This window comes from Scomber scombrus, chromosome 18 (genome assembly GCF_963691925.1).
Source record: "Scomber scombrus chromosome 18, fScoSco1.1, whole genome shotgun sequence".
Classification (NCBI taxonomy): Eukaryota; Metazoa; Chordata; class Actinopteri; order Scombriformes; family Scombridae; genus Scomber; species Scomber scombrus.
In genome coordinates, this window is record NC_084987.1 from 10,863,047 (window position 1) to 10,982,343 (window position 119,297).

The 119,297-nt window shown below is 39.7% G+C and overlaps 8 protein-coding genes across 10 annotated transcripts in view; 2 read left to right on the top strand and 6 right to left on the bottom strand.

The window, feature by feature from the left end:
- Positions 1 to 12,878: 12,878 nt before the first annotated feature.
- raver1 (ribonucleoprotein, PTB-binding 1) lies at positions 12,879 to 22,630 on the bottom strand. The gene is made up of 14 exons (XM_062438776.1): positions 22,298 to 22,630; positions 20,032 to 20,098; positions 17,785 to 18,254; positions 16,446 to 16,637; positions 16,233 to 16,353; positions 16,035 to 16,135; positions 15,373 to 15,454; positions 14,800 to 15,002; positions 14,385 to 14,466; positions 14,108 to 14,250; positions 13,885 to 13,956; positions 13,639 to 13,773; positions 13,343 to 13,408; positions 12,879 to 13,245 (listed from the first exon to the last, which is right to left on the bottom strand). Exons 1-14 carry the CDS (start codon positions 22,628 to 22,630, stop codon positions 13,099 to 13,101), a joined length of 2,214 nt encoding a protein of 737 aa, XP_062294760.1. The 3' UTR covers positions 12,879 to 13,098.
- Positions 22,631 to 25,537: 2,907 nt separating this feature from the next.
- Positions 25,538 to 35,180, bottom strand: tyk2 (tyrosine kinase 2). Of its 2 annotated transcripts, XM_062438772.1 has the most exons (25): positions 35,050 to 35,180; positions 33,780 to 33,982; positions 33,530 to 33,656; positions 33,289 to 33,421; positions 33,040 to 33,203; positions 32,372 to 32,750; positions 32,089 to 32,274; positions 31,619 to 31,776; positions 31,401 to 31,518; positions 31,121 to 31,304; positions 30,869 to 30,987; positions 30,595 to 30,768; positions 30,412 to 30,499; positions 30,037 to 30,164; positions 29,439 to 29,574; positions 29,073 to 29,102; positions 28,817 to 28,968; positions 28,571 to 28,721; positions 28,385 to 28,476; positions 28,107 to 28,296; positions 27,669 to 27,787; positions 26,963 to 27,135; positions 26,552 to 26,669; positions 26,350 to 26,460; positions 25,538 to 26,235 (listed from the first exon to the last, which is right to left on the bottom strand). In XM_062438772.1, exons 2-25 carry the CDS (start codon positions 33,961 to 33,963, stop codon positions 26,092 to 26,094), a joined length of 3,558 nt encoding a protein of 1,185 aa, XP_062294756.1. In that variant the 5' UTR covers positions 33,964 to 33,982; positions 35,050 to 35,180; the 3' UTR covers positions 25,538 to 26,091. The 2 variants fall into 2 exon arrangements, with proteins under 2 accessions (XP_062294756.1, XP_062294757.1); XM_062438773.1 differs by lacking the exon at positions 29,073 to 29,102.
- A 3,686-nt stretch (positions 35,181 to 38,866) lies between these two features.
- On the bottom strand, positions 38,867 to 46,220 carry LOC133999557 (hsp90 co-chaperone Cdc37). Its single transcript, XM_062438781.1, has 8 exons — positions 45,867 to 46,220; positions 43,967 to 44,248; positions 42,355 to 42,460; positions 42,135 to 42,250; positions 41,810 to 41,932; positions 41,517 to 41,699; positions 41,339 to 41,410; positions 38,867 to 41,133 (listed from the first exon to the last, which is right to left on the bottom strand). Exons 1-8 carry the CDS (start codon positions 45,972 to 45,974, stop codon positions 40,993 to 40,995), a joined length of 1,131 nt encoding a protein of 376 aa, XP_062294765.1. The 5' UTR covers positions 45,975 to 46,220; the 3' UTR covers positions 38,867 to 40,992.
- Positions 46,221 to 48,737: 2,517 nt separating this feature from the next.
- cmc4 (C-x(9)-C motif containing 4 homolog (S. cerevisiae)) lies at positions 48,738 to 50,576 on the bottom strand. Of its 2 annotated transcripts, none has more exons than XM_062439072.1 (3): positions 50,510 to 50,576; positions 50,372 to 50,431; positions 48,738 to 50,278 (listed from the first exon to the last, which is right to left on the bottom strand). In XM_062439072.1, the coding sequence occupies exons 2-3, from the start codon at positions 50,427 to 50,429 to the stop codon at positions 50,145 to 50,147; spliced, it is 192 nt and encodes a 63-aa protein (XP_062295056.1). In that variant the 5' UTR covers positions 50,430 to 50,431; positions 50,510 to 50,576; the 3' UTR covers positions 48,738 to 50,144. The 2 variants fall into 2 exon arrangements, with proteins under 2 accessions (XP_062295056.1, XP_062295057.1); XM_062439073.1 differs by lacking the exon at positions 50,510 to 50,576 and adding an exon at positions 50,504 to 50,509.
- Positions 50,577 to 54,247: 3,671 nt separating this feature from the next.
- LOC133999651 (intercellular adhesion molecule 4-like) lies at positions 54,248 to 60,146 on the bottom strand. Its single transcript, XM_062438909.1, has 5 exons — positions 59,945 to 60,146; positions 58,623 to 58,898; positions 58,168 to 58,497; positions 57,792 to 58,037; positions 54,248 to 57,460 (listed from the first exon to the last, which is right to left on the bottom strand). Exons 1-5 carry the CDS (start codon positions 59,982 to 59,984, stop codon positions 57,321 to 57,323), a joined length of 1,032 nt encoding a protein of 343 aa, XP_062294893.1. The 5' UTR covers positions 59,985 to 60,146; the 3' UTR covers positions 54,248 to 57,320.
- An 878-nt stretch (positions 60,147 to 61,024) lies between these two features.
- Positions 61,025 to 72,014, bottom strand: LOC133999650 (hemicentin-2-like). Its single transcript, XM_062438908.1, has 11 exons — positions 71,912 to 72,014; positions 69,487 to 69,759; positions 69,098 to 69,412; positions 68,560 to 68,781; positions 68,185 to 68,412; positions 67,836 to 68,099; positions 65,045 to 65,299; positions 64,790 to 64,948; positions 64,354 to 64,560; positions 64,012 to 64,248; positions 61,025 to 62,272 (listed from the first exon to the last, which is right to left on the bottom strand). The coding sequence occupies exons 1-11, from the start codon at positions 71,970 to 71,972 to the stop codon at positions 62,070 to 62,072; spliced, it is 2,424 nt and encodes an 807-aa protein (XP_062294892.1). The 5' UTR covers positions 71,973 to 72,014; the 3' UTR covers positions 61,025 to 62,069.
- Positions 72,015 to 93,195: 21,181 nt separating this feature from the next.
- On the top strand, positions 93,196 to 111,211 carry s1pr2 (sphingosine-1-phosphate receptor 2). The gene is made up of 2 exons (XM_062439228.1): positions 93,196 to 93,900; positions 108,061 to 111,211. The coding sequence occupies exon 2, from the start codon at positions 108,184 to 108,186 to the stop codon at positions 109,297 to 109,299; it is 1,116 nt and encodes a 371-aa protein (XP_062295212.1). The 5' UTR covers positions 93,196 to 93,900; positions 108,061 to 108,183; the 3' UTR covers positions 109,300 to 111,211.
- A 2,190-nt stretch (positions 111,212 to 113,401) lies between these two features.
- Positions 113,402 to 119,297, top strand: part of dnmt1 (DNA (cytosine-5-)-methyltransferase 1) — a 14,536-nt gene continuing 8,640 nt past the window's right edge. Inside the window, exons 1-14 of the mRNA XM_062438827.1 lie at positions 113,402 to 113,554; positions 114,050 to 114,086; positions 114,762 to 114,869; positions 114,949 to 115,189; positions 115,305 to 115,377; positions 115,483 to 115,567; positions 115,696 to 115,736; positions 115,810 to 115,864; positions 115,964 to 116,047; positions 116,140 to 116,249; positions 116,367 to 116,485; positions 116,603 to 116,695; positions 116,777 to 116,928; positions 118,929 to 119,116. Of these exons, the coding sequence (XP_062294811.1) occupies positions 113,508 to 113,554; positions 114,050 to 114,086; positions 114,762 to 114,869; positions 114,949 to 115,189; positions 115,305 to 115,377; positions 115,483 to 115,567; positions 115,696 to 115,736; positions 115,810 to 115,864; positions 115,964 to 116,047; positions 116,140 to 116,249; positions 116,367 to 116,485; positions 116,603 to 116,695; positions 116,777 to 116,928; positions 118,929 to 119,116 (1,433 nt within the window). The 5' untranslated portion in view covers positions 113,402 to 113,507. The remainder of the gene's footprint in view (positions 113,555 to 114,049; positions 114,087 to 114,761; positions 114,870 to 114,948; positions 115,190 to 115,304; positions 115,378 to 115,482; positions 115,568 to 115,695; positions 115,737 to 115,809; positions 115,865 to 115,963; positions 116,048 to 116,139; positions 116,250 to 116,366; positions 116,486 to 116,602; positions 116,696 to 116,776; positions 116,929 to 118,928; positions 119,117 to 119,297) is intronic.

Below are 119,297 nucleotides of genomic sequence, written 5' to 3' on the forward strand. Positions count from 1 at the left end.
TAGCTGAAAACTGTCATTTTGACTCACCAGGTCCAAGCTCGGGGTTCATATGTCAATCCCCTGGAGTGACAACAGTCCTGCTCAGAGTGTTCCTGTACTCCATGCAGTATTTTTAAATGCAGTATTTTTAGATGAGGAACAAAAGTGAAACATCCTCTTGGTCTGGGAGCTGTTCATGGCACTTGTATTGTTGGTTAAAAGGTTTTATTCCCACACCCCAATCTCCCCAATGCAGCTAATGGTAGGCCTACTGTGTAACACTTAAGATCAAACCATCTAGTGACATTTGTGACAATGTGCTGACTTCTACCAGTCATGTGTTTACTTCAGTACTTAAAACTATAAAGGTGTCCTCTGATGTGAACTAAATTACTATTTCAGTTTTGGTTGAGTAGGAACTGAAAGAATATGGTACTTCAAACACATCGTATTGCCCATCTTTTAGATTTTTTTTTCTCTTTTTAGCTGATTTACTCTGCATATTCAATCACCACCAGCTGTCTCCGTCAGGACAGTGACTTTGAATGTAGAAACCAACATCGAGTACGTTTTGGTAGACGTGATGCTCAGTATGAGTCACATCTCAGGCTGTAATTGAATATCAAGCAAGTTTCAAGATCTGCAAGTTGATTTCTCTTCCATACTGAAATAAATTGAAATGTAGTAAATGCACATCAAACACGGACCAGTATGATCTTTTGATTGCTTATAAAGTCTACAGTTCAATTACATTTTCCAAAAGTGTAGTTCATGAGTTTTTTTCTTTCCTTTTTTATTTGGTGGTGGTGTTTTTTGCAGGGGGATCTGAGTGGGGGGCAGGGGTGGCTTTGACAGTTTTGAGCCACGACTGTAACCACTCTGACTCAGAGCTGTCTTTGTATTCTTGATTATAAGTGTCAAACACCTGTGTCAAACTATAACCAGGGTGCAGCTGCAGTCTAGACAGTGTTTAGTTCAGCGACATTATCTTTCGTGTGTGCATATTTGTCAACCTTTTGTCCTCATTGCACCAGAGCGTCCCTGATTAGATTGTGATGAGTATGAGAGTGTGAAATAGAATCAGTGGCTGCAATAATATGTGCATTGTATCAGAGTGGTGGTAAACAGAGCCAAGCAAAGCAATGCACTTATAAAGTATTTGCCTCATACCTTGGCTAATAAAAGTTCAGGGAGGAACTCTGAGTCAAGACGCCGCTGCTGAATGCTGAGAAGAGATGGTCCATGCCTCTAAGAAAAGATTCCCACCAGAGATTTCTGATTGGCAGCACAGCCCAACAACAGCTACCATACTGGCTGGACTCAGTACAAATCCTCGGCTTCAGCTGACCTGAAGAAGAGCTGGAGGAGACTACTGGAAAACAGGACATCTGGGCTTCTCCTTACCCTGACACAGAAAAAATGCTAAACAAAAATAGACAGATGGACATTTGGATGACCTATAAACTTCTAAAAAAGTTTGCTGCTGATGCTCTTCCTTTCCATGCCAAGTCAGATGTTTGTAATTTGATTTAAGTGCTGGTAGAGTTGGTGGCTGGTGGTGTATTAAGTATCATATAAATCTGTTACGTTTGCCTCCAGTGTCAGTCAATGTCCTCTCCCTCGCATGAATATTTACTGTCATATTTGATCAGAGAGCAGCCATGCCAACACTCCCAATGCTGTCGGGAGGGATGCTCTAAATAATATGAACAGTAGTTCTGACAGCTGTAAACTGATGGTTCCCATGTGTGTTCTGATGCTCGGAAACAATTAATGGATACATTTTAGGCCATGAATGCAAAACAAAGGACACCAGAGCAGCAAGGTGTCAAAATACATATACAGAAAATGTGAAAACAACATGGACTTCACACTGTTGTAACTTTAATTAATCCTTTGTGAGGGGCTGGGTAGACTCTTGGTGGAGGTCCGCTACAATCCCGCCCACTGGCTCCATCCGATGCTGACTGGCTGAATTACAGCGCCAGCAGCTCCAACCTCAAGCCTCACACCTCAGGCAAGTCAAGTTTTATTAGCCAGAACCCACAAGAGACAGAGGGCTGCCATCCTCCATGTGTAGCACGGAGAAAAAACAGTAATGGGAAAGCAGTGGTGCCACTAAGAATCAACTATAAATCCACTTTTTTCCCCTTGATGTCCACTGAAGATATTCCCTCATTTCTCCACAGCAGTGGCGCCTCCTCACCGACAGATTAAAACAGAGTGGAAGCACGTGACCAGAAAGAAATGGAGGGTATATCAGGAGATCTCCTATAAACATTATGTTTTCTATCTCTTCAAATCATTCATTGTACTCTAACAGCATCTTTATCAGACAAACGCTCACATATCTTTTTATAGCGAAACAAGTGCATAACCGAAGCAGACACTTGGCTCAAACCACTAAACCAACTATTTTTGTTTTTTTCTTCTGTGTAATGAGCATTGCAGCCTCACAGCGCAGCGAGCATGGTTATAGACTTCTAATCTCGGCTCTATCTATACTGTAATTACCAGTTTTAGAAATAGACTGACACAAGAGTTGTTTCCCTCTTGTCACCACGCTCTTTTTCTTTCTTTTCTTTTCTTTCCTGCCTCAGCCTGGATTAAATCATTATTTATTTTGAGCTCGTGTCCAGTTGTTAGTATTTCACAGCAAGCAAAAACATACTGCTGATGCATTTTCTGTTGTGATGTGATTTCAAAAATATATTGCTTTGAGGTGTGATTGTAAACTTCAAACCAATATAAGTAATAACACGACAAAACAAAGCACATATAGAACAAGAACATAAACAGACAATACAGTAATAATGAATTTTAAGGTAATGATCAACAGCAGTAAGATGCTACAGATCATATGACTTAAGTGAAGTGTGCAGTTGTCCATGTGATATTATATGAAAAGCAGCATAGTAGATATTATGTGCTCTGATTAATCCAAAGCTTACATAGCCTGCATTGGTACATGAAATTGCTAAGTGACAGTTTGAACTTGAAGTTCTTTATTGTTGAGTATCAGCAATGGACTGGGTATCACTGGATATTTCAGTACTGACACGGAACCATGAAATGCCTGTCTGCTTTATTTTGATGACCAGTAACCGTTGTCCTGAAGAAATATTCACATGATCATAAAATTATTTCCAAAATCCTGATGGGTTTTTTTTACTATTCAATGGGACCTGATTAAACTTAAGCTTTTACTAAATCCAGATAAGATTAATTACATGCTCTCCACCAGATTTCAAATGAAAAATCCACCTAGTATTACTATTAGTACAACATCTGGGGCTCAAATTAAAAGAGCCCCTTTGTTCCTGGGTGTCTAGTTAGATGAAAAATTAACTTTTAAAACTCACTGGTGAGGAACTCAATAAAAAGCTTAAGTTTAAATTAGGTGTCAGTGCTTGATTCTGCAGATGTATTGTACATGCATGCTGCTGACAAAACCCTCAAACCCCTTGAAGCTGCATGTCATGGTTCTCTTAGATTGATTACAGGTCAAAGTTTTAGAGCAAATCATTGTATTCTCAATGAGAAAGTGGGGTGGACATCACCTATCACTCAAAAGGAATGACACTGTCTTGATCTTATTTATACAGCCAACTGCTTAATACATCACCATTTATTTATCATCACTTTTAAGACTTAGAAATATAGGATACCTTACTCATTCACATTTGCATTACCTTGAATATTCCATATATGAATATATATATATATATATATATATATATATATATATATATATATATATATATATATATATATATATACTATATATATATAGTACTGACATATATATATATAGTACTGACATATATATATATATGAAAAATTGATTATGCTCCTCACAGGTGGAATAAGCTTCAGGAATACCTTAAATTAGACACATTTTTATCCCTAGAGCATTTTAAGATTTTGTTAGACTATGTTTATATAATGAATGCTCCTGTTTTTCTTAATGAGTCTGTCTGTACTATATGACTGTCATTTTTGAATTTTATAAATCATATATCTTGTGTAAGTTTGGTATAAAATTGCTGGTGTTGCTCTCCATTGGTTTCCTCTGAGTAAATAAAGGTATCTTTCCGTCTAAAACTGACAGCCATTTAAACTAAATTGGAAATGTTGTGGTACCTTTCAGATAAAATCAGTCGTTTTATAAGTGGATGTGAGCTGCAGAAACTCGGTGAAGGCACGCACAGAAACACTGCAATAGATTGGGCGCCAAAGAAAAGCGTTAATCATTTTGTCTGTGTATTTAAAAGCAAGGGCAGGCATAATTTGTGTAAAAGTGTTTTCTCAGCTGAATTAAAAAACACACACACAACAGAACTTGCTTTTTTACTTGTTGCATTTTTAAAATGGGTTAATTATGGCAAACTGAAAATGTCAAGCTGTTGAGCATCAAATTGCTGCTTTGTGCCCATAGTCAGAAGATCTTGATGTTGATTTGTATGTCCGGTAGTGACAAAATACCTCAATATTGTATATGTATATATATATATATATATATATATATATACATATATATATATATATATATATATATATATATATATATATATATATATATCCAAAATCTAAGATGATATCTGGTCTCATATCATGATATCAATACGATATCCATATATTTTCCAGGCCTAGTGTCTGGTGTGCAGGGCAAAGGACTCAAACAACATCCAAATGATCTGAAACTTAACTGTGGGGCTTTTTTTTTTTTACAATAGAAATTTAATGAATGTGAAATATGAATCACACAGACCCTTTCACTAGCTCTCGTCTCTTCAGGATTCACACATCAGCTGACACATCTGCACACAATTTACAACCCATTGAGACAAATTAAAAGATTTTTTTTCAACCAATGACCTTAAAACGTGTGACGACACTGACTTACTCACAAAATCCAAAAGTGTCAAAATATGCCTTTAGCCAAATTTATAGTTTAATTGCCATCTCTATTTTTCTTACATTACTTCCCCCCCTGCAATGCAGAATGTATCTGCAACTGAGTTTTGTTTTCTTTCAGGGAAGCAAGGTCTGCACTAAAGCACATTCAGTACTGTCTCCTTGAAAGGATTGTTAGTCAGAGCACACGTCCTTAAAAAATGAATAGGAAAAAAAAAGAAACTGGAGTCAGAGAGAATATGTGGAAATAACTGCTTTTTCCTGTTTAAACCACATTAAACAGTGTTGTTGTGTTAAAAAATGCTGCTTTGGGTTCAGAAAAAGTTCAGAAAAACCCTAAATGAGCCGCTCGGGGATAATTCTCAGAATCACAGATTAGAGTATTGTTTCTCTAGGAAACACCTAAACCTTTTGAATAAAAAATAAGCATTTTCATCTGAGTTGAATTTCCCTGTAAGGAATTCCTCTCTGAAGAACAATTTCAGCACATTCATCAGAATGTGAATGAGTGCACAAAGACTCCAGCGGTGTTTAATTCTCGCATGCCAACTAGAGACTTGCTTGCTTTCATTTAATTTCAAAAACCTTGACCGAGTACGAAGGAGAAAAAATGCTCACACTGTGCTGTATACCACCTTCATTAAATACCCACGACCTTCATCAGCACAAAACCTTGGAATCTTATGCAGACCATGGGAATTTGACCTGATCATATTTTTATTCCACTCCTTGTGCAAAGAAACAATCTCAAATATTGCCATCAGCAGCAATATGTAATTGTGCTAAAATTTGAATGTAAAATGACACTGAAAGTTAAATTAAATGTTAATTTAAACATTAATATATCCTCTTTTATTTTAAGATGGTGCTAAATCATTGTATATTTCTTAAATGTTCCCTGTACACAAAAAGCAATGAGTGGGCAGACTGGTGTGCTCCATTTTGGTGTGGGGGGAAAAAAAGTTCCTCTTGCTTGAGTCAGCTGCACCTCTGATTAATTATGATCAACTTCACCAAAATGGCTCTCCACATATACATTCATTTTGTGAGGAATAATTGAAATGCCAAGCAGTCTTACCACATTACTCAGTATAATATAATATATAATATGTGGATGGATGGTTGTGCAGGCAATGAAAAAAAGGCTACTGTATGTAAAGCCATTTTTATCCTTACATTGGTGGATAAGAGTCTGCATATAGCACATGTAGAAATTTAGCTTAAACTGAACTTGTGGACAATTTCTCCATTACAGCTACAGCCTGTCACAGAAGGCGGTGAACCGTGCATGTCCAGCAGAGAAACTGTCTGGCCTCTGGCCCACACTGAGTCTACACATGGGGCATCAGGAAATGCTGGGAAAGGGATCCACTTTCTGCCAGTGGCAGGCCATGAAATATTCATCCACAGCTCTTTCCTGACCGTGAGCAATAGTCTGGCAGCTAATGTGCATGCGTGTGTCTACATGTGTTTGTCCAAGTTGGTGTTTACGCATATGTAAAATAAATGGAACGTGCGATAATGTGGGAGTGTGTGTGTGAGAGAGAGAGAGAGAGAGAGAGAGAGAGAGGAAGATATGGTGAAATACAGGCATGTTGAATGTGGCTGAGTTGCTGTAATATTTAATAGTGTTTCAGCAGGCTATCAGGTCAATTTTTATAAAGTGTTGAAAGGATTCCTGAAATAACTTCATATTGTCTCTTTCTGTGGAGGTGCAGTGGAGGGGGTGCATACTGCGTGCATGAGTGTGAAGACTCACAGGCTCAAAGTTAATATAATATTGCAGACATCTTCCAGGCATTGAACAATCTGTATGTAAAAGCATTAGAATTCAGCTGTGACTCTGGGATATGGGACTCTGGGAGTAGCCGGCATCGAGCCACCACTTTTCACCTCATTCTCATGCATTCTTGTTCTTCTTCATCCAACCAATGAGATCTCTCTGTGTGTCCAGTGTTCATCTGAAGGCAGAGGAGGAGTTAGATGGGAAAGGATGTAATGCTGCATCAGGGAAGACGAGGCAGTGTTTCACTTTAGGGACAAGCTGAAGACCAGTGAGACTACAAATGATGCGATAACTAGATTTCAGAGCTTCTATAAAGTTCTACTAATGACATTGTTGATCTATAATGGGAAAGTGGAGATGGGAGAGTCAAGTGGCAATCATTAAAGGACCAATCAGAATTGTTTATGACCACAAAAACAACACATATATTCAAACATAAGGAATGTGAATTATGAATAAAAATGTGCTGCATGACTGGCAATAAACATCTAAACAAATCTTTAAACTTTTACAATCAGATTGTTGATATTTTAAGAGCTGATAAGCAGAGGAAAACAGAGAGCCACGATTCTTATATCGCCAACATTAAGCAACCAAAAATAGAGAGAGCACTAGAGTTGCTGTGCTCTCACCATATCTTGTAATTCAATAGTGATCATGTAAGAGACAACTGGCAGAAAGGAAACAAGAGGAAGGAGAGCCACACTTTCAGATAAAAGTGTAGGCTATTAATGTTGAGGAGGATGATATGGGACAGGGAATAGATTTCAACAGGGGAGAGGAGGACAAGAGATACTTCTTCAAGAGATTAGGTTTTTTTTCATTTTCTAACCTGTATAGTGGCAGAATTTAAGCACTGTTTATCTATTATCACTCTTTCTTTAAATTTGAAACTCGCCAGCCAGACACAAGTTTGAACTGCTGCATGAATAATTTGAATTCTGTACTGTATGTCTGTGCAGGAGATGTTTAATTTATAATAGAGACTGAATGCATAAAGCCATAAAAGTGAGACTTGCTGAATGCACAATGCTTACAAGACAGAATTTTGTCTTCATGGCAGAAATCAAGTGTTTTTTCAGTGCATTAGGACAACAGATAGATAGATAGATAGATAGATAGATAGATAGATAGATAGATAGATAGATAGATAGATAGATAGATAGATAGATAGATAGATAGATAGATAGATAGATAGATAGATAGATAGATAGATAGATAGATAGATAGATAGATAGATAGATAGATAGATAGATAGATAGATAGATAGATAGATAGATAGATCGATAGATAGATAGATAGATAGATAGGATTAGACACGTTTTCAAAGTTATTGAAGTTTTAAAAATGCAATGATGTAGAGTAGGCGTATAAAGATGTACAAATTCACCATGAGCGTCTAGTTTGGTTGAGACAGAAACTATAAAGCTGAGAGTTCTGAGTCATTGCTTTTATGTGCCATAAATACAGTTACACAGAAGATCGATTGGAAAAGATGAAAATGAAGAGTGTGTAACAATATCCAAGCTTATTTCAGGGGGATAAGGGTACGTGTTCTGGCTTGGAAATGAAATCCCAACCATAATATAATCTTGTTTGGGTGTATAAGCAGTGGCGCCATTCAAACTGAGTGGCTTTCCCCTCTCTTGAATTAAGCAAAAGGGAGACTAGTAGCTTTCCCCTGGACTACCGAAATGTTCTACTGTTTTATAGACTGTCACAGGGGGGAGTGGGCTGTTTTCTATGACTAATCCTGCTATAAACAGCTCTTTTGACATACCCTATTTGGTTGCACTTTTTGCTCGTGCACTGGAATAAAGCTGTAATAATTCATTATGCATCCGAATTCAGTGTGTGTTTTACATGTCAATTACCGTGAATCTGTACATTTAGATACACACATTTTCATTCAGTGTACATGAGCAGTGAAGTGGTAAGGGAGCCGTTACATTTACGGTCCTACAGCACACACAGAGGCACACGAAACCTAACATTTGCTTTATCTGTATGTTTATGTCATTTGTGATAAATAATGCTGCAGTGATCTGCCTTCAGAGCTCTTCCTCCTTCCTCTCTGTATTTGGGAAAATCGCAGGTTTCGGCAGCATTCACCAGCAACTGCGCAGGGTGACTGTGTGGGCGGAAATATGAAAGGCAGAAATCTAAATGTGTCTGACACACCGTCCACCGAGCCTCGTGGATCCTTCTGAGAACTCTGGGTAGACTGGCTGCAGGTATGAGAACATAATTCAGGGGTGCCTGAAGCATTACAGACAAGTATTACAGAAATAAACCCAGAAGCTGGGAAAAACACATTAATATAATGTCAGTCTGAAAAACAACCCCATCATTTATTCACAGTGTTCTCATTTCCATTATCCCTTATAGATTGGTAATTTTAAAAAAACAGTATTTCTTCCTCAAATGTCACAAACAATACCAGTGTTTTAAAAGGGGAGTTTTAATGGCCGATGTATCTCAGTTGTGTTCTTGCCCATCGGGGGAAAGCTCCATCAGCAGCTCGGCTCCTTGAGGCTCTGTGGGACCACAAGAATAGCAGCTAATCAAAACCTTTCATCTTGATGCCTGCTGAGAGGAAGAGGAGCTCTCTTCACTGCCTCTTGCCCCCTAGCACCTCAGTCTGAAGGGTGAAAACAGTAATGCAAAGGGTTTAGTGCCACACAGGCAATCTTCTGGGTAGACGACTTAAAGCTCCATTTCTGGCTGATAAAACCTAAATTGACCTGCTATTACTGTCAGGGTTGGCTGAGCAGAGGCTGAAAACACAGGGCTCATACAGTATGAACGTGGCTGACATTTCAACTTATTCTTAATTTAGTTTGTTAATTAAAGCTGAAATGCTTCTTAGTTTGATGTATGACTTTGGTTTGGGGGGATTTGTTCTGTCCTTTGAGCCACCTGTTATCAGCCATTACTGCTGAGTTTGCTGTTAAATAATTATTCTTCATCCATCTTCTCTGCAATAACCTGCTTAACATTAATAGCCTACAGGCCATGTTCACAGCTGTATTGATTGAGCCTATTAGAGCCACCCATAACCTCCTGACAACATGCGTAACAGTACACAGATTTGCTGTGCCCTAGGTCATCTACTACAACTATTGTCTGGCGTAATTAACATCCAGTTGTTTTTTAACCCCTACATAGTGTTCAGGGTCACATTTGACCCCTTTGAGAGCTGTAAAAACACCATATACACATTTATTATAGCCAGACGTTTCCTAATGTGACCCAAAATATACAAAAATGGAAATAAAATGTATCTTTCTTTTTGTGTGTGTGTGTGCAGTTGATACACATTTTTGGATATGCAAATGTCCAAATTTACCATTCACCATTCTCCATATTCTACAAAATAACCATAAAATAGTGATTGTGAATGTTTTTTTCCCTCATAAATAAGTAAGTTACACTGTGTTTGCTCTCTGACAGCTTCACTAAGGATTAAACAAACATTTATTAATGACTGACGGGGAATTTGTGAATTGGTGCAGAGACTAATCATGAGACACAATTTGAACAGTATATGAGGGTTAAATAATGGGCCAAAAAAGATGTCGCATACTGTCAATGATCATCCTCTTCAGTTTCTTTATGCCACACTCATTCCTCCAGATTGGTCTATAAATGTGCAGACGATTTATTTTTACAGAACCCATCGAATGACGGAAAACATCAGCTGGCTGTGATTTCGGTGACTTGATTGACAGGAGGCACATCTGGTTCATTACTTCTGTAATCTTGCTAAAATGTGATATAATCACTTCTGTGTGCCTTTTCAAGCTTCCGACTGTTAAAAGGACTAATCTATCATCCACTGTATCAAATGTTTATAAATTCAGCAATCAAATTTTGAGAGCGTATACACATTTAAGCTCTAATAAATGTAGGATTGTAGTTATTTTTTTCCACTTCTATGCCAGCAGCAAAGGTTGATGACAACAAATGAAAACCATCACTAATAACGACACATTTAGTCTTATTTTTGAACCACACATGCTGATTTATTTTTGCTTTATACTATTGGCAGTAAATTACATTCTTCAAATATTTATTAATTAGCTCCAATGTGACACAATCACATCATTTGATATACATTTGTAATGTAGATGGCTATACAATCTTTCTGCATCCTGTGATAAAGCTCTCTGGGTTTAAAGGCAGAAATGAAAGTTCATATTTAGCAAATATGTTAAAGTGACCCTTTAATTAATTTGTGTTACAAGCCAAAATTAAAAGGCTTCAGGATCCTGTGTTTGCAGAGCGTATTTTGTGCTCTTGAAGTGTTAACCTGTTTCTTGGGGCAGCTCCTAACATGTGGTGAAGCATTTAGGTCAACATACAGCAACATTTTTCCATATTAACCAAAAATGTCAAATACACATATTTTCACTGTTTGTTTTTGTGTTTTTTTTTGTTTGTTTTTTTAAATGGAGGAACTCACAACAACACCATGCATTTAAATAACATTTACTTGCTCACATCACACACACATACAGAGACAATCATGGCGGTACAGATGAGAGGATCGCAGTTTGAATCAGATCACTCAAATGAATGACGATCGTACAATACAGCTGTATCTCATATCATGGTCCATACACAACATGAGCAGTCCGCTGTGGCGCCCACTCTTGGTCACGTCAGCTTTCAAAAAACATACAGGCAAACGACAGGAAAAACACGAAAACGAGCAGCAAATTCATTCAAAAACACCAGACCAGAGGCAGGTATGATTAAAAGAAAACAAAAGTTTTGGACTTGGGGAGGGGGGGGGGGGAAAAAATTAAAAAAAAAATCAAGCTTTAACTATTTACACAGCAAATAAAACACATAAATGGTAAATGTAGGTGGAAGCCAACACAGGGCAGGATGAGATCACAGAAAACACTGTCAAGGCTCAGGTGTAGCTGCATTTCCTAGCAGAAGTCAGAGGTAATGGGTTTTCACAATCAAACTGTCAACCAGATAATTATTCAAACAAAAAAAAAAAAAGAAAAGAAAGAAAAAAAACAAGGACTGTCATGTCACTGACTAATCACCTGCCAGTAGCTTCCATTAGTATTTCCCTAAGACAGACTTAAGTCCCACCATCAATGGAAAACTTGGGCCATCTCCATCATTCCCACTGCCATCTACTCATCTAGAGAAGCCAATTAAACAAGAGTCAAGCCTCTCGCTGAGGAGAGATGGGAAATATCCCTGTAAGTCACTATCTGCTGGCAGCTTCAGAAATGGCACACAGCGCATGTCCACCACCCCACCCACCCAACTCAACCACCCAAAGTGTGGCGTTTGGACTTTTTAAAGACATTCAAAATTTAACTTAGCAAAAAACAGAACTCACACATCAACACAGAAAATATTCAACATATGAATGAGAAGGAGACTTGGAAAATGGCATCTTGATAAAGCTGAGAACATTTTAAGATCATGACCTGCACCCCTCAAAGTGCGTCACTCAACAACCAGTGAAGACAACAGACTCCGCAGAACAAGTTGGAGGGTCGTGGATCAAAAAGACAAACAAACAACGTGGAAAAGTTCGGCTTGAGAAAATGTGCCAGAATGGTTCTGGTAAAAAAAAAAAAAAAAAGGTTCACCGTCCTAATACACAGCCAGGTACACACAGCTATCATTGGTGGATGGAAAGCTGCATGTTGACCAGTGAGGAGAAGCCTGAATTACAGCAAGAAATAGAGAGAGGCATACAGCAAAACACACAACCCTGTGGGAGGGGAGGGGAACAGAACACCACAACACAAAAACACCATATCATTAAACAAACTAATGAACTTTTTACATGGAATAAGGAAGGCTATCAAAAAAAAGTGTAGCGCCTTTGAAATAAAGCTTGTTTTTAATACTATCCAAGTCCCTTTGCCTGAAATTGTGGACAGCATCACTTTAATCGATGTCAAACATCATAAAAAGCAACCTATGGCTGCCATTGAAAACTGGCCAAACTATCTTTAGCTCTGCTGACACACCACACTCAACACAGGAATAAAAAATGCTTAGGAGAAAAGACTTCATTAGCTAGTTAACTCATATTTTTTTTCCTCACTGTACATTTTTTTAAACAAGAAATTAAAAGGCAAATTAAAAAAAAGTAAAAACTACCACATACCAACACAATAAAAATCATATATACACACACACACACACACACAAACAAGAAAAAAAAAAAAAAAACAACCACCAAGAATTCCCGTGGGGTGACGACTGTCCAGATAGAAACAGGCTGCACTCCTCAGCGCCCTCCAGGGGTCACTCACAGGAGTACACAGTAGACAAATCCAAGTTATAGAGTTCACTGGAGGAGACCGGAGGAGTTTCCATTGTGTCCTGGCTGTTGAATGGCTACTCCTACAGCAAGAAGCCTTTAGCTGTATTTAGAATATACGTTTGCGCTTAAGGTAGGAGTCTGCATAATGGCCACCGAGGCCTTGGGAGTGCTGGCCCACATATCCACCCTCTGGGCTTGGCTCCGGAGAGGGGATCAGACGGGAGAAGACACGCTTGTGGCTACCAATGGGAGTCTACAATTTGTAAAGAAAGATAAATTAATGTAGAGCAAATCATGTGTAAAAAAACTAAACTAAAACTAAAGCATAGACAAGAAAGTGTCTAAATTACCCTCACGGCAATCCCCAGGCCTGGAGGGTAGTTAGTGGTGTGGCACACAGGAGGCATTCCCACAGCCTGAGGACAAACAACCAACTTTCAGTGACTAAATCTTCCTTTACTGAGGCTCATGCACTCACATTAATTATTCAACACAGACTTATTTTTGGAACAAAACCCTCCACTCTTCCCAGTGCTGTTGTTATGCTCTTACACAGACAAGAAATCAAAAGTTTGCAACAAAAACAGAGATTAATTTCACACGCACAAAAAAAAAAGGCCAAATTAATCCAAAGCTTTTGGCTTACCCTGTTGAGTTGGGTGGAAGGGAGGCTACCATTACTGGGTGCCTCAGGCCCTGAGCTGAAATATGAGGACAGAGGTGGGCTGGGAGGGTAACTGTAGTGGGAAAACCGCTCACTGTACTCAGGGTGACGAGAGAGCTGCAGAGATAAACAAAGTCCACAGCTGCATTACTGGAGGGACGAATGCATTCAATTTAACAGCCTATCATTTTATAGCACGTCTCCTGGTAACGGTAGATTGAACAGTACCTGCTGTCCAAATCCTGCCAGGGCCCCAGTATCAAGGTTCTCCTGCTGCTCATACAAGTGGGCCAAGGGATCCTGAGGACAAACACCAGATGGGAATCAGACCAGATCACATCATACAGGACACTGAATGAGCAGCAATAACTGTATGGCTATAAAACATTGTAAATAAATAATAAATAAATAAACTAATTAAAATAATACATCAGAGCAATTCAGTAGTCACCTGGTGTATAGGAGGATAGTCTGGGCTGTATGACTCCTGGTAGCGCAAGTTGTAGTTTGGCTGTATGCTCTGATGTGTGTGCTGGTTGGACACATTGCTTAGTGTAGGCCTCTTTCTATAGGGGTGAGGTCTGCAGTTTCCTCCTGAATATATGGGAAAGCAGACAGGCATGACATGCTGGATATTTGCCTGAATACCAGAGTTGATGCATTCAACAAAAAAACAACAACTGCTGAGCAAGAAAACCAGAAGCACAGACTACAAAAGAGCATCTCACCTGAAGGAAAAACATTGCTGACATTGAGAAAGGCATTCTGGGAAAGGTTCACATCTTTGGGAGGATCTCCTAATATGGATACCTGAGAGAGGAGAAAACATTATTCACTTCTGCCATAAAAGACAGTTTCTCATTTTATAACTGCACTAAACTGATGTGTTGTTCTGAATGTTTGTGGCTGTGATTTGATTGATAGAGTATAAACAAAGGAATCCTATGCCCTTTTCAAACATTGAATGATTATCATTTGTTGTTTATCTAAAGTTTGGTGACATTTCTATTTGTTTTACTGCCTTTATACATTTTTATTTTCTTATTTCAACATGTTCAAAATAAACAATAAATAAACGAAACCAAAAAAAAGCTGGACAAGATTTGGCAGGAAGCCTATTATGGATATTACTTGGGACCTCACCCCTTGTGCTGTGAGGCCATCTGCCCCCATCATGCTGCCCATCAGAGGCATGGAGATGCCCTGCAGAGTGGGAGAGGAAGTCTGGGGGAAGGTACACGCTGCTGTGGGAGATTCCTGCTCCCTTGCCAGGGCTCTGCCAAGAGGCATTGGCTTCAGGGGGGCCAGAGGATCTGCCTGAAGACCAAGACCCTGAACACCACCACCTAAAGGAATTAAGAGAGATGACTAAATTAAAACATGAAAACGAAAATGTAATTTTACATTTTTTAATCCGTTTTGCTACCCAGCATTCATGTTTGTCATAATATTTGCACAAATTAGTTTTTGGTTTAAAAAAAAAAAAAAAAAAATCAATTTCAGTACATTTCTCATGTGGAATTCTACCGACATGATTTAACACATTAAGATTGAGATTAGGATCTAGCATTGTGACCAAAAAATCATGACTAATGTAAAGAGCAGAAAGCACGATTAACTGGCAAACAGGGTTACAGATGTTTAGCATCACAAGCAAAGCAAAAACATGCAGTTTGTGGCTCTAGGAGCTACGGCTGGAGTCGGCGGATGCCAAACCTTGCGGCAGGTCTCCGAGCAGATGGACTCCCTGCTGGACAGGCAGAGACGCCAGGGGATTCTCCCCAATGAGTCCTGCCTGCTGGCCAAAGGAGAGAACAGAGTTCAGGGTCACACAAACCTGGCTGCAACACCTCAGTGTTGGAAAACTGCTGAACTGCACAAGCACACTTAGTCAGCACTGAGGCTTACTCACCACATATGAAATAAAGTCCTTACAGAATGGGTTATTTACACTTTTTGCACACAATAGAACACCAACCACATCACTCAGCACCACTCAAAAGTGCCACCACCCCCCCCCCCCCCCCCCCCCCACACACACACACACACACACACACACACACAAAACCTACTTGCTCGCGAGAGCTTACCCACTCAAGCATTGTGTTTTCTATCAGCAACCACATAAAAAGATCAGGATCCATCTAGCTTCACCATCTCACACAAACACCATTATCACTCACACAAGGCACTAAAGGGGTTTCTTTATTGTGTAGCACCTGAGCCCACAGAAGATGATTTCCCAGAAAGGCATGCTAATGGTAAAGTGGGAAAGAGCAGAGTTTGGGGAGGGGGTGTATGAGTAGGAGAGGATGAGTCAAAACAGGCTGAGCAGCTGAGAGAAACATGTCAGACAAAAGGCAGAAAGGTAGCAGTACCTGCTGGGCCTTGGCCTGGTTCTGCAGGAGCAACTGGAGCAGGGCAGCAGAGAGGGCGGGGTTGGCCAGCAGCGGCATCGTAGGGGCTGCCCCAAGAAGGCCTGCGCACAAAGCGAGCACGTCAGGATCCGTGGCACCAGAACAAAACCTAAAACAACACTATTCAAAGTGTCCACAGAGCCAGCAAGGACTGCTCACCTTGTTTGTGTCCCTGTGACAGTGGGTTCAGCAGCATCTTGAGGGTGGCAGGGTTATTGAGGCCTGTGAGTATCTGCATGGCTGTAGGATCAGGGAGGAGACCTTTACCCCTGTTCACAGCCTTAGAGAGGGGCAACAAGACATTCAGCACAAGAGCAACTGCTAAATGAATGTTATATCTGGATATTCATTAGAAACATGTGATGTGCTCACCGTGGTTTGGGCAGCAATCAGAGCGGCTAACATGCTTCTTCCAGGAGGGCCCGGGGCACAGAAGGACATCCTGATGTGTGTCCCGCCCAGCAGTCTGCCGTCAGTGAGTCGCTGTACCTCCTCGGCCATCTCAGCTGTGGCAAACTCTAACACCGCAAAGCGCCGGAAACTTCCATCTTGTCCCTGAGCCAACTGTGAGGGGGGAGGGTGGGGTGGGGCGGGAAATAATTTAAAATTTCACAGAAACATGATCAGCCTTAGTTTCTGTTGCCAATAAATACTGTTCACACAAGGTAGGGCTGGACTGGCAAGCCTGGGATTTTTCCACTTATACCATGAATGCACACATTTGAGTGCAACAGCTTTTTTTAAAGCACATGTATGTCCTGTAAAACCCCTGGAATGTACTAGAATCACTGCTCAAAATACATTTAAAATGATGAAAATCTAAAAAAAATGTCCTGGGTTTTCTGTATTGAAAATGTTGGTGGCGGAGGGAAAAAAACCCTGACTAAGAAGTGGTTGCAACAAGATGCTCCATCATTAGAAGACTGGTTTAAAATTATTTCCGAAATCTAAATCTACACAATGGAAAGGTTAATAACATTTTCTATAAAAATGCAAACAAAACAAAATTTAGGGGGATTTGATCAAAATGGGTGTGTGTGTGTAAAAAAAGAAAATGTAGGTGTCATTTACATAAACCATATGTTATTAATTATGAAGTGTCCAAAATATTTAATTTTTTGCAATCTTCAGCTTAAATAATGAAGAATTCAACATTTACCATTACCAATAAGTATAGATGGTATTCTGAGAATGAGCTTCTTAAATTTCCCTCTGAAGGCCCTCAACTCACTATCAGTCTCAGTGGCCTCATGATTTAATACCACCACATTTCATGACTTCCAAAACAGAAAAAAGAAAAAACAGGCCAACTGTAGCTTATCCAAAAAGCGGTGGGAAACTCAACATTTTCTTTTAAAATATCACGTGACCCTTAATCATCACCGCCTTTGCCACAATCCCAAAAAAAAAAGAAAAAAAGAAAAAAGCCCTGGAACAAGCAGAAAAGTGCTACTATGTGTGTCGTGCTAAAAGGACACCCCTCTCTCTCATTCCAGAAAAGCCTGCTGAATGACACCACCTGGGAGAGTCAGGTGGTCATCACCATAGAAACCAGTAATGCTCATTGCTATAGAAACTTTGAGTGACCACATGAAATCTGGGGTAAAGGTGAACAGTATTGACAGATCAAATATGTGATCAAACTTCCTAAAAAAAAAAAAAAACAATAACAAATCATCCCTACAAAACAATCATGTGTTAAAAGTTTGACCTGGCAGAAGACTGGTGCATGGGTGTCAGCCAGTGCGTTGCGGAGGTCTTGGGCAGTCAGCAGGCTCGGGGGCAGGCGGTCCACACACAGACATTTGGAGTGCAGCATCGGGTACGTGAGCGAGCCCACCTCGGTCCAGTGGACGTACAGCATGCGCGAGCCCAGCTGCTTCCCCAGGAGCTCCGACTTGGCCCTGGCCGCAGAGTCCTTCTTCATGTACTCCACAAAGCCGTAGCCCTTGGAGTGCCCCGTGGAGGCGCTGTACACCAGGAAGCAGCGCTCCAGGTTGCCAAAGGGTCGTACCAGCTCCTCAAACTGCTGCTGGGTGAAGGCGCGGGGCAAGTTGGCGATGCACAGCAGGGCGTCGGTCGGCTGCAGCTGCACAGAGATCTCCCGGTCCCGCAGCGCGTGCTGGTGGAACTCTTTGATGGCGCACTGTGCCTGCTCCCCGTTGAGCAGTGTCACAAATGCTGAAGGTGACGGGGACAGAGGGAAGAAGAGGGACAATATATACAATTTGGCTTCAAGTCAGAGAGTGACATTTGTCACAACGCTGGTGGCACAGTGTCTCCGCACAGCATCTCTTCTGTCTACTGTCACCAGTTTCCTGTATATTCTACCCATAACAACTTTAAACTCAGGCCTCCTATCTGTCGAACGTCTCAGTTACAGTTTGGTCTAATCTACAGGAGGTTCAGTTTTTTTAAATTTAACACCTGGAAATTTTAAGAAAGCTGTAAAAGGTTTGTTTCTATCGATGAAATATCATCCTTATGGATTATCTTTGTAAACAACCCAATCCTAATTTTAGTTGTCTTTATGCAACTGTGCAGCATATATGTACAATCTGTTATCTGTATCTCTTGTGAAATCTCTCTTTTGACCTTACTTTTTAATAATCTTAGTTTTATCTTTTTTCCTTTGATCAATGTAATCCTCACACTGGAGAATTCCTAGAATAAGCCCCCCTGAGGGTTTTTCTGCACTTCTCCATCACATTTTATGTTGCCTATATGTGTATAATCTATATCATTTGTATATGTGTAAACTAATAAAAAGCTATGTCGCTGCAACATGTCCCTCATTGAGATTACAGTGGTTGTCACAGAGGCCGACAAGAATCATCCATCTCCACTATTTCCACTAGTGACAGCTACAAAAGTCACATTTAAGCCTGTATGAGTTCGTATGTATCGGCACCAATTTCTAGTGCGTCTACTTATGTGATAGAGTACAGTTACAGAGCAGACAGACACACACACTAGAGCCCAATAGTGTGCTGTGCCTCAAGTACAGCCATCATCCTGCGTTTGATAGAGGAGCAAAAAGATCTCTATTGTGTTTTAAAGATAAAATATTACCGGCCAACTGGCAAGACAGATCCCCAAAACATGTCATTAATTAACTGCCACATGTTTACTCTGACTTTTGGTGTTCGATTTTGTGTTTGATTTTTCTGTAACCTCCTTGAATTAAGAATATTTTTGGAATATTTCTGCAATAATTATTAATATTACTTCAATTAACTCCAATTTCGAGTCATTTTGTTTAGCTTGTCCTAGTAAAATTGCATTTTTGAGAGTAGTCCAACCACACAAGTTTTGCAACGAGCCACCTCCCCCCCCCCCCCCAACATTTAACCGACAGATTAGTTTCAAATCATGGCAACCCCACTCGGAGAAAATTAGTCATTGGAAAAACGATCGCTGGCTAGACACGACCTTCCTCGCTAGCAAATCCTCACAACAGCTTTCCATCTCTGCCAATGCCGTTAGCACTGCTGTTGTGTACATCACAGACTACAGTCACACCTCCGCAGAGCTAGAATACATATCAGCATGGAGTAAGAGAGGGATATAATTAGGCTAATTAAATGAACAGCCAAAATTCTAGCCACCACCACCAGTGATGAAATACTGGAGCACATCTAGATTATGTCTTTACTGAAGCTGCAAATGAAATGAGAATGGAAATGATGATGTTTTTGACAAAAAAGCGTCCCCTCCACATGTTTTTTGTTCATTTTATTCAACTTAAGTCAACAACTGTGTCCTTGTTATGAACTTAACCCTTTTAACTTCAACAATGATAAGATTAAAGCTCCACTACTTTCCTCTAAATGGTGAACTGATCAAAATGCAGACATCCTGGATGGTTTCAACAAACTATCATGTCTGTTTACTCTGTATAATAGACAACTCAAGGAACACATGGTTTCTAATGGGACGGACGAGCAGATAAACTAACCTGTGCCCTTGTACTTGTCGACGAAGCAGTACTTCAAGTCATAGTTGCCCAGCAGTTCATGGACCTCCTGTAGATAGTGAAAGAAAATAGTTACATCCAGGCATTTAAATTAAAAGTCCCTGTTAATTATAAATAGAGTATTTTGTAGTTTAGTTATTTGAAGAAAAACGACACAAACTTGAAACAAAGTAGAAAAAGATATTTACTGAAAAAAAGTAAAAATCTAACAGTATTTTATATGTTCCTAAGTAATGAACTAGCTGAACTTGGATAATCACTTCCGCCTCCTTTGTTTCAGAGCTGACACATGGACATTAGTCTTTTTTTGATGGTTTGTTTGGATCAATTTATGAACTGATAAAAATGTCTTTCTCATGCTTTGTGGGTGTGACACTTTTTGCTGTGTCATCACCATTGATACCTAAACAACCAGTAGTTAAATTACTAAAGCACTAAATAGTTTAGAGCACTTTTTCTTTTTTTAAAGATATAACCTAGAGCCCGACCGTTACTGGATTTTTGGGGCCACGCCAATATAAGGAAATAAAAAAAATAATAATAATTTTTTATAAGATGACATCAGTACACTGAAACAGTAAACTTAACTGTGAATTTAATATGTATATTAAATTTGAATTAGAAAAAAGGATTAATTATACATAATGTTTTATTTTTAGATTTTTTTTTTTTAAATATCGGACAGCATAAACACCGATATATCTGTGATAGGCCATAGGGCAGGGCAATAAATCAATATTATAATCGATAGTGATATTTTATAGATATCGCTTTAGATTTTGAATATCGTAATATTGTGATTGTCTTTTTATGCTTTTTAAAGGCTGCATTACAGTAAAAATGTAATTTTCTGAGCATAACAGATTGTTATTATATTCACATTACTGATGATTATTTATCAAAAATCTCATTGTGTTAATATTTTGTGAAAGCACCAATACTCTTCCCTACAATATTGTCCAAATATCGATAGAGGTATTTGGTCAAAAATATTGTGATATTTGATTCTGCCCATATCGCCCAGACCTAATAAGCCCCTATTGGCAGATGATATCTGTCGGGCTCTAATATAACCTCTTAATTTTGAGTGCACCAGAATGATGCATTTGACTAAAAAAATGTACAAAATTTCTTCCAGAGGAGCCGGACCCCCCTAGAAGATCCAATTGAGATCTAACCATCATAGTCTCTTAAAATACTATGGATTTACTGGTGGAATACTGGTGATTCAGTCTGTAAACAGGGTATCATATTGCACATTAAAACTATTACTTTCTTGGCTGTTAATTTTTGAGCATCATTACTCAATTGCAGATTTTTGGTAAATCACATAACACATTCATAGTCAGTGGGGGAAACAAGCAACGCAAGTGCACCTGTGGGGGGGTTGTGGGGGGTGAATAACTGACTCATTGTTGTAGGAGAAATTGTTCTGCACTGCTTTTGCCCATTCACAGACCAAATGGCGATGCTGTCTAGCATTTTCTGAAACGTTTTGTCCCCACACGCCTTCCACCTTTTGTTGTAATGCAACTCACATCTCGAACTACCACTACTGACCCCCCCCCCCCCCCCCTCTCTCTATCTCTATCTCTCACTCTGCCTCTCTCTCCCCCCTCTGAACAATGGTACCGCCCGCAGGCCCACCCCGCTCCCCACGAGTCAGGCACGTTCCCAAAAAAAATGTAGCATCATGAGTAAATCACTGACAACCAAACAAGAGCTTTGGTGAGCAAAATAAAATGTATTCAAAGCACCTGTGGCATTCAAGATAAGCGTATAATTACCGACAGCTTATCTTAATATAGTTGTATGGAGAAATTACGCAGCTATTATTAAAAGTTATCAAAGTGTTTCCTACAAGGCCGAGCTGGCAGGTCATACAGGCCACAGATGACCGACCATAGGTGACAGATATCTGACCACCTGGCACAGTTAAAGCCCGTTTAAGTCAACCAACACAAACTAATTACACATTAAAGTACACTAATGGTTTGGGGCAGGTTGTATTTAACGACGTGCTTTCTTTAAATAAGTTGTAGATGTTTTTTTAAAAGGTTTTCTTTTTTTCTTTTTTTTTTAAATTGCATCAATTGAAGTTTTAAAAAGGCAGCTAACGAGTTAAATGGCTAGCAGGCTAACGGAGGTAGCATAGTGGAGCTAAGGCTGCCGTTAGCCCAAAATCGCGTCAATCAATCAATCAATCAATCATCGATGGATTTTTAAATTTAAACATCCCTACTCATACCTGATTGCTAACATCGGGGGGTAAGTTTTTCATGATGATTTTTCTACGGTTGTAAAACTCCCGGCGAGTTCGCTCCAGGCGGCTGTCGATCTCGTCGGGGCTCAGTGATGTCAGGTCTTCGTCGACCCTCCGCTGACACTCGCGTCCCGGTGTCGTGTCCTCCTCGCCGGGCTCGACGAGCTCGGGGTGCCGGTGCTCTCCGGTTCTCCAGTTTTCATGGTGGTCCACGGCCACGTCGTAGTTTTCGTGGAGCGGGCGAGAAGCGAAACCGAGCCCTGTGTCTGTGGTGCTTTCATCTCTGGCAGCTGTGCTAACAGACACGACGGCCGCCATCACTCAGTTTGGTGTGAAGTTTTTTCGGTCTGTGAACTCGGTCAGATTTGAGCAGTTTAAACAATACACACATGGCCCCAGCGACGCTTCTGATTGGACGAGAGAGGGACGCATTCTCCATGACTACGACGTAACGGAGTGTGGGGGGGTGGGGCTACGGCTGCTCCCTGAATAACACAAAGCTGGATGTGACATGCTGCTTATCACACACAGTGGAGGCTCGGGGGCCAGTGGGGGTCCATACAACTGACTTTAGGAACGTTTTGATTAGACATACTTGAACTGAATAAAACTATACATGAGGAGGGTGATATATAATTGTTTTAAAACCTTAAACTATGGACAATGTCGCATTTACACCCATGTGTGATCTAAATAAGCCCACATCCTGATTTATTTACAAAATAAAAATTTAAAATTTAAAAAACTTTTTTCAAGTAATTATAAAGCAATATATGTATTTAGTAATATGTTAAATATTTTTAAAATGAGGAAAAAGATCCTCCTTCTGAGCAAAATTTTAAAGGTCTGACCCCTTTGTAATCATCAACGTTTTCATAAGTAATTTATTGACACTTTTTTGTCAATAACTGTAACGGATTACAGTTACATTTACTTTGTAATTAAATTACGTAACGCCATTACATGTAACCAGTTACTCTCCAACACTGGTTAGTGGGGGCCTATAAATCTGACTTTAGAGACATATTAATTAGACAGACTTGAACTGAATAAAACTATGCATGAGGAGGGCAGCATATAATTGTCTCATAACCTTAAACTATGGACAATGTTGCATTTCAATGTTATGTTTAGGTCTGACTTTAATAATCTTGGATAGTGAGTAGCGGAGAACAGGGTTGGTTATCATATTCATAATGTGGGTACTGACATTTTTAGAGGTGGGGTCAGAGGTCACCTACATTGAGTCACTTGACATTGAGATGAGAGAAATTTTAGTATTCATCATGTCAAATTTAAATATCCAGCTTGTCAATGTTTCTCTAGGCTTTTAGGCTTTTAAACAATGGTTTTATAATAAAACAATTATTACCATAAAAAAGTATGAGGGGAGAGCTAAATTTAGTTTTTTCTCTACTTCTCTATCTCTGTGCTACAACATGTGGTTGAAACAGTTGTTGAGGGATTCAAATCAAAGTAAAAAGTGTGACCACCAACACCCAATCTCCCCCTAGTATTAAGATTAATACAATAAAACGAAAAACATGTCAAATAACACAATTAAGGCCATGATAATAATAACAAAAAGAAGAGGAAGAAGAGATAACTTAAATAAACTGTGGATTTATTATACTTGAACTTTTAGTTTGTTTTGAATCATATGTAGAACATATGGGTATTTGTTTAAATATGTTTTAATTGGTAATCTTTTCTAATCGTTAATGCCTCCTTGTAAGGGTGTTTTGTATACTTTGATTTCTTTTGTTGTTTTAATACAATACTCTACTAATCCTCCTTGTTTGAGAGGGTCAGACAGGAGACAGCCAGCCATACATGTTCCCACAATGAACAACAGTATACTACTATAGTACTGCAGTATGCACTCAGTGACTCAGCTGATGGTAACACCACTGGACTATTCCTGTGTTGGACATTTTCAGTGATATATTCCCCATTTCAGCCTTTGTTCCTTGAGGTACTTTTCCTGGAAGGTGAGCAACTTGCAGCTGGTTTGTTGTGATGGCAGTGTGGTTGGAAAGCCCGTGCCTTAAAATAAACCCTTGTATGACTGTCCATTTGAATTATATAAGACTGTGACAGTATAGACAGCCTTATCCAGTGGAAAAAAACAAAAACAAAAACGTTTTGCTGCAGGGTCTGGGTGTTTCTTCAGATCTATATACAGTAGATCACTGGTTTAAACACCTGCTAACATAAAAATGCCATGTATTTGGTTGGACTTACAAAGTCAAAAAACTGGCGATATAAATGTGTAAAAGCCATCCAAGGCTTTGCCCTGTATCTTAACTAAAACAAATAACAAACAAATAAACACCATTACAATTTTGATTTTAAGATTGTGCTTCTGGTCTTTAAAGCACTGGCCTAGCCTCTGAATATTTGACATGATGGCATGGTGATTACAGTTTATTTGACATGATGAGGACAACCATTTTCTCCTGATTCCCAGAGTTCATTCAAAATGTGGTGACAAAGCATTCAGTGCTCATTATCCTGAAGTGTGGAACAGCCTACCAGCAGATTTGTGGTTTTCACACCTAATAAACTCAAGGAATAATAAACTCGATCTCACATTTTGTTTAGTGTTGCCTTTAATTAGGTGCGTGTGCATGTTAGCTACCTGTTTTAAAACTTTAAAATTTTTTTACAGCTTTAGAACTCTGTAATATTCAGAGTGCTGAATGACCATGTGCTCTACAAATAAACCTGACTTGCTTAACAGGATGGATGGTTCTATTCTGGTCTGTGATGCATCTGGATGATTGGGCCAGTCAGTTCCATACACACTAATATAAACAAAATGAAATGAATTGATTCATTGTCTGAGCAGACATGTTCTTGTTAATCTTCTTCTTTTTTTAATTTTTAGCAGTAAGGATATAGGTGCATTGTTGCCAGCATGGACAGGTGTGGTACAATCAGTGATATTGCCTGTTTTCATTTTTCAAGTGGGATAAGTTTGCTTTTTTAAACTAAGTGGAGTTTGAACAGACCTAGAAAAATATTAGCATATGTTATTTTCCTTGCAGTACACCCCTTAGATAGTGATCAATGAGTTCTTATGTAACAGAGATGTAGCTGTGCTTTATTGAATGTAGGACACCTGGTGACACCCAAATCAGGCTGGTACATTGCATAATAAACTTTTTATGCATTTTTTGATATGTGCACAAATATATATTTTATTCTTAAATGAAAGGGGAATGTGGAAAATGGTTTATTAGATTGACAATTTCATTCATAAAAAATTAAATGCATATAAATACAGTCAAATATTTGACTGTATTTGACCTACAGTCAAATATGTACAAACAATAAACATAAAAGATAGTATTCTCCCGACCTTACATATATTCTTAATACTTACTGTGACATATGCAAACCTTTAACTTTAGAAATACATGGAATGACACTCTGTTGCTGACATCACCTTTCCCCCTCAAAATACACAGACTGAGTTTACTGTTGCATTAATAGCACATAAGAGAGGAGAGCAGTGTGTTTTTATAAAAAGAGAAGTCTATCAGGAATATGGCTACATTCAGAGTGCAGGTAAAAGCGGCCCAAATCGCTTTTTTTTTTCATAACAGGGTGAAGAGCAAATAAAAAAAATCATATGGAATCAGATTTTTTCAATTCTGATTCAGGTCGCGTAAATGGAGGCAGCAGGCATTACACAGCAGGAAACACATTTTCAGCTGTAATATACGGTTGTTACATGATGACGTGTAGACAAGTGGCTCTTCACTGAGTCCCAATCAGCAAACCTGAGCCATGGAAAAGTTTATATTAGACTGCCAGTCGTATGTTCGGCGAATAGCCTCAAACTTCTCGATGAGGGTTCTGAATGATGGCCGTTGTGCAGGCTCTGCAGCCCAACACTGGTCCATTAGGATCTTCACCTGTTGTTAATTAAAACATTTTTAAAAAGATGTGTGAAAATAGACTGCATAATTCAATAATAATAATTCAAATATATTTTTTTGTGTTTATGGGTGTGTTATGTTCCTCTTTACCTCATGTGGGCACTCTCTGGGACAAGGCAATCGGGTCTGTTTCTCCAACAGTTTTATGAGCACCATCACAGTCATCTGTCCGTGGGCCGACCCCATCATTTCAAAGAATTTCTACAAAAAAGTAATAAATAAATCAAATTTAGTTGTCGCATGTAAATATATGCAGGTTTGAGCTTGATATATGAGGCAAGTGATGACGTACATTTGGAGGGCTTTGGCGCTGGTCACAGCGGGTCAGGATCTCATACAGCGTAACTCCAAAAGACCAAATGTCAGAGGAAAAGGAAAATTTGCTCTCTTTCAAGCACTCGATGGCGTACCTATACAGTGCAAAAAATACATTTTAGTGGCCAAAAGCAGAGAACAAAGCATTAAATCACACTGATAAAGATGAAATGTATGATAGACATCAAAGTCTGTTTACGGGTCAATGGTAGAGTATAATGTTATTTTTTTGTTTTGTTTGTTTTTTAAAAATCAGTTGGGACTGAAGAGTACAGATCTGGTTGTGTAGCATCGGTTTTGATCCTTTTCTTTCTTTAAACTGACTAACAATGCTGTAGGAATGCAATGCTAAATTGGTGGAGTACTCTTAAGTGCTGCATGAACTCACCAGAACACTGGACTGTCCCCATCTTCCCGAACACGATAGTAGATCTCTCCTTCTGGGATGTACTTCGTCAGGCCAAAGTCTCCAATCTTAACCACACTGTCATTTTCCACCAAGACATTACGAGCGGCTAGGTCTCGATGGATGTATCGTTTTGAGTGCAAGTACTCCATCCCCTTTAAAAACAGAAATAAAATATACATCAAATTTCCGAGAGGACGCAACGTGTGAATTTGAAACCAAAAATGTAATTATAAAAAATAAATTCAATCATAATGTGACAATTTTACAATGTCAAGCCTGACAAGCCTTGAAATGAGCTGACTGGTTGATAAAATGCAAAAGTCTTTCAGCATACACTGAAGAATTATTTCCAAGGGATTTGCTTGAGATTTTTGTGAGAAAGCACAGTGTAACATAATGCTACTGCAATGAAACTACTCAACTAAATGAATTAATGAGAATACATAGAAACCTAGAGTGCAGAAAAATGAAATTAAAGCTTAATGTGATGGATTATCTACTTAAGGCAATTTCAAGTGTACTGAAGTTAACATATTATATAAGAGTGAATGAAAAAACAAAGGTAATTCTTAAAGCAGGATAACATACCCTGACATTTAATGCAGTTTGCACACAACAGCAAAAATATGATGAGATCAAGTGGAAATGGATGAGTATCACAAACTGCAAAAGCACCTAAACTCACCTGACAGATCTGCTGAGCAAACAGAAGGCACTGAGGGACACCCAGTTTGCGTTTGGGAAGGTAGTCTCGCAGACTCCCCAAAGGAAGGTACTCCATTATCAGCTGCACCACTTGTCCTCCTGTCAATGGACAATGTGACATTGCTTTTATCCTCCTATTTCCAAATAATGAACTGTTGCTTATTCTGGTGCTGCAGAGGCTGTGCTGAAAGCTCAAAATATTGATATAAAATGAAAGCAGTGTTGCACTTCTAACAGATTCTCAGTATTTACAGAGGAACAGCAGGGTCCAAAAATCAATCCCTTGAATTACTCACTCAGCACAGCAAGTTAAAAGAGAGGTATTGACCAAACTCTCCTTTGCATATGTAAACACTGTATGCTGACATGTGTTTCAGTTGTAATACATACAGAAAACAGATGACAGCAGAGGACTCACCCATTTCAGTACAACAGCCCTTATATTTCACAATGTTGCTGTGATAAAGGGACTTCAAGATCTTAATCTCCTTCATCCACCCCTCAGGCACATGACCATTTTCTTGTTTCAAAGCCTTCACTGCCACGCGTTCTCCTGTCCCATCGTTGGTGGGGTCATACAAGTATAGAGTCACCTTTCCAAAATGACCCTGAAGACAGAACATTGGGTTATGAATTATTTTTTTGACATAGATAAAGGAAAAAGAAAGCTGCTGGAGATCTGGTGTCAGAACTCACCTCTCCTAAAACCCGCAACTCTCTCAGGTAGCGTTTATGGAACACACTGGGGTCTGTGTCAGGGAGAGTTTCGCTGGGAGATATATCAGGATCTGTGTGCAGACAAAAAAAACCCTCTATTTATTAAATGCACTGAGACAGGGTGAAAGAAAAACAATAAGCAAGGCGAGCAAGTAAAGAACCCACTTTTGATCATGAGTTCTGTGAGCTTTCTGAGCACACAGCGGAACGATGGCCTCTCCACGGGCTCATAGGTCAGACACATGCTGATGAAGCGGGCTAGCTCCTGGGAGGACGGTTCAGCTAATCGGCCCCTTTGCTGATAAAAGCACTCTTTCTGTTAGGGGAAAGGCAAAGGGTCTGGTGTTACAATTAGAGGTCGGAAGGATAAAATGAGCAGGTGGATGCTTGAGAGCTGTGATATGATCCTACCTCAGACAATGTGCTGCCACTCATGGGAAGATCGCCATTGTTGCAGATTTCGAGCAGCGTGACACCAAAGCTCCACTGGTCAGCAGCATTGCCGATGGGTGCGTCGCTGCCGACGCACTCTGGAGCAATCCATGGGATGCGCTCAAGACGCTCTGTAAAGCAGAATAGCAATAATAAATATGTTTGAAGTAATGTTTGTTGTGTTATGTTTTTTTATTGCTTTTAAATTATACAAAATGTAGAAAAGAAAAAATACCTGGTTTCACAACAACTGGCGCTGTGTACTCTTAAAGAATCTACGAAGTTATTTATCTATGCAAGTTCAATGTCAGCAGCTGCAAAAAATATCACTTAATGATCCCAGGTCTTTGCTCTACTTTGCTTGGTGGATACTTGTTCATATTCAGATTCAGGATTATTTCACTTTGAACAGCCTTAATGAAACCACTGTGACATAAAACTGCAAGAAAACAAGGAAGAAGTCACAGGAAGTGGCCTAGTTGACGTTTCCTGATTAATCTGATCAAAATAAGGCAAAAGAGCACACAAAATACAAAGCATCTGAAGATGAAGAGTTTGCATAACCATGAGGTTAATTAAAATTTGATTTCCAAGTACTAACCTTCCCGTGAAAGGATATTCAGGGAAATTCCTGGGTCACTCAGCTTGACAAAAGGAGTAGTACCATGCTCAAGTCCGCGCCTCGCCACCAGAATGTTTTTGGCACAGACATTTCCGTGAACCAGCCCTTTGGCCTCCTACAATGATAGAAATACAAAACCAATGTAAAATATATAAACCATTTGGGATGCAGGGTATTGTTAAAAATAAGTTAAACACAAACTCTTAACACTGTTATTCATGAGGCAGAGATGAACTTCACTTGCAACACTTATCTTAAAGCTTGTTTTTGATAACAAGACGTATCTCATTTCCTATCTGAGTGCAGCAGCTCAAACTCAAAATGTGGTGTCCAGTTAAAGAGCTGCGTATGCAGTGAATCATACACCACATGCTTCTAAATATTTCACCAAATGGCCTATAGCAGGTGATTGTAAATGACTTTCAAGTGTAAGATTATCTAGAGATAAACTGTTCCACTTCACTTTTATCAATCCAATTTAATGACCACTTAGCTACTTGGCTGCCTGGTCATTAAAGTGAATTGTATTGAATTAAAATCTGTAGCATACAAATGACAAAGTAGTGTCTGAACTCACAAGATAATTGAGGGCGCTGGCAAGTTGTTTTGCAACGATGAACTTCCACTGAGGAGTCACTGAAGCCCTTTCTCTGCGAAGGAAAACATCCAAAGGCCCAAATTCCACAAGCTCTTCGACCATGATGTCTGTAAAGTAGGAACATGTTTTGAGAGGTTCCGGCGACATGTAAACAAGCACCATCCTCTTCAAAATAGAACAGCGTGTGTGACGTGTGCGGTTTTGCATTTGCCTCATGGTTCACTTAGTGCAAGAGTCATACATTTGTCCGCAAAACACTAGTCATATGTGTGATGGGGAAGTAGCAAATGGAGGAAGTCGCGGACCTAAAAGTAGAAGCGACTGTGTGAGGGTGATCAATGTTAGCCCTCTTACTTTCAGATCCTTTCACTGATACACCGTGTACAAACACCAGGTGACGGTGGGATACTTGGCTCATGAGACTTGCGGTTTCAAAAAATGCCTACGACATGGAGAGAATATAGAAAGAAATGTTAATATCCGCTTGGAGTCAATGAACTACCGTTGTTATTTTTCTCAGTGAGCGGTTTTTCTTACTAGTGCAATATCTTTATGGGTCTGATCTAGAATCTTGAGAACCACTCGTATCCCTTTGCGGTCAGCCAAGTTGTTGTTGTTGAACTCATCGTCCTCATCATTGCCTCCTCCGCCGCGCACCATCAGACGTCCTGAGTAGATGTTCGTTCGGGTCCCGCGGCCCAAATGCTGTTCCTGTTCGATAAATACAACACCCACCGGGTCAGTCATACAGCAGAGAACACAAGGCTGCTGAGGTGAAACAGGAAGTCATATGGAGGTGGCGAGTGGTCACCTGTATGATCTCTTTGTCCTTTATCTGGTGGAAGCGTAGCTGTGTCAGGTTCAGGGAAAAGGAGTCAGTTTGAACTTGGTTATTGACACCTTGCCTCTTCACCAGAAGGTTGGATGGCTCTGCGTTACACAAACACACATATACAAACTTAAATATCCCCCAACACAGCCATTCAGTCACACGGTAATCTTGAACACACTGGGGGGAAAGAATGGCATAAAGCAGCAAAACTGAGACCCTATGAAGACAAACCTCCTTGTCTTGGCAAACAGCATTTTTTGACAGTAAAGCTGTCCGAACCAGACTTGAGTACGAAGGTCTTGAGACTGTCTGTGAGCTCCTTCACAGTGGAGAATTCTCGATCCCAGCCCTCCAGACAGAACATCGAAGCCTTATGCTGAATCCGAAACTGCTTGTGGCTCAGCGTCGATCCATTCTATTGGGCACAAGTACATACACACACACACAAAGTAAATTTCCACCATCACTGCACTGCAACAATTCCCAGAGAAGAGTGTGGGTGTTGACTTACCTCGTTCTTGTTCAGGACAGCTAGGATGATGCGGTTATAGTCGAGAGCACTCCAACGTACAAGGAAAGCTCCCTCCTCTGCTGTCTCCTTTTTCAGCTTCTGTAGCACAAAATCATCCCTGGAAACACACCAGAGTTGTGATATAACACACTGTTTTTCTTTATAGCTGGTGCGTGTCTGTATGTGCATGGGTATGGGGGGGGGGAAAAACAACTTACTGCATAGGTCCATGTAGTCCATTTATTTCACTCAGTACTACCCTTGGGGGAGCCACTTCATGACAAAGATAGTGGTGGGCGTCTGCAGTCAGCCGGTAGTATCCATCTAGGAGGGAGATGAAGGAATGGGCCTCCTGGCTGGAGTTCATCTGAACCTCCTACATACACATACACAAACACCACTAGCTTACAATCAGAGCTCCCACATACAGTCACATACAAATTCAAAACATAATAAAATGCCCGAAGCGTAAAAAAACCTCTTATAGTCACACACATATAGAATTGGAGAATATATGAGAATCTAGGCATACGTGCATACAGTGTATTCAGACACTTAAAATAATCTGATGCTAGAATGGCTAATACAAAGTGTATCAATTAGACTAATGCATCACAAGAAGGCTACATTTACCAAGTAAATTAATGTACTGCAGCTTTTACATAAATGGGTAAACAAGTGCTCTCACCATGCAGTTGTTGTCCTGAGTGCTAATGCACACATTAACTCCAGTGATGGCTATATGACTTATTTCAGGGAAATCACAGAAGGAAGTCCATTCATTGGGAGTGTTCACATTCGACTGGCTGGACTGTTGTTTTGTTTTCTTGGTGTAGTTCATGTAGTCATTTCTTAGGTAAGAGTTGGCCTGCGCCTATGTAAAGACATGGAATGAATGAAAAGTCCACACTGGCAGGAAATGTAACATGAATTCTATCATCATAAAAAGGTATAACTATGTTTTGACAAACCTTCTGGATGGACATCTTCCTCCACTGAATCCCTTTGGTGCCAGACACCATTATTTCATGTGTGGCTGGAGCTCTGAAGTTGTCTTTTGAGACACCTTGGGCATGGGTGGTAGTGGAGTAAGAGCTGCTTCCATCCCCGTCCTCGCTCAGTTCCAGGTGGGATACGGGAAAGGTCTCTGTGCCAAAACGTGGTGCCAAGTGTTCGAGCGTAGCAATGTACTTATACATGATCTCCTGAGTGCCCAGCCGCCCCCTGTCAACAGTATGCTGCTGGAAAGATCGCACAAAGTCTGTAAACACTCGTCGGATCCTGATTTTAGTCAGGAAGTTGTCTTTAGAGATGTGTTTAGCAAATGACCTAGGAATGCAGCGCACAAAGCTGTAAAAAAAAAAGAGAGACACCTTTATGTTACTTGGATCCAGTGAATATATCAGATTATAAGAAGCTTTAATGATCCAATTGGAAAACTGGGTTACATAAAAGCAGAAAATAGGATTGAAATAACAATAAAAAGGCAAAACATAAAAGTGAAACAAAAACATATCTATCATTAGAGGATATTTAAAATAAGATAAACCATAAAATATCTTTGTTACCAGTTACTACCTGGTGTACAGATGGTAATAATTGTAACTGAAAAAGCATTTGCTCCATTCGAAGTCATTACCCGATTTTTTCCGCCACATCTTGTAAGGTGGACCCTGTTTGTATTGCCCGATGTGAAAGATGAAGTACAGCCATCCCTAAGCTCTCGTTTTTGAAGCGACTTAGCTCGTCGTCTGACTCAACATCTTCCATTTGTACGATTTCGTTCACAAATTCATATTTACCCTGTCATAGACAAAAAAAGCGAAGAGTTTAGTCTATGGATACAACTGACGAATAGGAAATCAGATACATCATGTTAAACATTTACCTGGGAGAATAAATACTCCAAGGAAGTGATTTCAAGCAGAGGGGAACCCCCTTGATCTGTCACAGATCTGAAAGCACAGCGGGACACAGTCGGCTCCTTCTCATGTAGTCCATGCCAATTCCGAAAGTAAAACCTGAGTGCAAGAAAACAGCTATTAGAGGACACTGTGGCAGCCAATGTTGATCTGATCAAAGTTTTACATATGCCTTTTTAATACACAATTAGAATGACGTCAACTAACCTCATACAGTAGTGAACTACAATGCGGCTGGAGTTCTCCTCTGGACTAAAAATGTGGTTTGGACTGTACCAGCAGCGAGACAGTGGGTTGTACAGAGCGAACAACACATGGCACAGAGGCGTTATCCCTGGGGAAAAGACTCTGAGGTTACAAATGCACACTCGCTCCCACATGAAAAGAAACTCAAAACAAACTGCTTTAATTTGGATGGACCTGTCTGGGCTTAGACGGTCAAAGCTGTCATTCTCACCTACAGCCTCTGCGGCCGAGATGCACAGCTCCTCTGCTGTGACCTCTCCAGCTGTGTGGGACAGATACCGCTCTCCTTCCTGGGTCCAAAAGAGGTAAACATGGACACCTTGACCCTGAGGAGGCTCAGCCAGGCCTGGTAGTGCCCCTGACTTTGAACGCTTGGACCATCCACTTCTAGACATTGTGGGGATAGCCAAATCACTGAAACACACAAAAATGACACCATGGTCATCCATTTCCTGAAGACCCTAACCAGTGTGATCATAACCCTAACCAGTGTTGGGGAGTAACTAGTCACATGTAGCAGCGTTATGTAATGTAATTACAAAATAAATGTAACTGCAATCCGTTAGTTACTGAGAAAAAAATGTGTCATTAAATTAAGCCCATGTCAGACTTTTGACTTTTTTCATAAAATAGCTTTATTTTATGTTCCAAACTCTACATGAACTAATGAATACATTTCTTACATTTCTTAAATCTTTCTTTATAATCTTTCTTATAAATCATGTTAGATTTTGGTGAGCTTAACACTTGAAAACAATGTTTAGAAAACAAAAAAAGTCATCAAAAAGTCATCAAATGTAATGCATCACATTACTTTGATAAAGTTATTGAAATAGTTACATTACTTATTACATCTTAAATAGGGTAATTAGTAATCTGTAACATATTACATTTCCAAAGTAACATTCCCAACCCTGACCCTAACCCACCGTCAAATGGGGACACTGCTTTTGTCCCCAATTAACTTGATCTTGAGTCTGAAAACTGGCATAAGACAGACCACACAAACCCATATTAACGCAAACCACCGTATGTCTCTGTTGCAATCACGTACGCACCACGGCCTACGTAGATACCAATGAGCAAAACTCATTTAAACATCGACACCTTGCGCTTTCCTCACCTAAACTATTCGTTATTTCTCATTTTACACGATGGTAAGTTTAGAGACATAACTTGGCTGATTAGAAAAAGGGGGAGAAAAAAAAGTAGAAATAAGGCAATCAACTCAATGTATCAAGGCCTTCCGGGGACTACACCGTGCCTAACTTGTTTACATATTACTCTATAGTGCCATATAGTGCTATAGTGACATAAAAACAGGGATATAATTATTTTTATACAAATAAACACTGCGCATGCCCCCCTCCTTCCAAAAAAGCCCCTATTTACTTTACAGTGCATCCGATGCCATGACACAAAAATATATAAGCATTAAAGGCATTTAACTTCACAACATATAAGGATAGCGAGTTTCTTACCATTCAACGGCGAGCTTTTAAAGGCGTCACATAAAAAGAAAAAACCTCGTAATGTCACGATAAGAGAAGCTGGCAACAAGGTTTCTCAGCGTAGTTTCCACATCGCACACCCTATCCGATTCTCATGAATGCTGAACGGAGTGACACAAACCCGCTGCTTCCCGAAACCAGCAAGGACACGCCCTCCGACAATGCACGTTTTTCCCCCCACCCGCTTTCCTCTAAGATACGCCATACACTGCCTCTGATTGGCTAGCAGTCGTTACCTACGTCGCCTAGGTTTCAGAATGAGGAGTTGGATTGGTTATTGTTAGCGGAAGAATGTTAGCCTAAGCCAATCAGAGGCAGAGTAGGGCGGGTCTTTTCAGAATGCAGGTGGTAGGGGAAGAACAGCTAAAAGAAATTTCACGAATAAAACTGAGATAGAATGATGCAAATTCTGGTTTAGATGTCATTTGGGATTTGAAGTAGTTACAGTTAATTGCTCTTATAATTGGGAGCCTCCAGAACCAGGACCAACAACAGCTTTCTCTCCCCAGACAATGACCATCTTTAACAAGGACAGTAAAAGACTGTAAACACCAACCCCTCTGCACCTCCATATCTCATTTTAATTCGTATTCATTTGTGTCCTACAATGTGTGGATGCATATGGATTTTATTTTTTTAATGGTTTTATCCTGTTAGTACAGATACACACTCACATTTATATTTATATCTACACTGGTATTATATTTCTATTTAGCTTTTTTGCACACACAGTTGTTACCATGTAGCCTATGCTAGCACATGGTCACACTAGACAATCTTTGTAAATTACTGTCCCTCTCTTTCTTACACTGTACACATGATTTTGTTTATGTTTATTGTTTAATGTTAATGTTTATTGCTTTTTCTGTTGATCTTTGGACCACATTGAATTGTACTTCCTTCTTGTCAAATGAATCTGATTGTGGTTCTGTGTATGTATTTATTATTATTATTAGGGCCCGAGCGGCGACTGCAAGTCGCCTGGCGAAAGCCCTATTGAAATTGTAATGTTTATTATTATTATTAGGGCCCGAGCGGCGACTGCAAGTCGCCTGGCGAAAGCCCTATTAAAATTGTAATGTTTATTATTAGGGCCCGAGCGGCGACTGCAAGTCGCCTGGCGAAAGCCCTATTGAAATTGTAATGTTTATTATTATTATTAGGGCCCGAGCGGCGACTGCAAGTCGCCTGGCGAAAGCCCTATTAAAATTGTAATGTTTATTATTAGGGCCCGAGCGGCGACTGCAAGTCGCCTGGCGAAAGCCCTATTGAAATTGTAATGTTTATTAGGGCCCGAGCGGCGACTGCAAGTCGCCTGGCGAAAGCCCTATTGAAATTGTAACGTTTATTATTATTATTATTATTATTATTATTATTATTATTATTATTATTATTCTTCCGACATTTCGTGCCCCAATTTCGCCCCTTTCCCAAATGCGAAAATGCTTATACTTTTGCACGGACGTCCGGCCTCATCCGAAATTCGATATTTTTGGGTGGTCGCACATGGTCGACGCAGAATGGCGGAATAGCGCCCCCTACAAAGTCCAAAAATGCCCATAGGGAATTTTGCTAACTTTGTCCTATGCTCACAAAATTCGGTACACATATGTATTATACCCACATATGCAAAAAAGCCTCTTGACCTCATGACCTCAACCCAACAGGAAGTCGGCCATTTTGGTTTTGATTTTTCCCGCCTAAAATTAACTCCTCCCACAGCGTTCGCCCGATCAAGTTCAAATTAGGTACGCAACATCTCCAGACCTAGCTGAGCTTAAATTGTGCTCTGCGCATCCGTAGGTCAAAGGGCGTGTCTGCCAGGGCTCAACTAACTTTGGCGTGTTCGCCATGTACATACGAGTGGCTCTCACGCCCACATACTTCATCCAATCAGCTTCAAACTTGCTGGACATGATGATGGCTCCGCCCTGAACGTCCCGATATATTAACTTCCCACGTAACTCATAGCGCCCCCCGGTGGTAACAGGAAGTTAACTAAGATTCATTAAAATTACATACTTTGCCCCATCAACTTCATTCAGAACCAGTTGGTGAAGCTACATTATGAAGACTGTGAAGCTACGAGTAATGGCGTCCGTGTGGCGACGCGGCGACCATCAATTCCTCGCCATGAAAATACGTTTGGCTTTTTGATGGCTTTATTGAACTCGTATCATCATGAAAATTGGTACACAGGTCCAGGGTGCCGACCTCAACGTCTCCATTCACTCATAGGCGATCTCACTCGTCTCGCCCCCTAGTGGAAACAGGAAGTGCCATATTTTACATCATCATTGTGCGATTTCCACAAAACTTCACATGTGTAATCACTGTCCCACCCTGAACGCAACCGCTTGTGTTTTGTTACACTCTACTGCCCCCTGGTGGATGAACCTCTCATAACTCCTTCATGCTTTGTCCAATGCCCTGAACACACCAGACCATATGTGTAACTACCTGTGACTGCCCCCTACTGGATGAACAAAACATTGCATTTTTGGCCTCGTTCCAGGTTTTTTCTCACTTTCTGCTTCACGCCACAGCCCCGCCATGCCTCAGGCCCCGCGGTGGCATGGGTGAGCGAGGGCCCGCCATCGCCGCTTGCGGCTTTAATTCTTCTTCTTATTATTATTATTGACTGCAATGTTATACATGTCCATACAGTTTTATGTACCAATACCAATACTGTACACAGGAATTTGTTTATGTTTATTGTTTAATGTTAATGTGTTTTGCTTATTCTGTTGATCTCTGGACCACATTGAATTCCTTGTACTTCCTTCTTGTCAAATGAATCTGATTGTGGTTCTGTCTATTTATGTATTATTATTATTGACTGCAATGTAATACAGGTCCATGCAGTTTTATGTACCAAGACCAAACTAACTTATAAAATACTATACTCTAGGTATGAAAATATTTGCACACATTGTTTCTCTGTAAGGTAATTGAAAATAGTATCTTACTATGCAAATAAAACTTGAAGATTTGGTCTCATGCGTGACTAGGGAAAAGGTATTGAACATCAAGGTATCTTATGTTCATAATTTCTGCAATTCTCAACCTGCAAATCCAAAAGTTGTAAGTAAAGGGATGATAATCTCTGACAATAAATTGTATACAGTGTTGGGGAAACTTAAACTACATGTAGTTAAACTACATAGCTTAACTACAATTTGCTGTAACTTGATGGTAGTTAAACTACATTCATATTTTGTGCTGCGTCAAGTAGTTCAACTACTTTTTGGGTCATTTTTTGTAGTTTAACTACTCAATTTACAAACTACAATTTTGGCAAATAACATGAAATATTTTTTATTAAAAAATGACCTATATAATATAAATGTTATTTTACCATTATTGTGTTCCAGAACTTTCTTTGAAAAACAACATTGTTGTTCAAGACACACCAATCTAGAATATGTCTACCTCTTTTTGTTTTCATTGTCTTTATATTACCCAACATGTCTATAGATTACCCTACATGTCTATGGTGAACCCACAGTATGTTGACCAAAAATGTCAGCTTTTTTTCTTTAAAAAAATAAAACTGAGTTAAGAGGCATATTTCTGCTGGCATGTGAATTTTTTGTAGGATATTATATTTAGTTTCATATACACCACATGTTGAGGTCAGGCTGAACTACATGTAGTTTTACAAGCTATGCTTGCAAAGTAGCTTCCCCAACACTGATTGTATATTCAAATATGATTTATGATCCATCATACATTATACTATAAATACATAGACACACAATACTGTGCAAAAGTTTTAGGCACTTTTTATTACCCATAATGGAATACCATGTAAAAATAAAAAAATAAAAAATAAAAAGGTGCTGATCTGTCCCTAATTCATTTTTTGCAGCATGACAATGACCCCAAACATAGAGCGAGAGTCATAAAGATCTATTTTCAGTGTCAAAAATAAGGAGTCCTGCAACAGATGATATGACCCTACAGACCTCTGATCTTAACATCACAGAGTCAGTCTGGGATTACGTGAAGAGGCCGAAGCAACTGGGATGCCTAAAAGTTCTCCAAAATACTTGGAACAACATTCCTGCCAAGAACCTTGAAAAAACGTGTGCAGGTGTACTGAGAAGAAGTGAGAGTATGGTCTGCCTGTAAAACTATACAACCACACAAATGTCAACTGCACTGCATGGAGTTTTGCACAGTACTGTATGTATATTTTAAAAAGTCACCTTGACATGAAACGCTTGTCTACATGCAAATTGTTAAAAAGATGTTTTTGTCCTGGCTTAGTCTGATTCTAGAGGTGAAAATGTTACAAGTTGCACAATTAACCTTTGTGATAATCAGCATCACCACAAGGGTAAGATGTTTTCATCATCACCATTGATGTCACAAGCACCACTTAAGCTGGAAGGAAGTGGTTCTTCAGCAGTAATTTATCAAAACCGAATCTACAACATGTTTAGTCTCTTCCTTTCCTCTTTTTTACCCGTTTCTGCAGAATTTGGATAAGCGCTTCACATTTCTCTTGTGGAAACTTCAACAAGAACCTGTCAAAAACTACCATACTGAAATTGATTATAAAGAAAGAGAGTGTTTTGTTTACTCTCATTTCCATACATGGGTGGCACAGAATACATAAACTTCTCAAATAAATAATTCCAGTTGAACACCGTTTACAGCATTTAAAGTTATTGATAAGTTACCATGAAGAAAAAAGGATATTACAGGGCGTAGCCTTAGATTCTTTTATATGATCTCAGTGTATTGTTATACCTTCAGAGCAGTTTAACTGGTTATAAGATAAAAAGCAAGTCTAACCAAGACTGAAATATAGCATGGTTGCTATTTCAGGACATCTTTTTTCAGCATAATGTTACATTTTGATGGGAGTTTGTATATTCTGCTTTTTGTCAGACTAAATGAGGGACAGCCAGACCTCCATTTAGTTTGTTAGCATTGCAAGATAGTCCTGTTACCGCATATGCTCCCTGTCCTTTATCATATCCAGTAATCTTGCACAAAAGCTTGCAAGGCCCAAAAAAAGAGGCCCATTTCCAGCAGTACAGAGCAAACACACCTGGCTGGCAGACATCACAGGAAGGGCACAAAAGCTTTTGGCAATAATATCCACTGAGCAGTTTTATTTAGTGATTTCAAAGATTGTCAAATTTTGTCTTTGTAGAAGCTGTTTCACAGCATTTTCTTTTTTTTTTTCATCATGTCTTTTAAATTCCAACCTGGCACTCTCACCATAAAAAAGAAACGGAAAAACAAGCATTGCAAGTGAAGCGTAGCCTCCAACCACACCTACCTAGCTCTTTAGGATATTCTTAGGAAGTCATTCTTAGGAACTACACGGTCACTCTTCCACTAATTGGGATTGAACTTTGAGTTCTCACACAAAACCACAACGCCTTGTTCTTGAGAAGTTGGTTACAATTGAAATTTTAGTTAAGCAAGTTTGTAGAAAATGTCACTCTTGGGAAATAACCATCTGAATACATTGGTTGCTCAAGCCTTGAAAGTCAAAAACAAAAATCTTAAATTTGGAAATGACAAAAATAATAACTTTACGCACAACTTGAAAATGCATAAATGGTCTTCAACTATACAACCACACATATGACAGGCATGTGTCAACATACACCCCCCTTTCTCCACCCCCCACATATGAGCGAGGTGTAAGAATACAGCTTTCGTGATGTCAAAGCAGATAAAAGACCTACACACACGCTGCAGTTTTCTTCAAAGCAGGAGTTACAGATGCAACAAAGTTGTGCAGTTAGGTGAATGCTAATCCCTTAAGTCTGAGCTAAATATATTTGAGAAGTTATTTCATTGTTCATGGATTGGCAAACTAGTCATACACATAGAGGAGCTGCAATACAGAGGGGGAAAATACACATCAAATCACAGGATCAATGTTGGTCATTCTTTCTTAGTTTCCTCCTGCTCCTGTTTGACCTCCTCATAGATACCATCTTCCCCTTTTTCATCCACGTCGTCAGTCCTGGAGTTGGGGACCCAGAGTCCAGACTCTATGCACCTCTTCATGTGAGCCTTTGCCTCCTAAATCATGTTAAACAATACGTTCATTATCAATTAACTGACCCAAAATAGGACAAAAATACACATGTGAGTCAGAGAACTAGACATTTACATAACAGATAGGATTTGCAACAGTCTTAATTAATAACTGTATTACTCAAAACACTCACAATAGTTAAGTAAAAGGTCATGATTGAAAAAAAAATTATTTAACATAGTAACCTACCGTTGGATCCATTTTGCTAATCACATCCTGTAACATTTGGATGTCCTTATCGTCAAAGCATTTCTGCATCTCCTGCAATAAAAAAACAAACAAACAAACAAGAAAACAAGTTCGAGACATTTTAAATAAAAGGAGAAGATAAAAGGAAAATGCTGAAGATTCTTAACGATGAACTTACAATTGGCAGGGACTCGTACACTTCAACAGGATCTAGACCTCCAGGTCCAATGCGCTTTTGTCGCTCCTCTTCCTCGTACTCCTTCATGGCCTTTTCTATGCGGATCTTCGCCCTGCCACGAACCCGTTCCTTAAAGGACTCCAGCTCGTCATTGAAGGCGTCCTGGTACTGCTGATCTGATGTCTGTGGGGATACATTATTGCCATTTTCTGACATTTTACAGACCAAACAACTAATCGATTAATCGTCAGAATAGTCGTTCGTTGCAGCCCTACATCCAAACACGTGGTTACCTTAATCTTGGCAAAGAACTGACGAAAGCACCCGCGGGGGTCCATTTTGAGGCTCTTTGCCAACTCCAGAATGAACTGCATGACGATGGTCTGATGAGCCACTTGCTCCATCAGCGCGTGTTTCTACAAAAAGAGAAGGCATTTTTAGATAAAATAAATAATAAAATGATGGTGTAAAGAAAACAGTATGCAGAAAATAAAGAATAAAACACCTCCCATAAAACTCACTTCAGTATATTTGAATCTTAACATGCATGCAAAATATGGACTACTGTCAGTGTTTTTAGGGGAAAATTAAGAAGAAATTCTGTCATATAGTATTTACCTCCTCAACTTCAAGATCGATGCACATGATGACCAGGTAGTTGGCAGTCTCTTCACATACTAGATCAGGGTTGTCAGACAGGTACTTCTGGCTGTCATCCCAGCGTCGCAACATACCTGCAGTAAAGACAGTAATCAAGGACCATCACTATTTTCCCCTACTGATACTCAATGTAATATACAGTAAAGAACAACTGTGAATAAATGTCAAGAATACATACCAAAATGTTTGATCTGCTTCTCATGTTTTTCCACAAAGGTTTTATGCTTTTGCTCCTTCTCCTCTTCGGTCTCTTCAACATTGTCAGGTTTGACATTAACAACGCTCTGTGGATGACAAAGTGGCAGAAAATAATTATAAGAATCTATGGCTGTGATACAATAGGAAAAGTCATATCAGACATCACTGGAGATGTGGGGTATAAGTACAAAACTGATGTGTATCAGAAAATTGCACGAAGAGTCAGAGATATGAACAACATTATGAAACCACAGACTTGAAGCAAAGTCTGTGTGGAATTTGAGAAAAATCAATATGGCTGTCAAAAACCACCTCAGGGTTATCTCTATCCAGCAATCCACTTCTGAAAAAGGAACAAAAATATCCCACTTGGAAGACAAAACATGCAGCGGTTACATAAAATAGCAACTGTAACCAGTGGCACTGCTAACCTTGCTACAAATCAGCTTCAGGCGAACAACAATGCTTGCGTTAGCGACTAAAGCTACTTCCAAAGCACGCTCACCCTAACACATACCAATCGGAGGCAATAATGGTAGCAGGAAACAGTTTGAACACAGAGGCCCATATAGTGTTGTTAGAAGGTTTAGATTTGGTTGAATAATAGAGCCTGAAGCAAAGTAAACAATCACATGATCTTGAATCACCTATAAATTGCAGCGTAATGCATATTTGCAAATGCATCTGTTGTTTTGTATTCATGTATTAAAGCATTCGAGAGTGCAACTACACACCCTGACTGGAAATGTATTATTATATCCTGCTTTTGAAAATTTGAGGACTTTGCAAGGTATCACTTGCTGAACCTTTACAATCATTGGGCTACGCCAAAGAAAGCGTATGCCAAAAAGCATGACTTTTAAAGATAATACCGGCTAATATTTTCATTATAAATAACAAGCATCATGACAAACCAATATTCAATACTAAAAGTATCCCTGTGACAAGTATTGACTTGGTAGCCAAAGCCTGATAACAGCTTTTTCTTGTGACTCCATTGTCATCGCTGTCATCGTGCTTCATGTGAGCACACTTAGTCACGTCTACCCTACACAAAGGTACTCTCCAAAGATAGAAAAACATGGCCGTGTTGAAAACTGGCCATGTTTATTATAATGAGGAAGTTCGTTGGCACATTTATGTGACAGAAAGGGACAGACTATATCAGGCTCTGCCTACACAGATGATATTTGTTACCAGGATAAATTCATCGTTGATTGGACTCTGTGGGGGATAAGCTCATACTAATTAAAAAAATATAATAATGTCAGTGCCATCTTTTAAGAATCAATTTGCCTCTTAATATTGTATAATTACAATCTTCTAAAAGTGTGGCTTATATGCTGTGAATAACATGAAAACAGAGGCTGAATGGTTAAACATTTGGCTGAAAAGTATTACTATGGGGTAACCACTAAAAAACAGGCTTTATTTCCTGTTTTTTTTCCCAGGTATGTGTGCCAATAAGACAACATTATACTCCAAGAATTTGCTCTGGAGAGTAAGGTGTCATTCTCATATATACTAAAAAGAGGGTCAGAACAAAGATCAAGAGACTATAGTCTTCTAGCAGCCCCCTACATCAGCCTCACCTTGCTGAACCCCTCCTTGCTGAGCGTGTCCACATTCCATGGCATCCTCTTCTCCTCCTGGCGGTGTTTGTCCAACTTCTTCTCCCACTCTCGTTCCTCCTTTTTCAGTTTCTTCTCCTCAGCCTGGGTTTTGCTCAGCTCTGCTTTGGCATCATCCGTTGTCGAGATGTTCAGCTCTTTCACTTTCTTCTGTGTCTCAGCCAGCTTACGTCGACTTTCACTGAGTCCCTTACTTAAATCTTCAGTCATCTTCTGAAATTCTTCCATCCGTTCCACACGTGCCTGAGGTGAAAATAAGTACAGAATCAGTCACAATCTACCGGCACAAGTAACTCATGTCCAAATTGACTATTTTTTTATGCAGAAAGAGATAAATACAATAATCTTGGATACAATATGTAACAGTAAATCGAGAGGGGGTTGTAGCCAAATCAGTGGTCTTGCACGGACCAGTGGTCCCTACGACTAGGGGCGCTAAAGATACTGGTCATGACCAGTGGTCCGTGGTCCGGTCCAGCTCCTCAGTGGTCTGTCCTATGTTCCTTGTGGTCTGTCTGTTGTCTGGATCAGTTAATGAGTATTACAAATAAGCTGAAATTAGACGTGATCTATGACATTTTCTCATTTTTGTGTTAATGTTTTAAGTGTTGTCTCCGTTAAATAAACATTAAAATGAAATTATAAATATCACAATCTTTTGTCCAACAAAATACTATGTGCGACCGGGTGTAATACGTCGGCTGGCATCTTAAGGTTATTCTTGTGGCTAACCTGTTACTGTGTCCGTCTGTGGCCAGAGTAACTTGGGTTTGATTCCCCTTATTCAGATGCATATTCTTTATTGTTGCATTATAATGTTGCGGTTTGTGTCTCTCACTCCCTCTATGGACAGTATGAGTCACTATTTTATTTAACTGTTCATAACTATGAAGTAGTGGTCCAAAGATGCTGGTCATGACCAGCAGCTCCGTGGTTGGGACCAGCTTATTCGTTGCACTGACCAGTGGTCCTTACCACTAGGGGCGCTAAAGATACTGGTCATGACCAGTGGTCCGTGGTCATGACCAGCTCCTCAGTGGTCTGTCCTGTGTTCCGTGTGGTCTGTCTGTTGTCTGTGTCAGTTAATGAGTATTACAAATTAGCTGAATGACCTAATCAATTTGAATAAGTCAGCCTTGTCTTTGGACTACACAGTCTTGAGGAATGTTGACTTCATCATTGATGTGATGGTGCTAAGTAAATTAGGACACACAGACTTACTTGGTAAAAATCAATAACGGTGAAACAGACACAGCTATATTATGGGATGCTTTAAAAGCACTTGATTGCAATTACAAGTAACCTCAAAAGGGAAAGAGTAAAGCAATATAAAATTCATATAGCAGAATATATTGAGACATTTGGAACAGAAACATAAAAGAAAAGTTGATCAAAAACCCAACAATAAATGCACGAGGTGAGAAAGGAAATGTATAACTAGTACTTTATGTCCACCATAGTCTTTGATTTTCAGTGCACCTCCATTACTCGCTTTCTCACATCTAACTATTATCATCTTCAACTTCATATAACACCAGAGTGAACACAGGACACACTAAAGATAAGATGTTGGTCCAACAATGGGGAAATTTATATTATTTGCAGCAGTAACGTGGATAACAAAAATAGAAGAACGTCTATACAAAAATAATAAAGAACAATAAATAATAAGGAAGTACAAAAGCAATAAAAACAGTAGTAAAAATATATAGTAAAATAGTATCATTATGTACAAGAGTAATATTGGTGTTGAGTGATAATATACCTGAGTTTTATATTGTTATTGCACAGTCACAGTCACTTTATGCCATGTTTATGTCACCTACAAACATCTTTATGTCACGTATGTTTAATACTGTACCTGATGTCTCCATCTGAAGAGGCTGGGTGTGTCGATGTTTGGGTGGGTATCATCCTCATCGTCTGACACCTCGATGTGGTCCCACACGCTGTAGTCTATTCTGGACATCCTGCCAGTGTTAGCCTGGGATAATGACTCGGCTAAGTTCGCGGGCTAAACGAGGCTAACCCGAATGTTTAATCAAAAAGCATACAACGTAAGGACGCTGCACTGAAATATGTGTCTGTATTCAATGCTGCGACCCGCTGCGGTTTGCCAGGGCTAACTTGTGTAGGTTTTTCAGGAGTGGGCTAGCTGCTCACTGCTAAATGCTACAGGATTCTAGAAAGAACTGCTGCAAATTTCCGTCCGACGTCAACACGTCACCACGCCAGGACGTCACTCCGTCACACGGACGTATGACGCAGAAAGGAAGAAAGGTAGTTGATCCAGCTAAAAATGATCTTAAAAAGAGTTTTAAAAGAGGCATTGATGTGAGCTGTTTTGTTTTTGTTATGAATGTTCAGAAACTATTATACATTTATTTCGGCATTGTCCATTTGTGAAGATATTCTGACCAAACCTTTGTGATTTTATTATTGAAAATATTGATGGAAGTTTTAATTTAATTTGGAAGAATGTATTATTTGGTCTAATGCAAAATAACACACATAAAAATTCAGATTTTATATAATAAATCTTATTATTATTATTATTATTATTATTATTATTATTATTATTATTATTATTATGGTCAAATTCCATATCTATAAATGTAAATTTACAGGTAAGAAATCATGCTTCATTGTATTTAGCAATGAGATCAAATAATACATTCCTCCCTGAAACCGAAATCAATTAAAACTGTAACACACTGTGCTATGTCAATTTTTTTTTTGGTATAGACCCTCATCCCCCTAGTGTTAATTTATAGTTGTAATATGTACATACATACATACATACATACATACATACATACATACATACATACATACATACATACATACATACATACATACATACATACATACATACTTACATACATATACATTTACTTTTCTTTGTGTTTGTTATAGGTGCCCAGAATACGGTTTTGTATGTTGTGCACATATAAACTGTTTTTTTTTTCATAATAAATTAAACAAAAAAGGTAGGCAGAAAAGCTTTTGGTTTTCATTTTTACCTCTTTTCTTCTTGAATAGCATAAAGATAAATACATATTCCTTGTTCCACAAAATGAAAAATGTAAGTACACCTCATAATTTAGAGAAAAAGGAAAATCAGCAACTCCATGCAGCTAGGCAATTTTAATTAATGTAAAGAGACTTTAGAAAAACAAATAGCCTGAGTGTAACCTACTAAATTTGCATTTATGAATATGAAATTTAAACCAATACATTTAGAAAGTAGAAAAAGTTAAACATTAGTAATATTCAATTGAGAATTCAAACTTGTATTATCTAAATAGTAGCCTATATATTTCAATATAATCAGTACACAAATATACAGTAGTTTGCAGTATGTATATCATGGCTGTTGATACAAACACAGAAATTATTTTAAAATAAAAGTATTATAAAAGGGCAGTACCAAAATAAATCTCAGGGGAATTTCTTCTGAATTTTTGAAAACGTATCTCAGGTGACTTAAATCGATGAAACTTGAAAGAAACGTTTTCATTTTTGTCAGTGCACACACTGATAAGGTAAGAGATGGGCCAGTTCTAATGGATTTATTGTTAATACAGAGATAAAATTAACATTTGATGATTATCCCTTGGTTGTTGCCTAAATGGCACAGCCATACCAAAAGGGAAAGCACCAAAAAGGGATGTTGTATGGTGATAAAAACTCAGAGAATGTGATTAAATAGAATAGATGAAAGGCAGGTATCTTTACTTGGATTTTGTTGATATCATAATTGTACATAATAGGAAAAACTTAAGCCATCAATGTTGGATAAAATATGGTGAGGAATAATCTTCCAGATATAGAGGGAGTTCTTGTACTTTGTCTAATCTATTTGATCTTAAACTTAGTCCACTCTTCTTTTCTTTCTTTCACTATGATGATGCATCGTTTTCCAAATGATATGCCCTCATAATCAGAACTTTGTCTTTATCACCACTGTTGATTTTCACATTTATAAATTTAACACAGGTAATGAATTTGTATTACTTATGGATATATTTATGTTGGATTTAAAGTGTGAGTTTATGTATAGACACATTGCTTACGCACTGAATGATGTTGATGGTGCTAATGTGATTGTGATGACACTCTATGACACTTCATCAGTTCTTTTTTTTCCATTTCCTGTCCTACTGAGCACTGAACATCTTTTTTTAGTAACATGCATGTTTGAGCTCTGCAAACAAAAGCTAGAATGGTTTTACTATCATCATCATGTATTCGCTACACACCGACGTCTATAAATGCAGGTCATATTAAATGTATCACGAAATGAGTTTCTCATATCAGGTGAACATATGACTTTCAGTGATATGATCTTTATAAATAAAATAAGTCTATTAACTGCATTAAAACAGCATTTCCCCCCCCATTCAGATATTTATATTTGGTGACAGTGAAAATGAACTGTGTATTTACATTTGATATTAAACATCCACTCATGTTTTCAGTTATTCAACACAATCTAAATCACCTGCTTGAGTTTAATATGGGTAAACAGGGCCCTTAGTACCTCACATCTGCAATTTGCTCAGCACCAACATGCACAAACAAGTATGTTTCAAACTTGATAAGGACGTATGCCTGCAATGACATGAAAAACTGGACAAGTCTGCCAAACTTCCTCTTAACAAATACAGTACATCATTTGAAAAGAAAGACTGATAAAACAGCAACCTTACTGTATTTATACTGGATGATCTCATGGTGAAAACCAACTCTTTATTGATTTTTCACATTAAAGGTATGTGCAGGGCTTTCGGCAAGTCACATCTGCAATATGACTGTGTTGGTAGCTTAACGCTGACATGTACAAACAAGAGTTCCACGTACTTTATAACGAGGCACGCACACAACAAGACCACTTTTTAAATAAATGCTTCTCTTGTCAGCTTATAATGTTAAAACTTTTGTTGTGAGAGGAATTTAATTTTCACTCATCAAACACAGGCAGAGCGAATACATTTATAAAGGGTTACACTTCACATAGGTGGGTCATGATATTACTGATAACACTTGTGCCTTTCCTGCAATGACATGTAAAAACTAATACACCCTCTTGTGGACATGCTTTTTCTTTGGAGTTAGATCTTTGGGGAAAATTAGAGAGACAAGTTAGGTGGTGTGTGTGTTGCCTCCTACTCTTAAAACTGACATACCTGCCAGGACAGACAGTTAAACATTATATAAACTATATATTTCTAATGCTTTTTAGAACATCATATTCTCCCAATTTTATTTTATTTCTGGTTCACAGAATTTATTGCATAATTATTATAATAAATGTCCAAGCATAACCATACCCAGTTCAAACCCAATATCAAGAAAGTTTATAAAAACTTAAATGACAATATTTCAAATTTGGATTAAAATCAATTTACTTTTTAGATGCTTATTATTATGTAATCATGTATTATGCATAGTTAGAAGGCCATTGTGGAATCGGCCTTCCAGTTGCTTTAAAATTCTCCTCCAGACATGTTTTAATATGTATGTAAAATACTCTACTTTGAAGAATAGCGTGTCACAAAAAAGTCAAAGTATCTTGTTAAAATCTTTAAAGTGGCCTTTACTATTTCTCCCTCATGAAAAATTACAGAATATATAGCAATGTAAAAACATATATTTCACCTCAACAATTTAACTGCTGGACACAAAATGTTTCCGGGAAGCTCCAAATTTACATATTACACTTGTTTAAGTTGAAAATTGAACCAGGGTGTCACAAATCAATGCTCACACCCCTTAAAACCTGAGTTTTCAGTTACTACATCATGATTTGAGATAGTTTCTCATTATTTTTTAGATATTTTTTCATTATTTTTTAGATATTTTGTCATTATTTTAGAGATAGTTTCTCATTATTTTAGAGATAGTTTCTCATTATTTTGAGAAAGTTCCTCATTATAATGACTTGCATATTTTTTTCATTACTTTGGCCGAAATGGGCTTCCATAAACATGCAACTAAAGGAACAAAAAGAAAAACATGGAACTTGTTGTTTGTTCAGTCTTGTACACACGTAGTTACACAGTCATTACAGCATTTATGCAATGTGTCTTTCTGACACTGTTTCCAGTTAAATACACCCACAAGAGGTTATTATGTGTCAATTTTGCTCTCCTTTTTCAGGTTTTGAGTCCTTGAAGCCGGAGCAGCAGATGGAGTTGGCTGAATGCGTCTCACAGCACCGCCGCATCGCCCTGATCACATCCTCACACATGCTCTCCACGTATTTATTAGCTACAGGAAGGAGACGAAGTTAGCACAGAAAAAGTAGAGAGATAATGTGGCGTTTGCTTTAACATCTTATAATGACATTGAGGTGTGCGGTACCTTGTAAACACTTCTGAATGGCACACGCTTGCTTTTGACACGGGTCTTTCTTTGGCATGCCTGAAAGAAAGCAGATAATGATGTTCAGAAGTTGTGTATAATAGGTAAAGCATCAAAGTACCCAAAACTGACGGTCACCTTTGTAGGTTAGAGGTAGCTAGTTGGCGAAGAAAGTGGGTATGCTAGCCGCTAATGCTACTTCTTCCTGGCAGGCAATGTTTTGATCACGTGTCGTGAAGAGAGCCAATAGGACCTCTGGAAACTGCAACAGCGACATCTAGTGGAGTCAAGTCAAGTCAAGTCAAACTTTATTTATAAAGCACATTTAAAAACAACCTCAGTTGAACCAAAGTGCTGTATTATTATTATTAAAATACAATATAATCATACACAAATATAATAATAAATAAATCAACAAAGGAATAGTAAGAGCTCAATTTAAAGAAGAGTAAAAGTAAAGATAAAAAAAGTTAAATGTTCACAAACATTAAGCATTAATAGTATGAAGAAATGATTAATGGCACACATTAACACCAAGTAGCCAGGTTTGTTTTTTTATTTCAGTTCAGTTTTAGTTAGTTCAACCACTAGTTTTATTGTTATTTTGAGGAATTGACTAGTTTTAGTTTAGTTTTTATTTAGTTTTAGTCTTAGTTTTTCAGGTATTAGGAGGAAAACCTTGATTTGTAGAAGCAGAATGCATGACAGCAAATATGGTTTACCAAGTCATTGTTTATTAAAGGTACCAGATTGTGCAAAGCCATTTCATTATTTTATTCTTTAACCATTAACAATGCCCACCCCACAGCAGAGCTCAGTAATTATCACCTGGAGCTAAATCAAAAGCAAAACTTTAAATGCTCTGCAACAACTAAAATGAATTTGATTTTCGTTTCAGTTTGTTTTGCATTGTTCATTGTAGTTTTAATTTAGTTTAGTCTTATTTTCATTTTCAGTTTTTTCACTTTTAGTTTTAATCTTAGTTTTCGTTAACTATAATAACCTTGCATAGGACCAGTAGTTTAATTAAAAGTTCAATCCAAGCCTTAATGTGTATATTATGAAAAACTGGTCTGCTAAAGTGTTAACATTGCAGGTTTTTTTGTCTTTCTCATTTAAAAAATGAGTCAGTGTCCCTAAGCAGCAGTAACATACTACACACTCTACTATAATGATATCATATTAGCTGCAATATAAATAAAAAGATTACATATGACAATGTTTTTAATTCAACTTTTATTCATAAAGATGAGCAAATTAAGAAACAGTTCATATTTACAGTAATAAAGGCCTTAATTAATTACTTTTACTGCATACATTGATGATAATGTAGTCATCATTGCTATATGAAGAGTAGCTACAAATTTGCAATGTTACACAATGTGATTTCATTAATATGGAAAACAAGTCTAGCAAAAGACAATATAAATTAGATTTCTTAAAACAGAATATCACATGAACAACATCCACTATATCGTAAACCAACACTCTACCTCCTCTACCTCATTAAGATGATATTTACCAAACACAGTTTATTCAGGTGTTTTTCTTTGAGATCTAGTGTCTGCTGATAACAAGACCCTTATAAATATCTGTTGAGTCAGGGGTGCACTGTCATTTCCTCCTCCAAAAATGCAACAATAAAATCCTCGTGGCTGCATTGTCCTGGTATATCCAATGTGGCCATCGGATCCCATCTCAGGATCGCTTGTTTCAAACCCCTAAGTGAAAGCAAAAGAAGATGCTGGTTAAGATGCAGTGCATCAAGATATGTTGCACATGTGCACTTAAGAATTTCCTTCTACCTTTGGTGTTGGCCTTGACAATGAACTGCTTGCTCTTCTTCTCCAGTTTATTGGAGGCGGTGCAGGTGTAGGTCCCTGGGAGCAGTGAAGAGGAAGTGAGAACAGCTTCATCCTCCATCCTCTCCTGCATGGGATGGGAGGACTGCCAGCTGTATGCAGGTGTGGGATTTCCTGTGGCGGTGCAGTTCAAAGTAATTTCACTGCCCACTGTAAGGTCCACCATTTCTGGTTCAGGACTGAGGATCGTTGGGGGAACTGGAGAAAATATCACACAGATTAGTCTCTCTAATCTTCAAACACATGAGAGTCTGTTTTAAGCATTTAAGAATAGCACCATTACTTGAACATTCATGACTTACAGTACACAGATGCATTAAGAGGCTCAGAGGTCACAGTGGGAGGTGGTTGTGGTCCCTCTTGTCCGAGCTCCAGCTCTGCTACACATCTGTACTGTGCTCCGTTTTCAGCTTTGGTTGGCGTGACCATGAGGATAGAAGACACTTGGACAGGCGAAGGAGATGTAAGGTCGGTAAAGGAGTGATTATAAACCTCAGTCTGCCCTCTGTACCACCTCAGGGTGAGGTACTGAACAGGAGCAATATTCTGAACCTCACATAGCAGCTGGTACTCTTTTCCTTCCACCATGGGGCCAGTGTGGTTCACAGGTCTAATGGAGACGCTGTCTGGGGTTTCTAAATGAATAACGCACAAAGTTCATTTTTATTCAAACAGGTTTATGCCAGTCATCTATTTCTACATTACACAGAAGGTGACTTACTGTAGAGGACGAGGTTGAGTTTCTCCTCACACTGTCGCGGAGCTGTGAAAAACACCCCATAGCAGATGGGCTCCTCTATCCAGTCAATGAGACTGTCTACCTTCCACTGGACCGACAGTTCTTGCTGAGTGTGTGCAGCACTGATGACTGATTCCCAGCCTAGGACACGCACTGGGCGAGCAGCTTCACAGGTGACTGACACCGGCTCCCCAAAGCCCACCACAACCCTGGAGGGCTTGAGGATTAAGGAGCAACCATCACCTGACACTGAGACAAACAACTGCATCATCATCATCATCATCATAGCTAGTGTCATCACCACCACCTTCCACCTTTAGCACTTTAATGTTTATTGTAGCAGGCTATAGCTGCCTATTATGTAACCCTATTACAACACACACATGAAATAATATATCAGGAGTAGGTCTAATATGTAAAACATACCTGTGTACAAAAGCGAATTTAGAGCTTTCAGCTAATTATTTATTTAATAAAGGTGTTCTTTGAGGGTCGACTCATTTATACAGAATGTAATTTTGTTAATTTTAGCTGTAACATATAAATTTAACCTCAAAGCGTGCATAGAAAGATGGTTTTATTGTTTTTATAGTTAACCGGTAGTCCCGTTAGGATTTTAGTTGCGGGTATAATGCTGCCACTTAAACACTAATAAGCCGATTTTAGGCAACATATCCACAATAGATACCAATTTAGAAAGATCAAATTATGGGAGGACTGTCTTTCAAAGGAAGAATAAACCAATGTTTTAACTTACTATATCGAAGGTCTTAATTATATCGACTTACGGTCACGTTTGCCGTCCATTTATCACTTCAACACTATTTCATAAGAGTTACTGTACCAAACGTCATCTATAACCTACATCTATATGGGAAAAAAAACATGCTGCCTCCAAAGTCTTACCTGAGTAAAACATGCAAAGCGTCAGAATCGACTTCAAAAACTTGTTTCCCATGTTATTTTTAGCAGAGAGACGTCGATTAAGGATCCAGGGAAAGAAAATTCCAACTTGAACAAGCTTGGCAACTCTGCAGGGAACAATGTTGGAACAAAAGGGCCCCTTTCATCCCAGCTGACTTTGGGGGTGGGGGTAAAAGGGAAAGAGGGAAATTTAACAGGTGGCAGGCCTCTGAAAAACAGACAGCTTAATCCTTTGTAGGTCAGTGAGCCTTTGACCATTTTCAGCAGGAAATCATGGGCCTGGAAAATCCCAGAGCAAAGGTACCAACAGAAGTAATGAAGACATGCAACACCACAGTTGTGTTATCCGGTTTATTGTAGTCTAAGCAGAGCAAAATGTGGTTCACACATAGGCTAGTTGGTACTTTTGAAGTATACACTATACACTAGTACATCTCCAATATATTTATGATAGTAACATCACAACAATTTACTGCACAATGAAGTTCAAATCATAATACTACACTGAAAGAATAAGCTTTGGTATAACTTTGAATGTGGATAAACCATATTCATCTTAATTATCATATTGAGTGAAGAGTTTGAGGTTTTCAGTACACTCATCCTAAAGCGTGGCCATGAGCTACATGCTGTTAAACCACCCATTATATCTCATTTTTTGTTATAAAGTCATGACTGGCTGTGGACAAAAGCTTATTTTTACTTCTGCTTGCATACTTGTCTCCTATTGCTCTATGTTTTGTGAAATCCCAGCAGGCAGGAGTATTGGTGTTGTGCAGCTTGTAGCTTGCAGGACTCATACTGTGACCAGAATGCTACACAGCATATCAACTCTGACCACAACTTGCAGTGCAAGCGAGCAAGTAATCGGATGCTTTTTTTGGGTATATTTATGGAGAGCACAGCTGGGAATCTTGATGTACAGATTACATGCTCGCTTCAATTTGAATATGCTGCTCCTTCTTCAAGTTGTCCAGAGGAATATGTTCAGCTTATGTGTCTATAAATAAACTTTTTTTTTTAAACTGCAAGACAAACTGAGTAATATCCACTCTGCCAGGTTGTTATAGCAACACAGTCAAAGCATACACAAACAGTGTTTTCTGGCAAGACCTTTGGTGTGAACAACAGGGACTGAACATAAAGAACACAGTTTCTGAAAAAAAAAATAAAGTTTTATATAGGCGACAGGAGGCAGGATAACAAATACTCTCCTTTACATTCACTTGGTTCAGTGCTAATTAGTATGGCGGTCTCAGAACTTTATAATGTAAGCCAGATTGAATGAGGGAAAGAGAGGTCCAAGTGGTTGACAAAAGGTGTCAGGGAAACAGTAATGAAAGACACTGGTTTGGCTTTGCCTTAATCAGTATTTGGCCTAAGGATGTCATTGACAGAGAACACAGAAAAATTAACAACTCATGGGCTCGAGTTGCGCATGCACACAATAGAGTACCATTTTAAGTTAAATTCCCTGTAAAGTGTCTCTCACTCAAACTTTTCCTTTTTCATTTGATTCTAAATTCACAATAACAAAACATTAAATCAGCTATTTGTACCTTTACATGTACATCAGATGAAATGTTTACCTAACACAGATTTTAGTAGCTCATATGTCATGTAATTTCAATGAAAAAAAATCTGAATGCATTTATCTAAAATCGTAGGCACATCACAGAAACTGAGTGGTTCAGTGCAAAAATAATTCAACATTCCAGAAACTGTACAAATGCAGATATAAAACAATTTTACATATCATAAAATGAGCATAAATTGTGCTCAGTACATCCATCAAAAGTGATACTAACAATAATAATCCCACAAAAACACATAAACACACAAACATAACTGACCAAAGCACTCTCAAGTATTTACTGTAGCTATGTTATTGACTGGTAAGTATGCGGTTTTAAAAAAGCACACGAATATACCTGAGTGGTTGAATACATCAGAAGGAGCAAATCCATTTTTGCCTTCAAATTTGATCTAGTGTGCAAAGGGGTTAGAGCTCTTGTGTTACTTATACAAGAAGAAAAGGATAGGCATCAAGGCAATAATGCAAGCAAAAAGGCAACAATGGCTGTTAAATCAGTACTGTTAGGTCATACCCAATGATACTTTTCAAAAGACATATCATCAGTAACTATGACCAACAAAAAGGCACTCTCAAAGCATTAACTTTTTCTTTTGGCCTGTTGGAGGCAGAAGAACTCTACAACAAGCTGATAAACCCAGTGCCCTGACCTTTCAGGTCTGTTTTAGTCTCCAACATGCAGTCTATGATGTATACAAAACAATGATTAAAAAATAATTATGTTGGTGCAAACTGTGTCTTCTATTTAGAAGGTGTTGTCGCATACAGCGAGTTTATGACTATATTAGCCTTGTTTGTTAGAAACAACTGCTTGCTGCTGCTGGAGAGCAGGTCAGATTGAACCATACATTAAATATGCAGACCATCCTGTGTGAGCTAAAAGAAGCTAAAAAAAAACTCAGTAGAGAGTTGTATATTGATACTCTGGATTCAATACAAACTTGATTCAGTTAGTGTCTTACATGCACTTAAGTAACTGGGTTACAGTCAGCTTTCAAGTACAAGTAATTGGAGTAATGGATTAAAGAAACCTGACTTTCCCTTGCTAGATTTTTTCCTTAACCACAGATGTGCATAACCACTTTTTTAAAGCAGCTTTTAACATGTGTGAACTGCACATGTTTATGTTCAGGACACAAGTTCAGGAAAGTATCAGTGTGACAGTACCATAGTAGGATGAAAGGAGATACAGCTACACACACAGATGCATCCTCGTATTCAAAATGAATCTATTTCAAGTCAGACTGAAATCTGACATTAACACAAGTAGCCTCTAGAATACTAAATGAGTCCATTTCCTATGATGAACATTTGACTATTTGTAAAATCCAGATATGTTCACACTGTCATGCTTTGCTCTGTCTGTCCTCTTACTAAACTGCCAGTCTGCTTCGACACATACAGAATCATTTAAAAGCTCACATACACTTTCTCACTGACGGGAATGGGAAGGTGTGTCCAAACTTTTGACTGCTACTGTACATCAAAAACAAAAGGTTGGTGTATCAGATTAATAAACCTGTTGCATGTAAAAGTGCATAAAAGGCAACCATGTACATGTACACAAATTCTCTGATTACCTGCATAACCTGTTTTGGGTTTTTTTGGTTCATATAATAATAATAATAATGATTAGTAGAGCTTTAAAGACAGCGGATGTTATCATGCATTAAGCAACAGCGGCCAAACATGAGCAGCAGCCCACCAGCTGAGGATATTGAACAGAACATAATTAAAATGTTTCTCCAAGCACAAAAAACATTAAAAAGAAACATTTTCATTTCACCCATGCAAGATTGAATAAAAAAAAGAGTTCCTCATATGGGTTTCTCATATAACTGATGAGGTAGGTTGTCCATTGCAGAAAGAAAATGTGCCGTCAGGCTTCAGGGTAAAATACCCGACAATGAGGAGCACGACTGCCAGGGCCCCAAATCCTCCAAGGAGGCCTGCAAGGACTGTGTGATCCCCTGTGGGAGATGGGAGTTTTGGTTATTCTCTCTCTGAGTTCATCTATTCAGACCTTGCAACAGGAGAGTTTCTCTGTTTGTGATAAACCATACATCCCAAAATAAAAATGAAAACAAAGAACACAGCTATCAAAATCCCAGCAGTGGTCCCAGGGTGACTACCTGCTGGAGAACAACAGCATGGAGGAATTATAGAATGATTAACAATGTAAGATGACAACAGCATGGAGGAATTATAGAATGATTAACCATGTAAGATGACAACAGTTGTAGTACAACAGTAGAACAAGCTGAGAAACTTCATGACTTTAGTAAAAGTAAAAAATCTTACTTGGAGCACTGGTGACAATGAAATATTTAGTGTTGGTGCCCTGTGTATTAGACACTGTGCAGTTGTAGGTTCCTTCGCGGGTGACGGTCAAAATTGGTTGTTTCTCATTGTTCTCTAGAATGAGGTCTGAGGGATGCCAGCTGCATGATGGCATGGGGTTTCCTCTAGCAGTGCAATTTAAATCTATTTTACCACCAGCTTTAAGAGTCACCGTCTCTTTTTCAGGTTGGGTGAAGGTTGGTGGGTCTGAAGATATGAATGAAATTCAAATACAGACAGAGACAGAAAAATAAAGGCAGTTAAAACACAACCAGGGAAAGGCAAAACACACCCCATATTCTCTGATTGTTATAAGAAGAGGGCATTAAAAACTCACATAATACGATCACTCCATGTGACCTTGATTTCATTGAGCGAAGGTTTGGTCCTGATGACCCAAAGTTCAGCTTTGCCTCGCACCAGATCTGCGCTGCGTTATCATCTCGCTGGGCAGTCAGATTGAAGACAGATGACAGATTGACTGGATATTGATTTAACTCCTTGTTAAATGACTCAGTATAGACTATCTTATTTCGTTTGTGCCAATACACAGAGAGGTGCCTTGCTGGTGCAACATTAGCAATGTCACACTGCATGCGATATGTTTTGCCCTCCACCATGGGGCCCATTTGACTTTGAGGAGACACAGACACATTGTCTGCCATTTCTGTAAAAAAGAGTGCCAAAATGTTTAATAAAACCTATGACATGTCCTGACATCTGTGGTATTGAATGATCAAAAACTACAAGTGGTTGGTTTCACACATTCAGATAAAGTAAAAGGTTACCTACTGTAAATGGTGACTGTAAGACGTTTTAAACACTGATCACCGTCAAGAAGATTGGTGTAACATTTTGGCTCCATGGTCCACTCTGTCGCATTTGCTTTTAAGAGAAGAAAAGTGACCCCCTCTGTCGGAGATACGGCTCCATTTGGTGATTCCCAGCCCATGTTTTCTAACTGGTCCAAGCTGTAGTTGCAACTGCAGTTGGCTGCGATGGAGTCTCCATATCCCACCACAACTTTGGGAGGAATTATCTGAAGAGGACAGGGGGGGCTCACAGTTCCTATAAGTACACATAGCACAGATTAAATAGTATACAATGCAAGCAGCAATGTAAGCAATGTTATAAACAGCGTTATTACATTGTCTGGATGTTGACCCAGATGTGGCTCATAGGACACTTTGAATAGGTTACATAGGCCACATGTTAATGAAGTGTCCTTCCTGATCTCCCAGATACGAATGATATGAAACAGACTTGGAACACTGCGGTAGGGCAGCAACTAACTAATTATTTCCTCTTGTTGCTCCATTAAATATCAGAAAATAGTGAAAAATGTTGATCACTTGTGAGGTAGAGCCCAAGGTCCAATAACTGAAAACAGATTTGTGTATCAAAACTTTTATTTTTTTTATTTTTGAATCAATCAATCAGAGACCAAAGCCCTACTTTTACTGCAATACTTTAACCACATCAAGCTCATAATAGCTACGTTACTAATTTAGGAATTTTCATGCAGAAATTTTACTTATTGCAGTATTGTGCTTTCATTTTAGTAAAGGTTCTGAATACTTCGTCCACCACTGCTCACTGCAGCTCTAATATGTGGGTCCCCTGTGTATCCTCTTCACTTCTGGGTGTGTCCCCAAAATTGTGAAAACAACAAATGTTCACATTAATAAAGTATAACATTTATTTATTTAAAAAACGACAAGTAAACTTGCTCAGTAAATATCAAATTATGGTGGGAAAAACCGGAAATATTTTTCTTATTGCATACTAATCCAGTTCATGTGTTCAGCTTGTCTCTTATCCAAAACATATGCGATATGAGCCTACTGACTAGCGGAGGAGCACCGAAGTTAAACTGCAGAGAAACAACAATGCGCCCAAACAATGGGGAATGAGCAGAGAGGTTACATGCGGTGGTTGAAGTTAGATGCCCGAAAATAAAAAGCAGTAATGAAATCATCACGTTTAAGCAGTTAACATGAATGAACTAATGGGCGTAGGCCAGGCCGAGCAATCGACACTGTACCTGTAAACTAAATGAAACTGAATAAAAACGAAAATGAAAAGGTAACAAACACAACAGAAAACAGATTTACCTGCAAACGCAATAATGCAACTGAATATGAAGAACAGCATGGTAATTTTCGCGACGAAGTAAACCAGCAACACTTTCACGCTACAAGAAAATGGTCCAGGTGAAGATTATTTCCGACTCTTTCTGTGCGCAGAGTAGGCTCCTGTTTACTTCACCTGGTGACCAGATTAGAGAAAGTAAAAAAATAAAATTGCCCTAGTGCCTTGCTGCATTAACGTGCGCCTCGTAAGTCACAGCACTACTCTGTGTAGACCATTTTTGGAGTGACTGAGATGTGGGCTGGCCTTAATAAACCGGGGCTTAAAATAATGGTTCGTTCATTTTAAAAACGCTTAGGTCCGCTTTCAAAAGAGCTGAATATGCTGTTAACATGATCTCCACACAAAGACGGGGAACGAAGCAACCAGCGGAAATACATTAATTTGTACAGCCAAAAGATGATCCATGTCACACATATGTTTATAGAAATGTGCCCGATCACACCACCACCTTGATGATTAATGCATGAAAAACCCCGCATTTACGCAAGTCCAAATTCCCACCTGATGAGTGATTGCATTATGTCCGACAGAAGCTGAAGGCAACATTATTTATACGTATTTTGCCAAAGCTGCTGGTCCCTGGTTACAGTTAACACAACAGTCTATCAACACACAATGATCCTGAGCCTTTTGTGTCCTGTTTGGAGTTTCCACCATGACTCACAATTCTCAGGAATATTCCCAGTATTTACTCCTCTGGGACTGTTAAGACTATTACTTCCTACTTTGTCATATGTTATCCCTGGTGTGTATAAGCTGATAAGTAGAAACTGGGTGGCTTCTGATACAAACTATTTTATGGTAGCTTTTATTACTAACAGCATCAGTTATTGATCTTCGACTTATGCACATCAGATATATTCAGGCTTTTCAGGTTGTCTGGTTTAATTGACATCATTGTTTCAGCTGTGCTCATGACAGTGACCAAAGGTGGCAGATGTAGCCTACTCAGCACGTTTTCTTAAAAAGTGCCCCAATCTTTTACCCTTTCTGTTTATATACTTAACTTAATTGGAAAGCACATTCAATAACAAAAGGGATTTGTTTAAAAAGCCATATTTTTAATATTAAAATATTGTTTTACACCTGTCATAAATATTTACAGCAGTATTCACATATACATTTGAACGTCTTCATGTCCCCAATTATCTGAAATAGGACTTCAGCCCCACTAACTGCTCTAACATTTGCAACATTTACATCCTTGTATGCAGTCCAATTTTCAATACCAAATTGTGCTATCCTCATGGTTCCTCACAAAAAAATACAAGGCTTTACATTTACATAAAAAATTATACTGAATAAACAGTTCTAATGCAGACATTCATAGAAAAGCATACAACCGCGCAGATAAAACAATGCCCCCCATAAACTGAGAGCCTGACACAGCATGGCACAGAGGGAAACAAGTGCAGAGTGGCTTACAAAGAAAAGTGAAGGGACAGTGATCAAAAACAATAGTGTTCACCAATAACCACAGCTGGTTTGTTTCGTTTTCACAGATTCAGTGTCACACCTAAATAAGCACGTAGTGCATTTCCTGTTGGTGTGACTTTTTAAACTCCAGCAGTCTCAGGGTAATACTGTGTCACTTTGACACAAACTTAAATCTGTATGATTGCATACATAGATCTAAGTTTGAGTGCAAGTTATAGGGGCAGAAAAAACAATAATAAAACAAATGCAACAAAAACATTAATAATCATATTAAATTCCCTTTGTTCTTATTAAAAATAATAAGAGATACTGTTTTGGTATTTTTCTTCATATCTTAACAATTCATCAGCTCAGAGCCAAATTTTGAGTCCTTCCTCTTCCTCTTCTTCCTGTCCAGTCAAAAACAGGTCGAATCCAGTAGTAAATATTCAATTGAACATCTCATGCCACATTGCTAATTTAAAAAAAATTAGATTAGTCCATAAAGGGTAAAAAAAACTATTATCTGTGGGGAACAGATGTGAGAAAAACAGATTTCCAAAGAGTCCAGTGTGAGTAAGCTGACTGAGTGGTATTCAGCCTTTTAGCCACTGTTAATTCTGGTCGCGCTGATATGAAGCTCATTCAGAGTGGTTAACAGATGTGCTGCTATGACAGTTTCGTCATAGGAAATTGCATGTCCCAACCATTGTGAGCAACGTTGCCGTTGTGGGTGCTAAGTCTTGGGTTTTTAAGGCTGTAGCGGCGCATCTTGGTATTCTTGTAGTAGATGGAGTAAATGAAGAGGAAGATGACGGAGATGATCACTACTGTGACAGCCACAAATCCAGCTATGAGGGGCAGGTAGTCCTCTGTAAATAAAAACAAAAAAATCAAACAGATCACTCATTATTGTTTAAATATGTAAATAATAACCTGTTTTACACACAAGTCTTTCCATTTCTGGCATGCAGCAGATCATTTAAACACTACATCTACAGTCAACATTTACTACGCACATTGCAGCTGTTTATCATTTTCTACCACGAGAAGATCAATGAAAATGTATTTTACCATATGGGTGCACAGATGAAAATGATGAAAAGGATGCTAATTATCTACTCTCTATATATTAACATTTAACCTCATGCTCAGATGGAAAGAAGCTATTTGTATGAGTGCTGTGAAAAATGATTATATCGCATGAAAACAGAAAACATGTCAGTATATAAAAAGAAGCTAATCCTTTTCAATAAAACTTACCCAAAACTCCAAACTCCTTATGCCTTTTTTTTCTGTCTCAGTACAATCGCAGTATTGTATCGCTTTGCTCAGAGAAATCAAGCGCTGCCATTTCTAAATAGGTGTACATGGCTGGATAGAGTCCTGGTTGAAGCTGATTGTCTTTTGCTCAGCCTATATTTAAAGTCCATAATGTTTTACATCTATTTTGCTCTACTGACCGTTTTCTATTGATTTATATGCAGAAAAGGAGAAATTGTTGGGGAAAATGAAATGGTTGAACCTCGATTCAAATGAAACTTTGAAACATCATGACAAACCTTATATATCGTGTATATAAGGGAGCAGAGTGTAGTACACATTGAATGGCGACAAAACTTGGGACTATGTTAGAAATAAGTGTTTTCATTTTAACATATTGTCCCTCGGATTTTTGTTTTTGTATCTGCAATCCATAAAATAAATCATATCATATCATAAATATACTTCTAGAGATCAGATTTTACGACTAGTGAAAATAACTATTATATATTTGTTTAGTCATAGGTAGGGCTGGGAGATATGACCAAAATCTCATATCCCGATAGAAGTCATTTTATATCCCGATAAGGGTCCGATATAGCATATCTTAATGAACTGAATAAAGAGTTGGTCCGTGCCCCCTCCTCATTGTGTGTCCATCCTTTGCGTAGTTTTAATCAAATTACTCTTCTTGACTTTTTACTTTTAAAGCTTGTGATGCACGTACAGTAACATAACGATTGTTAGCTCTCGTCAACTTGAGTACTTCACCTGGTTCACCGTCTCTGCCCCTCCCGCTGTGGACCATATAGCAGAGAAGAGCAGCATGATCATAAATTACAGCAAAATGCAGCAGAGACTCTCACCCCCCTAAGCTCAAATTAAACAAGTGCACATATATTTGGTAAATATATCAAATAAAGACGGTCTCTATTGTTACAATGTCATTTATAGTTGCTGTCTCGCTGCTTCTCTTTTTCAGCATGGGTGGGGCTGAGCCCTCTGTGTGTGCAGTAGCAGAGAGACAGACAGCAGTGAAGAGTTTGAGAGTTGACGACAACTAAACTTGTTACATTACTCCAATAAAGGCTTCACAAGTAAAAAGCCAAGAACAATCATATATCAATGTTATTCATGCAAAAGATGGACTGACTCCAAATGACAAAAAAATATTGCTGTAAAGATTGTGATTTGCATAACAACGAAATAAACGAGATAAAAGAGTATAAAATGACAGACCTTTTTCTCTCGTCACACAATACGTTTCGTCATATCGCACAGCCCTAGTCAGAGGTGCAAAAGGCCAGAACATACAATACAATACAGTTTAGGCGCTGAGTGTAACTACCTTTTAAAATCACTTTGACCTCATGGGTTGCAGAACCGACAGAGTTAGTGGCGTTGCAGATGTAGGTGCCTTGCTCCGTAACATTGATTTTGCCTCCAAATTGGAAATATTTGTCATTGTAATGCCACTGGATCTTTGGAGTTGGGTGTCCGTCAGCTTCACAAACAAGCTCCCCAGGATAACCACTGAACAAAGGGATTTTATTCTCGAGCTTTGTGTCATTAATGACCGGCTTAGCTGTGGATAAATAAAGGCAGACAGAGTAGTATTCAGTATTTTTTTAGTATTTATCAGTATTTATCCTGCTGTTTCACAAAATGTAGAAGGGGAATGATATCTTACAATAGACAGTAATGTTGAGAGGACTGGACTCCTTGTAAGGATGCTGTGGTCCCTCTGGTCCCAGGTTCAACTGTGCCTGACATTTGAACTCTGCTTCGTTGAGTTTTCTCTTCATGGTGATATTGATGGTATATGATACATTTACCGGGGTCCTGATGTCACAATTTGTGCTGTTTTCAGGCGGGCAGCCACTCACTTCCTTTGAGCCTGATAGATAAAAGAACATTTTGACAAACAGGAAGATACAGCCTAGTGTTTTGCATCAGAAATTCATAAATTTCTTCTATTTACGATGACAGTGGAGCAGTTTTGACTTCAGATTACATGGATTAAAATACAATTCACTATCTGTTCGGCCATAAACTGTCCCATTGCTTTTCACTGAAAGTTGGACTACCCAGCCTCACAAAAACCTCACTTGACAGAGATTCCCTACCGTTGCTCGAAGAATTAATGGTTTTATTCCCGTGGTACCACCGCACAATGAGATTTTGATAAGGCGCAACGTTGGAAATATCACATCGCAGCTGGAGGATTTCATCCTCCTTTGAGCTGCTGTTGTCCACACGATGGATGGAGACACTGTCTGGTGTTTCTGTGGAGGAAATTTACTTGGAGTCAATGATTCAGAGTAGTTACACAATCTGAAATGCCTTTTTAGATGAGTACAAAACAATTTCTCAATACATACTGTAGAGGATGAAGTCAAAGCGTTTACTGCATGTCCCTATTCCATCAAATGTTGCATTACAGACAGGTATCAGGTCCCAGTCTTTATGGGTGTCAACTTGCCAAGTTGCGCCTGTGGTATTGACGCCGTGCCAGTATAATGCTTTGAAATTCTTGTTGGCAGATGCTGGTGTGCATGTTACATTCTTGGTATTGCTGCTGTATGGTATCAGCAATCTCTTTGGAGTTATTTCAATTGGGCATACTTGTTCGGCACCTGTGGAATGCAGATTAAAGGAGGAGAAACGTTCCAGTCAATACAAATCTGTTATCTTGACAAATTATTTCCCCTTCCTTTACTCCAGACGTGGAGTGAAGCTGCATATCTGGAACACAAAAGCTGAGTATCAAGAGCCAACAGGAAAAGGTTGAGGAAGGATACTCCTCCTATAGGAAAGTCTGCACTTACTGCCCACCGGCCTTTGTGCTGGACCTTACTGCAATTTACACATCTCAGTAAAATGCGTCACATTTTACCAAGCCTTTATTATAATGCACAACAACCCTAATTTAGAAATATATTGTATTATATGAAACTCCAGTGTCCACTGGGTAGGAAAGGGTGGTTTTAAAGTATTAGATGGACTACAAAAAATACAACAAATGTCACTATAATTACCAGACACACCTTAAACCATAGAAGTATTTGTCGTGATTTCAACTAAGATTTCATACACTCACTCACTTCACCTCACAATGCCTATTAAAAGTATAGGCAACGTAACATTTTAACAAGCATGTGACTTTCCTGTCTCTTCTAAAGCTCTTAAAACACCACTGAGTTGTTTTTAGTTTGCTCGTCATCAGTCAGCAGGCTGTATAAATAGGCCAAAACAAAAATATAACACAATATAAGCCCTAAACGAGCCATTTTAATCTAGACAGACAAGCAAATATGACGCCTGTTAAACTTACTCGACTGTGTCCCGTTAAACAGCAACAGCAACTCTAAAGTCAAAAGGGCTGAAATGAGACGAAGTGGGTTTAAACTCTCCATTGGGTTAAAGTTTCAGCGGCTTTTCCCAACAGCTGTCGCCTCTCTTCCCGTTACACTGAGCGGCTCTGGTGTTTCCGTGGCTTCCGCTCCGCTGCATGGGTCGAGCCAGCGGAGACTTGTTGACTTTTTGGGAGAAGGCTAAGCTAAAGTACGGCTACATGCACTGCCCAACTTCCAGCTCCACATCGCAGGAGAGGAAGCTGGGAAAAAAGCCCCCCCCCCCCCACACACACACACACACTTGGCAGCGGGCACACACACACACACACACTGGCTCTATAAATGTAGCAAGTTGGAAGGATCCAACCAGTACCAGTAGCTACTTGTTATAGCATTTTGACACACATTTGTTGGGGAGTAACTAGTTAGATGTAACGTTGTTACGTAATGTAATTACAAAATTAATGTAACTGTAATCCGTTACAGTAATTAATTACAGTGTGTTGTTGATGATTACAAAGGGGGTTACATCATTTAATTTTGTAATAAATCATGACATGGACCTTATTTTGGACACACATGGACTTAAATGGTGTCACAGTACCAATTAAGCCATGCCAGACTTTTGACTTTTTTCATAAAATATCTTTATTTTATTTTCAAAAATCTACATGAACTAATGAATACATTTTTAAATGAGAGATAAATCTTGCTTTATAAGAAATGATCTCCCTTATAAATCATGTGAGTATCCATGAAAAACACCTGAACTTAGATTGTGGTTGGCATAAAGGGCACACTTACCCTAACAGTTGAAAACATTGGTTAGAAAATCAGAAAATTAATCAAAAAGTTATCAAATGTAATAAGTCACATTCATTTGATTAAGTAATTGAAATAGTTACATTACTTATTACATTGTAAATAGGGTAACTAGTAATCTGTAACCTATTACACACTTTTAGGCTACTCTATGGTTAGTTATGGAGTTGGTGGAGTTAGTAATAATTGTGTAATATTTTCTCACTTCCATTCACTGAGCCTCCCCTTATATAACATACCCATAGAGCAATCATTTGTGTCTGATATGTGCCTCCCCTTTTCATACTGTAGCTGTTGAGGTGAAGCTACTGTTAACTACTTTTTTAAGGTGTTTAATCTATATCAATGCCCCATATTGTATAAACTATGTTTTGTATGTATGTAAAATAAATAAATAAATCAGCAAAGTTACTTAGCAAGCTGACAAATAAATGTTAAGCTGTATAAATATTTAAGTGCAAGTATACACTAATTGTATTCCACAACTTCATAAAAAAGAGATGTTTTATAGTTGCAATACACAACATTCAGCCACTAGATGTCGCACTATAGCGCCAGCATCTCAGACCACAACAAATGTGCGTGTTGTTTACTCGATACATTTTGGAGGAAAAATTAAAGTGGTCCCCAAACAGACAGCTGCATTGCCTATTTGTCACCTCAAATGTTTTTAGACTAGTGAGGCTTAATATCATTTATTGCAACTCTAAGGGAAAATCACTCTTTGGTAGACATATGTGACCATTGATGAGAATTTGATGTAGACAAGCTCATTTTAAGAGGTCAAAAGCTATTTAACAGTATACATTTCATCATAAATACACTTGAATATTAGGAGTATGGTCATTTTCAAAAGCACTCTATCTCTATCTCGCTGTATTTGATTATACATGATAATATAATAAGCAGGCTACCAATGATAAACAATTAAATATATATACATTAAAGTACTGTATGTTGGTGTAAAGGAGTAGATACACTACATTAACCTTACCTTTTACTGTGATTCTGACAGTTTTAGAGACATTTCCTATCTCATTCGAGGCCTGACAAGTGTAGGAGCCGATGTTGTATGCAGTAGCACTTTGGATTTCCAAACGTGACACTCCATCATCATTTAAGTCCTTCACATTGTCAGTCTGGTAATATGACCATGAATAGGTTGGTCGTGGGTTGCCCATGGAGGAGCACTTGAGCCACACATCAGAACCAACCTCGACTTCAGAGTCTTCGAGCTCAAGTATCTGTGACGGTGGGTCTAGTCAGGGCAAAAACAAGGGCACCTGTCAAACATATTGCATGCTTTCAGTGGTATCTTCAGGATTTTCATCAAAATAACTCACATTTGATGACAAGCTCCACTGTTTGAGTGTCACTTGAGTGGATGTTAGAAGCATTGATCAAGTACTGCCCTGCATCATTTCTTCTGAAGTAGTCTGGGAGTTTCACCTCGTCCCCATCTTTGTACCAGATCATCTGAGGTTCAGGATACCCTTTAACAGTGCAGGTGAGGTTATAAGGAGCGTACTCCTGTGCGGTGTAATTGCTTGGACACGTCAACTCTGGTCCATCTGTAAAGAAATTAATACATCTGTTATATCTTCATGTCAGATATTGAATGTTTGCATGGCTCCACCTCAGTAAAACAAAAGGTTTTCTTATTTTAATGCTCAATCGGGTTGTGCTCATGTTTTACTGTAGAGATTGAAGATACTTACATATCACAAAGACCTCGATGTCGCGTGTGCCTTCAACATAGCCCTCAGCTTTGATGGTGTACAACCCTGCTTTTTCCCTGCTCATAGTGTAGTTCGGTTCTAGGGGCTCTCCATTTTTCAGCCAGTAGACAATAGGGGGAGGATTTCCTGTCACAGAGCAGAGGGTATCCAAAATGTCCCCCTCGAATAACTCCGGAAGAGAACATTGAATATCTGGTCCAACTAAACAGAGGCAAAGACAAAAATGTTACTTTTGTTTATGAGATGAAAAGCAGCTAAGACACAAATGAGACATGAGAACTGGCTGAAGTATTGGTGCTTTCCCCTTTTAGGTATGTAGTATACTATTTGGTCTTGTTGAGAAATTACAGCCGCACTCCCTTAAAAACTAGCACCACAATATAGTAAAATGTAATTTTTTTAATTCAGACTTCGACACAACAAAGATTGAAATTGGCCATCTTAAAGGCCTTAAATAACCTAAATATGTTTAAACCTCCCATCCAGAGAATTATTTAAGTACAGATGATATACTTACAAAGAAAGTCATCAGTAATCTCGTTTGAAAACACAGAGAGTTGTGGCCCTTCTGGCCCCAGGTCCAAATGTGCCTCACATCTGAACTTGACTCCTTTATCTTGTCTAGTAGGTATTAAGCTGAAGACAGAGCGCTGTTCCACTGGTTCCTTACTTGGATTGTCAAAAGTTGTTGTATTGATGATTGTATCTCCTTTGTACCACCTCACAGTGAGATATTTTACCGGTGCTACCGAGCCGACGTCACATGTTAAAGTGTATTCCCTCCCGTCTCGCATAGAACCACTGGACTCGATTCTGATGGACTCTGGGAATCCTGGAGATGAAGTAGAGGTTATGAGACACAGTCTTGGCATCATTCTGTTACATGAAAAAATAGGCCAGACTTACTGTATAGAACAACTTCTAGTTTCATGGAGCACTGTTCCCATTTAGAAAATTCTTCGTGTGGGTTGATGAAGCATATGGGTGACATGGACCATTCTGTGAGATTCTCCAAACTCCAGCGTAAATGCCTGTCCTTCTCAGTACGTATGCCTCCCTGTGAAGCCTCCCAGCCCATTCCACCATGCTCGCTTTCTGTTGTGTTGCAGTTGGCTGAGACTGGGTCTCCATATCGCACCACAACCCTGGGGGGGCTCAACTCAATGGGACAACAGGTACCTACAGAGCATAGCAGTTTATGAACATGTGTCATACTTGTATAATTTCCCAGAGAGAAACATTTCAATGCAAAGTTAGCCTGTTATCTATTGACAGATAAGGAGGGCATTTATCAAACCCCCATGTGGGTTTTGAGTGATTGCCCGCTGTTTGTCATTAAAGCTGTAATTATGGCTAAAGAGTTGGAGAAAAGATTAGTTATTCATCCTTGTTGCAGATAAGCAATGGGCCTACTATGTAAAACCCTTCATGGCCTAGGCTAATGTGGTAATTTCCTAATGTGTCAATGAGTTGAAGAGGGTCTTTAAAGTATTCACCAACAGACTATATTTCTTATTCAATGGAACTAAGTATTATAGCCAATTTCTATATTTCAAGTTAGTTGTGACTATTAAAATGGTATGACAAAAATTAAGATTATGAGATAAAAAGCAAAAATTACGAGGAAAAAGTCTAAATTTGGCGTGCTAAACCAAAATACATGACAAAAGTCAAAGTTATGAGGAATAGATTAAAAATACAGAGAAAAAGCCAATTGTTTTAATTTGTTGATGCAAAACTATGAGATAAATCAAAATTCCTGGGTAAAACACTTTTTACTTAAGTCAAAATTATGAAATAGGGAGTCAGAATCTTGACTTAGCCTACAACCTCAACATTTTGGTTTAGGCTGCTCAGTCAAATCTGACTTTATATCACATTTTTTAATTTGAATATGACCAAAGTCAAAACGTTGACATAGCTTATAATGAGCATTTGTTTTTTATCATCACCAACTTTAACTGGTGCAAACGGGCTTCCATGGTAGGCTATAGCATCAAAAAGGTGGAAAACTATACTTGTTAACTAACTTGGTGTTATGACATCATTCCTTTACCAGTAATAAAGTCTCTCAGGGCTCTGTAGACTGAAAGAATGACCACGACCTGACCTTATAATTTCCTTTTCTCTTATATTATGGCGCCACTCTATTAGTCAGAGCAGAGGTATGTTGCCACAAAAAGCCAAACCTGTCAGCAAAGCTTATTCTTAACTCCAGACTTCACGTCGTGTGATAACAAAAAAATGTGCGAGAGAGAGAGTGAGTGATGTTGAAAAAGACAAATAACTGTAATAACCTAAAGCGAGTGCTTGAAGTATGATAGGAAAATTAATACAGTCATTTGAATTTATGGTACAACATAACTTATCCCGACTAGCCACAAAACCTTTAATTTCCTCCCTTAACATGTGGTTCTCTTTATACATCAATGTAAACATGGCATCATAATTTTAACTTAAAAAGAAAACTTTATTCACAAAACCATCGACAAACATTCAATCTGTATAATAATCAAAAGCGGGCAAAGTAAATATCAGATTAACAAAACGGGTTTCAAACACTCTTGACCGGCTTTATTTAATTACACACCATAAAAAATAAAAAAAAGTATTTATGTTGTTTACCCAGCAAAGCGATCAAATCAGATCCCCCGGAGTGGGAGGATAGACATTTTAGAAGCCTTAGCAATAATGTTTTTGTTTTGTTGTTATCACAATCTAAATGTTCATACAAATATAGTGTATAGTTTAAAAGTGAGACTAATATATGTAGACTAAACGTTTTTCTAGGGGATTGTCTTGAGAAGAATCTTGATAATTTGACTAGACAGTTAATTTTGATGACCAATCGTTTTTTATTGTTCTCTTGATCACATTTATTGAAGGATTTCAGTGTCAGTGTAAACATCGCTTCAGTCTAAGACACAAACACAAGAATCTTCAATAACAGCTTTGGATAAATGTTGGGTTTTTTTTGTATTTTTTTAATGGGAGCAGCGCATAGTGCATATACCACCACATGACACTGCTCCCTTGTGGTTAAAACGGAGTTCTGCATCTAAATGACACGTAACACTTTCACTCTGCTATCCTAATATTAATGCTAATGAGCTCCTTTGGTATGGTTACCTCATACACTATTTTCATTACCATGCAGTGTATTTCAGAGAGCTCTTGGTTGATAATTTAGCCATGTGTAGGAAATACATGACATGGCACACATATACATTAGCATTATACATACATTATATTACATGCAGTAGCCCCATAGATTATTATTTCTTGGTCTTCTATAGAAAAGCAAAGAAAGTCATAAGCCAAAGCATCCCACCTGTCGCACTGAGGAGAAACCCCACGAAGAGTCGAACAAATGATGTCCTACTTTCACTCATTGGATTTGAACAATGTCCCTCCTATAGTTTACTCCAGCTCTGCTCAGCTTCTCTATCGTGAATACTAGTAAAACGACAAAGTACATTGAGAGAGGAGAGAGAGAGAGAGAGAGAGAGAGAGAGAGAGAGAGAGAGAGAGAGAGATAGGTAGCCCACATGCCCACCCTCTCTCTGAGTCTCTCCCCCTCTCTCTCTCAATCATACACACATGCAAACACACACACACACACACACACTCACACTTTCTCTGTGCAGCTGATGGAGGTTTGTGTGTGAGATATTTCTGTTATTCATGAGTCAGGCGATGTTACATACACACGTGGTGTCATGATGTATCTGTTTTTCAGCACAGTTCAAACAGAATCATGCACTTGTATTTAACTATATCATATTTATAACATTTGAGTTTGTTAGTTCCAGTGTTAGGGAGTAACTAGTTACATTACGTAATTTAATTACAAAATAAATGTAACTGTAATCCGTTTTAGTTACTGAGAAAAAATGTGTACAGTTACTTATGAAAATGTTGATGATTACAAAGGGTGTTAAATCTAAAGTCAGACCTTTAAGATTTTGCTCAGGGGGAGGGTTTTTTCCTAATTTTTTAATATTCAACATGTTCCTGAATATATATTGCTGTTTTTAATTATTTGAAGACAATATTTTTTATATTTTGGAAATAAATCATGATGTGGGAGCACACATGGGCTTATATGGTGCGACAGTCAGATTTTTGACTTTTCTATATTCCAAAATCTACATTAACTAATGAATATGTTTTCAATAAATATTGCTTTATAAGAAATGATCTCCTTTATAAATCATGTCAGTATCCATGAAAAACAAATGGACTTAGATTTTGGTGGGCTTAACACTTGAAAACATTAATTAGAAAATTAGAAAAGTAATCAAATGTAATTAGTTACATTATTTTGATTAAGTAATTGAAATAGTTACATTATTACTACAAACTACTACCCCCCCTCCCCCACACACACACTTTTCAAAATCCTGTTTGTGTTCACCCCACTTTCAAATTCGTTTATTATTATTTTTTAATCGCACAGTTATCTATACCTGCATTGTCTAAAGTGGTCTACATATGAAAAAAAACTGTGAAATCTGCCTTTATTGGATTTTTACAAATAGAATAAAGCTTTCACAATTCTGAAACTGTGTTGTAAAGAGACTTTGGCCTCTCTGAGATAATCCAGTCCAGATTTTACCAGTCTAGGTAGGTACTATACTTTCTGGCAGAATATATCATTATGACCAACTTAATTATTTCCTGGATTTTGTATCACCATAGTCCCTAAATGTATGTATAAAATACAGGAAATGAAAACACCCTCCAGACCCCTTGTTTTGTGTTTTACATACATACATGTGACTGCATAACTTAACTTAATTATGACATTTTATTCCACCACACAATTGAAACTAATATTTATGTTCCTTGCACCAACAATGTTGGTGATAGTGATGGCATTGCGCTCCTTTAGTCAATAAGGCTTAACTGTCAAAGATGCTTTGCATGCACGCTGGAAGACTTCATTATGCCCACACTTCTGAAGGTCACCAGCGAACAGATTCACACCCACACACCCACATTTGGAGATAGTTTATGTGTTCGCAGCTCCGCCAGCACCATGTTTTTTGTCCTGCATGTCTTCAAACCAAAATAAGACAATTAAAAAATATATATTATTTATGGATCATTTTTGACTCATTAATTATTATTTTTTTCAGAGATGAGACATGGCTCATATGTATGTTCAGATTAAGATTCATTATCACCACAGTACCAATACACAGGGGCTTCTAATAAGATACAGCATATTTGCCAAAAACAATTCTTTGACAAGAAGACATCTTTCACTTTAGGAGGAAGGAAGAAGCTAACATAAAGCTGAAACTCCCATATCACAGCATGGAATCACATCCTGTTTTTAGTTATTTCCAATTTCAGAAGAACAGGTTATTGCAGGACATAAAAGATATGATTTCATTGTAATGGGGGAAAATAGCTTTGATGTTCTGTTCTGTTGGATGAAGGAATGCCCATGATGAGTCACCTTGGGGTGATAAATTCGTAGTAGAAAATATTTTATCTCCGGCAAGAAATCTGGAGGATTAGATACAGATTTCATAGGAAGTCAGCGAACACGTAGTTAACCACATTACTCCCTGAGGTCACTGACCCACAGAAATTATGAACAGAAACCATAGCAATGCATTTGTAGCTAAAATCAGGAGAGTGAGACTGCTGAGAATAAACAGATGCACATAGTAACACATCTCTAATCAACTGAGGGTCAAAGGTTTTTTGAACAAGCCATGACATGGGAGCAGAAAGAGATGATAGGAGACGATATCCAACAAGGGTGGCCCTGCAAGACAAACAGGAGGCTTCAGTTAAGAAAACAAGCATTGAGATTCCAGTCATGTTACTGAAACACTCCCTATTCACTAAAGTAAAAACAGACATCACATGCACTGCTTTCCACTCTCCTCTGTGCAGACAGACAAGGTTACCATCAAACACTTAATGTGTTGTATCGGTCACTTGCCAGCAGTAAATTGTATTCTCTTGGCATGGGGTCTGGGTTTCCTAGCAACAAACACAAATAAACTGAAAACTAAACAAAGAGTGACAAACAATCAGAAGAGTTTGATTATTTTAGATGCTATCAAACCTGCACTGTGATCACAATAAAATTTATTTCCACTTGTTTGTGTCCAGAGATGCACAGGGAACAACTTCAGACCCCCTTCTCAGCCCACTTCTGAAGCTCATTTGTGTTATCTGTGCTCAGATGTGTACACAACTGAGCCACAGAATAATTAATGGTGTAAAAAAAAAAAAAAAAAAAAAAAAAAAAGCAGCTATAGTGCAGGAGTTGTTTGTTTCTTTTTGATGATGTTATAATGTTAATTCATTTCCAGCAGCACAGTAGGTTTTTGAGAGAGATAAATCTAAAAGACAATGGATTATATAACATGACACAATTCAGCTTTTATATCAATTTCCCCATCTTTATTTCATTAATCAATCTTGCGTAACGGGATGATAATTATTGTTTGTTTATCATCTTTGAACTGTCCTCTTGCGATAAGACTAGACAGATAAGTCACATAAGAATGGAAATCCCCGGAAAGCACTGAAAGAAAACTGGACAGAAAGGGCTTGACGATCAAGTTGAGGGGATAAACCATGTGATTTTCCCGAAACCCTTCAAAAGCCAGTTGCACACATGCCAGGACACAAAAATAAATGTTTGTTGCAAGTATAAAAATATGCGGAAGATATGAAGTGTCTGAGGATACAAATTAATGGCATACAGGGCCCCATGCACATACTGTTTCCTTTGACTAAGAGGAAAGGGAAGAACACTGAGGACAGGCACTAACCAGAAAAGAGTGACATGTTAAAACACTAATAGGATGACCTTGTACTTTTAGAGTTTGCAGTTTTAAAGCTACATCAGCGTTAGTGACCAGATGTTCTTTTCTCACCCTCTCTGTAACATTGTCCTAAGACTGAGCGCGTATATAATCTTCAACCAGCAGATTTGTGTTCACAGAAAACGGTACAAGAGACACTCACATTGTAACAATATGAGTGTTGTCCATTTACTCACTGAAGCAACGCTTACTGTAATACGATCATGGAAAATGCATGAGTTGAACAGAGGCCTCTTTGTATCCACAGATTCTTGTGTCTCTGTTGGCTTTTTGGAACCATTTTCTGTATTTTCTGTATCCAAATGTACATGGATTCCTATTACTGTGTTTTTATGGATAGGAAATCACAGATAGGGCTCTGTGAAACATAGACTGTAACTTTAAAAAAACTACTAGAAAAACAGTTGAGTCTTACAGCACTGGTTCAGCTTAGTCATCTCAGAGATTTCTTAATAATCAGGTGTAGATAATTCTCTTCCGAGCTTAGTCAGAGGTTCCTACACATTTCTGATTAAAACTACAACTTGTTTTCCCGATCCAACTGGCTGCAAGATAAGCCATTTGTCTCTGTGTCCAAATAGTTTTAATTCATCCAACACTGACTTCCCTGCAGACCTCACACTGTACAAATTCCCCCGTGAGAGCTGAGAGTCTACATACCACAAACATTGAGAAAGATGAATTACCCTGCCAAGGACTGCATTCTTTTTCCTGTTCATTAAACAGAGTCCAAGTCATTTGTGGAATGTGTGTGAGCTTTTAAAAGGATACTGTATACACATTACATCTGATTTCATGTCAAAACATTCAAACCTTTGTGTGAGGATATTAAACAACTACATTATTACAATGCTAAAATAGCAACATGCAAAACTTGTATCAATAGTAGCCTCAATGCAGAGAAAACACACTAAAATGTGTAGATATAAACAAAAATTGCTGGTGAAAATAATATATTGTGGATATTTCTACACACATCTAATTATGAAGTTTTAATCATTAGAATAAGTGTGTATGCAGGAAGCAGTTAACAAACAGGACATATCCATTAATTGTGGACATTGGATGGTGTCCACAAAACACAGGAAGAGTGTATTAAACTCAGTGTACGAGGTGGGACCTTGATGAAGATTGCCACAGACTGGATGACTATTTTCCAGCACTTACTTTTTATCAGATAACCTCCTGCTCTGTTTACTTGACACCGTGTGTCATGGATCCTCTTCCTCTTTAAACTGCTGTCTCGTCTGTATCTCAGTTCCTGATTGTATTGTATTAGTTTACTTGAAATTATCACGCTTTATTCTCCTTTGCCACTAAAGAAAACACATCCTGTGTTCTGAGTGTACATTGAGTGCATTTGGATCTCTGCCTGCCAATATAAGGTTAACACACAATGGCTTTTCTTAAGTTTCCTGATTTAATTCATCCCAACCTTTAGTTTCCACTTTCTCCTGCCTCCATTTAAATGTAGCAGCTCTCTTCACTTAGAAATGAAGGAGTGTGTGATGCTGAAGACCCCTTTTCACAGCAATTGCATCATTTTGTTATATTGTATTGTGAAGAAAGGCTCACTCCTATCGAGCTGAGTCAGTGTTCTAAGAACAATCTGCCCCCTCCCCAATTCTTCCCATTCTTTTTTTCTCTTTTTTTTTTGCTACTGTCTACTGACAATAATCAAATGTATCCAGAATCTCAGTTGGTGGGGGAGGATAAGTCAGAGGATCTGCCAAAAAGTCCCCACAATTCCTACTTGTGCAATCCTGAGTGTATTCCCGAAAAAATGTGTTTTGATGTGTACTGACTCATTTCAGAAGAACCCTTTAAAAGAAAATGTTTGTCTCAAGAACACTTCAGCAAGAAAGACGCTTGCTGACAGTAGGTTTCAAACCCACATCCCCCTGTTGAGGGGCTGTCTAACAGCCCTATCTGAGCCTGATAGTCCCAAGAGAGGATCATTGCCATGCACCATAAAGCTTGACATCATAGCCATATGGGAATGTTTAGGGGCTGCATGTTAGGGGACACACAAAGTGCTCTGAACAAACATCATTCAGTTTCTCCAAACTAGAAATTTATTTTTGTTTTTAAAGAATACTAAAACAATATTGATGATGTAGACTTGCAATAACTTCAGTTTTATTTGTTTTATATGCATAGGGTGAAAAAACAAGGTTTAGGTGGGGCGTGTGTTACATGGAGAGATCATAAAAGATGATCTCATGCATTTTGGGAATAATAAACTGTAAATATTTTCCAGTTGAACTCCAAAAGCTCTCCTACATCATCTGTGATTGATCCAAAGGAGAAATCAAAACCCCTTCCAGGACATCCTTCAACACTATCAACGACATCTGTTCATGAGCTTAAATGCATCCGTAGGGAGAAAGAAAAAATATATGTGAATGTTTTTATCTTTTGGCTCTTTGCTGAATATCTGTCCACAGGATTAGACATCAGTGTTTAATCTGCAGAAGCAACCGTACTGAAATTGATGATCACTAAACTCTGGCTCCACCATGTGTTGAATTCAGCAGAGGGATCCCAAAGAAAGTCACAGGCAATCCACAATTTTTCACCTTCACTTCAGTCTGAGAACTAAGATTCTTTTAATTACATCTTTTTAACTAGTTTATGTTGGCATAACAAAATAAGTGGCTGTAGTTTCTCTTTGTTTTATATAATAGCTTAAAAGGACACTACACCAAAGCTGTGCCTGATAATTGTAAGTCACCACTAGATGGCAGAATAGCGTCTAATCAAAAGCCAAAACCACACACACTCTTTAACCATTAATCTCTCTCTCTCTCTCTCCCTCTCTCTGTCTCTCTCTCTCTCTCTCTCTCTCTCTCTCTCTCTCTCTCTCTCTCTCTCTCTCTCTCTCTCTCTCTCTCTCTCTCTCTCTCTCTCTCTCTCTCTCTCTCTCTCTCTGTCTCTCTCTCTCTCTCTCTCTATCCCTCTCTCTATCCCTCTCTCTCTCTCTCTCTCTAATGAGGTGTGTATAAGTGTGCATGAGATGAGGTGGGTATATTGTTAGGTACATGGGTACTGTAAATTCACACAGATTCGTGAGGCAGTCAAGGCCTCTGGCAAAGGTGGAAGAGGGGGCTGCTGCAAACATATCATATGGATTTGGGAAACCACAGCGGAGGCAACCACAGCGACCACTGAGGCCATAACCAAAGCTACTGGGACAACTCAATTAGCAAGGTCAAAGCCCACTGGTTTTGAAACGTGGGACTCCTGTTAGACAGATTTAATATGAATCAATCATTAGTACCTCACATGTGCTCACAAGCCTCTGTGTACTTTTTGTGTAGGTATTTTGACTTTTTGAACTCAGATTTGAAGAATCGTGATACTTTGGTTTGACCTCCTTTGGTTTTGTTGTGTCAACATGGTGCCAACATACTGTATACTTGCTTCCCCTTAGCACACCACATATAGATTTTTTAGAACTTGGTAGCAGTGTCAAGTGAGAATTTTGTCATGCTAGTAATTATAAAGCGTTGTTGATACAGGCAATGAGCAATGCTACTGCTTTCAGGAAATTAATGTTTAAAGTTTTTTAACATCGCCTACATCTTGCTCAATGAGGTGCCTTTAAAAATGTCTCTTTCTTCAAAACTTTCATCAGCAGCACTATCTTACTCCATTTTGTGGCAACAGCTATGCTCCAGTCTGTGGTGTAGCTGTTACAGAGATTATTGGTTTCATTGTGGTGGGATAAACCACAAAACTGACAATTTCTCAGACCTTTGAAATGGTAACACGGTAATCCTCTGTTTGTAAGAACTTTAAACATGGAGATTGGCTGTCTTTCTGTGGTTTAATTTTAACTTGTTGGTTTTGGGCCGCCTCCAACATCTGCTGCAGATGGACACTTTCTCACAGAGTTCCTCAGCCTGGAGCTTTTTCTCTCCAGCTCACTCTGTCTTCTTTGGGTTTGAGTCTGGGGCTCCCTCAAGGCCTCAGTGGATCTCACTGGCCAGCCAAAATGTTATTGTGTCATCTCGCATCGTGTCCCTTTGCCCCAGCCATGCTAGTATATGTCGAATTGTCTGTTACTGTTTTGCCAACACAACAAAAACACCTGAAACCCATCTTTGGGAGCAGTCCTGTGTCACAATATGTCATCTAACCACAACAAAACTACCAAAACAAATTAGCATTGATAAATACCTCCTAAAACAGCTAAATGAGCTCCAGCACTGGTGAGGAAGAGAAGATTAGCATTCTAAAAAACAGGGTCTGAGGGATTGTGGCTGGCTACCATGTCCCCTGGTGTTTTAGGATCCATACTGCGAAACAGATAGGGCCTAATGGTCGGTCTTTTGCACATTAATAGAACACAGCTTGGGACGTTGTATGGAGCATACATCTGAGACAGTGACACAAGATCATTTAGTAAGAATCAAAGGAAAAGGGGGAAAGGTGGTAACACAAGCTAGCTCCTGAGAGTAGCCATTGATTTTCTACACTTGATGCTCATAGAGCTAGACTATGAAAGGGAAAGAAGAGACAAGATGGTATGATTGTAATAAGTTAATGAGCAGCAGCTGACACAAGATACCCGTAGGCCCAACCCAAGGATGCAGGCAAATGAAACATGATATTATTTACCACCACTACCCATCTGGATGGACAACAGCTGCAGAGGTCTTTGTTGGCCTGTTTGTAAGCACATCTTTTCTCAAACGTTAGCAGGATGTCTTTTTAAACCACACCCATGTTCCTTATGCAGCTTTTCACTGGAAACCCTGCTGATCAACAAGAAAGAGAAGACAGATCAACGATTACCCCATGAAAGGGAAAGGATGCAGAGCTCTTTTCGTAGGCTCAGTTGGAGCTTGAAAGGTCTTGTGACCCCCCCCCTTCCCCACTCAGAGGCCTCCTGGGCACCATTAACACCATGAGAGAGGGGCACTGACTTCCAAGGTTTGGTGAGGCTGGAGAGTACAGCATCTGCACATCTGGAAGACATTACACTGTTGCTACCCGAGGGTGAAACACGGGGAAATGATGACGGGAGGGGGGTGTTTTGACCAAGCTGTGTGTGTTTTACAGAGAATGACTTAATTGCATTGTTTTGTGAGAGTTAGGTTTATGAAACCGTGACCTCTTGAGAAATACTTGGGGTTGAATGAGGGTGGCATCTGGAAGTAAAAACAAAGATAAAGGAAGATAGTGAAATACAGCATACTCTTTCTATTCATGGTGGAGGAGTGGTGTATGGGTGCTTATGCGTGCGGCACAGCACACAGCATGTATGGTTCTTTGTTCGCACAACTTGTTTGAAGACTGACTCTTTCACTGGGCAGCAGGATGTAGAGCTCTGGACCCTTGGCAACAGAGCAGCTCCATTTGAGTCTAGCCTAAAACAAGATGGCTTTGTATGTGCGATCACCATCCTGCCCCTCCCTTCCTTCCCCTAACCCCTACCTATAGGGCCGCAGCCTCAGGCATTGCGTACCAGGTGCTCCCCCTTTTTATCCTCACAGCAGCTCACCATCCTGCTGCATATAGGGAGCAGAAGTTACCTCAGTGCAACCTGACCTTCACTGGGACCAAAGACAGCCCGCTCTTTAATCAAGAGTGCTCTGACATCAGCCGGGAGTCAGAGAGAGACAGACCAGCTGACAGGGAGCAGCATGTGCTTCCACATGTTTGACGTTCCTTATGCCACATATAAGACGCTCCCCTTTTGTGCAAAACTATATATTGTAACAGCGCAACAGTTGTAAATACTCATATGGCTTGTTGATGGTTCATTTATGGCCATGTTGTTTTCTGTAAATGAGGCCATGCAGCCTCAGGGCGAAGCAGAGCATTCTGGCATATGGAGTCCTGATCCTTATCTGAGCTCACAGATTAATATATTAAGTCAAATTTTACATCTATGCACTGCCGTGGATAGCAATTACAAAGTGGTCCTTATGTGATTCATGAAAAACCGATCTTTGTCAGACAGCTCGGGAACATTCTTAGTCATTTTGTGAGATTTTCCTGGCCATGTAGATTTCAAACCCCCACCCCCTTTGTCATTTTTTTATGAGAGAGAACTGAGTCCTCTCCATAACATGAACACATGCTGTGATCCGCCAACACCCTGAGGCTCACTAAAGACAAGCGCTGGATGATCCTTTCCCCCCTCCTCCTGCTCCTTTACCCCTACATCAACCTACCCCCGCTATATATACCATTCCTCCTCTCTGTCCCCCCTTCCCTTTCCCACCGTGCCCGACCATCAGTCGGCTGCTATTGAGCAGGCATTTCACAGACCCTCCCATTGAGACCAGTGACCTCATCAGTGGGCAGGAAGTCAGAGGGTTCAAGTTCCTCCTGTGAGAGTAATCCCACACATCTCTCTGTATTTGATTCAGCAGAGTGAAGAAGGTTGTGGGCCTATGGGGGTGTGGAGTCCCCACGCTAACTTGTTTTTCACAATCAGACCCTGCCACATCATCATTGTCATCACATGACCACCGACTATGACTTATGCTACCTTGGAAGGAGAATAATCTCAGAGGAAAAGTAGCTAGATCCAGGTGTCTCTACTTCCCCAGCTCCAAATGGCTGCAACGTGGCAGTGGAACAATGTGGAGGAAGAGGTCAGATTGGAAAAGAAAGGACAGAAGAGGAAGGAGGTTTTAACAAATGACGAAAGACGCTGTGTATATTTAACTATTAATGGACAAAGATGTGGTGTATATATGACCATTAATAGACAAAGACTGCTCTGTTCCCCTGCCTGCAGTCTTACATCAGGGAATAATCATTAATTTGAAACATCAGGGACACACAAACTGATTGGTGGCTTTTTCCCTGAAGTGGGTCAATGACCTTGACTGTTTGTCAGTCCCTTCCTGCCAAAGTACTGTTGCCTCAACAATGACATCAGTGAGAATATAAACCAACGCTGACCCAACTCCTGCCTGGACACACCCACCTGGCCCTATCAAGGCTAGCATATGTCTAGAATGTCTTATTTCATTGTGGTTATGTTGTAAGATTTTCTTGAGATTGTGTAAGACAAGCAAAGCCACAAATCACTTCTTTTATTTTTGTTACAGTATAACATCATGTGTCAAAGGACAGAGCAAAAAACAAACCACTGCATGTTTTGTTCAGGGAGTTTGTGTTGATGCATTGATCCATTTTCAAACATGTGAGTACACCCATTTTCAAGCATGTGAGTACATGTTTACAGTGGATCAATGGAGGCCCAATTTCATGTTTCCTGAAGCTATATCATGCACAACACAGACTCACAAATTCAGGCTACCAAAAGCACATGCAGATTATATATTAGTCCAAACATCCAATATGTTGTCCAACCAATTGCAGTTTAAAACACTCTTCCAGACTAATTTCTTTCACATCCCATATACACACCTCCCACTCTCTTAGGGAGCCAAAACGGAGTGAGTTGCAACACGTTTGTTACCGGCAGGTCTAGGTTTGTGCTGACTCGGCAGAAAAACACTTCAGTTCCAGAGGGTTGCGTCTGGGCTTGGCCACTCCCGACTTGCACGGCACAAAGACGCAAGCACTGCCAGAAAGCCCACAGCAATTCCACGCAGAAAAACAGCAATATAGAGAATCCTGGAGGAGCTCACAAGACCAGGCATAGGGGGGGGGGGGGGGGGGGGGGGTAAAATGCCTGTGTGCTGGGCAGCAACTCAACTCATCAAAGATCTTTGCCTATGGGAACATTGACGGGTTTGTGCCCAGATGTGTGGGAGGGAGACAGAGCTATCCAGTGTTTGTGAATTTGTTCCAACTCTTCAGACACGGTCCATTTTACTAAATAAATCTGCCATGCTTCCAAGCAGCTACCTTGGCATCAGTGACTAGATCACTGATTCTTGCACTAAGAAATAAAGGGTTGGCCTTGAAAATCGCCTTCATGTGTATGCGCACATGTACTAGTGCAAATCAGCCAAGCACTGTAAAAAAAACAAAAAAAAAAAAACTCTAGAAGCTGGAACAGAAGGAAGCGTTAACATGTGCTTTTTAATCTTGGACTTATCATTCAGGAAAAAGAATTCAGTGATAAAGTGACGCAATTTACACAGCACCACATGTCTCTGAGGCCCACTGTCACCAGGCCATATCACAATCAGCCTTTCTGTCTCAGACGTGCCATCAATGTGGAGGCTCTATGTGTTTTAAGAGCCTTTTCTCCTCTCTGTCTGACTCTGTGCCAATATTCATACTTTACTGAAACAGAACATTCAGATAGAGACTGTAGTGAGACTGGGAGGACATTCACTGATAAACTCTGAACCTTCACAATGAGAACATTCAGACTTTGTAGCCAGAGATGAGCTGCACTCACTCAGCACCCAGCAGGTCACCATGGTGCCTCCAGTCCAGTCTTGCACCACAGATTAGGAATGCTTTCTTAATCTAATTATGTTGGTATTTCTATGGAAAATGCACCTAACTGTCATGTGAAACTGTGTTAAACATAGCACATTTCAACAGGGCTTGTCGAAAAGATAGAGAGATATGGGTTGATCGGGAAAAGAAAAAGTCTCAACATGAGTCAGTGCAAAGCTTTGTGTGTGATGCACAAAAAGAAAGAAAGTGGAATAGAGTAGGAGTGATAGTAAAAGCATTTTGAAGTGAGAGAAAGTGTGTCTGTGGAGATAAGTGCGGGTTACAGGAGTCTGGCTGCTCTGGGGTCAAGAAGGTCAGCACTGATGTAGAAATGTGGAACGTCATGAACCGTTGCTGTGTGGGAAAACTGGGAAAAGGAACGGGGGAATATTTTCAGGTCTGTTTGGGATAATTGAAGTGCGTCCTTCAGCTGGAGTGTGTGTCGGTACAGAGGGGCGGGGGAGAGGAGGGACGCAGAAAGAGGGGATTTGGTCCTTGAGCAGGTCTGGTTCCCATTAGACCAGAGGCCCGGGATCAGTTTGTTTGTACAGGCTGAACGTCCCAAAGGAGAACAGAGGCAGCCTGATGTTGCTCCTCCCAACTGGCCGCCATAGAGGGAATATCAGCTGCAGTGCTTCAGTCTTTCACCCCTCCTGTCCCAGTTCCATTTCTATATCCCTCCTTCCCACCCACTCCTCTGGAACAAAGTCCAAACGGGTCTTTTAAACTGTTTACGGATGTTCTCTGTTTATGTGCTATTCATGAGAGCTGTGTCAAGAGTTCCTGTCAGAGCCTTTAGCCTGACTGTCCTAGAATCCCTCTCATGTGATGGATATGTCAGTCATGTGCAAACTTAGCTTTGAGTGTTAATCAGTTTCTATAGTTTCTAATGGGCATGCAAAGACAGGTCTATCACTCACATGGGTTGGGCTACAGCGCTGCAGTCATATGCTCTTTTTGGCCATAATCACAGGTTAATCAATGAAAAGCTTTTCCACTAGTACTGTTAAACAATGCTTGTGTAACACATTTTTTTCCATTAGAGTATGTTGTGTGATGGAACATTTTCTCGGCATAAGTTCTGCAGCCCTGTCCTTTGGTTATTTGTATTTGTAATTTTGGCAACGCGAGCCTCCCTCCAGCAATTCTGCTGCAGGGGTTTTTGGTCAAGTTTTTTTTTTGTTTGCCACTGTGCTCACTGTAAAAACACTATTAGAAAGTGGTCAGACTTGACTGGCACCGTTATTGTGGATTGCGGGCAATAAAAACCTAACGACACCATGACCACATGCAGAAACACTAACAGGTAAATAAAGCATGGAGACTGATTGAAGCAGCATGACTTTGACGCCACTGTGGTGTGACAGACGAGGCCGTAAAGATCTGAGCGCACAGTGAGTGGCTTAAGAGAAACAGAGACCTGTTGAGCTTGTGGTAAAATGGTGAAGAAGTTCTCATCTGCCACTCTACACTGCTATAAAACAGTCAGAGAAGGGTGGGCGGGTGGAGTTGTAGGGGGTCAGGGAAAGGGAAGGGGATGATGTTTCTCCCTCGGTGCTCTGCAGGGAGCGGCTGGGGAGTGGAACAGTGATTTATGGAAGCCAGAACTTCACTGCAACTTTTTCCTGGAATTCTGGGCTGTTTTGAAGGGGTACCGGTGTGTGTGTGTGTGGGGGGGGGTCAGTCGGCTGTGGAAGGGGTTAAGGGGCAAGAGTGGTCCGAAGGCTAGGATAAGAGCAATATTTCACTCACGCCGTTAAATCGATTCACTTCCAGAAGAAGCCAAGCTGGACAGCTAGTGAACATTCTGTCCTTTTGAAACTTTCTCTGACTTACAAGGTCTGTCTGAGCCCCTGGAGGTTGAAGTGCTGTTTCTTTAAGCTGGAGACCTAAAATGTTGTCATGTTATTGGATCTAGTGACTAGCATTCACCCCAAGTGCAACACAGATGAAGAAAGCTGGAACTGAAGAGGGGAGTTTTTCTAAAGAGTAATACTGTAAAAACCCACATTTAGTACAAGAGACCTCCCTGCTTTGCTCCACAGTGTGAATTTATTTGAGCAGCGTCAGAGAAAAATTTGATAATCACCATTTTAAAAGGTGACACCTCAGCCAGATAAATATTTAGCACCACAAAATGAAAAACACATATTAGTGTTTAATAGATTATAAATAACTGAAAGTCTTAGTTTACAATACACTCATGTGCTTGATTAATACTCCAAAGATTTTCCATGTGTGTGCAACATCAGAGAACAATCTCACGTCTGGATTAGTAACACTTCAAATTTTAGAAAAACTGTGGTCCTGTTGCTGCTTTGTCATAAGGAAGAATGTCTAAGTCAATCTGTTTAAGGTTAGCAAGATTACTACCAGTCAAAGAAGAATTCGTGTGAGCTGTTAATTAAATCCAGATTTCTTTTTTGTTATCCGGCAGCGATATTCGTCAGTTTTATGGAGCATTCCCTGTGGTAGCTGCAATGTTGCCCAAATGTGCATTTTAGTGTTGAAACTTGAATGTGGAAACCAAGTCTTGCTAACAGCTGCATATACAACATGCACACCTCTGTCTTTGCATTTCCATCATCCCCACCTCCTAATTGCTCAGAGGGGTGATTATTTATAATGTCTTTCACAGCGGACCCTATCCCTATCAAACCTGCAGTCTGATTAGTCTGATAATGATGCAGCAGCTCTTTGTTCCGCCAGGCAGACCTTAAACTTTAATGGTATGACTCACACATCTTGAGGCAGAACCAGCCCAGCTGGCAAGCATCAGCATGAGCTAACAGTCATCATCATGTGAAAACCTCACTCACAGACGTGTGTATCAAGGGTTGACAGATCCACTGACGTGGGGTTGCTGCAATTGAGTCAGTGAGAAATCTAATATAGGGCGGCGCACTTTAGTCATCATAGCTCATTGTGGACTTCAGCGGGGCAGAAGTGGCAGCTGGATGTCATTAGCAAGCGTCTTGATTATTTTGTAATGAGATATTGTATGCGGGATGAGTTGCCAGCTCTTGAGCAAGTCTGTGGAATCTGAAGCAGAAGTTAATGACCTTTTAAATATTATTTATATTTTGTTTCTGCAGCACTGTAGGAAAGGATAAACTAGCAATTTGGTTCTTTCTCTATGGTGTCTGGTAACTTTCCTTTAATTACCATGCCTATTATAGATTTGGCTGTGGGTGATAAGTAATTTTGAACTTGATTAGACGTGGTCAGTGAGGTCATCATGCAATTAGAGTACAGCTGTATGAATATCATCAATCTTTCTTGGCCACAATGTCATTTACTTCATCTCTTTTACGGAAGTGGGAAAGTTGTTGCACTTACTTATACTGAAACTAGTATCTTTTGTTATTGTTCCTCTGAATAACTTTCAAGTTTTCACTCCCCGAACTCAATGCATGCGTATGTAACACTTGTAAGAAAGAAAAGGCCAAAATGTCACAAACTCATGTGCATTGCAATGAAATTTACAGTTTGGCACATCAATTTAAAAAATCCTGAGGGCTTATAGTAATGCTCGAACCTTGTTTGTATGCAGGGCTTATGATTTGACTTAGTAGTTTTGCAACACAGGATCAGTTTAGTTATTTAAAGTTCAAGGATTAAAATAATGCAAAAGAAGTGAAATGACTCAGACACTGTGACAAGGCAGGAGTGCTTCCCTGTTAACAACACATTTGTATTAGATAAGTGTGTACCCATCTGTTTTGTAAAGCTTGACTGGAGTAACTGGTGAGCCATTTATTGTATGACTTCCTGCAGATAAACCTATAATAATAAAGATCATGGAAAAGGAAATGAGTGGCTGTAGCAGCAGGTAAGTAAAACTGAAAATATTAGAGGAAAGGGGAAGAAATTATCTCCCATTACATGCAATATGCTGACCAGGTTACAGTCAACAGGCTCTTTCTTGACATCAGCCATCCAGTAGGAACAATGCAATGACACATTTGATCTGGACTCGTGCAGCGACATTCCTTCGTTCTGCCATGATTGCATATAATAACTTGAGCTAAAGTCAAACAACGGTGGGCCGTTCCAGCCTTGTGGAGTGGGATTTTGTTAGCACGACCTCAGCGGAGTGAGGTCTCAGTGACTGGAGGTGTTCCAGCTGCAGCCAATAATAAACACCGGGGAGGGAAGTGAGATGGTGATGGGAAGAATGTGTGCTGTGTGCTGATCAAAGCATCACTTCCTGGGTGGTGTGTGGAGCTTTACCACAGGGGGGGCAACAGTGTGTAGTTCGTAAACCTGGGTGGGTTTTCTCACCATTTAAAAGGTGACTTGAAATGACATAATGAAAAACACTATAAAACACCATCAGCATATTGCATTATTCTTATTAATTACTTACATTATTATTATTGTACCTTCCTTTTTAAGTCCTTCTATGTCATCCTGGCAAAAGATAATATGACAAATTCACAAATTTGTCATGGTCCCTGCTGAAACTTCGGTTTCTCACTTCCGTGACCAAATGATTGTCTGGGCCACATCCACGCCTGGGGTCATGATCTCTCTCTCTCTCTCTCTCTCTCTCTCTCTCTCTCTCTCTCCTCTCTCTCTCTCTCTCTCTCTCTCACCTCTCATCTCTCTCTCTCTCTCTCTCTCTCTCTCTCTCTCTCTCTCTCTCTCTCTCTCTCTCTCTCTCTCTCTCTCTCTCTCTCTCTCTCTCTCTCTCTCTCTCTCTCTCTCTCTCTCTCTCTCTCTGTGTGTGTGTTTGTGTGTGTATGCTTCAGGCTTTATCAGAAGAGTGTGAGGTATAGACCCCTGCTGCCCCTCCTGCCATTTCTCCTCACACTCTTTGTCTTTTTTTTTATGATGCATTTTACTACTTTGACTACATGTTGGTTCCGCGTACGGGCTCATTTTACCGAGTGCATGGATAAAAGACCTGATCATGAGAAAGTCTGGTACAAACAGTCAGATTAAAATATACGGCCCGACCTGATCTTCTTATCTGATGACCCTCAACATTGACCCCGGCAGCCAAGTGCCAGTTTCCTTTGGGAAACAGAAGATAAGTTCTGCTTTAGGAGAGAAATGTGCACCTTTGACGCATGTGTTAGCGCAAACAGCCTTTTGTAAACACACTTTTACAAACAAATACTAAGCGTTCTGCCCAAGCAAAAATGCACAGAGATCAACTCATTGAGTCTGGCCTCCCTTTCTCCACCATACAACGAGCCGCCTGCATGCGAGCTTCTCCAGGCAAGATTCCAATAGGTGCACGCTTGACCTGGTTACTGAAAGCTTATTTTACCCTCTATTGACCAACTTCACTTCACTTCCTCTGCTTACACACATCCATCCCTTTTTCTATTTCCTTCTTGACTCCTCTACCGTACCACTCCATCCCCACCCTCTCTCCTGTGTTTCTCATGAGCGACAGAAAAAAAAAGTAGTGGTCTGTTTTTTCTGTTGCGCTGAGTGATTATTGCACCACATCTGTCCGCTTATTCTCCGTCTTACCTCGACAGGCACGTAGCACTCTCTGAAAGTGCACCGAGTCGAAACAATGAGGTCAAAGAGTGAGAGCAGATGTTAGATTGCTAATACAGACGTGACATCGAGCAAACAGCGTCTTGCAACCGCATTATAAAATCTAAGCGTAGAGTCACACACACAAACGTGCACATGCAATATCGTGACTAATCTTTTGAACTTAATTTTCTAGTCAGTGAATTAGCATGCAATGTAAGTGTTGGGTTTCTTAGCCACTGCTGGCTGCCATATGGTTTCAGATCAAAACACAGATTGAAGATAAAATGACAGGGACGCTACCTGTGGTTCTGCTGAACACTAAACTTAGACCTTTGTGCAATTTCTTCACCTCAACAGACACCTCTCCAACCACCAAATGACAGTTTGACTCTAGAGCTGGAAGGGTTTTGCATCACTTCTCCTACAACTGTGACAAAAGCGCCTGCACTCAGTTCTAATTTTAATGGCAAAGAGTCTTGTAATGAATGTGTGGATTTGATGTGTTTTGCTATGGGTACTTCAGCAAGGCTCTATAAACACGGCCCTAATCTTCAGAAGCCACAGAGTCATGACTCCCCATTCCCCCAAACATTGTAGCCCCCCCACACTTTACTATCCACTAACACTCATCCCCTCAACGGAGCAGAGGATAGTGAACACGACCCAATACTAATACTTATGCATGGTAACTAGTAGAAAGATGGGCGCATTAGTGGACCATGAGAGCAGTCTTTCCAGGCCTGACTGTAAAAATAAGGTAATTCTATACTCCTGTGAGAAATGCCTCTGTAGAGGGTGGAGCAATCAAATATTGTAAAAGCACTGTAGAGACATTCAGTCATATCCAAAAAGACAAAGTTTTGTTGTAGACACCCAGGACATATGAAGATACCAGCAATGAAAGTTAAAACACAATGGTTTTTAAGTTATCACAAAGATATTATATCAAGTGGCTATTCATTAGTGACACATGAGTCCTACATTTTCTTTGAATGACCTGAATGCAGACAGTGATTCAGACTTAAATCTCTGCACAATAAACAGATCAAATATAAAAAGAATTTGACTTCTTTTGTGCAGGGGGGAAAAAAAAGATGGTCTAGAGATAAGCGGTAAAATAACACTGCAGATCTCAGGGGAAGTGAATGCAGGGAGGACGGATTTCTTCTAAACCTGTGAACAGCAGAGACATGTGGCACAGCCAGCACTTAAGCCCACTGTTTGGGGTGTAGAAAGAGATAAGCCATCATGACTCCAGGCAGAACTCGTGCTGCTTAGCACTGAGATAGGAAACCAAACCTCTACCGCCACAAGCACTGTCTGTGCCAATTAGCTGGATGCACAGTGCCCCAGATTATGCATTTTAATGATTTTAACGCAGCAGGGAAGCTCTTGTTTCATTGCTTATTGTCAGCAAATGCAACTGCTTATTGAAATGCAGAAGAAGTGTTTGGTGAGAATCTTTTGAATCTCAGTAGAACGTCTCTCACACATTTCTCACCGTCTTGCCCAAGCCGTTAAAAACAGCTTCACAGATGCAAACTGTGCGTGCACGTTTCCTTCACCTTTGACCACAATCTTCTGAGAATCGTGTCATCAGGATTACAGCATTTCTGACTGACTTTTTGGACAACTTTGATGCATATGACCTGAAGAACATTCGCAGCGCTAAAAATACTCTCAAACATTGGTCAAAGCATCTGTTTGGGGAAAAAAAAGAGGAAGGTTACAGAGAAGCAGAGGAAGCAATGGGAGATCTTCCCCTTACTTTCTACATTTACTTTCTGTTCTGACAACAAGACAGTTTATCCTCAGACATGTTTTGTATGACTAGATTACTGTGCATGAAAATTTCCCCATCTCACAGAACACAGAGCCTGAGAACTTTACTGTTAATGATTTTCCCAGTGTAATCTTATGTCTAAAAGTAGGAACATCGAATATTTAGCCACTCTTCGAAGGTCAACTTTGCCTTTTTGGGTCTTGAACTCTTTTTAAAAAAAAGAAGTCAGTAGACATGAACAATAATGTCCTCCTGTATGTACTACCTGCTTCATGTGTCGCTTTCATCTCAATCGCTGACTTAAAATGTGCTTACAGTTGCATTTGTGGTAAGTTCAAATTTAGGTCATGTGAAAGCAGTATTGCTGAATGCTTCTTCTAAATGAGGTGGCTTTGCAGGCTGTCTGGAGTAAAGGTGCCAAAATTTGAAGAGATTTGAGTCTTCTCTTTTTTATAATGGGAAATGAGAAGATTGATGCCTCTCTCACTCACTCCCCACAAGAGAGCAAGTAAGTGTGTTCCCTAAAATATTAAGCTAACTATTGCTTCATGTTGCTCCTTTTTTATGTAATGTAAGGATTGTTCAGGCAGGGGGGGACAAAATGCAAATCACTGAATACAATAATAAAGCTACCTACCTGAGCAGTGGCTCATGTAACAATTGCATCCAGTGACTTTTGTTTTGAGGTGCACTTTGGGGCGCACATCACCAGCAAATGTTGTAATCTTCCTCAGGGGGCTAGGGGCGGCTATAGGAGGTTGTTAATAACAGCTGCCAGATGTGCAGTGTCCCTTGAGCCCGTGCACATTCTCACAGACAATGGAATGCTTGTGAGGAGCCCCCAACAGGAAGTGAGGTCAGGGCTCTTGACCCCTCCCCTAAACTTGGTGAGAGACACAGCAGTGGGGCAGCTTTAGTGGAGTGGCTTCTGAAAGTGTCCCATCATAAACCCGCTGACAGTGAGCAGTCAGTCCATAAAGGCTGTCTGCTACACTTCCATTACACTGCCCATTCAACCTGCCAGTGCTTCAGCTGAGAGTGCAGCACATGAACAAAAAAACTTCAAAGAGGTGCTATTTAAAAAGTGCTGTTAATGCAACAGAAAATCTGCAAAAGATGACAAGTTCTTCTTTTTTACTTAACAGTGAGTACTTACCACATACCATCTGCTGTGGGTTTCAGCAGGGATGGGTGTAGTAAGAGAGGATTGCACAATCTTGATCCTGACTCCCCCGTCTTAACCACCAGCAGACATGGCATGATTCAAAGTTGTTGAAAGTCTTCAGCAGAGACCAGACACACTAAGACTCTTGTATTTCCATTGGGGGTGTTTCATTCATCCTCATAGGTGGACTGTATGATGAGCTGTGAGGTGTTTCCCCCTTAATTGCTCTGATGTCATTCAGCCATGTAGGACTCATCCACAGCACACTGTTTTGTTTTTTCTCAATCAAAGTCTTTCATTTTCCACTCCATTTTCATTTTCTTTTTCTTTCTTTTTTCAAGTAGGGGCTGTCCATTCTTAAAGGAAAAATACAAATTTGCGCCCCCACAGTTCCTGATTTATTTTACCCGCACAATTAATGTTGCTCAACACAGAAGCCAGGTAGCTCTTAGATGTTTTGTAAGATGGCCTAAGTAATTAATACCAAAACAACATTACACAGCTCCGTCCTCCATCACAGACACATGACATCATAGCCACATGGGATGACTTTGGCTTTCAGCGTAATGACTGTGAAGACATTATTACCCCCTTTAGGGTTAGACAGAGGCTCTTTCACAGGAGCGAGCACCTGCCTGACTGTATGTCTAGGTGCAGCTTTGATGACTAACAAGCCCTGACTTACCTTCACCTCACCCTCATTATTATAGCTACCCAGCTACCCAGACCTGAGAGATAAATATGGAAAATTACAGGGATGACTCATCAGAAACAATTAATGAATACAATTGTGGTTAGTTGGGAATAAAAAAACCAACTTAAAGAAACAGGAGCAGGTCACATGCTGATGTCTATTTTTGTCATGGAGCTATAGGTAGGCTATGCATTTGCAGCTGGCCACTGCTCACAAGGGAAACTGAGCCAGGATGAGTTGAAAAGTGAGGACTGGTTAATTCTGTGGATCTGCCAGAGGGAGAGAGAGGGGGGCGGAGGAAGTGTGGAGGTGGAACATCTGGACTTCATTTGTGTGCTCCAAAGTAGGGGAACGGTCCAAAAATAGGCTTAAAACTATTTTCCATATTAATTGTTGTCCACAAATCCGCATCAACCTTAGATTTGGGCACTGAGACTCGCGACGATTTATGGGCATATGACGTTTCCATACTGTGTCTCGCGTGTGTGTGGGTGTGTGTTTGTGTATGTGTGTATGTGTGTGAACGAGTATTGTGTGCGCGCCTCCCCGATTCTCCACAGCCTTGTGGAGCTGTTGTTCCCAGAGAGCCAGGAGGACAATCAGACGGACTGCTGGATTAGAGCGAGAAGAGAGAAAGTGCAATCATTAAAAAAAGATCCTCTTTTGACTTTCTTGGGGGTTTTTTCCCACGAGTTTTCGGTGATCTTTGTATTGTTTCCGCGGTGGCGCACAAACCGGTATGGATTTACTAATGACTAGACAAGACACGCCGTCTAGTCCGCCACCAAAGTTTTGATTGTCATCGTTGCCTCTCGACTGGATCAGAGGAAAGCGCTGAACTTTATGTGGAAACCGGTGACCACATGTGAGGACATTTGGAGACAAACGTTTGTGTGAGGGTATTTTCGCTGCTGTAGTAGCCCATATCTCTCATGGGGTAAGTGAAGGCACCTTTTCAAAATAATGAGTGTGACAGTGTACATGTGCTGCAGCAACCTAACAAAAGGATCTGGTGTGTCTTGTGTAGGCTATTACAGCAAAATGTCATTATCTGAGCTCAGTTTAAATTGTTTCATTTGTTAGGCTCGACCATTAAGCGTTGAAACCTTTACGCGTAAACTCCACGAGGTTCCCCTCTTTACATCATCAATCAGTAAATGGCATTAGTAATAAAGTGAAAGTCTCCATGGACGCGCAAAAAACTCAAAAAGTACCGTTGACTCACAAGCAACCATGACAGCAGGCAAAACAGTTAGAAACACTGTGCAGCCAGTGCCACAGTGAATATTTGGATTACGTGTGACAGCTGCTTTTGTTAAACACGGTGTGTGTTTTAATGAATAACATAGCGCGGTGTTAAATATTAACACGCAGGGCGCAAATCATACAGTGGGGTCACCGCAGTCTGCTGCATCATGTTGTTGGAGGCTGATGAGCTGCGTGCGTCGCAGGCGCGTCCTCGCAGGGGCCTACGCACACGCACACGCAAACGCACACAGAGAGAGAGTTCCTTAGAGCCGTTGCATAGCCTGCTGTGTGCCCCCCCCCCCCACGACCCCTCCGATGGTGTTGAGGCTTGTTCATCCGTCACTCTAAAGAAGGCATTGTTTTGAAAGGATGTATTAATAAGACAAAAGCCCCCATTATCCCCATGTACCGGAGTAAATCTCTGGGGTTGGAGATGGACTCCCCAGAGAAAGGCAGCACACAGCTTTAACAAGCAAAGTCTTAAGAGATTACAGTATATTGTTGTGAGATTTAACACGAGCAAAATAGAATATCAATTTAAATACACCTTTTAAATAAAATGCATTTTTGCAGAACTTTTCTGTTTCTCTGTCTGGACCAGTACCTCATCACCACTGTAAGGCCAGACCTACTAAACCAGTGCATGGTGTAGAGTAAACCCTGCAGAGAGGGATACATAGGTGTCAGCAGTCCAGTCATGAGGCATCCTGTTGAGGGAGAATCCTCAAGTCATGGTGAGATAAGATGATAAGGTGGAGGAACTAATGTTTATTGCCCAGATAAAAGCCTCCATCCATCATCCTCTATCCTGTGGTTGGTCTGGTTCAGTCTGCATAGTGTGGAGCTCATTAGCAGGCTGTCTTAAAAGCAGAAACGCTTGTGATTGAAATGACATTATCTCAAGCCCTGGCTAAAGTTACAGGGTGTGAAACTAACTTCTCGAAAGCACACGGATGTTTCAAAGCCTGTTGAATTTAGACAAGCAAATATCTTCCTGTGATAACATCATGAAAGGGGGTAGAGAGGAAGCACGCTCAGCAGCATTCGGAGAGGACTATCAGGTGTTGAAGGCCCTGTCAGCAGGTTCATTGATGGTGGTGTTGTGTGAGAGCAGCTTGGTTTGTTTTGGGGCGTGCACAGCTGTTTTGGGACTCAGGTGCTTCCCCCAGCATGCCTCGGACTGGCTGGAGACAGGGCATGATACAGGGTATGATACAGCCGGCCGGCCGTCTGCATGTAGCCCATGTGACCACACGGCTCATTGCACCAGAACAACACCCGCCACTCCACCAGGCCTGACCACAGCGTGGCTTCTTCACACACGCGTTGACACTCTTCACCATCCTCGGCCAGGACAAGAGAAACCCCAGGGTGCTGTGAATGAATCTCCGCAGCCTTATTGGCCAGACACTCCACAGCTACAGGCGGATGCAGTCTTTCACAGAGTTATGAGCGCACATGGTTTTAGTCTTACTAGTCTATATAGAGAAACTCTAAATCTTTTATGTCAGAGCACAGGCAGACTGACTCACTCCAGCAGCCCATGACATCATGCATTGCGGATCTATGTGTTGCTGACCCAGCTCACTGTGCTCAGTGGCCCCGTTTTCCTCTACGAGATGACTGTAATCGGACCCTTGTCAATGGGAACTGCCAGGGATAGCGTGAGAAATGGAGACAAATAGATGAGTTGAATAAATAAATAGATGTGTAAGTTCAAGGATGGATAAATAAATTAATGGTAATTCAATGGTGGGAACTGGATTTGTGGGACTTTTTTTACTGGGACAGGTCACTAGGGGGTTGAAGGCGGGGATGGGTGGTGGGTGGGTGGTGTCGATCCCTGAAGGATGCTCGGGTTTCAGTTCTGGCCTGGGAGCGGTCCGCTTATAGGAAGCAGCAAGAAGGCTTTTCCATAGGGAGATTGACTTCTCTTTTGTTGTCTACATACACCACTTTATTCAGCTGAACTGACGGGTAACAACATTGAAAGATCAGAGGAGTGACTTGCCGGAGGCACTCTGGCTTTTACCTGGTAAAATGAAAACCAGTCAGAGATCAATACATGACTTAAAAAAAGAAAAGGAAGCACAGCAGATCACCAGAGACAATGCAGGTATTTTTACATTGCTGTTAGGCCTTTCTCTGTGATATTAATAGTGTTTGGCCTGGACAGCCATCTGGGTTCTACTGGCTCAAGAGTTCTAGCTGGTACTCTCCCCTTAGCATGAAAAACACTTTCTTTGGGTGTGGCAGCTGGAGCAAAATAAATGCCTTCTGTTCGCAGGCTGCCGAAGCGCAAGTCACAACACACAGCTGACAGCATGTAGTTTCTGATTCACAGCCAAGAGTTGGGAGTGTCTCAGAACAGAGAAATAAATATGGCGTCTTCTGTTTCTTTTTTTTTTTACCCATATTGTGAATACAGTTGACTTTTGAGAAAGGATGATCAAGACATTTTATTAATCTTACTTATTAATCTTACTCATTTTTATAGTATAAAATACTGTTGAAAGAGGTCCCGAGGGACTGAAACATTAGTATGATCAATCAACAGTGATTCTGAGCAGTGTGCAGGATCTTCCTTTCTTAAGACTCAAGTGATACTTTCCAAGGCACCTGGATCTGACATAGTTGGATATGCGAATATCTCCTTTGTAAAAAGTGAACATGGTTGAGGAGAGTATGTCACTAAAGCCTGCGCTTGCTCTTTGTTGGGAGGAAGAAGGAAAACATATGCACACTTATTTAACCTATCTGTCTCTCTTTTTCAAAACAGCCTTTCTGAATTGCATGATGATGCTGTCATTGCTGTTCTGATTATTATATAAACATTTACATAAGCTTATACTTGGCGGACTTTTTAGGAAGGTGTTCTACCCAATGAAAGAATCCATCAGGTTTAAAGTCTCCTGTTACATTCCTTTTCCACTTGAGGGACTTGGGCAAACTATAAGACCCCCCATGACTGGGCGCTGATGCTTGTAGCAGCATGCCAGGATTTCCTGACACTTTTTAAAGTGGGGATAAGGCTGTTTTCCTTCTGTCACATTTCATGCTTGGGGCAGCTCTTATTCCAAAATGCTGCCAGTTGGAAATAATACTGAAAATGGTTTGTTAGAGGTCTGCATTTTACTTTGTGCAATGTCGCTATACACATTACACATCATCTTTCACATAGTTGACAATTACTTTGAACACAAGGTTTCTGGTTACTGCTGTGGCTTTGGATGGGATTGGTGGCACTTTGCAACCTCTCTTTAGGTTAAACAGTGTGATTTATGAACTGGATGGGAACAACCTCGTACTGTCTGTTCTAGCAGCAGGCTTAATCAGTGTGGTCATGTCGTGGTTTCATGATTTCTGGTCATTCTCAACACTGCACTCAGAGCGATCTTGGAGCAGGTACATATGTAGATGCTGTGGTTTTGGAGACCTCCTCCTCCTCCCTTCTTCTTCTCTCTTGGAAGCCTTTGTTATCCAGTCAGCTTTGTTTGTGCAGCTGGAAAACTCAACAGGATTACTTCAGTACCCCACCTCCCTAAAACCAGGAGTAAGCTGGAGACCATTTTCTTGGATTTTGAATTGTCCCATGCAGCCAGTTGGAGCTCAGAGGTATAAGAAGCCTGTTTAAGCTATTCAGGTTTTTTTTATGGAACTGAAAGTTAACATCTCTCCTTCTAACAAGCTCTTTTAGATTTAAAAATAAGCCTTGTTTTGGGATTGCCTGTTTTGTTAGAAATAGCCATTGAGATTGTTTATCTAGTAAATGCCTCAGCATTAGTCTTTCCAAGCTTAAAGACATGATGGAATTAACCCCTCAGCCAAACGCAAGCCGGGTCATGATAGAGGCCAGACTGCTCCATTAGAACAGACAGATTGAGTGGAAGTGGATGTTGTTTACTTTAAACTAATATGACAACTGCTCAAACATTTCAGATGAGCGGCATCTCGGTCAAAGTCAAGTAGCTTCTGTGTCATATGCACTGAAAAGCCCCACCACAGAAATACTCACTTTCTAAGTGGTTACTGTTGCAAAATATTCTTTGGCAAATCACTTTACCCAAACCTCACATGAGGCTCAGTAAAGCTGCACAAACAAGTTATCAGCTGTGGGTCCAGATATTCTTCTAATTTTTTAACTCACTTAATGTTGCAAGGAAATAAATCAGACATAGTATCCTTCCAAAGATCTGCAACTTTAAGTACCCTTGTGTCTCTTTTCACACATACATTTGCCAGTCTTTAAATGTAGGTTTTAGCTGTATATTTATAGTTAAGATACCATCTTTGTGACAGAGAGACCTATGAATGTTGACATCACCATAGATTTTCTAGAAATAAATTTGCTTTTCAAGGCAAGACATCCTTAAATTGTATAAAATACAGAGGCAACACTGTGGACTGTGTGGACACAACAATGTTCCCTCTCCAGGCAACCATGTTTTTCTCCAACAACAGAGCTGTGTTTAATGGATCTGTGTTTGCCAGAGGAGTCTGGAGCTGTTTTCCTATGCTGGACCATGAGGAGAGATGGAGGGCCTCCATCAATTTTACATCTTATCAGCGGGTGCTATGCAAAGGCAGTCAGGGCCCCCCCTCCCCTCGTGGGTTAGCCTGTGTAGATGGTATCATTTTCCATTGTGCAGTGCTTTGCTTTGTTGTCCGCGTCTTCTCTCTCCTCTCATGATTTTACCATGCAGTCCTGTAATTGTCAACATGCACCAGAAATCACAGCTACATGTGTGGATCAAACTTGATTGTCACAGTCACTGCAACTCTCCTCGCACGAGCATTCACAATTCCATGGATATATGTTGTCATGTCATGTCATGTCTCGGGTTTCTTGACACAGCATGCAACAAACAATCATAATCTCTCTCACAGCAACCTCACAGTTTCCCAACAAGGCAACAGAACATGAGAAGGGGTGGAGTTCAAGGTCTTGCTACAGAGTAGAATAGGAGGACATAAGAAACCTAAAAGAGGGTTCAAAGCCATTCATTAAGGGATATCTCATTGTAAAGACAAGAACATGGGAAGGTGTGAGACGGGTAACATGGCTGAAACTTGAATCCAGCCCTTCTTTCTTCTTTACAACAGCCTGTCTGCACATGTATCGCATCTGTATTAAGGATGCCATGTGGTTAAGACTAGCATACGTTTGCATATGAAAACCCGACAAATTCATAGCGGAGGATTTTTATGTGTGGTTTACCACTCTTCCATGTAATAGCTTGAATTCTGAGAATAGTTTATTACTTGTACATGCTGAGCAAATCTCAGGTCAGTTTTCAAATCAGTTACACATTCTGTAGGCGTTAAAGATAAGAACTGATACAATTATTAGTAAAGCTGCATGAAACATCAGTCACATTTGCACTGACAAGCATGTGTAGTAGTTTCTTGGTGCCGAGCTCCAGAGTTTCTTTAATGGAGAGCTGATTGCATGGTAAGTGCTGTAATGAGGTCTTTAATAGGGTACTATAAGAACATGTCTGCCTCAGATGTGTGCTAAATAAATCCTTTTTGATGTTTTAATGACGTCTTTATGACCTTGTCTTTTGATGTCTGTGGTGAAGTTGGAAATATACGAGGGGGAGGTGGGGGTGCTAGAGTGAGGACGGTGTTGCTCAGAAAATCGGAGAGCAGCATGAAAGGAAAATAGAGCAATATAAAAACATGAATAATTTGGAAGCCAGTGATTTTAAGTTGACAGAAATGGTCAGAGGGTGAAGATATTACAGTAATTGCTTTTAAGGCGCCACTCTTGGAGATCCCCCACCCCAGTGAGGCAGAGTTGGGGGTGGAGGGTGTCTGCCGGTCATGCAGGTTTTGGCTCCTGAGGCTCTACGATGCCCTTCTTTATGCAGCTCTTTGTCTCCAGCTTCTCTCACTGCCACTCTAAGAGCCCCACAGCACGTGAGCAGCTGCCATAAATAAATGCATACATAGCAAAGTTGCAGGGATGAACTGACTAAGGAGAGTAACAGAGAGCGAGTCACTACAAAAATAACCTTTTTTGTTCCTGATTGAACTGTGTTGACAGACTGGACCCTCACAAGAGGCTGTGCCCAAACTGTCAAACTGTTTGACGAGCAAAAGGGTAATCCCTAATTATATGATGAAACCCCATGTATTGGGGACACCCACTCCCCTTATATCTAGCAGCTTGTACACAGTTTTAATGAAGCATGATTGTATTAGCATATAATAGACAAAGACAGGAGGGATTGCTTTCTGAGCTAAAATTAAATCTAGAACAAAGGGTGAAAAAAAGAAGAAGGAACCGTTGATGCTGTCAATAAAGAGGAACTGTGTTGTTCTTTGCCGTTTATCTTATGCCATGATGCCATGATGCAGTTACTATGACATTGATGCAAATTTGTGATAGTGAAATACTTTTTTTTTTGTAAGTCACAAAAAAGGATCCGATCCTTGTATGTCTGGGATATGGTTTGGCAAGATACAGACATTTCTTTGTCTGTAAGTCTATTTTTTTCTGGGAAATTTCTCCTTCCTCCATTTGAGTTCCTCTCCAAACACTGAGAAACTGATACATTACAGGCTGCCCATCTCATATCTCTCTGTTCTGCCTCACAACTGTGCAAGTCACAGCTCGACACTGAAACAGGCTTTCTTCGTTGTCGTTTGCACTTCCCCTTAAAGCTTCTCTTTCATTTGTCTAGTGATTTTTTGAACTGCTTGTGTTTCAAAACAATGTGCTTCACCAACACGTAAACCAGTATTTTACTCTTCCACATGCTTTGCTTTCTACAGTACAAGGCCGCAGTGTGTGAAACCACTCCAATTTGTCAGCCTCTGTGTCTCTCTGGGTTTCACTACTTTGATTTCCAGTGTGTATGAAATATCAATAAACAGCTGTAAATATTTATTTAGATAGATGAAGAAAAAACAAAAGTGACTGCATAGCATGCTTAGCTCCCATGCTGCCTTTACATTACTAAAGAGAACATTTATGATTCTGCTTTTTGAGGCTTTTAGCGTTGTGAATGCAACACTATACGGTAGTGCTGTGGATGAAGTGGTCTGGGTTCTGAGGTCTCAAAGTGCGTGCATTTCTACTCCGAGAGAACTCATACGTTGTACCACAGTAGGAAGCTGAGGTTGCTGATGCTTTCAGTTTGACCTCAAACATGTATCTTTTTGAGTACTGTTTTTCATGTGAGTTGTGCATCTTTATTGTTACACATTTTGGCATCAGTTTTATCAGCGTGTCTGCATCGAGGCACGTAACGGAGATAAGCGCCGGCTTAAGATAAGTTCCAGTCATGACTAAGGATGTAAGAACTGTTCCTGGCTTATTTTGACCATATTCAAGAGACACTGTTATCAAGAGACACTGCATGTGTGTATTTAGTCTGTGCTCTGACCAGGGTTATTTGAAGGACTATGGCTCAGTCACGTCACAGCAGCAATATGAATCCTCTTCATCCCAGTTACACTGAGTCTGGAAACATTCATGCTTTTTTTTCCTGGAAATAGACTGCGGACAATCAATAGTGTTGCTGTGCTAATGTGAAAAGGTTCCACACATAGAGCCCAGGGGCTCAGTGATGGAGCTTCAGCCACCAGTCCATGCCTGTGTTTTGTATGGTTGTGCGGTGTGACTGCATGGACCTACTAGATGCGAAATAAGGCCTTCCTTAACAGGAAGGTGCAGCCGAGCGTGAAAGTTTAGAGTGCTGAGCTGGCCATGTACATACAAGTAGGTTCAGTATGTCAATGCTGATAAAGTGAGAGAAAAAAGTACAGAAGAACAATTGTGGGTGTTTTCATCCCTCTCTATTGTCATTTCGTTAGAAATGAAGTTCCTGTGGTAGCAGTGTTGAGGCGTTGTGGCTCTAATAGTTACCTGTGTTGACTCCTGTATGTCTGACATGTCAACACTTGACTTTGGAAACTTTCTGACTACATTGCTGTGTATTGCATACAGAATGTTCCTGTCTGCAGGCTCAGCTCTTTCCGCTGTACCTCAACTCACTATGTAGGCACATTCAAACATTTTGGTTTAATTCAGTGGAAATACCTCAAAATACATATTTAAGAATATATGCGGTTCGAGTGTAAAGAATCCCTTTTCGGCATTACTTTGCTGTTTAGCAGACAATCTCTTAAACTCCAGTGTCTCTTACTCAGCTCATGCAGAGCTCACATGTCTTCCTCATATGAGTACTTTTCATTATGGTTGAGTGAGCAGCACCCACAGTGTCCTTTTAGGACAGGAAAGGACAAATCACAGCAGCAGATGCTTTCAATGTATCCATGATCTATATCTAAAGCTAAGTTGTCTCATAGAGAGTGCAGGAAGTCATTAAATCTCCTTAAATATATGATTAACCTTTCCTAACAAAGACATTTCTGTTATAATCACATGCTACTGACATTTTAGAGGACGTTCTGTGAAGAAACACTTGGCCATGCTCTATTGCCCCTACTGCTGCTGAGCGTGAAGGGCAGATGGAGGCAGATGTGTGACAGGATGTTCCAGACCGCAAACTGCTTAACAGAGATTCTTTGATATAAACACATCAAAATGTAAACAAGATAAGATATTAACTGTCACTGCTCTTATCACTGTTACAAATTTTACTGGCAGCTTTTTTTACAATGTGACTATCATAATTTAGTTATATAGGCTATAGTTGAAATCTACATTAACATGTTCTTACTGTAAATGCTACAGTAAACAACTGAAAAGTTTTATTCTTATTTATATGAATTAAAACACCTATAAATTGCAGACATATACAGTAAATAACATGTCTTCAACTTTCATGGTCAGCTCAGTTTTAAAAAACACATAACCTTTAACATCAAGCACAAATCAGGATGAGACAAGTGACAGCTTTATGGAAGTGAACATTTATTCAAAGGTTGTCAAATATACCATATAATTTAAAAAAATCTTAAGATTTATACTCTTTCACAGGGGGTAAATGTAAAGTTAAGTATAATATCCTGAGCTGCCATCAAAACTTGAGTTGATGCAGCTGCAACTACTTTGCAAACTACTGTTTAAAAAAAATACAAAACCACAAATAAACAGATTGCAGGATACATCATTTGTAATGCCTTCAAATTTCCTCCGTTATAATTGGCAGAAAGGTGGCATCCAGGCTTCTAGGATTACTAAGTGAGAAAGAAATAAGAATGAAAATTGAGCACAAAGTGAGAGAAAGAGAAATAAAACAATTGCATGACAAACATTTTACACAAAGAGGAGACCTAGCTCAACTTTATGAAGTGACGCCACCTTCTTCAGAGGAGTGCTGATGAGGATTCACTTCAAACTTGTTTGTCTTCTAAGGCATACCTTGCCCTGGCTGGCCTCTGTTCCTATGTTAGGATTAATGATGATTAAATCACTGAAATAAATGTTAACAACAGTAACACTTTCAATATTGTCAATATTTCAATCAAATCACTTAGTATGTAACCAGGTGTCACTATCAGTAACAAACAACAGTGTCTTTGCAGCAACATAGCTACAGCTTAGAAACAAACTTGGGTTGAGCTAAAATAACCAATATGAACATATCCTGACCAACTTGACTACATATTTGAATCAACTTCACTTATTATGTCCTTTAGATAGTAAGCTATTATTGATTATGAAATGAATTAAGGTGTAGGTATAGATCAGGCTGGTCCAATGTTTACATTCACTGATAGGCCCATGTAGTTCAACAGAAAAGTCATTTCAATATAATGCTTAAACTAGACTTGCAAGCAAGCAGTGAAAATCATGTTTAAATACCAGTAATTCAGACTTTCAGCTCCTGAAGAACACCTGAAAATGCTTTCTTGTGCCTGCCAGGTGCTTGCTTGGATATTTTACTTTCAAATCTCACAGTAGTCTACAGTAGCTGACAGTCTACTCCAGCCTACATGTCTGTTCTTGGTTTTTTCTCCAAAAAGCATACGAAAATTACAGTATTCTACTGTATTTAGAAAGAACAGTACTTTACTGTTAGAATTTGGCTGTATTTTTACAGCAGTTAATTACAGTGTAGATCCAAATGTTTGATGGTGATATTACACATGAGTGAAAATGTGTGTGTGTGTGTGTGTGTGTGTGTGTAACATGGACATGCATGCTGCGTCTTTGTTTTAAATGCTTTCCCCTGGGGAAAGTGGAGCCAGGTTTAAGTAGAGTGTGACAGGTAGCAGGTGTTGTAATGGGATGGCGTTGCCTTGGACACTCTGCTAATTAGGGCTTATCAGGTGTTTCTGGGAAAAACACCTGTGGCCTTTGTGCAGCCGTCACTCCCATGATAGAGAGGGGAGCTCTGTGTCTTGTTAGAATTGGGAAGGAACAAAGGTCAGCTTTCAGCAGAAAACATCAGTCGCTTTTTGAGGGGTTTGAAAAACAAAAAAAATATGCTGTATATACATTTTATGCAACTGTGGTTCCATGGTTAATAAAAGCAAATGCATGTGTTATTGTGAAAGTAGCTAAGCCGTTTTATTTTGGTCGCATGCAATCATGTTAACATGCACTACAGGAGAATCTTGCACATTTCTCAAATGATGAGAAACTCATATGGATTTTGTGATAATACTCAAAGTTGGTTTTCTGGTAGGATATCCTGTCACAGGTGCCTGTCTCAGCATCTGTTGTCTAACAGCATCTAAGCTCCACTGTGAAATCTAGACAGGATATTATGTTATTAACCTTTGTGAAACCATTCTGCACCTTCACCTACATCACTGTACTGTGGCAACTGAAACAAACGAATCTCCTGTTTCACAATTTTAAAGTACGTAAACATACATGTATCTCCAAGATCTATATGCTTATGTATATGTATTACTTTGGATAAACTTAATACAACTTTATTATATTTAGTAAATTAAATGTTCTATCATGATTATGTAAATACTATGTTTACATGATGTTTAAATCATTATGAAACAACTTGATAAGAAATTCCAGTTTTGAACATCCCAAGCTGTATTTATATTTGTTGTCCCTTTAAATGCATTTAAAATATTGGTTGAGTCTACTTAATAACTATTAATGCAACCTAATTGCACATAAATTATATTTATATTACATTGAAATACAGTATATTTTAAATACATATATGCATTAAATGAAAAAGCATTTATAATAGAACATTCTAAAAATAATCGAGACTTTATTTAAGTATACTTTATACCTTTACACTTTCATAAGACACTAAGTATACTTTTTGTTTTCCATAGAAACAGTAACTAGTATAAATGCTTGAATTAATTGATATAGTGAAGTGTGGTTATTTTGCATTTTCCTTGCCGCTCTTATCCATTGTCTTAGTAAAGAAAAGAGTCCTTGGTTGACACAGTGTGACAAAATGTTTGACAGTGTGTTATGTCTATTGTGGAGCTGTGACAGTGATGTCTGGGTTGAATACAGGTTGGGCGGTAGGGGGGTTACAAGGCAGGAAGTCTGCACTTCTGTCGGCCAATCACCGTTGAAACATCTGAATGGCACACGGCAGGTAGAGGGGCAGGGCTGTGACGAGACAGTGCTCTAGGCAAACCAGCCCATCAGGTTTCATACACACACACACACACACACACACACACATACAAACACACAGTGAAATCCCTTGATGACAGACACCAGGGACTCCTTGGTGAAAGCAGGACCTCGAGCTGTCTACACAACACATGGAAAGACAACTGTGCTGAGAAAACCTGGCAGAGCTGAGAGAAAAACCAATATGACACTAGGCGAATCCAGTGCGTTTTTTTCCCTCAGCAGAGACTGTGGAGATACAGAGCTGGTCTATATCACATGACTTTTCCATTAATAAAAATCATTACAGTTTGCAATAATGCAACCTAATGTAATTACACTGGTGCAGCTGACCCATGTGCTCAGCCTCAAGCCTACTATTTGTGTCTATTAAAGGAGCTAAAAGGATGAGGGGGAGATGAGCCATCCTGGTAAAGCAGCTCTGATAAGGGAGTGCTCAACTGTAAATAAATATCTGCTATGATACAGATACAGCAGCCAAATGGAAGTGTGCTGTCCCTTTATTAAGGCTGAAGGGCAATGCTCTGCACACACTGAAGGAGACTATTGTTCTTTCTTCCTGCTTGAGGAAACAGTGAGCTGCTTATTACTGGCAACCAATAGCAGCTGTGTGTTGAAACTGCCTGTATGGCATAATGGGGGTATGCTTTGCTACATTGCTCTAAATCTCTCACATGTAGCAATATGAGTGAAGAGTGCACGTGTAGAGTTACACGTCACATGGGGCGCTACACGTCACATGGATGAGTTTGTGTGTGTGGGCACGTCATGGTAGTGATGTTTCAGATTCCTGCCTTTGTGTCCAGATGCCGTTCCACATGCATGCTCTCTGTCTGGCTTTGTCTCGTTCCCTCTCCATCTTTCAGTCTCTCGGGTTTTGAGTCAAAGCTCAGCAGAAAAGAGTCGAGGTTCAGCCCCATGCAGTATTCGCTTTCCACTAAAAGTTTCCTGTTAAGAGCTGCTACAGCAGTTCAGTGTGGTTGTGGAAGCATCAGTGTTGAATTACCTCTGGAGCTGGCCTGCAGAGGGATCCTGTAACTTTAGGTTTAAAACACCAGCTCCACCTATAATTAGATTTCCAGAGCCCTCAACTTTCCTTTGTTTTCAGTCCTGTAACTGCAGTCCATTTTAATTTGTTTTGTTTATAGGTTTATACTTTTTAAACGATTTGCTTCAGTAATTTGAAGACACATTAGTAATTCACAAGGTTTGTTTCCCCTTTGATTTTGGTGGGCACATAATTGTAAAACAGTACAATTGCTTGCTTGTTTATGCAACAGATTATTTTAAAAAAAAAGGGCAGAATACATAATCAAATTGTGTATATGTGAGAGAATGATTATGATCATGCCTCAGAATAACACAATGTGTGAAATGTTTTTGTATTAAATTCTGTAAATGGTTATACGTAAATTGTATATAATTAGCTTTCGATGCACCACAATACTCATAAAGTGCCTTTTTCTCAAAGAATCAGAGCAGCTCCCACCTTTTCCTCTAGAGTATTTATTTGATTTGCTGTTACTTTGCTTTTGTGAACTGATTAAAACGGGCAGGTCAGGATGAAGAGATGTGGCTGATTCACAAGCTATGCTGAAGTTTCAAGAGGTAACTCACTGGAGTGGAATGGTTCGCTCCCTGCAACAATGCTGTGTGTTGACAGCCGAGTGCTGGGACAGGGTTAGTGGAATGTCCTCTTCAGTCTGTGAGGGGGAGCCTTGTTTAGGCACCAGCACTACACTGCCTCATAGAGTAGTTATTCTTCTACCTGAAGATGATCTCTATCTGTGCAGGGAAGATCTTTTATTGTTGACTATCTTTGGAGGAAAATAAAGTTTACCTGTGGAGTCATTTTTTAAGTACAAATTTATTTTTAAACTACAAAAAGCTGCAGCTACCAGTGTGGGTGTTTAGTGTAAGATATACAATAAATGTAAATGCCAACTCTTCGTTTCAAACCTGTTTATCTGTTAGACTGCCTCAAGGACAAGTGATATTAAGTGTTTGTTTTTTTTCCAGCTCTGCTCTATTGCTGTTCATCCACTTTTTGACTTTAGGTCATAACAATGGAGTCTTCTTCAAGTAAATTTAAAAAGATGTTTAGTTTCAACTGTACAGATAACAGAGTACAGAGGAATAGTTTGTTGCCTGGATACTTTGTTTTGCTAGAGAACTGACTTTGCCCAGTCACATTGCTTAACTAAAAATGAAGGTTTGCTTTGTCACTGTTTATTTAATTAGTGCAACCAAATTTCCCTTGTCAGTAACCCAGACCTTTTTTTCCCTTTTGTGTGTCTGCAGGTGACCCACATAGATCTCCTGAGACGTGACTGTGGGACAGACAGTCTCCCTCCCAGCCTTCCTGTCCTTTCCTTAAAGGCAATGATTATCGGCTTAGACACTGTGCACGACTCCGCTGTGTGAATGAATCTTTGCCGTAAAGCCGCTGTGCTCTGCCACCCTGTCACCATGAAGAACAAGTATTCCCAGTACTACAATCGTAGTCTGATCCCCTCTTATTATGCATTTGCTAAGAACATGACCATAGCGGATCTGGAGAAACGCAGTGAGGCTAAAAAGGTGCTAACCGACCTTAACATCGTCATTGTGGTACTCTGCACCATCATCATTCTGGAGAATCTCCTGGTCCTTATTGCTGTCTGCCGCAACAAGAAGTTCCACTCTGCCATGTTTTTCTTCATCGGCAACCTGGCATTCTCAGATCTTCTGGCAGGCTCAGCTTACATAGCCAACATTTTTCTATCAGGATCAAAGACCTTTGAACTAGTGCCGGTGCAGTGGTTCATCCGGGAGGGCACGGCATTTATCGCTCTAGCAGCTTCAGTCCTCAGCTTGCTGGCCATAGCTATAGAGCGATATATTGCCATCACCAAGGTCAAGGTGTATGGCTCCACCAAAACGTGCCGCATGTTCCTCCTGATAGGAGCTTGCTGGGTTACCTCCATCCTGCTCGGAGGACTTCCTATCATCGGCTGGAACTGCATTAACAACCTCCCTGATTGCTCAGCTGTGTTGCCACTCTACTCTAAGAAATACATCCTGTTTGTTGTCACCATTTTCAGCCTGATACTACTCTCTATCCTCATCCTCTATGTGAGGATCTATTTGATTGTACGCTCCAGCCACCAGGAAGCGACCAACTCACAAGCCTATGCCCTTTTGAAAACAGTCACCATAGTGCTGGGTGTCTTCATCATGTGTTGGCTGCCCGCTTTTACCATTCTCCTCCTAGATTCATCCTGTAGGATACAGTTATGCCCTATCCTATCCAAAGCAGACATCTTTTTTGGCTTTGCCACTCTGAACTCAGCACTTAACCCAGTGATCTACACACTGCGCAGCAAGGACATGAGAAAAGAGTTTCTGCGTGTGTTGTGCTGTTGGGGGGTGCTGCATAGTGGACGACCATCTGACCGCTGTCTGGTCCCTCTAAAGAGCTCCAGCTCTCTGGAACACTGCACCAACAAACATGAACACCAGACCACACCCATCATGCAAGATTGTACCACCTGTGTCTGATATGGTGTAAATGCATCAGGGCGCTTGTGTGTATGTGTTTGTGTGTGTGAGTGTGTGTGTGTGTGTGTGTGTGTGTGTGCATAAGTGAAAACATGTGTATGTGTGTGTATCAGATCAAGAGGCTGTGATGAGACAAAGAGATATTAAAAAAGCGAGCACATCCTGAACAGAGATGTCTGGCATTGTATTTTACAATCCAGACTTCTTTTTTTTTTAATGGCAATCAAAAGTGTGTGAACTCACAATCAACATTCAATCAACTCACCCATGCAGGGGAGTAAAAACTTTCAGAAATGTGAAAATAGTTTTGTCATGGGTACTCTGATTAATTAACATGGAGTTGCAAACCATTTTCATGTATATGCCTGTCTTGCTTTTTGTTTTTTCTCTCTAAAGATGTTAACCTATATTAGAAGCCAAAAATAGAAACATAACATGCATCACACTTCTGGTGAACTATGATGGGCCTTTTGAGGTCTGCACTGGTGCAAAGCTTTCAAAGTGGCACATTGTACATTTCTCTAGAGATTGTTGTCCTGTGTAACCACAGTACTCTCTTTCACTGATATATGTATACATTAGGCCTACATATTTATCACTCATTCTTTACAAAGCTGGAGGCAGTGGCCAACTTCACTCAGCACTGCATTCCAGAGAAGCCAAATTATTACTCCCCCAATAAAACCAGGGCTATATATTCCCTATATAACCTTGCTTAAAATCATTTGATTAAGTACAACAAACTTACTTACATAATCTGCTTACATTTAATGCATGAAATTCTAACTCATTTGTTAGCGCTAATGTGTAAGATATATTCCAGCTTCCATCACTAACACCCCTTCCCTCATTTGTCCTCATAATCTGTCCCTCTTGCTTTTACTGTTGTCTTTTGTATTTTAACAGTTTCCTTTGAGGAAGGCCTAATCAGAAAGTACATTTCCTGAAGTGAGTTGGCACTGATGAATTTTACTCAACGATAGTAGACTAATGGGTCCTGACAGTGTTGTATTAACATAGCAGCAATGTGCTGTCTGTGTTTGTGCCTTCCTCTTGGGGACTTAGGCTGAATGTATGTATGAAGTGTTTGGGGCAGGCGCTCCACTATTGACAGTATTATTGATCATCATTTTGAATTATCAAGTAATTGACGAGCATAGAGTGGGATGATAAGGGTTGGTTGGTCTCACTGTGAAGTCTTACATAGCACCATGAACAAAAATGTACTGAATTTGAACATCCTGGTTTAATCTGCTAGCCATATGCCTTGTGCAACTAAAGGTGTAAACACGTCTTATCTTTCCAAAGACGCCTACAAAATGGGAGAAGATCCGGTTTCAAAGGCATGGGGGATTGGGGTGGGGGTCTGCCCCCTTGGGAGGTCAGCTTCATCCTCATTCTCTGACATCTTACAACTGCAACTTCCTTCATTAATAGGAAGTCCTGTTTTTCATTGTCTGGTTCCTGTTGTTCAGGGTTACACTAGCCTTTTTCCTGTAGACACACATTTAAGAACTCTTCTCTTACTCAGTGTTTTCTTGTTGACTTTTACATTTTAGATGGCCAAGTAGAAATGTTGAAAAGCACTTTGGCAGCTTCAGTGATGTTTGCTTTCTCCCAGTTTTTTTCAGATGGAGAGGTGTTTTAATCTGTGTACCTATCACTTCATTGTGTTGCCTGACTATGATTTTTTTATCAAAAATATATGAATAACTATGTATGTTTGTAAGTATGTATGTATGTTTGTATCTTTGTACAGTTTGTATAATTTGTGTTGTATGAAATGTCTCGTGTGCAATAGCCTTGTGTGTCCAGTAGCACGCTGCCTGAGTTAAATCGGTACAATCTGAAACACTATTGTAGGTACATAAACATTTGTTAATTGCATTCCCTTTTTATAAAATAAAATAAATAATAAAAAAAACCTGTTTTTGTGTGTTTGAGATTACTAGTACTTCTCATCTGTAAAGCCTAAAAGCATTTAATTGTAGTTTATCTGCAGGTCCTGAGATGATTCCCTATTGTGCTGACATCTGAGAAGTATTCAAAATGAAGCATTTATATCCAAACATGCTCAGACAAGGTTAGAAAAATACTAGCTTCAACATGACAACTTGAAATTGGACATGCAAATTCTGCTTGGCTATTAATCATGGCTCTCTTACCAAATAAAATTGTCCAATTGCTCAAAGGCCAAAGCAAGACAAGACTACGATGGGAAGCTGGGCAGAGGGCAGGGAGGGTGAACATGGGGTGTGGTGAAGAAAAATGTCTATTTGTATGATAGTTTGTCTGAGAGAAGCATAAAGAAAGGCCCCGGGAGAGGTTTTCGGGTAAGGGGGAGACTTTGGATCGAGGGGAGAGGCTGACTTAAAGTGGCCTTGGGAGAGTTGGATCTGTTTTCTGTCAGACGTCCAGGATTCCTGGGTGGGAACATTGGCTGAATCAGCCCCAGGAGGCTGCGCTGCTAGGACGTCTGCCAAGTCTTTCCAGTGCCTGCAGGATGTGACATCACTCAGAAACCTGTAGGTGAAGTTGTATACACAAAAACATTCAATCCAGACATCATAATAGACCAATGTGAGTTTATAAATTAATAATACTAAAAAAACTTAAACACACACCCCTGTTAATAATCTCCATTAGACTATTGTAAACAGTACACACACAAACACATGAGCATGAGGAATACCTTTAAAGGAGTGGCCAGTATAAAAGTAAACCATAATAAACTGTAAAAATGATCCTGGCTTGGTATAAGTGGGTCTGTAAATTGAATTTGTTTCCGCGAAATGATGGTAAACGTATTCATATTTGGGTTTGCATGACAATATGACGGGGGAAATTCAAAACCATGATCTTACAACCAAAGCAAGCAACAGACTCACAGTTATCGAGCTACTGGTGACATAGGGCCACCTTGTGGTGAAATAAGCACACCGCTAGCTATATCTGAAGGATGCTTTCTGCATATTGTTATAAAACTACACATCTGCTAGATGTTGTCATAGAAGAATTACTTTTCTAATTTTCTAACGAATGTTTTCAACTGTTGGGGTAAGTGTGCCCATTAAGCCCACCTAAATCTAAGTTCAGGTGTTTTTCATGGATACTGACATGATTTATAGGGAAGATTATTTCTTATACAGCAAGATTTATTTCTCATTTGAAAATGTATTCAGTAGTTTACGTACATTTTGGAATATAAAATAAAGATATTTTAAGAAAAAAAGTAAAAAGTCTGGCATGGGCTTAATTGGCACTGTGACACCATTTAAGCCCATGTGTGCTCCAAATAAGCCCACATCGTGATTTATTTACAAACATTTAAAAAAGCAATTGTAAAAAAAAAAAATGTGAAAAAAACCCTCCTCCTGAGCTAAATCAGTTCTGACTTCAGATGAAATCCCCATTTGCAATCACAAACATTTTCGAAAGTAACTGTAATTTAATTATACATTTTTATTCAGTAACTGTAACGGATTACAGTTACATTTATTTTGTAATTATTGTAATTAAATTACGTAACGCCGTTACATGTCACTACTTACTCTCCATCATTGTATATACTACATATAGAGCGATATCATTACCCAGCCAGGATGTGAATCATAAACACACATTACAAAGTCACATCTACCGCCGTCACCATTCAATAACACAATAACACCACCGTCCACTGCAAGAATAAATGCGTTCAATTGTAAATACAGTTAATACGTGAAATCCAGAGATTTCTGACTAATATTGCTCATTAGTAAACAACAGTCAGATCTGCTTCCGCTTGGTCAGTCGTCTACAACATCAGGCAAACAGTAGGGGAGGGTTACGTTAGTTTTACATTTCGAGAAAATGGTATTCTTTGTGATATAACCACATATTAGTCACGGCTGTGGTTTATTAAATAATTATATAGAAAAATGTGTTTAGCATTACGAATGAGGAACACAGCAGCGGTTTATTATCACACCCAGATTGAATGTGTTTCACCTGCAGATCTCCGCAGTGGTATAGTCCACAACACCCGGGTTTCCGCGCGAAAAGACGGCCCGCGCGCCCGAATCGCTTTATAGCATCCATTGGCAGAAACAGCACGCGCCAGGCAGAGCTGCACGGTTGTCAACAGCAACAGCGACGGATTTTTAACGGGTTTTAGAGTCGGTTTTTATCCCTTTTTTGTCTTTAAACGTTTAGATAGGTCTTTAACCATGCCGGCCAGGACTTCCCTGTCTCTGCCAGAGGATGTCAGGAAAAGGTAGGTTGTCGTTTAATAACCGGAGTACGTGCTAATAACGTCCTGAAGATGTAGCATGCGTGCAGCTTGTTGTCGTGATTCAAAAAGCCGAAAATAAGCGGCGGTAAAAACCCTAAACATCTATAACAACTGGGTGCATTAGGATTGGGGGTTATCGCTTCTAACGCTTGTACCACACAGCTGCAGCTAGCGTTAGTTAGCTTGTGGCCACCTGACAAGATGGGCAGCACCGACCCCGTTAACATTAGCCCCCCGTTCATTATTAACGTTAGCTAGTTAGCACCGCAGCCTGTCAATGGATGCAGGGGCGTAAGGAGATTTGGCGCCACTCTGAAAGTTTTGCCGTCTTATGGTTTCTGCTTGTTCACCGTCTCACTGGTCGCATGGATTCATACCACCGTAGATGGTGTGCGCTATGTAGCTCATTGGTTAACTTAATCTAATTTACTGTGACCTCATTTTATTTATTTTTTTGGATATCTTCTTTGTTCACAGGCTGCAGGTGTTGGATGAAGATGGATTTTCAGACGAGGTGAGTACTGAGTCTAATGTTGAATTAAAAAACCTGCAAGTTTGTCAAGTGACTGCAGCTGGTCGATAATTACAATTAAGTCCATGATTGCACGACCACAACAGTCACATTATGAAGAAAAGCCCCAGATGGATTTCACTTATCTAAAATCTGTAGTTTTGCCCTGTTGTAATTGAGTCATTCCATGAAATAAATGATAAAGAGAGGAGAGAGGCCATCTCGAAACAAGACCCCTGACCCGAGCTGGTCTACTAATGCCCTGCATGTCACACAAAGTCATTTGAGCTAATTATATCACACTATCAAGTAACCAATTGCCAAAAGTGTCATCAGTTCAAGTGTTGATGTTGTCATCTTCACGTTTTTATGTAAGCAGGTGTCTGGACATTTTTTGCAGCTCTGTCTTGAGGTGGCTATCTCTGATTTCAAATATGAAAAAGCCACAAATGTCAATTAAAATGTGTATTGTCATGGGATTATTATGTTTTGCATGTTTGTTTTATCAACCAGTTTAACATCAGTTATAGGATGCATTTTATGGCAATTTTGTTTGTCAACACACTCAAAAATCAAACCATTTATTGTATGTATTTAAACTTGTACCATGAATCCAGTATAGCAAACTACGCCTTTCTGCGTACGTCTCTTTTTTACCTTTTTAAAATGCTGCTCCAGGATCATGTGAAGGAGAAGCTCAAGCTGGTGCAGGAGTTCCTACATGTCGATGCCCAGGACCTGCTGAGCAGCCTCGAGGAAAAGATGAAAAGTTCAGAGATCTCAAAGGTTTGAGTCTTTACAATACATGAAACACTATAAAGTCCAAAATAGTGTTGCTCATTAGTCCACCGTTTACTCTCCTCAGGAGGTCTACATCTCTAAAGTAAAAGCTTTGCTTGGAAAGGAACTTCATCTTGAAAATGGGTCACATGCTGCTGATGAGGAGCAGAACGGAAAGACAAATGGCTTCACAAACGGTTCCCACAAAGATGAGGATGGCGAGGACGTAACCATGGATGTACAGGAGGAAGAGGAGGCTGTCAAGTCACCTACTGCTGCTAAAGGAAAGGGTGGACGCAGGAGCAAGGCCAACTCTGACACCAAAAGTTAGTTTGAGTCTATCAGTATTTATCATACAAGTGTATTCTAAGATGGAGATGATGAGCAAATGAACTGGTTTAAAACAATGTCAAACTTTAATCTTGTTTATCATTTTTCCAGAATCTCCAGCCAGTACCAGGGTTACGAGAAATAGTGGGAAACAGCCAACCATCTTGTCAATGTTCTCTAAAGTGTGCGTATATATAATTATTTTCTATCATTCACATTTTTCATTGAGTAAAAATGTTTGGTACACAAAGTCTCTTGCATTCTGTTTTAAAAAGTAAATGTCTTGCAGTCAAAAGCGCAAGTCTGAAGACTTGAATGGAGAAGCCACTAATGGACAAAATGAGCTGAAAAAAGAGGAAGAGGATGTTGAGGAGGTAAATCTTTTTTTCTTTCTCTTTTTTTTTTAATGTACCCATACTATTTTAATGTCAGGGAGCTGAAATAATTCTAAGTGTTTGGTACATAAAACAGCCACATAATTCAGTTTTCAAATCTGTTGTAGTCTCGGGAGGAGAAGCGTCTCAAGGTTGAGTCAGATGAAAAGTAAGTCTGTCGATTTTTAAAACTTATTGTGATCTTGCACAAGTGGACGTACTTATACTTTTTCTTTATGCAGTGCTGCTCCAGAAGAATCAAAGAGTGAGACGGTTAAGCCAGTTTCTGCTGCAAAGGTAATGATTTGGGTCATTAGGCTCTACACACTTTTTTTAAAATGATGCATAGTACTGATGTCACTCTCATAATTGCCCATGTATAATCCCCACCCCCAGACACCACCCCCCAAATGTCCAGACTGCAGACAATATTTGGATGATTCAGACCTCAAATTCTTTCAAGGGGATCCTGATAATGCGGTGAGAACTTGTTAAGTTTACATCATTGAAGAAGTGAAAGGTTTTAAAGATGTTAACTGAATCCTGAACAATCCCGCTGCTTGCGTCTTCAGCTGGATGAACCAGAAATGTTAACAGATGAGCGTCTTTCCTTGTTTGACTCAAATGAGGATGGATTTGAGAGCTATGAGGATCTGCCCCAGCACAAGATTACAAACTTCAGGTGAGGATTGTCCACTCAGATTTAAATAATGTCATACTGTTGGCTTGCTCTTAAGAAACAAGCATGTTTACTTTCATCTTAGTGTCAATTAAAGCATTTACCGGTTTTGTCTTGCAGTGTGTATGACAAGCGTGGCCACCTTTGTCCATTTGACTCCGGACTGATCGAGAAGAACGTGGAGCTCTACTTCAGTTGTGTTGTTAAACCGATCTATGATGACAACCCTTGCATGGATGGTAAGAATATTCACATTTAAATCATGGAGACCCCATGATGATACTTTTTTATTTCCTTGAACCACTACAACCAACTAGAAGCTGAATACATATCCGTGATCTTTTTTTCTCCTTCAGGTGGTGTCCCTGCCAAGAAGCTTGGTCCTATTAATGCCTGGTGGATCACTGGGTTTGATGGTGGAGAAAAAGCTCTAATTGGTTTCACTACAGGTAATAGTATAAGCTTTCTGCTCTGAATTTGACTTCACTCTACCCATGTACTGATCTAACAGTAATATCTCAATTATCCAGCGTTTGCGGATTACATCCTGATGCACTCTAGCGAGGAGTATGCACCCATCTTTGCAGTGATGCAGGAAAAAATCTATATGAGCAAGATTGTGGTTGAATTTCTCCAGAAGAATCCTGATGCTACTTATGAGGACCTTCTCAACAAGATCGAGGTGAGGAATTGTGTGAAATTATGTCTACTTTGGAATTGAACATTTCAGTATGCATTTTCAGCATTTTTTTTTTTTTTTTTTTTTTCCCTCTCAAAAATAATTTGATCACTGCTACAATGCCTTTTTTAAATCTGGGTATCCCTAATCAAAATATGCTTTTAAAAGTTAAGTATTTTCCCCAAAACAGTGTTGTGACCACTTTTTAGACCACCTAACTTTTCACAGACTTACGAGCTGCTTGCTTGAGTTTAAATGCTGCGTAAAGATAGTGGAAACAAGTTCAGTTCAGAGCTTTTTTGTCCCTCGAGGGGAAATTTGGTTTACAGTGACAGTACAAAAAACAACTAACACAACAACCATAAATAAACAGTGACATAACAAACATCATCACAGCATACAGCATAACCATACTTGATAAGAACAATCACAATCGGAATAAGAGTAGAAATGTCAGAAAGTCTCCCCACATGAGCAATGCGATTAGGGGTTTTAAAAGTTAACTGCATTGATTGCATGTGGGACAAAGGAAAATTTCTACCTATTTGTTCGTGCTCGAGGTAGCCTAAATCTCCATCCAGACGTCAGAGGAATGAATTCCTCCAAAAGTAGGTGGTCAGAGCTGGACAAGATTGACTGTGCTTTCTTTAAAACGAGAGAGAGAGAGAGAGAGAGAGAGAGAGAGAGAGAGAGAGACTGACTTACTTCTTTCACAATTTTGAACAGATGATTTTTGTTATTTACTGACAAGTTTCCATAAATGAAATTTAGCAAAACTATAAAATGGACTCAATAAAGGATTTATAAAATGAAACCGTCAACATTAAAGGAATTTAGTCTGCGCAGAAAGTATAATCTCTGCAGGCCCTTTTTGCAGATTGTTGAGGTCATGTGTCAGGTTTTTATCAATAACTGTCCCCAAGTACTTATAGGAACCAACCATCTCCACAGCTATACTCTTGATTTAAAGTTGGGCAAGCTGGTTTTGATATTTTCCTGAAATCAATGACCATGTCCTTAGTTTTCTGAACATTTAACTTGAGGAAAAGACTGTCACACCACTCCACAAAGTCCATCGCAACTGGCCCATGATCAACCTCTCCATCCTTGAGCAGACTGACTAAGACTGTCAGCAAATTTCAAGAAGTGCCTGTCATTGTGGTGACTTCTGCAGTCATTTGTATAAAATAAATAATAATGGGGACAGGACACACCCCTGTGGTGAGCCTGTAGACGACGACTTCTTTTGGGATAAGACACTATTTACCCTGACTGACTGAGGCCTGCATGTTAAAAAGTCTGCGAGCCATTTTACCATACCAACATCAAGATTAAAAAAGGACACTAGTTTATGACATAAGATGGGTGGCTGAATTGTGTTAAAAGCTGAGGAAAAGTCTGCAAATAAAAGTCTAGCATGAGTTTTCATACCCTCAAGATGCTTGTAAAGAAATTGAAATAGAGTGGTGGTAGCGTCCTCCACTCCTCTATTTGGCCAATAAACAAATTGCATCGGGTCAAGCAGGTCCTGCACCTCAGTCATGAGGAATTTCTTGACCAGTCGCTCCAGACACTTCATTACCAATGAAGTAAGAGCTACTGGTCTAAAATCATTCAGCTCTTTAGGTGATGCGCTCTTGGCCACAGGTACGACAATGGACTCCTTCCATAGTACTGGGACCTTGCACTGAGTAAGGGATGAATTAAAAATATCACCAAAAACATCCCATAGTTTTCCAGTAATCATATCTGGCCCTGGGCTCTTCCTGATATTGCATTTAAGGAACACGAATCTAACGTCAGGGGCACTGATTGTAAGTGGGGAGGTGACACTATATTCACCACACATATCAAATAAATCACTGTATACATTTGAAGTCATTTTCATCATCAAAACGTAAATAAAAATCATTGAATGCATTTGCAAGCTCTTTACAAGCGCAATAGGATATTTTGTGAATATTTCCCCAGGACTGACGAGCTTTTGTTCATCTTGCCCTCAGACAACGGTGCCTCCTGCGGGGCTGAACTTCAACTGCTTCACTGAAGACACCCTACTGCGTCACGCACAGTTTGTGGTGGAGCAGGTGGAGAGCTACGACGAGGCTGGCGACTCAGATGAGCAGCCCATCATTGTTACTCCCTGCATGAGAGACCTGATCAAGCTTGCAGGAGTCACACTAGGGAAGAGGTATGTTTGAAACATGATTGATTTCTTTCTTTCTCCCTTTCTTACCATGAAGTGATGTCAGCTGAAGTAGTCAAAGATCCCAAACCAGTTGCTTTGATTGTGTAGCTATTGTAGCTCAAAGTGAAAACAAACATGAGCAGAGCACATGCTACATATTTGTAACTTACATGAAAACTCCCCA

Excerpts from the sequence above, each read along its gene's own strand:
- LOC133999650 (XM_062438908.1), bottom strand. The coding sequence starts at position 71,972 with ATGAGTGAAAGTAGGACATCATTTGTTCGACTCTTCGTGGGGTTTCTC. Across the intron at positions 64,561-64,789 it reads CATTAATTCTTCGAGCAACG|GCTCAAAGGAAGTGAGTGGC; the intron begins GTAGGGAATCTC and ends TTTATCTATCAG. Across the intron at positions 62,273-64,011 it reads GGTCAAAGTGATTTTAAAAG|AGGACTACCTGCCCCTCATA; the intron begins GTAGTTACACTC and ends TTTTATTTACAG.
- cmc4 (XM_062439072.1), bottom strand. The coding sequence starts at position 50,429 with ATGCCAAAGAAAGACCCGTGTCAAAAGCAAGCGTGTGCCATTCAGAAG. Across the intron at positions 50,279-50,371 it reads CATTCAGAAGTGTTTACAAG|CTAATAAATACGTGGAGAGC; the intron begins GTACCGCACACC and ends TCCTTCCTGTAG.
- s1pr2 (XM_062439228.1), top strand. The coding sequence starts at position 108,184 with ATGAATCTTTGCCGTAAAGCCGCTGTGCTCTGCCACCCTGTCACCATG.
- LOC133999557 (XM_062438781.1), bottom strand. The coding sequence starts at position 45,974 with ATGTCCAGAATAGACTACAGCGTGTGGGACCACATCGAGGTGTCAGAC. Across the intron at positions 44,249-45,866 it reads TCTTCAGATGGAGACATCAG|GCACGTGTGGAACGGATGGA; the intron begins GTACAGTATTAA and ends TTTTCACCTCAG. Across the intron at positions 42,461-43,966 it reads GCAAGGAGGGGTTCAGCAAG|AGCGTTGTTAATGTCAAACC; the intron begins GTGAGGCTGATG and ends TGTCATCCACAG.
- LOC133999651 (XM_062438909.1), bottom strand. The coding sequence starts at position 59,984 with ATGCTGTTCTTCATATTCAGTTGCATTATTGCGTTTGCAG. Across the intron at positions 58,899-59,944 it reads TTGCATTATTGCGTTTGCAG|GAACTGTGAGCCCCCCCTGT; the intron begins GTAAATCTGTTT and ends GTGTACTTATAG. Across the intron at positions 58,498-58,622 it reads TCTTACAGTCACCATTTACA|AAATGGCAGACAATGTGTCT; the intron begins GTAGGTAACCTT and ends TCTTTTTTACAG.
- raver1 (XM_062438776.1), bottom strand. The coding sequence starts at position 22,630 with ATGGCGGCCGTCGTGTCTGTTAGCACAGCTGCCAGAGATGAAAGCACC. Across the intron at positions 16,354-16,445 it reads TGATTGCTGCCCAAACCACG|GCTGTGAACAGGGGTAAAGG; the intron begins GTGAGCACATCA and ends CCCCTCTCTAAG. Across the intron at positions 13,957-14,107 it reads ACTATCCTCCTATACACCAG|GATCCCTTGGCCCACTTGTA; the intron begins GTGACTACTGAA and ends GTTTGTCCTCAG.
- tyk2 (XM_062438772.1), bottom strand. The coding sequence starts at position 33,963 with ATGTCTAGAAGTGGATGGTCCAAGCGTTCAAAGTCAGGGGCACTACCA. Across the intron at positions 30,165-30,411 it reads ATCAGTGAAAGGATCTGAAA|ACATCATGGTCGAAGAGCTT; the intron begins GTAAGAGGGCTA and ends CCTACTTTACAG. Across the intron at positions 28,969-29,072 it reads GCCAGTTGTTGTGAAACCAG|AGCGTCTTGAGCGCATCCCA; the intron begins GTATTTTTTCTT and ends TCTGCTTTACAG.